Genomic DNA, 137,991 nt, shown 5'->3' on the forward strand with positions numbered 1-137,991 from the left:
GGAAGACAGAATTACACAGTTTGGAAATACAAATATTTCTAGAAAGTTGGGATCATTCTTTGGATCCTGGTAATTGAGTGAGCATACGAGCCCCACATGATGCACTTACAGCATATCTTTGGCAGGTTCAGATTCCTGCAGATGCACTTTGGAAAAGCTGTAGAACCCTGTCAGATACTCACAGAAGCCTGCTAGTCACAACAGCAGGACAATAAATGGCACAAGGAAAGTGTAACTTTAAATTCAGTGCAGTGGGGCTGCCCCGGGATGCAGGAAGCCAGGGAACTGGCTGCATGTGCACCTATATTGCCAGTTAATTTAACAGTGGTGGTGGCTGAGCAGGATTGGAGTCAGAGGGGACAGGGCGTGATGAAAGACAAGCTGGGGCTGATGCAGCACCTCCTAGAGGCAGGCACTGAATCAATGCCTTGGGTTCAGGAGGGCTCTGCTGGTCCTTCCCAGCCACACCGTGGTGATCTTCCCAGCCCAGACTGCAAACCCTTCCCAGTGCTGCACTCAGGGCTCCAGCAGTGCTCACATCACTCTTCCTTTCTGGGGTGTGAGTCCAAAGACCATCCTAGTAACAGAAATAAACAACTGGTTTCCAGCTTACAGCCTCTCCAGCTGCTTTCTGCAGCCAGACTGTGACTTTCACTGCACCACAGTTCTGTAATTATCACAGGAAGATTGCAATTGCTTTGAACCTCATTTTTCTCTGCCTTTGGCTGACCTCGGGGCTACAGAAGAGTGTGTGTGAGACAGAGTCTGTGTGCCTGCATTTGCATGGACTGGGGAGAGAAGGACAAAGGGAGGCTGTATCATGGTCCTCCTGCCAGTCAGCCCTGGTCCTAAGCTTTCCATCTAGCTGGGATCCTTGGATGCAACCCAGACTTGATGGCCCCAACCTCTGCCTTTCCTCATTTTCTTTGCCCTGTTTTTTTTTTATATTGCATATCTAGGGCATAGCTTCAGTTATCTGTGCATCTAGATGTAAGTCTTGGGAGCAAACAACTTGGAACAAGTCCCTGTGCCACTGAAGGGAGGGCACTTTGTGAACACATCCCACAGCAGGGGCAATTCATCTGCCTGCCCATTAGCAGAGCCAAGCACTTGTCGTTGGGCTTCCTTTAGTCTGGGCCTGGACCAGTAAAGCAAATGTTGAATGACTGCTACAAATAACTGCCCCAACCTCCAGTTGTTATAGGCAGAGTGGCAGCATTTCACGCTGGGCACAACAAGCAGTGGAGATGACAGCTCAAAGCCAAATAGACATCACAGAGACAGTACAGATGTGATTTATTAAAGAAATGTCTGGATTGCAGAGGAAGCAGAAAGGTGTATCTTGAAAGGAACCTTTAACGCCTGTGAGTGGAAAGGAACAAGGGCTGGGAAGCAAGGGAAGCTGCCAGGGGCAAAAGCTAATGGGCCTGGTCCTGGGGTGTGCTGTCAGCAGGGGACGTGTGGCTGCGAGCCAAAGGGTAAGCTGTGCTGCTTCATCTGGAGGCATAAAAGCAAGAGCTGAGTAAAAGGGCTGCCCAAGCTGGGATGAGAGGCAAGAGAGTGCTGCTGGGGAAGGGAATAACCCCAGGCTCCCACAGGGGACTGACATTCTTCACTGGTTTGTGCGGAGAAAGCAATAACCACACACCCATGTCAGCAGGGCATGTTGCATACTGCAGCCTCCCAGGAGCTCCAGCTCCCACCTGGTTGTCCAGACCCAGTTCCTGAGCTGCCAAGTTCTGACCAGACCCCCCATCCATCCCTTCTTTCCCGGTATGCCAGCACAGCTGCTCCTGCTCCAACCTCCCAAGGCTCCAGGTTCCAAGCCTTGGGTCCCCCATCACTGCAAACAGCCCTGCCCTGTGCAAGGACAAGTGTCCAGCTCCAGCAGCTGACCAGGCCCTTCCAGCTGGACATGCTCAGGCCAGGCTGAGGTACTTGTGGGGGGAGCCTTAGGCCTTCCCTTTCCCATGCTGTGCCCCCCACTGCCCAGCCTGTGCTCCCGTGCCAGCGCACTGCAGGGACAGTGCCAGCACATGCTGTCCCCAGCCCTGGAGCCACTCTGAGCAGCAGAATCTGCTGCATTAGGTCGATTTCAAGAGCCCCTCCAGGTCAGTTAGCAATTACCTGCACCAGATACAGGCTTGGAAAGGAGCTTCTGATCTCTTCAATGCACTCGTTTTCCTCTTTCAATTTCAAATTCGCCTCACTGGAAATAGGCACTTCAGCCTCTTTTACAGACCATGGTAAATTAGGATTTCGTCCAGTTCTGTTGGTTCTGCTGATACAGATGTTTTCCTGTGCAGAGGCGATGCCATGGCCAATCCGAGGTGTGTCCAGACCTTTCCTGATCAGCCACTTCCAGCTGAGCCTGTGGGTGATGTCTGGTTCTGAGTGTTCCTGCACAGACCACAGGCCCTTGCAGGTGCTGAGATGGGCACCCTGGCTCCAAAGCTCCTGTTATCAATTCAGACTGGTGCCCCATGCTCTTGAGACATGGCCAATGAGGAATACCTTCCCTTGAAGAGTCAGCTGAAGTGCAGGCTTCCAACTGCATACTCCGGTCTTGTCCTGGAAGGGAAAGGACTGGAAAGAAGAAAATCCAGGGTCTTTGCACCTGTCCTCATCTTTGTGCTGAAACCTGACTGCCATCCACTTGTCACAAAGACATTTTTCACAGTGCCATCCTTTGTGCAGAGCACTGCACTGGTGGCACTGTGGGAATGCTGCAGCTGAGGGAGACACGTCTCCTGCCTGTGCCCGAGGACACGCTCCCGAGGGAAGGGGGGCTGGCCACAATCCCGCAGCTGCTGCATCTGCAGCAGTCTCTGGGGCCAGTGTGCAGCCATCCCCTGGTGGTCCCCTGACAGGCTCAGCTGAGGCACCAGGGCCAGCTGGTTGCAAGCAGGCACGGGCTGCTGGGAGGGGGGCTGGCACTTCTCTGCTTGCCTCGTCATAGGGCACCCAGAGCCCAACGGGGTCATGCAGAGCCCTCTCCCAAAACTGGGGTTCAGTGCTCAGAGGCAGAAGCAATTTTACATAAAGTTCAATTAAATATTTGCTTTATAATTGCGCAACAAATTATTCATAAAGGCATTGGAATCTAATCACAAGGCTGACACCGTGGAGTCTGCAAATGACACAGTACTCGGAGAGAATAAAGATGGGGGGAGCTGCCAGGCTGTGGTGACAGGTAGTGCCTGAATCTGTGGGGCAGTGGGAATGTTCCCAGAAAAAAGACCCACAGAAGAACCTCAGCAAGGCAGGGCTGTTTGGCTGGCTGAGTAGGGTGGCATGTGAGAAATGACTCTGGGCAAGAGTTTGGGGCATTTGGCTCAGGTGTGCCCAGCAAACAGGGCAGTGCTGGGGCTGTGTCCCTCCCAATCATGTTTTGTCACCTCCCTCTTTGTGTGGACACACTCTGTCTTGTGTTACACTGTCCCCAGTTCTGCAGGACTTTTGTGAGCACAGAACTGCTGCCTTCAGCTCATGGCCCTTTCTCCAGCGGGAATCATGGTGCTGGACCTTTTAAGGGCTGCAGAACCTCTCCCACAGCCATGGGCTATGAAGAAAGCCATGTGGTACAGCCTGCCTGTGAGGTCCATCCTAAACCAGAGCAGCACCCAGGTAAAGGCAGGAGGCAATCTGGGCAGGTAACAGGGCATCCCACACTGCAGCCCTCCAGAGACAGGCAGTGTCCCTGAGACAAGGACAAGCAGCTGGCAAAAAAGCACAATGGGAGCAAATGTGACCTCCCAGGGACCCTCTGCAGGGAGTGTGTCAGGGGGACTTGCTCCTTCATGGCACCCTGAGCTGCAGCTCTGTGAGCAAAGCCCTCTCTGCCAGTCCTGACACACAGTGCTCAGCTCCTTGCAGGGTGAATTTTGGATTCAGCAGACTGAACCTGCCCCCAGGAAGAGCGAGGCTGCTGGGACTGAGCTGTGTGCATCTCTGTTGTTCTGCTGAGATGAGGTGGGGTGTGGTGAGGGAATGAACACAGCTCTGCAGGACAGGTGCTGAGCCCAGCAGGCACTGCAGCCAGGGCTCTCTTTGCCTAACAAGTGCAATCCTTCCCAAATTCTGTCCCCTGCTGTCATTCTGGGCAGTGGGCTGCAGGCTGCCCTTGTCCTGCCAGGGAGAAGCCCTGCAGGGCACCCAGTGTAGGAAAGCGCCCTTTCAGCTCATGGCCCTTTCTCCAGCAGGAATCATGGTGCTGGACCTTTTAAGGGCTGCAGAACCTCTCCCACAGCCATGGGCTATGAAGAAAGCCATGTGGTACAGCCTGCCTGTGAGGTCCATCCTAAACCAGAGCAGCACCCAGGTAAAGGCAGGAGGCAATCTGGGCAGGTAACAGGGCATCCCACACTGCAGCCCTCCAGAGACAGGCAGTGTCCCTGAGACAAGGACAAGCAGCTGGCAAAAAAGCACAATGGGAGCAAATGTGACCTCCCAGGGACCCTCTGCAGGGAGTGTGTCAGGGGGACTTGCTCCTTCATGGCACCCTGAGCTGCAGCTCTGTGAGCAAAGCCCTCTCTGCCAGTCCTGACACACAGTGCTCAGCTCCTTGCAGGGTGAATTTTGGATTCAGCAGACTGAACCTGCCCCCAGGAAGAGCGAGGCTGCTGGGACTGAGCTGTGTGCATCTCTGTTGTTCTGCTGAGATGAGGTGGGGTGTGGTGAGGGAATGAACACAGCTCTGCAGGACAGGTGCTGAGCCCAGCAGGCACTGCAGCCAGGGCTCTCTTTGCCTAACAAGTGCAATCCTTCCCAAATTCTGTCCCCTGCTGTCATTCTGGGCAGTGGGCTGCAGGCTGCCCTTGTCCTGCCAGGGAGAAGCCCTGCAGGGCACCCAGTGTAGGAAAGCTCTGAGTGACAGGGGAGCTGGATCCTGGACAGAGCTGGACTGGAGATGGATTGCCTGCCTGCCAAATGTGGACATTAGACAGGGAGTTAGATTAATGGGAGATGGCTCTGCCAACAGAGAGGTGAGTCACAAAGCTTGTCCTGCGCTGAATCTGTTTCTCCAATAGGGAAGGAGTAGGAGGATTTAGCAAGATTAATCTCTCACAGAGTTGTGAGAATAGCCAAGATTCATGGGCTTCTCAGCAACAAATTTCCAAATAAGCAGACAGCACTTGGGCTTGCTCCATGTGACACAGCACAGATCTGTGCTGGTAACTCTGGAGTTCCTGCCACTGGTCACAGGAAAGACTGACCACACTCCTGAGCTCACACAGGAGCCCTGCAGAGCACAGGCTGCACAGGAGCACCAAGCAAAGGGGCTTGAAAACATCAATTCCCTGAATTTCCCTGAAGTGGTCTGCAGTGCTAAACCCAAAACAAACAATGCTGGACCTTGCACAGAACACGAGAAGGAGCTAAGAAAGAACTCCTTTTGGCAGCTGGTGACACACCAGCTGGAGAGTTTGCCAGGTCTCTGCCATCTTTGCATGAAGGAAGAGTAGGAGCAGGGTTGGACAAGAGCCAGAGCACCTTTCCTGGTGTGACCAGCACTTCTTCTGGGCAGCAGTTTGTGATACAGCCCTGACACACCTGGCAGGATCTGTTAGAGATGGAGAAGGGAGAACAGATTGGTCACAGCTACTTTTTGGCAGATGATGGGGAGTTCTCAGGCACCCCTGTGTCTACCCCCTACAGAAACCCAGGAAGTCTCCAGGAAGGAGGATGAGGCCAGGAAAATGAAATCTTGGTAAATGGGTTTTAGATTGTGGTAAATGGGTTTTATGTTGTGTTTTAAGGAGCTGTGGAGAGAAAAATCTCAGTGCTAGTGAAACAGAGATTTTTTTGGGAAAGGAAGATTTCCATTCCATGTTGGGAGTCCTGTTTCTTTCTGATATTTCTTCAGTTGTTCATGTCATGGCTCTTCAGTCTGAGCAGTTTTACAAATGTGTTGTGGAGATGAAAGCACCAGGGAAAGCTGCTCAGGATCAAGTTGGAAAAGCTTTTAACTTTCAACTCCTTACAGACAAAGGCACAGAGAGGAAGGGGGGAAGTGCAAAGACTGGGAAAAGGAAGAGGAAGAAGCAAAAAGAGATAAGGAGAATAGAAGAGTGAAAGGGACAGAGCAGAGAAGACAAATCACAACAAGAAAAGGAACAAGGCACCAGCAGAAAGAAAGGGAGAGATAGGGAGAGAACAAAGCAAGGGGCCTGGAGCTCAATGAGATGGGGAGAGTATAACAGAGTAAGGGAACAGTGCTGCAGGAAGAGCAAAGCTAAAAAAATACAAAAGAGCTATTTAAACACTGGGGTAAAGCAGTGATGAGAATAAGAGGAAAAGAGAAGCCAGATGAGGACCAAATTCTCATGGAGATAAAGGGGATGGCAGCAAAGTCAAAGGATGACCTGTCCATCCTTCTGTCACTGCACATACAAGACACAACATGAAAGTGACATGTCAGCTTCTCAGAGGGGCTGGGACACAGCCGTGGAGGCTGCATTCAGTGTTCATGGGGAGCCACAGGGTGAGCATGTCACGGGTGGTCCTTAGCTCTCCTGCTTTGCACCCTCCAGCTCTCCTTCCCCGTGTGGCTGCTGGCCTTGTGACCTGGGCACACCCTGAAGCACCACTGATTTTGGGTGCCAGGGAAGGACTGTCACAGAGTGCCTTGTTGTGGTGCTCTCCAGGGCTGGCTGGGACAGGCTGCCTGGCCTCACCAGCACCTGCACGGCAGCAGCAGGAGGGCACGGGTTCATGGAGTCATGGGATGGTTTGGGTTGGAAGGGACCTTTAAAGGTCAGCTAGTCCAACCCACGTGTGGTAAGCAGGGACTTCTTCAACCACATCAGGAACAGAGCTGCTGTGCCACAGGGGAGGGGGGAGTGGGAGGAGAGACAAATCTTCTGTGTCTTCAGAACAAGGGAGTCTTAGCAAAAACAGGCTGGAAAAGGGCATCACTACTACAGACAAGTGCTGGGACCATCTCCTCCCAGTATCCCACCAGCTTATTGGATGCTTCCAGGCAGGTGGGCTCAACTCCACCTGCACTGTGCGAGGTGACCTCCTGGCTGTCCCAGGGAAAGGATCTGGGTGTTCCCAGTGCCAGTGTCCTAGCTGGCACAAGAGCCTTGCAGGTGTCCCAGGGCTAGATTGGCACTGAGCACACGGTCTCTGTTTGCAGACTGTGTTAGCAGTGCAGCAGCTGTGCTCCAGGCTTTGCTCCTTTCCCTACAAGAGCCTCAGGCTCAAGTGGGATCCACTTTGGCAGCAGTGCTTGCAGCTGGCAGGTCTCTCAGCCTCACACTGGGATTGAGGATATTTCTAGATGCTTCTGTGTCTGAAGAGGCTGATATGGAGCATTTCCTGGGATGTCTTCAGGGCCCCCCTGGCCTTTGAGGGTGGGAGTCATGCAGCAGTAGGATGGTGGGAAGCCTTGTGCAAAGGTGGGAAATAAAGCTGCCAGAGCCTGCTGCTGGGTCTGCATCCTGCTCATCTTTTTGTCCTGGAAAGGAAGAGCCACTCCTCCTGGATCCATGCTGTGCTTATAAACCTCTCTTTCGCTTTCCACCCACCTCTCCCTCACCTTCAGGGCACCTGCCTGAACAGGAAGCACCCGATCCACAGAGTTTGTGGATAACCTGCTACTGGGTTACTACTGTTTCTTGACTAAATTGGCCAAGCAGAGGATTTGTTTGTCTTGTACACAAGGTGCTGTACAAATGGAGCAACACAGCATTCCCTCCTCGGGTGTTCTCTTGTGCTCCTTTCAGGGCCAAACAGCAGAGAATGCCGTGGACACAGGGGATTATTTTCTCCGGGTAAGATGTGCGTGTCTGGGCAGTGGAGAATGGGAAATGTCCCACTGGAGTCCATTTGCCTGAGCTGTGACTAAAACCTGACTTGCAAGAGCATATTTATCCATCCCCTAATACAGTACTGCAGTCTCACCAGCCTTGAGCTTCTTCTCTGCTTCCATCTTCACTGGTCCAGAGTGCTCTGTACACCCAGCATCCTGCTGCTGGTGCGTGACTCTACTGCAGGCAACAACCTGTGCTGCCACTTCTGCCCCTGCACCTTCAAAATGCTGCTGGGCCAGGACAGTGCCCACCATGCTTTGGGCAAGACTCTGGAGAAGGCAGAGGTGGGTGCTGAGGATGCCAACAGCCATGGCCACCTGGTGCACAGCAGGAGGGGGTCTGACAGCCCCAGAGATGCCCAGAGCCCCTGACACAGCTCCTGCCACTGGGCCATCAATGTTTGGCACCATTCAAAGGCAGCGGAAGCATGGGCTGGGGTCTCTGTCCCTGACCTGGCTGATGCCCTGGCACCCCGGCTCAGTGCTGTGCTCCACGCACTGAGCTGGATCTCAGCACCGGGCACAGGAGGGTTGGCCCTGGCCTGGGGGTGGCCAGGTCTGCCCCTGCCCCTGTCCGCGCCCTGCTCCCGCCCCCGGGGCGGCCGGCGAGGCACTGGGGCGGCGGAGACCACGCGGGGGCACCGGGGGTGGGGAGCGGACCCGGGCTGCGGGCAGAGCCTCCCCGCCCCGCCGGGGCCGCACCCCGGGGCCGGGCGGGGGCCCTGGGGCGGGTCCCTGGGGAGGCCCCGGGGCCAGCCCGGGGTGCGGACCCGGCGCTGCATTCTCAGAGTCTCCAGCAGAGGCTGGGCTGGGCCGGGCAGGGCTGGGCTGGGCTGGGCTGGCGGGGAAGGAGGGAGGCAGGCAGGGAGCGAGGGGGAGGAAGGCGGCTCTCGCCGCACATGCAGCCCCCGCCGCGCTCCCGCCGCCCGCGCCCCGCCTCGCGCCCTGCCCGCCCGGTGCCGGCACCGGCTCCGCTCGCCGCCGCCGCCGCTCGGGGCTCCGCGCTGCTGCCGGGGCTGCCATCCGCTCCGTGCCGGGGCGCAGGGGCTGCGCTCCGCTCCGTGCCCGCCTGCCCGGGCTGAGATCCGCTCCGTGCTCACCTGCCCGGGCTGCGATCCGCTCCGTGCCGGGGCGCAGGGGTTCCGCTCCGCTCCGCTCCGTGCCCGGCTGCCGAGGCTGTGCTCCGCTCCGTGCCCGGCTGCGGGGGCTGCGCTCCGCTCCGCTCCGCTCCGCTGGTGCCTCGCAGGATGCCGCGGGAGGCCGAGCGCCCGGCCCGGGGGAGCCGCCGCGGCCGCCGCCCCAGTCGCCCCGGCCCCGGGGTCGCCGCCGCCTCGGGTAGGGCAGTCCCGCGCTCCGAGGTGCCCCGGGATGTCCCGGAGTGCCCCGGGGTGCCCCGGTCTCCTTGGTGCCGGCGGGCGAAGCCGGAGGTTTGATGCCTCCGGCGCGGCCGCGCCAGCGGCGGGTCCGAGCGCACCCCCCAATTAAAACAGTCCGGTGCTTGGAGAGCTGGAGCTCCTTTTTTCACCGGTGGTATCTTAAAACATCCTCTTCGGGCTCCTTCCTACCCGAGATCCATCTGCCCGTTTCTCTCGCTGAGACCGGAGCCTTCGTACCCATTCCGTGCCCATTCCGCACGGAATTTGCTGTGGGCGCCTGTGGATGTGTGGCTGCTGTGCCCGAGGAGCCCAGCGGGAGCCCTTAGAGCCGGCCGGGTAACATCTCTCCTCACAGAGCCACATTTTTTTTTTTTTTCTAACAACAAACTAAAAATAACTACTCTAAAACTAGCACTTTGCTCATTTAAAATGTGGTTCCCAACTGGCTGTGCCCAGGCCTTCTGGGAGCGAGATCTGCAGCCGCAGCTGCTCCCCGGCGTGCCCTGGCCCGGCGCTGCCGCCCAGGTGCCTCTCCCGGGCATCCCACCCTGTGGCACCGGGGCTCCTGCGGGCACTGCCCGTGCGTCTGGGTGTGCAGGGATGCAGTTGATGCCTCTTCATTTTTCGTTGGTTTCTGACAGTTTTAACATCCTGCACAGTCTGGGGACATCTGCCCTGTCTTCTCGTCTAGCCTGGTTTTGTGCATGAACGAGACCGGTTTCGGGGTGATGGTGTAGGCAGCAGCGAGGAGGGGCAGGCTCTGGAGTTCAGACATAACTTCGTAAGACAGAGCAGTGCACCTCAGGGGAGCCTTTGGACCTGAGAGGGCTACGAAGGATGGGTGGGTGGCTCCGCAGAGCTCTGGTTCTCCAGAGCTTGTTTGCATGGCCTGAGGAAATAAATGGAGAATGTGCCTCTCTCTCCCTGCTCCTGGCTTGGTACCTGTGCTGTTAGAATGCCGTGTGTTGCAACACAGTCTTGCATACCGCTGAGGAAATCTCAGCTCATGACTGCTTCTCTGGGACCTGTTTCTGTCTCTTCAGAGTGCCCAATGCACAGAGCATGGCTGAAGCCTGCAGTCTCTGCACTCACAGATTGCATGCCCAGCTCAGAACCTCGGCTTTGCCAGGCTTTCCCTGTGAGGCTGATGAATGCTCTCCACTTCTTTCAAGAGCACTGGGTAATGAGTATTTGCAGCAAACAATTATCAGGGTTGGAGATCATTGTCCTGGTACATCAGTTTTTAAATGCTGAAAATAAATTGTTTCTCTGGCTTTAAGTCTGAAACGGTTTCTCTGTTCTGGTGCTGTGTTTGTTTGTGTTCAAGGCCAAAAGGTGGTTCTGCTGCTCATTGATGAATTCCCTGAAATGTTGACAGTACCCTGAGAGTAGCACAGGGTAGAGCCCGCTGAAATCTAAATAAGGTGGCCCAGATTCTGTGCTCACTTTTGTCTCACGCACGTCTCTGCTCCAGTGAGGTGAGGGTCAGATCAAGTGAGGTTTGGTCTCTGTATGAAATGCCGGTTGCCGAATAATACAGCGCTGAAATTGGTGGGCTTATGAAAGAAAAAGTATGTGATGTTTCATAGGTAAAAAAGCCAGTTTTGTTCCTTCTGAAAAAAAAAAATATGCCCTTTGCTTTTTGGTGCATTGACACTTTATAATATGATATGGTGATTTCATACCTATGACAGAGAAGTGGCTACTGGAACAAGGTCAGTTTTAAAACTCTTTTTCAAAAGAAGCTAGCAGGCCTCCAGGAAAAAAAAAAAGGAAAGAAAAGGTTGTCTTTGGGTTAAAAATAACAGTTAAAATCCTATTCTTCTTAGCTCCATCACAAAAAAATATATTTTCATTACTTAAATGCAATGTCATGTTTGAAAAAGTCATAGTTCTTTCTTGTGTGTAAGGATTATGAGAAAAGGGTCACAATTTACCATTTGTTGTTTATATTGTCTGGTCAGCTTTTGGTTTTTTTTTTTTCACATTAAAAATAATATCGAACTAGCAAGGCTTTTTTTGTAGCAAATTTTACTTTTGTGCTCATAATCACTATCCCATAGCAGTAAAATTTGGCTGGAAATGTTGCAGAAGGAATGTTTGTTTATTTGAAGCCCCTTTTTCAACCCACAGACTTTATTTCATTAGAGGGATTAGATTGTTTCTGAAAGCTTTGAAACAAGACTGGACTTCAGGTGGCATTTAATCTGCTGTTATTCCTTTAAAGTACAATTACTTATTTTTTCAAATAATTAGGTTTTTTATATTTTAAAAGCCCACATTTTAAAAGTAAAAGAAAACAGTTTGAAAAAGAAATGGTGTGGTGACTCTTGGGTTCTTCTGACATCATGTCGCTGAAGAGTATTCGTGCATAAGGATACAGCCATGTATGAATTTGTGTTGTTATCTTTTAACCATGTGGTTATGCAACTGTGTTTGGGTTTACAAGCAATGACACTTCTCTGCAGATAAGTCCATGCATATCCCGAGGCACAGGCCATTTTGAGTGATCTGCTTTCTTGAAAAATTACATGTAAAGATGAGGTGGGTGTGAATCCCAACCAGATTGCTCGCCCGAGGTTGTAGGTGGACACGGTGTGCAGCTCCTGCTGGTCTCAGGATCTCTTTTGTCTTACCATCAGCTTGTTTCTTTGTGGAAGGGGTGCCCGATGGGGAGGGATGTCACCAGCTTAGCCTCAGGCTGTTTGTTGCTCTGGGAATGTCCTGCTGGTGCCTCAGCAGCCCTGTGCTCTTTGCTCTCGGGGAGCAGGGTCCCCTGTGTCACCTTGCTCTCAGCTGTGTGCTGCCCTGGGCTGCAGGTGAGGGCACGGAGCTCTGTCCTTTGGCTTGGCTTCTGCAGCATCCTCAGGGCTCGTGCCTGCGTGTCCCTGCGAGCTGTGTTATTTGTGAAGTCCCCACTCTACCCCAGCGGAAAAGCCAAGTCTTTGTGGCTGGATTTTGACAGCAAATTGCTGCAGACTTGGAGTATGGGGTTGGGCTTGGACTCAGCTGTTCACCCAACATGGGCTGGGTGTCCACTGCCTGCTCAGCTCTGTGGGACATCTGTCTCTGCAGTTGTGTCCAGTGTGTGGGTGAGTTTCTGCTCTGGAGAGCTGTGGAGGGCTCAGGCATGGGGCTCTCTGTTCCTGCTGGCAGCCACTGCAGAGACCCATCCTCCCAGTTAGTTCACAGTTTCTTTTTCATTTAGTCATCACTTTCTATTATTTGCAAAGTCCGTAAAAGGAATACAGCACATTACGGTAATTTTCAATTTTATCCTTTGCAACAACTCTGCTTTCAGAGACTAGTCCAGACCTTACTTTAGCCTGGCTCTGTATCTTTTGCATTTTTCTTTCTTTTTACTGTCCTTTGTGCTGTGGCAGGAAGAAGGGAGTTCTGTTTTATCCTGTTGGGGAATGGTTGTTGGATGGCATTTTTGTGCTGGTTCTGCAGGACAATGTCTGGGTAGCAAAAGTGGATCTTTCTCCAGCAGTGTCTGCCTTTTGTTACCCACGGGGCTGGCTGGGATGCCTGCAGAGGGTCTAGGTCTAGCTGTGGGTCTTCTTGGCGATGCTGTTCCTCAGATCCTCTTGCAGTGTGGTTGGAATTCTTGCAAATGGATGTGTCAGCTCTTTGACATCATTGCAGCACCTTCTTCTGAGGGGCTGTGGGACACCGTGGGCCTGAGCAGCTGGGTGTGGGGCCCAGGGCAGCCCCAGAGCTCCCTTAGCTATTGATGTTTCCTGGTGCAAGTACAGCAAACAGGAGTACAGGACTCTGCTGGGAGGTGGGAGCACAAGCAGGGACTGTTCACAGCCCGTGGGTTGTCTGGGGCTGCCTGTGCCTCGGTGGCTGGGCATGGCTTTTGTGTTCACACAGATTTCCAAGTGCTGTCTCAGCTGCTTCCACACTGCTGACCCAGCCTCGGTGGTGGTGAGGGCACACACCAGTGTCAGACGGGGGTGGCTCTCCCCAGACCTCCTAGAAGGCATCTCTGCCTAAAAGGTGAGGGACAGACCCTGCTAAGCTGAGGCCCCTGCATTTTTCTTCTTGAAAGCAGGTGTAGCTGTGCCCTTGGGCATAGGAGAGGCAGCCAGCCCAGACCTGGTCCATCTGTGCTCCAGCCCAGAGCTGATCCATCTGCTCCATCCCAAGGGCTTGACTGGATCACTCACTGCTGCTACACCTACCAGCTGAAAATCAAGATGCTCTTCAGAAAGTGTCTCCTTCTTGCTGGGTGCCCCATCTCAGGATGGCTCACTAAACACAAAGCAAGGTTGCAGTACTCATTGCAGGAAGGGCAGCACTTCTGTGTTTTCCCAGTCCTGCCCTCCTGTTTTTGTCTGGGAAATCTGCACTTGCCTCCTCTCTGCCTGCTGTGCCCTGTTCTGCTGTCCTGCTTTTACTCACTGCCTTGCTCTGGCAGTGCCGTCCATGAGCCTGGAGAAAAAAACCCAACAGAACTCATTCAGTTTTGACTCTACTCAGTGCTGCACTTCCTGATTTTGGATCTCTTGTGGGAGAGATCACAAGAGATCACTCTCCTTAGCTCACTCTCCTTAGCTCACTCCTCTGGGCTGAGTGCCTGTTAGCACTGCTGTCACTCTGTTGTGGGCAGGGTCTGCTCCCCAGACAGAGCCACCTTGCTTGTCTCACACTGTCACTGCTGTCACATGTGCTGAATTTGGCCCTGCCTGGCTCATGATGGAAGCTGTGGCTGGGATGGAGGTGGTGCTGGGCCTGGTGCTTCTCAGAGGCACCCACGGATTTGTGGCTGCCCTGTAGGAGCATTTAGTGAGGTGCCCTGCAGGAGCAGAGCTGGGAGCTCTGGCAGAGCTCTGGTGTGCCAGGGCTGGTCACTGCATGGGCTGAAGTGCTCCTGTGCTTTGCTTGTGGCAGCTCTGTGAGCTTTGCTGATTGGGAAATCCTTCAGGGAATCATGAAAGCAGAATTGTTCGTCCAATGCCCTTTTGCAGACACCCCCTGCCCCTCTCTGTTGCTCCTCTCTGCTGCAGTTCTCAAGAGAGCACCGAGGGGAAGGAGACCTGGGCTCACTCCTCTCTGACACTGTCGTGCTCACCACTGCCTCTTCATGGGGTTTTGTTAAACTCTTCCCAACTGGCTGCAGCCAGTGGCATTAACAACTGCAGGTGACTTGAAGCTTGAGGCCCTCACCTCACCTGAAGCTGCTGATGGCCAGAAGCTTTCCACAGCCAATGATGGGATGTGAAGGTAGTCGCCATAGAAACATCTTGGGCAATAGATGGAGCCTTGAAAGCTCTGACTGCCTTTTGGCAGGAGCCCATGTGTGAGTGTGGGTACAGGCAGTGGTGTTCACCCTGCAGACCGAAGCTGTGAGTGAGACGTTTGGAAACAGCAGCTGTGGGAGCAAGCACAGGAGCTGAGCACTGCTTTGGTAAGCTGGCACTTCCCTGAGGTTGTGATGGCAAAAGAGTCAGAGCAGGAGGGTGAGATGTGGTCACAATACTGCCTGGCAGGAGGGAGCTCATCCCCACAGATGAGCTGTCCAGTTCTGTGCAGCAATCAGCCCCTCCTGGGTGCTGCAGCCGCAGCTTGGGGCAGCTTCATCCCCAGAGCTGTGCCCAGCAGCCCCTGGGGACTCAGCACAGCCTCTGCAGGTGACACCCGTCTGTCTCTGGGCTCCTTCTTGAGCACTGCTGTCCTTCCCTGTGCTCTGGTGAGCTGTGTGCAGGCAGACACCAGCCCAGGAAGGGCCCCACGCCCACCTGAGAGGTGTTGGATCTGGGAACCTGGGCTGTGTCCCCTTGGCCTGGCCTGGGTCTGCCCCCTCGGTGCCCCTGGGTGGCTGTTTGCTCACAGGTCACAGGCCAGGAGCCTGATCATCTACCCTGTGGGGCACATGGAGCCTCTGTCCCCACTGTTGGCCAGTCAGCAAGGACAGATAAAGGTTTGGCTGGTCCACAGAAACCATGGTCTGGCCATCCCAGGAGGGAAGAGAGCTGGAAGCTGTGGGCCAGGCCCTTGCTCTGGCAGCCTCCTGCTCTGGAATGGATGTTCCCTTGAGGCAGACAGTAACTTCTGTGTGTGCCTGGGGATGCTGCACTCCCTTCTCCAGTCCTGCTTCCTCGTGTCTCTGTCTGTCACACTGGGATTATCTCCCTCTGCTCCTACTGCAGCTTCTTCCCGGAATCCCAAATCCCCAAAATGCTGTTTCTCCAATAATCCTTGTCATTAAAAGTGGCTCCTAAGCTCCGAGCACCTCCTCCTGTCCCCATCACCCTCTCTAGACAGATTCAGTTTGAATTGTGCACATACTAACAGTGAGCAAATCATCTTGTTAACCTGGGGCAGGACGCTGCTTTGTTCCTCCCCCAGCACTACCAAACTGCAGAGCTACCCTTGAATCCTTCTGTATTTTCACTATTCAGTGTTCCTAGCTGTGTGAAAATGTGCTTTCTTTGCTATTGTTATGGCCCCAACTAGGTACGTGGCTGTTGATATGTGACAGCGTTGTGCCTGTGTGGGAGAGAGAATTGTTTTCCCTGCCACTGGAGTCTGGAAGGTCGAGGACAGACAGGTGAGGAGGGAGGGGGTTGCTTGGAGAGCTGGACTTCACCAGCTTTCTGAGCTTGGCTGCCTTCCCACTTATGAAATACAGCTAAACCTTTTGATGGCAGGTAGGAATAGCTGAGCATCAGCAGAGTCCTGAAGAAATTACATCCCTGCTTAAACTTTTAAAAGTCAGCTGAACACCCGTTCGCTGCAGCCCTCCCGGGCTGTTTCCCAGTGGCACGGCATTTTTCCCAAAGTAACTCCAGCTGCAGGGATGCTGTCCCAAGGCAGGGCACCCTGGGTGTGCCCTGGGTGTGCTGGGGGTCCGGGCCGGGCTGCGGCTGCTGCCGGGCCGGGGATGGATGGCACGGGCAGGGGGCTCCTCCTCGGGCCGGTGCCGGCAGAGGGAGCCAGCCATCCTTCCTCCGCTCCTGTGCCATCCTTCCTCCGCCGTGCCAATTAACCAATTAATCCGAGAGGTGCTGCAGAGGTGAGCTGGGAGCTGGGCTCCTCCACTGGGCAGCGGCTGTGCTTTCCCAAATCCCTCTCTTCTGCTTCGCTGCCCAGGCTCATCTCTGAAGTGAAGCCTTGGGTGGGTTTGCTCTGGCCCAGCTCCGCGCCAGGCAGGAGCAGCCTCGGTGGCAGGTGTGGCAGGGGCTGATGCCAGCGCCTTAGCCAGCACGGTGTGTGGGCAGGGGACAAGCCCAGGGCAGGGGACAAGCCCCAGGTGTGCAAGGGACTGGGGCTGCCCCTGTGAGTCCCCATGGCATGAGTGGCCATGGGCTGTGGCTGACCCTGCAGATGAAGATGGCCTTGCCCAGGAGCTGGCAGTGGGTTAGTGAAGGCAGACAGAGGTTTTGAGCTGGAGCTCTGAAGTCCTGCCTAGAGGACTGACTCTTGTGCTGACAGATGATGCTGCTCCTCCTGTCCTTGGTTCCACAAAGCAATGGACGTAAGGAGTGAGTGCAGGCACTGAGCCCTCCCCAGCTGGAGTAGCCACCAGGTGAGCATTTATGGATTTTTCTCTGAAAAAGCCATTTGTTTTTGTTTAATGGGAGACTCGTGTCTGGCTGGGAAGGGTGTTGGAACCATCAGTTGAGGCTTTAATTGGTTTTGCACCTAGAGTGCTAATGTATTTCAGTGGATTAGATGGGAAGTGGGGTGGTGCTTGGCTGCTCCAGAACTGGAGATGTGAGCTCTCATCACAGGAATGAGAGGCTCAAAGCATTGTGCAAAGAGAATGGCAGCTTCTCACTCTGCCACGGCTGCTGCTTTCTGGTTAATGCCTTGGGAAGGTTCCGTGTGCTCTCCTCTGCTCTGGCTGTGAACGTGGCCTGGGCTGGTGCAGTGTTTGGGCCTGTTCTGGGATAGCCTTGGTAAGCAGCTAAGCCCCACACAGCCAATTATTCACTCCCTCATTCCCAAGTGGGTCATGGGAAAAGGAAATGGAGAGTAAAAGCAAGAAAATGTGTGGGTTGAGATAAAAATGGTTTAATAAGTGGAAGAAGAGAGCAAACAAGGAATGCAAAGGCAAACACTCACAGCTTTCTCTGCGTAGACTGACGTCCAGGAGTTCCTGAGCTGAGCGTGGCAAACCTCCCCAAGATCTCTCCTCTCCCTTTTTGTTGCTGACAGGGACAGGGTAGCTTTGTGGTTGATCTGGGTAATCCACTCCCAAACTCTTGTGCACTCCCAGTCTGTTTACATGGGGACACGGTGAGCAGCAGAGAAGGCTTTAACACTGCAAACACCATTTGGCAGTAGCTAAAATATCAGTGTGTTACCAGTTTTTTTTGGTCACAAACCTAAAACTCAGCACCAAGCAAAGTTAATTAACTCCCTCCCAGCCATACCCAGTACAGTTAAACACCTTTTAGTGCTCATACTGAGGGAGATGCCTTGGAAAAGAGTCCTTGTCAGACCTGGGCAGCAGGGGAAGGCGGCTCTGTCCTGTGATCTGCTGGCCCAGGCACACTCCGGCTGACCAGGACAGAGGCATGGGGTGCTGCCAGGCATGGTGTGTGTTGGGAGAAGCTGGAGAAACAACGGGGTGCTGGAAAGCAAGCCTTGGTAAGCAGGACTGTGTGTCAGTGGTGAGCTGCTCGCTCAGCTGGTGTAAATTATCCTCAGTCCTTCAGAGGGCTGGAGCTGGCAGGGTCTGACCTGGGACTGCTCAGGGCTGCTGCTCAGCATCTCCCTTCAGCTCCTGGCCACAGGCTCCAGTCAAGTCTGGTGCTTCTAGGGAGGCATTTTCCAAACCTTAGGCTGTCCCAGAAGGAGAAAATCCTGCAGCTGAGCTTGTGTTGCTTATAGTAAGCACAGTCAGGGTTGTGAAAAGCTGCTGTGAAATAGAAACGAGAGGGAGGGACTGTGAAGCACCAGGCTGGAAGGCCTTTTCTTTAAACTGCAGCTGAGCTGGGCTTAGGCAGAGGTAGGACACAATGTCTGGTCCTGGTTTCCAGAAGGCAGCACATGCATTTCCCTTGTGAGTGATCAAAGGCTGGGACTGAGACTCATCTTGATCTTTTTTATATCTAGTCCATCACTGTGCTATCTGGTGCTTCCCAAGTATATATAGAAATAGCTTTTTTTTTTCTTTGTCCTCTTCTAGACAATGCCTAGAGTCTTTGATAATTTTTTATGTTTTATATGTTTTTGTGTGTGAGGTCTGTCTGTGCCTCTGTGTACCAAGATGTGGAAAGCTGTTTGATGAGTGAATGCTCTTGGTGTCCTCCACTATGGGGGCCCAGGGACAGCCCAGATGTGTCTGGGCTTGTGTCTGGCTTGGTCCTGAACCTCTCAAGGGTTTGTAATCAGCCCTGCTCAGGGCAGCTGTGTCTTGCTTTTCTGTTTTGGAATCACCGTGACTGTGTGTTCAAGGTGTGAGTTTTGGTGTTACATCGCTGTGAGGCGTGATGGGAGACGAAAGTGAGGGGCAACAACTCAGAGGCCATGGGGGGCTAGAATGGCTTCCTGCCTGGACACTGCTTGGCTTTTGATGCCCAAACTCTGCCTGAGGTTGCTGCCAGCCCAGCAGCTTGAGATAGGTGGTGTGTTGGAGAGGAGGACACGAAGGAACACGTTTTGTCTGTGCTGCAGTCCTGGCTGACACAGTCCAGTGTCCAGCTGGAGCAGTGGGGGCCTGGAATCAGTGTGACAGCACACAGAGGGTGATGTGCAGTTTGGATTTCAGCACTTGTGCAGGTGACAGCATGGGTTGGGTGTTGTGGGCTCTGGACTGGGGATTTGGGGCTGTGTGAATGGGTTCTGACGTGACCGTCAGCAAGGGAGCTGGAAAGGAGAAGTGAAGCAGCCCAGAGGACAAAGGGAGTGCAAGCAAGGGTTTGCAGTGTAGAGACAGAGCAGAATGCAATGGGTTAATGTGTGTGAAGGTGACAAAGCTGGAGAAAACCATACAGGAAAGTGGCTGTGGCTGTAGATGTGTCCTGCCACTTCTCCCTCTTTAAGCACAGAACTGCTTTGGGGGCAGTGGGGGTGCTCAGAGCCGGGGTCTGTCGGTGTCTTGGGCTGTGGGGATCTTTCTCTGTCAGAGTGGCTGTACTGAATGGAGAGGGTTGGTCAGGGGAGTCCTGCCTGTGCCCTGGGCGTTCTCAGGGAGATCCCTTGCTGAAGCAGTGCCAGCCTGGGCTGGGGCAGGAGGATGGGAGCTGCAAATGGCTGCAGCTGCCTGTGTGAGTGTCTGTGCCCTCTCCTGCACGCCCACACTCCCACAATGTTCCAGCACAATCCTGCTTGCTCACGTGTATGGATATCTCCTTTGCTCTATTCTTTCCCATGCACTTTGTCCATCTGCTTTTCTGTCCTCCTGTTGCTACTGTAATCTCTCTCTTTCTTCTCCCTTTGTTGCCTGGGCTGCTTTGCTGCCTCTTACTTCACCATGTCCCTCTTTATTCCTTTTGATAATAATAACATTAGAACCTACATACAAGGCCCCAAGGTCCCAGCTTTGTGCAGATACATGAGGAAAGACCCTTCAAAGCCTGTGTGCTGGTTGAGAAGATTCTCACAGCCTCACTGTTTCCAGGAGTGTCAGAGGCAAAGGGCTGGACTGTGAAATAAGGCCTGTGCAAAACCTCACGCTGTGTCCTCTGTCCATCCAGGAATGTCAGAAGTGAAGATGCCTGTCTTGTTTGATGGAGTTTTACACCAAAGCCCTGAACCCCTGTGCCTGATGGAGGAACTGAATGATTAATCCCCCTTTATCAGTTGTGCTGAGCAGAGTGGTGGTTCCCAGGGCTCCCAGTCTGTCCCTTCTTCTTTGTGCTGTTGGTTTGGTAGTGACATTAAAGCGAAGCTACTTGCAGATTCTGTTCCAGTCTGCTGTGTTCACGTGCTTCAAGCTTTCAGAAATGTTCTCCCTTTCAACTGCAATTTGCACATTTGGCCTCTGCTGAGAGGTGATGCTTCAATGGGATGCTGAAGTCTGGTGGTTGGAAGGCAGTGTTTCTGGTGATGCACTGAGCTTTGCATATGTGATACCCACTATATTTCCTGTGCTTGAAGGCCTGTGTGGCTGCTAGATGCTGGCTCACAGTCTGCAAATACAGCACTGGGGGAGTGGTGGAGGAGGAATCAAATCTTTTTCTTCACTTGACAAAGTGGTCAGAGTTTCTTGCAGAGGGAAGGCTGGTGCTGTGTCTGCCTTGCAGAATCATATCCAGAGACCCACAGACTTGTCATAAGGATGTATCTGTGCTGTGCTAGTCCATCACAATTCAGACCATAGCTAGCAAAGGGTTCTGAAATCAAGAGACACATTTAACACTTTTTGTCCCTCTTAAAGTCCTCCAAGGAATGTACTTCCTATGTGTAGTGGTCTCTTTCAGCCTTGTTCAGCCACACTCCAGTTTTCTGATGCTTCCACTTCAGCTCTCTCATAGGTGAACCTTCTGTTATTTATGCCTGTGTCCCAAATCTCCTTGCTGAGAGCTGGATTTGGGAAAAGAGCAAGCAGTAAAATCAAAAGCCATCACCTGTTCCCATGGTTTGCTGCTCTTTGCAGCCCTTTGAGTTTATGTACAGCAAATGTCTGTTGCAAAGTCTGTCCCTGCAAACAGCAACAGGCTGTTTTGGGGTGTTTGCTTCCCCTGGGATTTCTCTTTGAGCAGCATGACCTGTAGGCACGTCATGACTCAAGAACAGGAGAAGGAGATGGGGGTGGGCTGTGGCAGCAGGACCCTCTGGTTTTGTCTCTGCAGTAAAGAGCAGGAGGGCTGTAACACCTGTGCCAGCCTCTTCCTGGGCACCTTGGACCACTGTGGAGCCTTTCTGCCAGCACTTACATTGGTCATTTTGTTGGAGCTGGCTGTCAGCAGGATCATTTCGTTCTGTCTTTGGGTAAAGTGCCTCAGACAGCCTGAGCACACTTTCTGAGGAGAAACTTGGTCTCTCCACAGACCTGGGGGAAGATGTCATTTGTGGATGCAGCAGGGTTGGCAGCTCTGGGTCCTGCATGTGAAGATTTTGGGAATTCCACCTGGGAGCACCTATGTGTCAGTGCTGGCAGCAGAGAGCCAAGCCAGGGGCTCCCAGAGCAGGTACCCAAGGTCCTTGATGAGATGTCTAGTCCTGTCCCAGGCTCACACCCTGGGAAAGGCAGGTGGGTGGTGTTAGCTGTTGCTGCCCTTAGGTCTGCCCCTTGTTGCTCTGCACCTTCCTGCAGCACTCAGGAAAGTCCCTGATAGCTGAAGGTGGAGGAGGAGAGTGATTTCTCCCTGGGGAAGTCCTATTGGAGAAAAATGAACTGGATCTGGCCAGGTGAGATTTTTGAACAGTACCTGTAAGTTCTGTTGGGGCTGCTCTGTGGTGGCTGCTTCTCCAAGGGTGTGTATTGCTTTGGACTCATCCTGAAGCTGTTTGGAATGTGGAGAGTGGCATCATCTTTCTTACAGGGGGCTTGTGAGAGGTGTAATATTGCTGGCAGAGCAGAGAAAATTGGTGTCTGTCCAGTACAAGGCACTTCAGACAGGACAGAAATTGAACAGGACCTCGTCACCTGTTGTAGCATTTTCTGGTGTGTGTTGGAAGATTTGCCCTTCCTCGAGGCAAGGAGGAAGGACCAGCCCTGGAAAAGGCAGTGGGACTGGTGTGTCTCTTTCTAAACTGTGATCAGGGACCCAGACCCATCACTCCTGGTCTGCAAGCTCTCCTCCTCTTGCTGGTTAATATTAGTATTCCGTTTGTGGAACGGGCGATGCAATTAACACAGAGGTACAGTCATTCATCCTGACTGGAGGACTCGTGGGATCAGATGTACTGGGGATAGGAAGCGGAGGCTTTCTGCTGGGAAAGAATGTCACAGCACAGCGGACACAGAAATGAAAAGCTATTAATAATGATCCCGGAACTTCACTTCCATCAGCTGTTTATTTAAAGGTGCTCCATATTCAAAGCCTCCTGATTTATGTGGGCAATAACACTCACAGTCCTGGGATCACTTTTTTAAGCAAGGCTAATGGGGTGAAACCATCATACTGCGACAGTAGAGATCAAGCTGGGAAAATGATACTGGAGAGAAAAATAAACTATTGCCTAGATAATCCCTGAGCTACGCTGGGCTGGGAGCTGGTGTGAGCTCCCTGCTCTTCCAGTATTTATTAAGGCTTTTACTTCTTTTTTTTTCTTGGTCTTTGTGAACAGAATTTAGTGGGCATAGAAGGATATCAAAATTTGATTTCTACCAGACTGGGTGCTAAAATGCTTCTTCATTTGCATGCAAGTAATGTGGGACATGTGATCTCTCTGTCCCTGTCTCCAGAGATCCCACCTGGACTTGATCCATTCCCAAAGGACTGGTTCCTCTGGGGAAGGGTGTCTGTGCCCTCTGCTGTGTGGGTTTTGCCTGCAAAGTGGCACAGGAGTGCCTGGGGGGACACAAATGGGATATTCTGGGCTGTGGCACTGAGGGGACAAAGGGGTGCTCTGCTCTGGGGGTGTCTGGTTTCCACATGGGTTCTCTTTATGGGGCTGTTTGCCCTTGCAGGGAGAGCTTCTTGGTGGGGCCCAAGCTGGGCCATTGACATGTGAATTTTGCAGAAACTCATAGTGGTTACCTTGTGGTGCAGTTAAACCACGACTGGAGGCTGGGCTCAAAGTGCAGGATGGGCTCAGGGCAGGAGAACATGAGTGTGCTGCTGGTTTATTCTGACTGCAGGTGAGCCCTTGGTGGGCAGGAGCTGGTTTCAGCAGTGTGCAGCAGTGCCAGATGCTGGCCATCAGAGGGTATGTGGCTCGTGGTGTCTGCAGGGCAGTGAGCAGCTTTTGGCAAAGGCTGGATGTTTTCCTGGGGAGGTGAAATAGCCCTGAGGCCACCGAGCTTTGGTTTGAGTTGCTCTGGGCAGCGAGTGACTCCTGGGACATGACTGCAAGCCCTGTTCATTGTCAGGAGCTGGTAGTGGTGATGTGATTAGTGGAATGAAGCAAATGACTCCAAATAAATAATGCATCAATCATTAATGGTTGAATGCAAAATTTAACCTGTTGCTGTTGTCTGCAAGTTGCTTACAAGGAGGTGAGTCCTTTATTTTGCAGGAGGCTGTTACCTGCAGCTCGTGGGCAGAGGCTGTGCTCTGAGCATCCCTGGCACATCTCCAGTGTGCAGGTCCCTGGCCCAGCAAGAGGCTCTGGTCCCTCCTGTTTGTTCTTTGTGAGGGGAGATGGGCTTTGCTTTCAGTGGGTGTCCACCAGGGTGACCATCCCGCGGCTCCTGTGGGGCTGTGATGTTCTTGTTCTCAAGAACGCCGCTCACTGCTGGCCTGTGTGTGCTCCATGTGCAGCCTCAGGCGCCCAGGAAGGGACTAGGAGAGCTCTGGTCATCTGGGCAGCCCCTCTCCTTGCTGTGCTCCTCTTGGAGATGTTGGCTTTCAAACAGACTTGGCCAAAATGTGCTACCTGTGTTGGAGACTCAGCTGCCAGGGATTCCTGCCAGCTGTGGTGCAGTGTTCTGCACAGTGCTGTGTCTTTGCAAAGCATGTTTGCCTCCTCTTTGGGGGATGAGGCTGTGCACCATTCTGCTTCAGCTTCCTAAATTCCTGTGGTGCCCAGATTCCTTCTTTTCTTCCTGGTGCTTAGGAATTCCTGGGGAGCAGGAAGGTTTGGAGCATCTTCTTCCAAACCAGAAAAGCCCGTCTGCAGGCAGGGCAGTGTTGGATTTTAGCAGGATGTTGCAGAAACAATTTTCTTACCCATTATACTATCTTGTTTCTAATTTTTATTTAATGAGCTCCTCTGAAAAAAAAGAAAATCGTTGTAACAGTTTTCTTAAGTGTGAGAGATCAGGCTGAAATTGGCATTAAGGAGACTAATTACACTCATTCTTCCACCTTCCTAACAGCTGTTTATTGCTGCAGGCTTGTCCTCAGGTGCTGAGGAAGACACTTAGCTTGGACCAAAGGCACCCAAAGAGGTATCTGCAGTGGAAAGTTGGTGCAGGCTTCTAACCTGGGCTGTGCTCATCCAGATGGCAGAAAAGTACTGTGAAAACTGCAGGTGCAGCCCCCCAGGTCTTGCCCTGGTTTTTTGCTGCTCTCTTGTCCTCTCTCACAACCTCTCAGCGTCATTGTGGAGGATCCTGTGGGGGCCTGGTCTGAGTCTCAAAATGACAGTGTGCTGCCAGGGGAAGGGACTTCCTCAGGCCTTCTGTGAAGAGGGGTTGCAGATCTCCTGTCATGAAGACTGAGGGATTTCCAAGGACAAAATTGCTAAGAGGATTAAGATGTATGGGGAAGAAGAGTGAGCAGCAGCAAGAGACCTTCCTGAAAGTGATGTGTGCCTGCCATAGTATTTATTTCACCAGAGGACTGAGTCTAAACATGGCCTTGAACCTTGAGAAGCAAATTGAAGGAGGTTTCTTTGAACCTTTCTGTCTCACTATAATACCCACTTGTTATTCTGTGTAGGAATTTGAGGAGTCTTTCACAAGAGGTAGAAAGTTGCAGACGGAGCTATGAACATCTTCAATTTTCCATTTAATCACACAATATTGAATGATAAATAATTCATGCATCTGCCAAACATTGGCTTAAAAGAGCCCAATTCCCTCCACATTTGTCAAAGCGGAAGAATTCCATTTTGTGCTTTTTTATTTTACTTTGTCCTTTAATTCCCATCCAAATGGCCCATTGTCTGGGCCATCAGTTTTGATTCCACCCGTCCTGTTTTGGGCTCATGCCCTTCCTTTTGTGTCACTTTTGCTGGTGTTCAGGACCAGAAGAAGTGCAGCAGGAGGCAGGGAGGGAGTGATGGTGGTCCCTGTGTGTCCTGGGGCTGTGCACAGGTGCAGCTCTGGCAGGGGAGGCTGGGGAGGCTCTGCCCACTCCACAAGAGCACTTCAGCTTCCTCAGGAGGTGCTGAGGCATAAAAGATGCAGCTCTCTTAGGAATGCAGCTTCTGACTTTATGCAGGGTGTTTGTAAGGGAATGACTTTCAGATATAGCTCTCTGTCCAGATCCTAAAATGAAAGGCTTGGTCTGAGCTCTAGAGCTCTCTCACCGCAGCAGGAGGAGCTCTGTCCATCTCAGAAGTTGTGACAGAGCTGCTGTGATGGCTGCTTCCACCTCCTCTCAGAGACTGTTTTTAAAGACAAATTAAAAGTATTGTATTCACGTAGACAAGGCATGAAAATTCCATATTTGGAAAAGAATTGCTGCAGAGCGAGACCGTTATGGCTGTAAAAACCTCTTCCCTAGGGCAAATGTTGAGATTTTCTTTGCAATTAAAATTTCTTTGAAACTTGGACTAGAGAAGATTTAGAGGGGGAAAAAAAACCTCCTAAACTTTGAAAATACTTCTTTCCAAACAATGCTTGTGTGACAGCTTTAACAAATACAGTTCCTCACAGTGTGTCTGATAGCAGAAAGTGACTGAACATGAGAAGCCAAAAGGTTGTGAATAGCTCCTGCTCTGGCAGTTGCCTCATTTTTCTATTATAATTTCTCAAAGGAGCATCAAAGGGGACAATAATTAAACTTAAAGCAACTTAAAAATGAAGGGAGAAAGAGGCATATTTAGTCATACAGACCTGAGCACTGTGTAGGTACACATTCCTCTGCCAAAACAACTTTTCTCAGCTGTGTGCAAGTTGATCTGAGAAGAAAGGCAGATGAAGGAGTTCCTTGCTGAGAGAACAGTTCCAAGGAAGCAGAAAGAGGAAATCCAGAGATTTACTTCAAAAACAAGCATGACTAAACTTTTACTACGGATAATGGGTTTTCTGCCCTGTTGTCAAAGCTGAGGCTGTGGTGACATCAGAGAGAGAACTTGATTTTATCATTGTCTGTCTGTCTTCTGTGCTCTCTATCAGGGCTGAAGACTTGCTGAAAGGCAGATTGCTACCAAATGTTGCCTTGCACAGTCTGGACCTGCATTTAGGATATGCTTATCCAGTAACTGGTTACATGACCCTTTCACTGTGTAAGTAAAGACAAAAGTAATTTAAATATCTTAATTCAAAAGCCTCCACAGTTCTGAATTCTTTTGCCACTGATCTCCAGCATTTGTACAGTGTGATGCTATGTGCTCTTCAGTCAATATCTCTTGCCATCTTTTGTTTGATTAGCAAAATTTGGTGATATTCTGGCAAGGACACTGAGTTGGAGTCTGCCTGCTACAGGATCCATTTCAGCAGAAGGTGCAATGGGAGTTCCTGAGCTTGCAGTGGCAAAAACCTGTCTAGTTCCAGATGCTCTCTGTTGCACCACTATTCTGGTACTTTGTCCAGCTTTATCTGAGCATTGAGACTTAAATGTCACTGATGGGATCTGCTGGAATGGGAGCTTGCAGTGCCGTGGTTGTGATCATCATCTGCCTTGATGTGAGTGGGCACCCCACACCTTTTCTCTCAGCAGTGCTGCCTTCCCTTACAGAATTAGTGGTGTGTGTTCATGTTTTCCAGTCAAGGACACTGGTTTTGGGGGCTGCAGCCAGGTTGTGCTGTTGACCCCTGGTGTTCTAAAACTGCAGAGTATTCCCTGTGGGGCAGAGGGCTCAGTGCCCTGGGCATTCCATTGTCCAGCCCAAAGGAATTACCCTGAGGTGCCTCTTGAATGCTGGAGAGGAGCCGTGGGAGGTTGTGGGGATATGGGTGGGTGCTTGGCCAAGGTGCTTGGTACTGACATCTCTTGTCAAGAGACAGTGTGTGGGATGTTGGAAGCTTGTGGGAGGTTGTGGGGATAGGGGTGGGTGCTTGGCCAAGGTGCTTGGTGTGGTACTGACATCTCTTGTCAAGAGACAGTGTGTGGGATGTTGGAAGCTTGATTGTGATACACCTGCCTGGCCTGGAGTTGACAGTGTTTTATGTCTGGTGAGATTGCCTCATCTCTCGTCTCTATATTTCAAGGAGAAGTTTATAAAAAGACAAAAAAAACCACCTGTATTTGCCTCATCTTGTCTTACAATATCCAGTAGAGAAAGTGAGCTCCAGAGAGCCTGAGTTCATGTCTTAGCCCTAGGCCTGGAGATTATGAACCATCTTAAAGCTTTGCAGCAGCCTTGCCGTGCTTGTATTACCTCCATACAGCCGATCTGGGGAGTGTGCTCTAGCCAGCCTGTTCCTTTTCCCAGGAACGGGAGCTTTAAGAGGATTTGAATCCTGTTTAACAGGAGGAGACATGGTCACAGCCCGTGCTGCACTGTAGGCAGTGCTGGGAAAGAATTGCTGTTGGTGTAATTGCTGCTTTTTCCTGCCCCATCTCCCAGCAAGGGCTGTCTGAGGCTGGGCTGTTGTGCTGCCCACGCTCTCAGATGTGAGGCAGGTGGGCTCCCTGTGGGGTACAGACTGAGCTGGCACTAAACTTGACCCCCAGAGCTGCTCTTGTGCTTGCATGTGGCTCCAGCTGTTCCCTTGAGGTGACACAGCTGACGTGTGGATGGTGCTGGAGCCAGTGCACCCTCCTCTGTGCTCAATAAATGCACAGAGGGGTCAGAAAGAGCTGGGCAGGGAATGGAGGGGGCTGGTTGGTGCTGGAGGTTGGCCCCACTCTTTAGAAAGGGTCTCCAGATGGGTTTGCATGTTATGACAACAAGCTGGTGTGAAAACTGTGCTCTTCTTGCTGCTCTGGCAGTGGGGCGCTTATGGCTGCTTGCTGGGAGTCAAGTAGGAGCTTTTGTCTGTTTACTTTCTGTCCTGGGTTGTCTCCAGAGGTGCTGTAGTCCTGCCTGTTGGAAGCAGAGCTGCAAACCACTGACAAAGCTGTGACTGTGCTCTGCCTGCATCTCCAGCCTGCCTCTTGTATCTCCCCATGCCCTCCTCTGCATCTCCCTGTGAGGTGGCTGTGCTCAGTGCCAAAGCTGGCAGAGCAGTGCTGGAGCTGTGTGCCTTCCTCGTGGCTGGTCAGAGATAGCTGCTCCACACCCTGGGGATGCAGGCACAGCACAGCTCTTCTCATGCCCCCGTTGTCCCTGCACGATGTGCCCTTGGGAGAGCACATTGTAAGGAGCAGCTCTGGCAGCATGGGAGTTCACAAGCTCCCAGTTTTCAGCCACAGGGTGGGATTCTGCCTGCAGGTGCTGGCAGCCACTGCTGTCCCCACCCCGAGGACTGTCCCTGCTGTGCTGCTGTCTGCTCCTTCCCTGGCTTTGCTGGGCGGCAGGGCTGGAGCTGTGTAAGGGCTGCTCCCATGAACTCATTCTGCAGGCAGCTAATCCAGGAGCAAGAGGACCGTGGGTGTCAGGACTGAGGTATTGTCTCTATCCAGCAACCCTCCTAACTGCAGCCTTTGTTTCCTTCTGTCCTCTGGGCTGTGGTAAAGCAGAAGAAAGCCCAAGCTTTAAGGAGCTCCTCTCTTGTGCTTGGTATTCGTGCTGTGGCTCTGCATTCTGGAGGGTGGCACAAGCAGAGCCTTGCTCTTGCCTTGCTCCTCAGCAGCCTTTGTAGCATCCTCATGGCTGTTTGAGCACCTGGAGCAGTCCTGATGCTTGTGCTGGTGCCACTGTGCTGGGAGGAGTGGAGAGCCAGAGCAGGACACCCAAGCTCATGTTTGCTGAGGCTGCAGACTGGGGTTGAGGAGAGAGGGCTCTCCTTCCCTGCCTTTGCGTCTTCTGGTACCTGGTGGGCAGTTCTGTGGTTTTTACCAATTATTAGGGCTTGTCAGAAGAGCAGTGCTGGTGTGCCAACCCTTCCAGTAGAGCTACGTGCGTGAGGTCCCAGGGATGCTGCCTGGCCTCTGGGTGGGACAATCCTCCCTGGGCACTAATGCAGGACTGTGGTGTGCTATTGCCTGCCCAAGTCTTCCCCCTCCCCCTGCCTACTTTCTCCTGCATCAGCCTGCATTTGTAAAATGAAATAAATATTGACATGGACGGGATGCTATTCAATTTGTCCTGATCACTGGGCTGCGGTGAGTTCTGACAGAGCACAGTGTAAAACATAAGCTCAGGATGTAATTTCTACTGTCAACATGATGTACAGTATAGCTGTGCCAAACGCACACCAACAAACTGCACGAGCTCTTGTGGGGAGGGGAGGGAGGGGGGAGTTGTGCTGATAATTGGAAGCAGGGATGGCAGAGCAGCAGGAGAGGGGACATCACCCTGGGCCTGGGGCAGCGTGAGGGTCTGGTGCTTCACACTCTGCATGGAAACCTGCTTGGTGTGGTGAGTGCTGGGCACGCTGCCGTGTGGGAGCGTGTGTGCTGCTGTGGGCTGGGCTGGCTGCAGCAGCTCCCACTGGTTATTTACAGCCCTGCTGCTCACGTGTGGCTCAGAGAAGGGCCACTTCCAGCTCTTGGTGGAAGGTTTTCAATAACACAGGGAAATAAATACTGTGCTGGTCCTGGTTCTTGTGCATGGGACCTTCTGGGGTGTCTTGATTCCTGCTGCTGCAAGGGCATGAGTAGGACTTGAGGCTCTTGGCTTTGCAGCCTCTGGAAGAGGTCTGTGATGTGGCAGCTGGAAAAGTTCTGCACACTGAGGAGAGACATGAGCCTGAAGCTGTCACGGAAGAGACACAGGCTGAGAATTTGTCACTGGAAAAGAAGGATCTGGATCAGCAATGAGCCTGGCTGCAGATGTGTCTCTGGGCCCACATTTTGTGGTGCAGGGGACTGGAGGTCTCCACAGGTTCTGTAGTTGGGCTTTGGTGTCGGGGACCTGGGTGAGGCAGCTCTGGTTACAGCACCTGCATTGCTGCCCACAGGAAGAGCGTGCAGACAGCTCAGCTGAGAGTAGCTGAACTTTGGACACGTGACCAGCAAACTGCATCAGCTCAGATGAGAAATCTGTAAAGTATAAAAAACAGCACAATAGCTGAGACTATACGTGAGGTTGTGTTTCCCACAGCAACGCAGCCCAGCCCCATGGCTGCTCAGCAGGACTCTCCATGGCAGAATCTGCTCTCTGGAGTGCTCAGATGCAGCAGGGCTGAACAAGTTGCCTTGGGAACTGTGGGCCAGCTTGTCTGCCAGCCAGGGAGCAGCTCTGCTCGAGTGGAGCTCGCCCACTGCAGCATCTCCTGCCCTCACTCCCTCTTTCCTGCCTTGCCTTAGTGTGTGCATTTAAGCTGCTATTCTTACTGGTTTATTGACACTGTTTGGGGCTGTGCTGTAACTCTGGTCAGGCTGACAGAGAAGGCCCAGAGCCCATTTCTGAACAGGGAGCAGTGCCATTTCTGTGTGCACAGGGCTGCCTGCAGTGTGTGCCTGGGGTAGCTGTGTCCTGGAAGAAATCAGATGCCACTAAGGTGTGAAATGGTGTGATGAGGGGAATGAAGGTGGCTCCTGCTGCTGTCACAGAGCCAGTGTTGGTGCTTTCTGCCAGCTGTGTGCCCCAAGTGCTGGGTTCTGGAGGCAGAGGGAATGTGCTGCCTTCCTGTGCCAGCTCGGCTGGAGACCTTGGATGCCGATGTTGGTTGTGGTGCCAGGATTTGCTCCATTGGACTGGCTTTCCTGCAGCCTCCCCATGTGTTCAGAAGGCCTTTAGTGTTGCAGAACTGCACCCTGGCACTGCTGCCTTGTCAGGCTTCTGGCAGGGCTTTATAAATCACTATGGCTGGATCTGCTCCTGGATGGCAAGGACAGGATGCTGGGAGGGCAGAACAGGAGACTTCAGCAGGTGGTGGCTGCTTCTCCCCAAGGCTCTGGCTGACATAGCTGTCCTGAGAACACATGCAGATGGATTATTTTTTAAATTCTCTTTCTGGCAGTTGAGTTTACTACCTACAACTCACTTGTACTCAGATTTTGGATGCAACCAGAGGTTTTGCCTGCAAAAGTGCTGCAGAGTGGCAGGCAGAGATGCTGGATAGGGTGTTCTTCCCACACTTACTGTTTGCTCTTGCTGCTGACCTGAAACTCTTGCTCTGGCACAGCTTATGCTGCTCAGTTTATTGACATGTCTCACTGTCTGGGTAACCTACTCTAAAATAACCAGAGCTCTCCTAGGTGTGAGAACTGGGAGAGGTGCTGTTTGTGACAGCAGTGCACTATGTCCTGCTGTATTTATCTCATGTATACCCAGGTACGTGTGATAAAGCACACTTGAACTTGTGCTGTTTTTGTGAGTGTCTTGCTCTGGAGCCTGCTGTGGGTTGGGCAGCCTTGGCTCTGTTGCTGCTGAGCAGGGACCCCAATCTGCATTTGGTCTGTGCAGTTACTTTATCCTCTGTGGGGGAAGAGATGGCTCAGTCTGTCCCCAGCCTACAGGTCATCTTGCTCCCCTAATGAACAGTGTTAAATACTCTGGTGTTTGATGTTTGATAGGGACCCTCACCAGCTGCCCTTTGGGAGCAGGGACAGGAAGCACTTCTGTGTGGGGAGGCCTGGCTGCAAGACACAGTTGTGGCACTGCCAACAACCTCACCTGGCTGGTGTGGAAATACCTTCATAACAAATGGGCTGGCAAGGAGGAGGGGTGGGGAGCAATATTAGTGCTTCTGTACCATGATTTCTAACATAAAAATACACTGGAGACCCTGTCTGCCTTGGAGCATGAAGTGCACAGGGCTGGCACGTGTGACAGCTGATGTGCATGTGTGAGTGGAACATAGCATGTGTGCATGGGGAGGAAATGTGTGTGCACACAAATGAGGCATAAACAGACAAGAGAAGCCAGTGAGTATGAGTGATCCTAGCTGTGCATGGGGTGGGATGTGTGTGAGACCTTTTGGTGAATAGATTTGGGCACATTGTGTGGCACACAACTTGTGAGCCATGAGCAGGCTGTGTAGAATGATGCTTCGTGGTTCTCAGGGAAGTGTTTGTCCAGAGGGTGAATGCAGACAGGAGAGAGTGCAGCAGACATTCCCTGTTTGGGAAGCCGTCCCGTTGGTGGAGTCACATGGGGGAGTAGCAAGTGAGGGAAAGGGCTGGAGAAATATGTGGGAGCTGTCCCTCCTCTGAACTGTTCAGATTTGTGCAAAGCACAGTCCAGTTCCCTATCTATGGGGAGTAGATGGACATCTAGTCCAGGATCATTTGCCTTTCCATTCACCCTTTTTCTGCCTCCTCTTAAGAGTAGCAGCTGACAGGAGATGAATTCTGCAGACTGGTGCATGTTTCATGAGTAGATCAGGCTGTGGCTGGTATTGCAGAGCTCTGGTGGAACCTCAGGGCGTTGGTGCAGGGAGGGATGGATGCTGCATCCCCATCTCCTGATCAGGCTTCTCTCCATGTGCTCTCTGGATGCAATGACCCTGGGCTAAAGGTCTCATGTCTCAGCCCTCAGTGCCTTGAGGGTGGCTTGAAGCTTACACCAGAGCCCATTTTCAAACTGTTACCTTTAGAGTTAGCCAGGTGGCAAAATGAACAGATGGTTTTCTGCTGCCCATGGCTGCAGAGGTGAGTTGACAGAAAGGTTCTGCAGGGAGGGCTTGCAGGAGTGTCTGGACAGGCTGTACCTGCCATGCTCAGGGGCTGGTATCCCTCAGTGTGAGCCTTGTCTGCCTGTGCAGGACTGCTGTGCTCTGGTCCTGCCAGGCACCAGCAGCTGTGCTGTGCCAGGAGTGCTGCTGCACCTCTCCTGACAGTGTGGGTGGGCACCAGTGACTCCCTCCAGGCACAGACCTCGCTCTCTCAACAGCCAGGACCATGTGGTGAGGGGGTGCAGCAGGGTCCTTGGTCTCTGAGTCCCTGCTGGAGCAGATGTTTGCAGTGCTGGGAGCTCTGCAGCCCTCCCTGTTGTGTTGCTGCTCTGCCAGGACCTGTGGGATTTGGCCCTGCTGTGGAGCACCTGGGGCAGGGCAGGTGGGAGATACTGAGCAAGGCTGGAGGAGCAGCACAGGGGGACATTGGGCTCTGTTTTCACACCAGCTCTGACTCCTTGGCTTTTTCCAGGCTCCTGGAGATGCTGCTGACTGCCCTGCACCTCCCTGTGTGAGCCAGCGGAGAATGGAAGTGACCAGAACCATCTGGGCAAAGGACCCTTCAGCAGGCACTGGGATGGTGTCCCCCTGAAGATGGGAGTTACAAATGGCCTTGTGAACTGCACGTGTGGCACAGACGCCTGCACTGCCACAGCCCTTGCACAGTAGTCCCAGGCTGCAGACCGGCTACAGGACAGGCAGACGTTGGCCACAGCAGCTCATCCTGTTAACTGCTCTGTGAAAAGCTTTGTGGAAGAGCTCTCCTTCTCCTCCCGTGAATGCCAGCAGTGGGTGTCTGTGCCCCGTGTGCCCGCTGGCAGGGTGGGCAGCAGGCTGTGCCTCGCCCCCTTCCCCAGCCAGACTGGCAGCGGCCCAGCACGGAGCCCTGCAGCTCTGTCCTCAGGGACAAATGCCAGCTGCCAGCCTCTTCTCTGGAGACCCAGGAGCAGCCTGCGAGGCACCAGCACTGACTGCTCCCAGGCCAGCAGCAGCGGGCGGTCCGGGACAGCTCTTGTCACAGATGTGACTCACGCAGGACAGGAGCACTCCAGCTGCAGGGCACGGCATGCAGCAGGGACGGGGATGCTCTGCGCTCACCGGGCAGCCTCACGCTGCTAGTGTGGACTTTCCTCCTACTTTTCCCTAAAGGATGCTGGCTGCACGTCCAGAAGCTCCTGCTCATGCAGCCTCCTAGAGTGCCATGGCGAAGGGTCTGCAGGGCTGCTTGGGCACCATGCTGCTGCTGTTCTGTGCCATCCAGGAGCTGGGGTGCTGGGCCATGCACTCGGCGGTGGAGGGCCCTGGCCTCGGGGAGCCCGGGGATCCTGCGCTGCTGGCCGGCGGGCGAGTGAAGCGCGGCTGGGTCTGGAACCAGTTCTTTGTGGTGGAGGAGTACACGGGCACGGAGCCGCTCTATGTGGGGAAGGTAAGCTGACCTGATGTCTCCACGGGGCTGGCAGAGCCAGGGGCAGGGTGGAAATGCTGGCAGTGCTGAGCAGAGAGAGGGCCCATGTGAAGGTTTTTCACGGGAGCCTGGCTAGAGAAATACTTTGTGGGCTGTGATGGCAGGAGCCTGGTCCCTGCTGGGGGTGGTGAGGTTAATGTTCTCCCAGAGGTGATAACAGGACACACCAAAATTTACGTTTGTGTTCCTACAATCGTATACTGGCTGCTTGTGGTGTCTGGGGCTGGATTAAAGAAACCCTGTGCCTGTGGGAGCTGCTGGCAGGTGACAGTGCCTGATGGGCAGGACTGGGTCTGCAGGCAGGAGCTCACCACACTTCCCTGGTGTGTGATCTCCTGGGAAGGCTGGACATGGACCTCTGCTCCCTCCATTCCTGGTGTCCTGAGGCTGAAGGAGCATTTCACCTTGGGATTACTGGGCTTTATCCTTTTCTGGGAGCTTTGGAGAGGCAGCTGCCCCACATGTCAGGCAGACGTGGTGTTTGTATTTGGGTGAAGGCTGTTGGGAGCAGTCAGAGGAACACGCTACAATCGAGCTAGAGCTGGAGACATGGGCTCACCCCAAAGGAAGGTGCCCAAGAGCTTGTACAGCAGGGCTGTCTGATGGCCTCAGCCGTCTGGGCATGAGTCTGGAGGAGCTTGGAAATGGGTTTGTTGGCTGGGGGCCAGCGGGGATTTCAGTGGTGATTTGTGTCCGTTTCAGCAGACTCTCAAAGCCGCGCTCCCCCGCCGCCCTCGGAGCAGGCACAGCTAATTCATGGCTCCCCCGGGAGCAGCGGAGGCACCGGGCCCTGTCACAGGCCTGGCACTGCCTGGGCTCCAGCTGAACCGAAACCTACAACTCACCCGTTTTACAGCCCCTTTCCACATCACCCACCCCATCACCCGCCCGGCTCGCAACAGCAGCGTGACAGCGCTGCCTGTGATCCCCAGGGCTGCCAGCCAGCAGGGCCAGGCTTTTCCTGGTGCTGGGAGAGGATGGAGTGCTTGCCTTGTCCCCAGCAGTGTGCCAGCCCTCTTAGGACAGTCTGTGGGTCCGGAGCCTTCCTGCACTGGGGGACCCTGCAGAGGAGCTGGGGATGCCCTCTGTGGATGCCTCTCACACACCTACATGTGCTTTCTGAAGGGCCGATACCATTTCCATAAAATCTGGGTTCTCTAGCTAATCCTTCTTCTGAACTGTAATTTCCCCTGAGGCTGCTGTCAGTTTGATGTGGATTTCTTTGGGTTTTTTAAATAGAATTATGGGGTCAGCACTAGTTACAAACTTCTGCATGTGGACAGATCTATTTTAGATAGAGGAGAGGATTAAAAGGAAAAAAGCAGATTTAATTAAGTTGCTAATATTTAAAGAAAATTGATGAACTCGGGCTTTATGAGTTGGAGCAAACAGAGTGCGCCTTTATTACGGGCTAGTTTTTATTTGATTTTCTTTCTTTTCTAGCCCCAGAGTCATTTTTTATTTGTGTATCTGTGCTTTCTGTTTAATTGCTTTTAATAAGGAATGTGCACCTCTGTTCATATTTAATTTTGATTTAATTATTAGTATGTAATTAATGGCTTCGTAAGAATTCTGGTTGTAGTCTTTTAGGACAAGGAAACAATTTTCCTGTTTAACAAATGGGACAGATCAGCCTGTTGTCCGCCCTCTGGATGTCCCAGCTCTGCAGGCACTGCTGTCCTTGCTTGGGGCTGATCTGCAGGCAGGGCTGGGTGGTTCCTGTGCTCTTGGGGCCCACAAGAGCGGTGTGATTTCAGTCTCCTGCCATGCCCAGGGGTGGAGGCAGCCCCGAGGCTGCGTGGGAGCGTGGTGCTCCCCAAGCCTGCCTGCTGTAACAGGGAGGAGAGAACATCCCTGACGTGTGGTCCGGGTCTGTGGCATCTCCCCTCGTGTTTCTGTAGTCTGAGATCCAGCCCTCCCCCATTAGTTGTTGTTTAGCCAAGCAGCACAGATTTAGCTCTTCTAATCTTCCCCTGTAAATCAATCTCTGCAGCCCCTTGAGCCCAGGCTCCATTTTTCTTCCTAGCATTCCGGTTTGCAGGGATGCTGGTGTCTGCTCCAAGCAGTCAGTGATGAGCAAATATGTGAAGAGGATGTGCTGAGAGCTCAATGTGGTGCTGGATGCTTTATCTCTAGCCTAATTATTAATCATGAGCCATGATTAATAATTAATCATGGCGGTGTTCAGCAGAAAATGCAGGTTTCTGCTGCCTGTGCAGCTGCCTGCACAGACCTGGTGCTCCTCCTTCGTTCTGAAAAGCTCACGGAGTAGCAGTGGGAAATGGGAGAGGATGATAAAGTGAAGAGGGCAGCAAGGTCTCCACCAGCCAGCAGGGAGGGTTGGGACTGGATGGCCAGGCTGGGATGGCCATCCCCATAGACCAGGGCAGGATGCTCCAGGTGGCCAGGGCAGGGTGACCACCCCATAGGCACATTTCCAGCCAAATCCATCACGGTGGTCCCAGACTCTGCTGGGATCACAGCCCTATTTGTGAGCTGAGTGAAGGTCTCCTTCCAGGCAAGCCTTGAGAGACGTGTCACCATGGGCAGTAATTTGTGAATGTTGTGCAAAATGCATTGAATTACCTAACGTGTGGGTCCCTCACTTGTGAAATAAATACATAAACTGTATCTAACAAGACAAATATAATGAAGGCATCGTAAAAAAAGAGGCAGCTCTGGTATAAATTCTTGCTGGTAGAGCTGTATGTCTGAAAGGTGGATTATAGAACTGCAGTTTGGAAGATTGAATGGCCCATAAACATTTTCATATTTCATTAGCCGATTAATGGACGGCTTTTTTCTTTTTGTGGAGGGGGGACATGACTTTGCTGATTCTAAGCAAAAATTGTAGGAAACAAATGAAAGCAGCTGATGAAACCTTTCCGGGGACCTGTCCCATTACGGATTGTCCCAATTAATGCCCATGCTGCTCTCTGTCAAGATGCATTCTGCCTGTCCAGTTACTGTTAATAGATTTCTCATAAGTGGCTGGATTGTAAAAACCTCATAACTCAGTTTAATGCCACCAATAAAATTATCTCTGGACGTCTGGCCTGGATTCCAGTCAGCTCTTGGTCCATGGGGAACTGCTGTTTACCCTTTCTTCTCCTAATTCCAAACATTGTCTTAATTAAAAAATGAAGCAGCAGAGATTGCCTGCAAAGGCATCTTCCTCAGGGTCTGTTTTTAGTCCTGAACATGAGCCGATTTGTCACACTCTTTTGCAGATTTTGTCTGGGTGGGGCTCTGGGCATGATGATGGGATGTTGTGACCCCTGTTACCCTGCAACACAAACCCAGCACAGGGCTGCAACAAGTGTGTGAGCTCTTCAGCAGGGAGACTTGTCAGCAGCAGCTGCCCAGATCATGGAGGGTGGCTGTGGCTGAGGCAAAGCAGGTGGATGAGGATGGACTTTGCGCAATTGGTTGTGTAGAAGGAGAGGGATGCTGATGGTAAGGTACCTGTGCAGCTTGGGAGAGGTGATCCCCTGCTGCCAGAGTCCTGGTTCCTTGCCCATAGGGAAGCCTCTTTCTGTGGACTGCAGTTGAGTTGTCATTTGCCTTTTCATCATCTCATAACCCCTGATTAAAGGGGTTTGTCCCTTGGTTTGTACTGGGGGTGGGCACTGGCAGAATCTGTAATCTGCACAGCTGTAAAGGCAGGCCTGAAATTCCAGTTTATTGTGCCTTCCTTCATGCACAGGAGTTGTCTGGTGGTGCTCCCTGTGACTGTCCAGTCCAACAAGAGCAGAGGGGCATCTCACAGGGACCATGGGCTAGGGTTGGGTACAAGCATCCCCAGCCTGCTCCCACCCTCTCCCTCTTTCCCCGGCAGATCCACTCGGACTCGGATGAGGGAGACGGCTCCATCAAGTACACCATCTCCGGGGAGGGCGCGGGGACCATCTTCCTCATCGACGAGATCACAGGTGACATCCACGCCACCGAGCGCCTGGACCGGGAGCAGAAAACCTTCTACACGCTGCGGGCGCAGGCGCGGGACCGGCAGACAGACCAGCTGCTGGAGCCCGAGTCAGAGTTCATCATCAAGGTGCAGGACATCAACGACAGCGAGCCACGCTTCCTGGAGGGGCCCTACATTGGCAGCGTGGCGGAGCTGTCCCCCGTCGGTAGGTCTGCTGTGGGCTGGGGAAGCTGCACCTCTCCCCCGTCAAACCTTGAGCCTGCTGTACCCCGCAAAAACCACTTGCAAATCTCAGGGATTGCAGAGCTAGGGAGCCAAAAGGGAAAAATAAATAAGGTGGCTTAAGAAAAACAAGTGGATAAATCCTCTGAGCTGATTGCCAGCCTTTGGCTGAGCGCTCAGTCTCAGCCCTAAGCCGTGCTCTGGGGACGGGTCGTGGTGGTGCCAGCTGCCTGCTGTGCATTGACTCTGACTTTGCACAGCCCCCTCCCTCATAAATGCTGGGTGGTTGGACTAAACCCTCACAAATCAAGGGGCTCACATCTGCCTGTGGTTCAGATTGGTCTGAGTGGTGCTTCTCCCCCAGCTCAGGCCATCCTCTGTGTGCTGCTGTGCTGTTCTTCTGAGCCCCAGGGCTGCTCAAGCATCATCCCGTTGAGTGTCCCCGTGCAGAACTGCCAGGCCCTTCTCAGCTGCATGTGCCCTTCTCTGAGGGGCCAGGCCTTGTTGGCTGAGACTGGGGAATTCATGTCCCAGTGACAGAAGTGTGGCTGCTGAGCACAGCTGGAGTCCAGGAGAATGGCTGTGCTGCACTGTCTGGAGCCACAGCATTCCCTGAGCACCCTGGGCTCTCTGCTACCCCCATAGCAGGCTGTGTGTCAGCATGTGCTGCAAGCAGGAGCTGTAAATCACTGTTTCCAAAGGCTGTGTCCAGGTAGCAGACAGCTTGTGAAAGGCTGACATCGAAGATCAGGCAGGACCCCAAGGTCTCAGCAAGGGCTGAGTCAGCACAGGGGACAGTAACAGGGCAGGACTGAGAGAGCCCCCAGGGCAGGGAGAGCAGCTGACAGCACCAGGGGCTTGAGAGGCCAGCTCAGGAGAACTGCCAGCTCAGGGGAACCACCAGCTCCTGCTGTAGGAAGGTCTGGCTGCAGAGGCATCCTGGCAGCAGAGGGCAGGGGATGGTGCTCAGGTCTGCAGTGCCTCAGGACAGAGCTCCAGCTCTCCATGGTTCATGTGCAGCGTGCTGCAAGGCTGGTGCATGGCCTCCAGCAGGTACAGATGTGCAGGAATTGCACCAGAGAAGCTGCTGCTGCTTGGATTCTATTCATGTATGGAGAAAAAAAAATCTCCTGAGGCATCCCAAGCTCTCCCTCTGCTTCCAGTTACCTGTGCAAATCCTTCCCTTAGTCAGAGAGTGACCCCTTGAACTACAGCTGGGCGCTCCTGGAGAAATGAAATGCATGTGGGCACCAAAGCAAGAGGCATCCTGTTCCCAAGGGGAAGAAAGAAATTAAATTAATCTAATTTGCTTGAACAACATTTTAAAAAGCAAGGAATTCTCGACTCTGGGTATTAGACAAGGATCCCAGTTCTTTGAAAATCACTAACAATTATGGAGCTGCCTGATCAGACTGATGTGAACAAGACATATCAAAGGAGACAGTTTCTATGCGAAATTGGAGATCAGAGGGAGAAAGAAACACGGTTTCACAACATGAAAGAAGGCGATTCCTGCAAATTAAAATACTCGGAAGTTAAAAGTGAAGAGAAGTGCTGTGAACGGCGTGGGCTGCATTTCCCAGCTGTGTGCTTAGAGAGGGGAGCTGGAGCCAAGAGCCTGTTCTGCTTTCCAGGCTACCTGCCTGCCACAGCCTCAGAGCCTGCTGCAGTGTGACCGTCCTGGGCAGTGCACTGGCTCTTCCAGAGCAGCCTTGCCCTGGAGGCAGCCCAGGGAGGGCCTCACACCTCATCTTCCCATGGTGCTGCTGCCTGGGCCCCAGCGGTGTGAGCACAGAGCTGGAGGGACCCTCAGGCTGCTGCTGCTGCAAGTCCCAGCTCCATCCCACCTCTCCCTCAGCTTACCAGTGCTTTGCCCAGGAACAGGCAGCACAAAGGACAAGATGGACACAGCCTGTGAAAGCATAAACAGGCAAGGCTGGCAAGGAGCTTTCTGCTCAAGCCTCCCTGGTTCAGCAGCTGGGAGGTAGATGGGGCTGGTCATGGACCTGGTGTGAGATGTTCAGCTCCAGATGCTGTAGGAAGGGCTGAGGGTGCAGGATATGGGAAGCTGCTGGGCCAAGGAGGTGAAGTTCAGGATATTCTCATGGGAAGAGACCTGCCAGGCCCTTTTTGTGTGGGAGTGCTCCTTTTGTGGCATCAAGGCTGGGTGTGCTTATGGCTTTGTTGTGGTTGGTATTGATTATGGATATTTGCTGTCTCTGAGCTGGACAGAGCATCCCCCCTGGAGCTGTGGGGTATTTCCATGAGAGTGACTGGGGAGTGTGCCTTGCTGCCTTCCTGAGTGTGGATGGAGGTGATCCCAGCTTGGTGTTGGCCAAGCAGGAGAACAAAGGCTGGAGAACTTAGGCTGGCTATCAAGATCAAAGCCTGGGGACCTGCTGGTGGCCATGCCTGCTCTCAGCACCACTTGGATTCAGTAAAAAGAAGGGTGACTGGGTGACTGGGATGAGGCCACTCCAAGGGCAGGGTGCTGTCCAGCTTGGAGCTTGCAGGGAGCTGCTCATTCCCTGTCTCTGCTGCTCTGAAACCTTTGCTCTGCATCCCAGCCTGAAGAGTTAAGGGTGACCCCTTCTTCCTGCCCTCATGGTCTTGCCTTCCCAGACCTCACTGGGGTTTGTGCTTGGGTGGTTTTTGTCCTCACTCAAGGCAGCTCTCAGCTGCACTCTCCATTCCCTGCCAAAAGCAGAGTCCCAGCTCCCAGAGGTGGGTGCCTTCCTGGGGCGTGAAGAGGAATAAACCAAATACAGTCAGATCCGCTCTGTGACAGCAGGAGCAGATCAAAGGACATTATTTGCATAATGAAGGAGTACTAATTGGGAGGGAAAGTCATTTGATTTCCTAGTGTCTAAGAGGGAATAACAAATGAGAGAAGTGCACAAACTCTCAGAGTAACTGGGAGTGCTCTGCAGCACAGCTGCCCTTGCTCTGTGCTGGGGCCAGGGCAGTGTGTTTGTATGTGCTGCCTGAGACTCTGAGACTGAGGTGGACTAAAGCCTTCTTTGTTCCAGGATCTTGCCTTGGCAGTGGTCAAAGTGCATTCTTAGGAAGGAGGAATATCACACACAGGACATGTGATGCTCCTCTTAATATTCTCCCAGCCAGCATCTGTTTTCAGCTTGGAAATTTCTTTGGCTGTGGGTGGTTTCTGGGGGTTTAGTCAGCTTTAGTATCTGTCTTCCATGAACTCATCCAGACTCATTGTAAACCTCTGCAAAGGGAAGAGAAAAAGGATTGCTGTTGTTATCTGATGGATCAATAGTGGCAGATGCAGGATGGTCAGGAGGATAAGGGATTTGTAAAGGGCAGAGGTGGTGCCTGCAGCTAGCCCCAGCCTCTGAGCCAGGCTGGAGAAGTCATTGTTTTCTACACAGGGATATGTTGCACTTGGAAGAAGCATATCCAAAATGAAAGCTGACCCAATAGCTTTATCTGGCCTCCCTTGGCACAGCAGAACCAGCTGCAAAACCAGCAACTGGCTTTTCTGGAGAAACCTGGTCTGGCCTGGGGCATCAGGAGCATCCTGCTGTGGGAGGTTTGCAGCCTGGCAGGGAGGGCAGCTGGGTCTGTACAAGGTGGAGAGGTCCCTGCTCAGCCCTCAGAGGGAGCTGGGCTGGAAGCAATGCCCTGGAGTCACCCAGGCTGAGGAAGGCAGGGGCTCCTGGGGAGTGTTTTCACTGACTGCCCTGTGCCCACTGCGTGCATACCAAGGAGCAGTGTGTGTGCAGGATGGGGCCTGAGCTGCAAATCCTGTTTACAGCTTCACTGCTGTCCTGTCACCTCAGGGAGAGGCTGCTGGTCAAGAGCTTGCAGGCTGCTCTGTGCTGGCACCCCAGGCTCAGCCTCTGTGGATACCCCTGGGTGGATCTCCAAAACATCAGAGCTGAGCAGAATCCAGCACCAAAGAGAGAGACCTGCAGCTTCAGGAGAATGTAGGATGGGACCCAGCCAGCTGCCTTGGAACTGCAGGAGCTTCACCTTGTTACAGGAGGTGCTAAAATTAGCTGTGTTTTGGGCTCCTTTCCTGATCTCCCTGGGGTCTGCTTAACAGCTGTCTGCTGCACTCAGGCATGAGCCCAAATCCAGCACACGGTGCCTCCTGTTAGACAACTCTGTTGGTTGCACAGGGTGGGTGTTGCAGCCCAGAGCTCACTTGTGGGGTCCTTGAGGAGCAGGCAGGGCCTGGAGTGAGGACATGCCAGGAAAGGCATGTGGTTCCATCAGAGCATCACTCCTCCCTTGGTGCATTTCACTCTCATTTCTCTGTGTAGCACCATGTCCAGATTAGAGGCGATTTGGCTGTACAGACAGAAACTTGGGGTCAAGCCCTGACTCCAGCACAAAGCTGGCTGAATGCAGAAGTGATTATTGTGAAAAGAAATTGTTTAATCTCCGTGCTGGAAGCAGAGAAAAACACTTTGTTTACCATACAGCCAGAACACTTGCAGGCAATCGGGTTTCCCCCCCCCCGCTAGAAAGTCACTTGTGTGTATCTGGAAGCTGCTGGGAGCTGGGGCTTCCCTGTCTGTTTGTCCTTGGTGAGGGGAGTCCTCCCCATTCTGCACTGTGCTCTAGGTCACAGGACAGGCTCCACACCCTGCCCTGCCCATGTGAGGACCTCATCCAGGCTGCCTTTGGCAGCCCCCCAGGGAACCTGAGCCTCTCCATGGGGTGCTGTGGTTTGCTCCCCAGGCTTACCTGCTCCGTGCCAGGGGCTGGGGTGCTTTGTGCAGTGCCTTTCTCTGGCCAGACAGCCCAAAAGTTTCACAGTAGGACACTGGAGCAATTGCACCCTGCCAGGTTACTGCCCTGGGGCTTGTCCTGCAGGGTGAGAGGGCTGTGCAGTGAATCTCCTCTGGGCCTGGCTTCCTACCAAGTCAGGATGTTCACAAGATTGCAAGAAACTCACTTCTGCTCCAGTAATTTTTAAGCTACTCTAGTTCTTTTTTTTTCAGAATGTGTCTAGGGTGCATCAGCCACTGCAGGTGTTTGGGGCCAGAGAAAAGCTGTAAATTGCATTGTTTATAAACTCCCACCTGCCTCCTGCCCCATGGCACCCAGGCACCTGGGATGAGAGTGCTGCACACTGGCATCAGGCCAGGGAATGTGGCTTTGCATGACACAGCACTCCTTGCAGGGTCCCTGGTGCTCTGCAGGGCTGAAGTGCCCGAGTGCTGTCCTGGAGCTGGCCAGATCCACAGAGAAATAGCTCTCAGCGTGGCCAGAAAGTGTCCCTGGTCTCTGCCTGAGCTGAAGGTGGCAGTTGAGCCCCAGAGCTGGTTCTGGAGAGCATCTGGAGGCTCCTGGTTTCACCACAGAGGGGTGACAGTCAGGTTTAGCAAGTGCTGGTTTATCCTGCTGCTCATTTGCCTCTTTGCCTGCCCAGAGCCTGGCTGTACTTCTGTCCCTGGGGAAGTGACAGGTCCCAGCCACTTGCTTGTGGATTCAGTGCAGGGCCTCTCTGCTCGTGGATGTGTTTGGAGTTTGCCTGTCAACATTTCTTTTAGCTGAACGTGTTTGGAGTGAGTGGCATAGCAAGTGGCCTGGAGCTCTCAGCCTTCTTCATGCAGGGTTGCTGGGATTGGCCCCAGAGGCTCTGGGTCCCGTGGGAAGGCAGTCACAGATGCCAGGACAGGCCTGCATTGGCATTCCAGAGGTGCCCATCCATCCCACCCAGGGCACTGGCAGGGCTGAGCTGCTGTGCCCTGCCAGCCCTGGGGACACAGCATGGCAGGGTGGCTGTGGGGGCTGAGCTGTGCCCTCAGGGGAAGAGACCCTGCAGGGACACAGCTCCTGCATGCCACAGCTGTGGGGCACCACGGGCACCTCTGGGTGTGGGCAGCCCCTGCCTGCCCTGCTGACCCTGCTCACAGCAGAGGGATGCTGCTGGCAGGGCTCAGGGCTGGCTGCTGGCCCTGGCAGCTCTCCAGGATGGCTCAGGGAGTGGAATGGGGACAGCCCAAGCAGGGCCCGTGGGGACAGAGGATGGCTGGCAGCCACAGTCAGCTAGGCTGAGGGAAGTGCTGCTCTGGAAGTGAGGGTCTTGCTCCCCCTTCCTTCTGGAGGAAATCAGGGTTTGGTTGATCTGCTGTGCCAGACCTCACCTTTGCAGAGGAGGAATAAGAGATGGATTCTGCCCTGTTAATTTTTATGTAAAATTGTTGGTTTTCTCTGATCTGTGGAGTGTGCTTGTCGGGGGAGGAACCAAGGTCTTCTCTCGTTTTACATGTCTAATTATCTCTCTGGATATGGGCTCAGGCTTCTTGGTTATGGGAGGCGGGTGATAGAGTACATGATGGATGTTTAGATTTTATTTAGTGTATCTTTTATGGCTAAAGCATGTGCCAGAAAACTAAATAAAAGCTGTACATTCTGTACTTGCTGTGGGCAGTGCTGTGCTTGGAGAGCAGGGACTAATATTGGAGCAGGGTGGGAGCCAGGCAAAGCTTGTCTCTGCAGGAAGGGGGGACCAGGTTAAGCTGAAATGGAAAACCACTGCTCTTCACATGGACACAGAATGGGAGGGAGGCGTGGGACAGGCATAAATGGAGGTTAGGGGAGGATGCTGGAATGTTAAACTAGTAAATTCCTGATACCCTTTAGGTGACCTTGAGCAAGGGTCTTTACAGACAAGAAGTCAAGGCACAAAGTGGGGTCAGTGTTCCCTACCTGGCTGATGTTGCTCTTTTGTTAATGAGATGCTGTGAGGGCAGGTGAGGAAGGGCAGAGCCTTCATCACCTCTGGCATTGCTGGCTGCAGCCCAAGGGCACCGTGCCCCATCTCTGCCTCTGAGTGAAGGTGTCTTGCTGCAGGGCTCCTCGTGCTGCTTGGTTTGTCTTGCCCTAGAGCAGAAAACTCTGTCCCAAACATGGGGTTCACCCCTGGGACCTGGAGCTGGATCTGCTGCCCTGTTGCTCCAGTTCTTGGGAGTGCCAGCAGCTGTGGGCCAGGAGCTTTCAGTGCTGGCACAGGAAGCCTGAGAGCAGCAGCCTACCTCACCTGTCCAAGGCATGGCTTGGGATGGTGACACAGACCGTGCTCTGCGTGGGCACAGCTCCTGGCACCTCTTCAGACTCTGCAGTTTGGCAGCATCCAGATAAATACTGGACCACAGGGAGTACAGCTGTGTCTGACAGGGATGGGTTAGGAGGTGAGTTATGCAATTGAATGAATGCATCTTGAAATGCAGAGTCTGGTGCAAACGTTCAGTGGCCAGCCTGCCTCTCATGATCCCTGGTTTGGGATGACTGCACAGAGGGCTGCAACAGGAGGCTGTGGTGTGGTCCTTGAGGCAAATGTGCAGTCCTGACACAGGGTATACAGGGCAGGGCAGGGAGGTAAACTGATGGGCTTGGGTCCCTGTGGGTGAGGTTGGAATCTCCTAACCCTCAGCAGGAACAAGTGGTTCTTGGAGTGAGGGATGTTTGTGCAGTCAGCAGGCTGTGCCTGTGCTGCAGGTGCAGGAGTGGGTGCTGCTGTGGGCACTGGGCTCTCAGCTGATTGCTGCCAGGCTGTGCCCTCTCTTGTTCCCATGGGCAGGTACTGCTTTCTGTGATTCTCAGACTTTGGCACCTCCAGCATCCCTAGGAGGCTTCTCTACTGCAGCTGGGAGAAGGATGCTTGGGGACCCTGGTGACATTTCCCTTCTCTGGTCCCTTTTTTTTGCTTTCTGATCAGGAGCTTCCCAAGGGAGCATGCCAGGCTGCCCGAGGGAATGTGCAGTGCTGGTGTGGGAGTGATCTGCCTTGGCTCATACCTGCTTGAAGGAGTTGTGTTATGGCAGGGAGAGGAGGAGAAAATGCAGCAATAGTATTTCTTAAACAGTTGTTTGCGAGGCAGAGAGCCAGTGTTGCTGTGGTGTAAAATCTGGACGTGCCTGGCAGGGATGCACCATAACTTCACTGGAGACAGCAAAGCATAAATAAGTTGACTCAAAGTAGCTTGTTGCTGAAGACTGATGAGGGGGATTCTCCTGTTATCAGCAGAGCTGCAGCTCTGAGAAGGCTGCCAGGGAGAATGAAAAGCAACCATGGTAACTGCTCGTTTCCCTCAGTGAACACCCTTTCCAGGAGATCAGAGTGAACTGGACTGGGGGAGCGTGTGCATCCCAGCTGCTCCCAGCAGCACTGCTGTCTGTGCTGCCTCATCTCCTGCCTGAGTCTGGGCAGGGCTGGTGCAGGAAATCCCTGGCTCACCTGCAGGCTCTGGGCTTGTGGTCTGCTGACAAAGGAGGAGGAAGGCACCAGGGACTGAAGCTCCTCATCCTCCTCTGGATGGTTTCAGCTCCATGCCTGCCTCCTGTGACACAGGAACAGAGGCTGCTTTTGTCTGAGTGCTGCCAGTGCTTGACCTCTGGGCAGGGATGCACCGAGTCTGCTGCTGGAGATGAAACAGGGTAGCCTGTCCTCACTGTGCTTTGGTCACACACCTCCTTTCTCAAGGTGTCTGTAGGTGGGGGTAGGCTTCCCTTCTTTTCTCCCTTCTGTTGTCTCTCTAGATCTCAGTCCCTTTGCTCCTGCCCCCACCCTCATGTCCTGGGTCCTGCTTTTGTTAAATTGAACATGATGTCAAATTAAAGCCATCACAGGGACAGTTGGAGTGAAGTACCCAGTTTAATGAGGCAGCCTTGAAAATCAATAACTTAATTGCAGACATTTGATGGACTTTTATCCAATTTATAGTCCTCCTGCCCTGCTACGTGTAGAGCATGAGGACCTGGTGCTGTGTCTGGCTCTGGGCAAGTGAAAGCCTTTCCTCTCCTGGGGCTGCTGTCCCTGTGCAGGTCTGCCTGCTGCAGGGTGGATCAGGCTCTGGCTGGGTGGTCCGTCTGTGGTCTGGAGGTGATCATGTCACTCTGTGCTGACAGGAAGGGCCGGTGTCAGTATAACATCCCCAGCTCCTTCCCAGATGGTCCAGTAGAAAGCTACTGGGAGAAAAGCTCCCAGCTGTTCAGAGCAGTGATCTCCTGGAGAGCAGGTCCTGCTGCAGGATGGCCCAGGATCCTGTCCCTGCTGCCACTCTGCAGCACACCAGAGGCATTTGTGTCTGGAGTCCTGGCTTTCAGGCGTTTGGCAGGGAGGTGATGCTGCATTTGCACCCAGCTGTTCTCTTTTCCCTCATCATGTGCTGGCAATCAGTGTTGGGCCCTGCTCTGAGGTCTGTGCCGCTCTTCTAAACTCCTGCCTGACTTTGTTTTCCTCCTTGTCCCTGCTGCAGGCACCTCTGTGATGCAGGTGATGGCCTCTGATGCCGACGACCCCACCTATGGGAGCAGCGCCCGGGTGGTCTACAGCGTGCTGGAGGGGGAGCAGCACTTCACTGTGGACAGCAAAACAGGTGAGCAGCACCCAGCTGGGCTGGGGGTCCTGGCCATGACTGCAACAGCAGATCTGTGCCTCCCTGCTGGCCATTGGTGCTGGATACTGCTGGCAGGGGTGTTGGAGGGGAGGCTCAGCTGCCCTGCTCAGGCTGCTGCCCAGCCCCATGCCCTGCCTGCAGCAGGCAGGATCTGCAGCTGCCTGCCCACAGTGCCTGGTCTGCACCTGCACTGGCCACAGCTCCTCTCTGCCTGGAGCTGGAATGCCCCCACAGGCACATAAAACTTCAGTGGAGAAGGTTTAAATACTACCAAAGGGGCCTTACCAAAGGCTGCATCATTATCACCAGGGCTTTGATTAAAGGTAACACTTTAAATAAAGGATAGGTTTATAAATGTTCTATTAATATTTAATGAAAGAACAGTAGAAGCTGCTCCATTCCTTAATAACTTATAATAGAGCCTGTTGTAAAATGCCTCTGCAATAAATCCCTGGCAGATGATGCTGTGACATACTGGTTAGAGTAGACCATAACCAGGAGATGTTGGGGTATATATTCTCCTTGCCTCCCAGGAGTTTGACTCTCATTACCCTTAATGAGAGCCTCACAAGCTTGCTAAGAAGGGAAGACACTCAAATGCTAATAAGGGATATTTAAGGCACAAAGCATGCAGTAAAGTGCCCATAGTTACGAAAATTTGTCAAAGGACAAGCAGGCCGAGGAGCTGCAGCTTGTCTTGGAAAACTGGACAGCAAAGTCCTCCCCACCCTATTGCTGAACCGCAGTGGCATGAACTGAGATCAGCCCCTGGGCTGAAGTACCACATCTCTGTCAGGCTGATCTGATATTTTCTAAGGCTGGAATTTGTTTGGGGATGCTGGTGTAAGGAGAGTGTGAACAAGGTCTGTGTGCCTGAGCCTCTGCACCTGCAAGAAACCCTCCACCTGCTGACAGTGCTCTGGGGCACATGGGGAGGCTGGCCCAGCCCTGGCTCTGCCACCAGCCTGGCTGCTGCTGGAGGAATGCTCAGATTTGGGTGTTTGGGAGCTCCTACACACACCCGACAGCAGCACTGTGGCATGTGCTGGGAAATGCCTTTGTCTGGACTGAGGCTGGTGCACTGGGGAGAGGGCACAAGCAGCAGGTTGGGACTGTACCCACCCCTTGCTCAGGAGCTGTTGCACCTGGGCTGTCTTGTCTCCCAGATTTGCTTTGTTTTATATTGTGTGTGTAGGAACAATAGGCTAAACACTGGAAATTCAGGTGCATTGAGATCCTGTTAATCTGAGACAGCTTTGTGTGAGTGCAAGTCTGGCTGCTGGAATGGAGAGGGACCACTGGGGACAAACTGCACAAGCCAGGACGTGCAGAGGCTCAGCTTCCTGCCACATTAATGCTCTGTATTAAGGCATAAACTAAAATGTGCCCTGTGGGACTGTGGTGAGAATTAATGTCACTCTGGGAATCCAAGCTTCTTGATTCCTTGACTTTTTGTGTCTTAATTCTCAAGCTGGCTGTTTCATACACTGGGGGGTTGATTTACTGTTTTACTTGCTTGTGTTTCACAAGGCAAAATTGCTGACAAGTCTGCAGAAGACTCCAGCCCCTCTTGAGCACATCTGCTTGCAGGATATCTGGCTGCTAACACAGGTGTTGGGGCTGACTCTGGGGGTCTCTGAGCTGCAAATGGCCTGTGGCAGCTGCCTCACCAGCACTGCAGGAGCTGCAGGGCTGCAGCTCTGCCCATCAGCCCCTCAAGCTGTGGCTGCAGCCTGTCCCGTGCCCTCTGTCAACACTGACCCATGTGGGAGCAGCAGTGCTGTAGGGGCACAAGGTGTCATTATATCCACCCAAGCACACCCCAACCTGCTCCCACTCTTGTTCTGTCAGAATAAGTCTTTATGCTGCACAGGAGAATCCAAGTCTGATTGCCCGAGGTGGCCCAGCTTCTGCCCTGAGCATAAGATTTAATTATCCATAGCAGCAGCGTAGCTCTCAGAGCCACCATTGTTATTAATGGCCATAAAAAGAACCATAAAAACTTGGCATGTTACATTTCTTATAATATATGATAATGAAGAACAATTTGATTTCCATTTTTGGTTTTGACCTCCTTCTCTGCTGTTTCTTGCAGGTGCATGCATGCATGTGCTGCCTTGCACACCACCTCAGCCCCTGACTCCTTCCAGCACAGGTTCTTTCTTCCCCCCCTTGTCTTGTGCTCTTTTCACACCCTCCTTCATAGCACAGGTGGGGCATATAAAAAAGTGGTTTCTATGCTTAAGTACAGAACATGGACCGTGTGTAGCCCACTTTGTCTCCTGTTCTTGGATGTTTCCAGCTCTAGTGTTCAGCTGGGATTTTGTATTCAATGGACCTTTCACAGGCAAACCCAAACTGTCTGGCTGCTGTGCTGTGCCAAGTCCTGCCACTCAGTAAGCCCTGAGTGCCTGTAGCATCTCGGGTCTTTTTGGAGGGAGACAAGCATTTAAATGGCTCCTGGAATAGTGGGAGCAGCAGGATGGCATTTATGCTGTAGGAAGATTCCAGAATTGAATGATGGTGAGGAGAAAGCACAGCTGATGCACAAGCTTTTCTTTCTTTCATATACAGCAGCCACTCTCATGCTTTGAGATTAGTTTCACAGACTGAAACTTGTGTTGTGTACACCAAATCAGGTTCAAGAACTTCACCTGTGTTTGCTGGAGGTCAAGGCTGGCTTTTTTTTTTGTGTGAGTGGGGAGCTTTATATGCATAAGCTTTTGAGGCAAGGTTTTCTTGCCAGCTGTAAGAATATCCCCGTGGCTTGTTGCAAGAGCCTGCAGGCATTAAGCTTTGTAAGCTTTGTGCTGCCTTCCTCGCTCAGACAGGGTGCAGGCAATCTCTGCTCCCTGCAGCAGGTGAGCAGCAGAGCTCGTGCTGTGGCTGCCCTGATCTGCTGAGGAGGCTGTGTTCTCACAGCAAACCAGCACACAGCTCTGCCCTGCTGCTTCCAGCGGGAAACAGCCTCTTGTGCTGCTGTGCTGGGTGTTGGCTCTGGCTGAGAGCACTAATCTGACAGCAGAATCCCCCTCACTGCTGCTGGGCCACGAGCCCAGCTCTCCCAAAGTTACACAGGGTGGGAGGTTTAGTGGCAGCTCCTGTTCCAGCTCCAGGAATCTCATCCTCACCAAAATTTTTCAAACTTATTCTTTTCCAATATGGAGATGTGCACCTGAGTGTGGGCACTCTGAGTGCATTTACATAAGAGGAGAAATTTGTGCATTTAAATCCACAGGCTGTGTTTTCATGCTGCTTTATATCACCCTGCATTCTCTGTACTGCTGCAGATTATTCACCTTTAGAGGGGCAAATCTCTCTTTTGGCAGGCAGCTGTGCCTGCCTGCTCGTGTCTGTTCCTGTGTCCTTTGCAGTGCCCTTTCTTACCCCTGGGCAGTGTGGCTGGAGACACTGCTGCCTGTGGTCCCTTCCACACTGCCTTCCTTGGGAGGGAACCTGAAACTGCTCAACACCCCACAGCCTGGTGCCCCTGTTTCCAGCAGTTTTGCTCATCCCTTTGTGGGGATATTGAGTGCTGTAGAGCAACCACAGCATGTAACACCATAGGTTTCATTATGTTTGCTTCCTTAAAAGCCAGCTTGTCAGTTTGGGGCTGTGCATGGGAGCCTGGCTTTTTACCGTAAGGAAGAGGCTGTTCTTCAAATCTGTCACTCTGCTGGATGCAGGGAAAAGGCAGAACTCAGAAGGTATTTGAAATGCAGTCTGGCATTTGTGATGACTTAAACCAGCTCCTGAGTTCTAGAGCCTGTGTCCTGATTTAAAGACTGAGCCATACGGGCTTGGAGCTTTTGATGCCAGGGAGAATGCAGATGCTGGCCTGCTGGGATGAAGCTGATGGTTATTTGTGTGCTGATGGTTATTTGTCATCCCTACCTGCCGGCCTTGCTGTGTTTGGAGACAGACCTGCCCTGGTCCTGGGGCAGTAAGGCTGGGCTGGGAGAGGATCTGTGTCTGGGAGCCTGCTGCACACTGAGCTGGGCTGATGAGCTGTTGATCTGTGTGATGTGGTGGTGGGAGGCAGAACAAGTTTCTCTGCTGCTCTTGCCAGTTTGTTAAAAATGCTCCTTGGTGCCTGGAAACACAGATGTATCAGTACATGTGTGTTCCTGTACCTGGAAACACAGATGTATCAGCACATGTGTGTGTTCCTGTGTGCCCAGAGGTTGTGCAGGTCTGTGCCCAATCCCTGTCCCTTATCCACCAGAGGTGTCCACAGGCACAGGGGAGTCTGAGTGTAAGGCACAAGAGTCTGCAGAGAAGCCACATCTGTTTAAGGGGATTCCTCTTGTTAGCAAAATTGAACATTAACAGCCCTTTTTTGAGACTGGTACAGGAACTTCAGCTGATTTGGAAGCAAATTGTATGTTTGGTCATCTTGAGGAAATTAGAGTGTATCTACTAATGTGCTGAGGGAATTAATGTTAAGTGATGAGGGACTTAGCTGCTAAAAGAAGGGACAAAGGAAGGGAGAGTGTGCTGGCTCTGCACTGGCATGAGCAAGGCTGATTGCAGCCTGGAACAAGCCCTTGTTAGGTGCTCCATGAACCTCCTGACCCTTTGTGCCTCATACTTCACTCAGAACACCTTTAGCTTCTGCCTCTCAAATTGTGCTGAGCTGAAGGACAGGATGGGGGCTGGAGGGACACTGAAGTGCTGCTTCTTGGAGCCAAGACCTCTTCTGCAAGGGCTGACCTCCTGCAGGATGTGTGCTTCCAGCAGGACTCATGTCTTGGCAGATATATTGCTATTTCTGTGTCCCTGCAGGCAGGTGAGGGCACAGGTGAGGGCACAGGTGAGGAATCTGCAGTCAGTTTGGCAGGTGCCTTGCCATTCCTGGCCTGAGGCAGAGATGGGTTTGATCTAACTGACCAGGCTGCTGGCAGAAATTAATCTATTTTATCCAGCTAAATAGGAGAGAGATAGAGGAGATAGACCCAGATTCTTCTCAGACATGCACATTAAAAAGACCCAAATGGCAGTAAGACAAGGCTTGTCACCATGATGGTGGCACTTCCAACCCTGGTGATACTAAAAACTTGATTCTTTGTGGCCCAGGGTAATCTCATCTGCTTTTGAAGACTGCCTGCTTTGAGCTGTGATGGGTCAGGAACCTCCTTAGGATAGGTCCCTGTTTGTTACTCCATGACTTTCTGCCTTGTTGCTCCTCCTGCCCTCAGCTGGAAGGTGCCTTGTCCAGGCAGTCTGAGGATGTGGATATCTGATCTAGAAGTAGATGGGCTTTGCTCTCCCTGAGAGCAGAGCAAAGCCCATCATGATGGGATTCCTGGAAGGCAGTTACCTGCTGAGTGCTTTGTCCTGCTTTGTTTTTGTCACCCGAAGAGAGTCTGCTGCTGGAGCAGATTCAGTGGTATTTATGTGATGCTCTAAGTGTCCCCTTGCCTGGTAATTATACTGATTAATCTGGATCATGCTGGAAAGCCACATGTGCCTTGTACCAGAGGGTATGCCACCATGTGTCCACATTATTCAGCTATAACAGATAGTGACAAGAATGGGGGAGACAAGTCTGAGCTCGAGGTTGTTCTTGCTTTGTTAGCAGTGTCTGGGAAAGACCAAGTTTGTCAGTTTTTCCAGCTGGAAAGAAGGTGAATCTTGGGAGATGATAGCAATGACTTTTCTATGCTCCCTGTACAGCCTTGAGGAAGGTCTGTCTCCATCCCTTGCAGCTTCTTTTCAGAGAAGAAACCTAGGGGTCAGGTTTTGGGAGCAGAGACTGTCTTGGCTCTGGAAGATGGGACCGTGTGGGTTTGCTGCTGGTGGGTGGTACGTGGGCCTAGGAGACAAAGCCAGCCTGACTCCTGGGCTGGTGGAGCTGCTGACTCCTGGTGTGGCCCATGCAATTTGGGAATAACATCCCAGTGACAATCCTGATGGGCTCCTGGAGGTCTGGCAGTTTGTCTGCAGCAGATCCCCACCTTTCCAGGATGGACTGGACACACAACACCATGACAGGGAGTTTCTGATCAGCCTCCACCCTTGCCACAGGCAGAGATTTTGTCTGCCTTGTGCTGCTGGAAGAACAGGAGCTGGCTGGGGACATTTGCCCTGCTCTGCATGTGCCAAACGGCCTGGACTTGCTCCCTCTTGGGACGAGTGACCTTGGAGGTGTTCTGGGAAGTGCCTGAGCACTTTCCTCCCATCCTGCATGGCGTATTATGAGCTATATCATTACGAGCAGCTCAGTTAAGTCATTACAGCCTTGGTGAATGCATGAGCTTTTTCCCTCTCATCCCAATTCATCACTATTGTGCTGACATGAATCATTTTCATTATAAAATGCTTCAGACCCTGTTAATTAACAGAATTGCTTAAATTTCAATGAGATAGTGCTGGCCCAGAAATAAGGGTTTTGTGTTCACAGTGGAGTGGCAGGAGAGGCCTGTCAGCACGAGCAGCTGGGCCTGGCCCCTGAGCCCTGGGTGTCTGTGCAGGGCTGGCCCTGCTGCCCAGCTGGGAGGGTGCCATCCTTGCTGGGAGGGTGCTATCCTTGCTGGGAGGGTGTCCTTGCCTTCCTTTCCTGCGTCCCCTCTGCCTCTCTGTGTGAGGGGACTGGGACTCTCCTGAATGGCTTCCTCTGAGAATGAGGGGGTCAGAGCACACCCTGGGCCCCATCACAGAATAACCACCTGCTCCCTTATCTATGGGGCTGAAGGCAGGAGAGTCCAGGTAAAACAGAACCTGAAGTGACAGAGGGACAAGGGAAGCTGGGTGATAATTGTGCCTACCCACAAGAGCTGGAGAACGGCAACGATCTGAAATGGTGGTTATGTCTTTATAATAAATCCTAACAATGCTAATCATTGGAATAATTGCTAGTTTCAGAAAGGAAGGAGTGATAAATGTCTCCTGAACAGTTTTGCCAGCTCCTGCTGCACCTGTAATGTCATGCAAAGGGCGAGGGGGAGGAATTTCATCCTCCCAGCTCAGTGGCATTTCTGGCTGCCTTTGGCCCACAGCACCAGTGGCTCCATGGTGTGAGCCCTTGACTGGAGGTGCACAGAGCCACACCAGAAACATGAATGGGGAAACTGGAAACCTGCTGGCTGTGGAGTAAAGATACCTGGTAGCCTTGGGGTCTGTCCCTGTAGCCATACCTTGGCTCCTTGCAGCCTGCTGGACTCAGCTCCCCCTCTGCTGTGCTCTTGGTGACTTGGACCTGAGATGCTCTAGCACTGCTTGATGTGCTGCACATCGGCAAATGGATTGCAAGGTGCTCAGACCACTGGATGATTCTCTTCTGTTTGCTCAGCAAGAGGGGAGCTCCCTGTTCCCTCTGGGTCAGACCTCTCACTGGGGACCTGTTCCAGCAGCCTCCTCCAGTCTGTCCCTAGCACCACGCAGGATTACTGGTGAAACAAAGCAGAGATGAATTTGCAGTTCACAGTAGGAGGAGGTAAAGCTGATAGTTAAACAGAAAACGCTGGAAGAGAGAGGATTTACAAAAACATAAACCAATGTCTAAATCTGTGGGAATGTTAAAAAACTGAGCTGGAGGGGATTTTAAGCTGATTCCTGTCTGTTATGGGCTGCTGCTGGTACAGTGGGATGGAATGTGGTGCTAATGACCTTGTATCCATGTAGGCACTCCTTCCTTCCTGACCCTGGTGCCATGTCAAACCAGAATCTTTTCTTTCTTTCTTTCATCCTCAAATTATTTTCTCCCTACTTTGTTTCCATTTAAATGAAACAGTCATGGGTGACTGATAATTTCTGCCATGCACAGAGTTTTCAGGCTTTTACTGCTCTTTGTTTCTTGTTTTACATTCCTTTATATTTTAGTCCTGGTCATTTCCCCACTCCCAGATGAGTACTGGAGACCTATAAACACTGGTTTTAAGAGAGTTACTTTTGTAAGAAGTACTACCATACCATTCATTTTGTTGAGCTCCAGTGCATTCTCTGACACAGAACATGTGTTTTGTCATCTCTGGTCTCCTTAACTTAGAAGGACGCTTGAAAATAAGGGATTTTGTGCAGACAGACTTTTAGAAATGTGCTGCCCACCCCCCTATTCTCCAAATCACGCAAGTCCCCCCCAGATGTGCCTGGGCCATGGCACCTTGTAGATGGAGCCTGGGCAGGGGCACCCCTGTTCTCTCAGGGGTGCTGCAGCAAGCCTGGCTCCTGCTCAGCAGATCAGGATAAGTGGGCTGTTGCAGATGTGTGCCAGAGGGGTTTTGTGACTCAGCCTGGGTTTTTACAGAGCAGACCTCGAGGCTGGCCCCAGCACAGCCCCCGCATGTGGATGGATGGGGGTGAGGATGAGTCCTCTCTTCCTGTGACTTCCCCACCAACCCTCTGACCTCCACAGATCTTTCACCTGCCTCCCAGTCACCCTGGAGGAAAGCACAATCCTCCTCTGTGCCAGGGTTTAACCCAGTGCGAGCTGCAAGTAGCCCTCAGGAAAAGCAGCAGTTGGGACTCTTTCACGCTTCATGAGGAGACTTGCTGGGAGCAGGTTGAGCCTGTGGCCATTCCTGGGCTTCGGGAGGATTTTTGGGATGTTTCTGGCTGGCTGACAACCTCCTGGGCTTGCTCTTCTCCCCAGTGCCCTTCTCTCCCCTTAGCTGGCTTTTGCTCACGCGGTCTCTTGCAGAGGGTTCAGCAGACACTCTTTGTGGCCAGCAGTGTGTTCCTGAGGCACAGGCAGCCAGCAGCACCAGGGCTGTGGCTGGGGAGAGTGTCCCCAGCAGTCGAGGGAGGTGACAGTGCCTTCTTCTGTGCACTGGTGAGATGCAAGTGCTGTACCTGACACCAGACATGATTCTGTGGGTCTACCAGAGTGAGTCTGGGGAAGGGCCGTGAGGATGGTGCAGTACTGGAGCATCAGCCCCGTGTGAAGAGGGAGATGCAGCTGATCCTGTTTAGGTCTGGATCTTGCCCAAAGTAATCTCCAGTGACCCCTTCCAGCCGCAGCCTGTCTGTGGCTCTGTGGCCTGCCTGTGCTCAGCTGTGCTGCTGGTTTCCAGGTGTGATCCGGACCGCCGTGGCAGACCTGGACCGCGAGACGCAGGACCGCTATGAGGTGGTGATCCGTGCCACAGACATGGCAGGACAGCTGGGTGGCCTGTCTGGATCCACCACGGTCACCATCGTGGTCACTGATGTCAACGACAACCCGCCACGCTTCCCTCAGAGTGAGTCCTGCTGCCCATGGGGTGGGCTCTGGGGCATGGCCTGTTCCTGTGGGTGGTGGGGTGGAACCTGCAGGCTGAGCCAGCCTGGCCACCCCAGCTGCTGGCAGGGTGACCATACCAAAGGTCCATGGCACACACAGCTCCTGGCCTGGGTCTGAATGTGTTCCTGCCTGGCAGCACAGTGAGTGCCAGATCCCTGCTCCATGCAGGGCCTGGAAGCAAGCATGGCTTGTGTGGTAGGAGAGCAGGGCCAGCCCTTTCCTGAGCCCTGGAAGCCAGCAAGGTCCACCATGCTGCTGTCCCCTGGGAGCTGGGGCAGGAACTTGGCTGCTGGCCTGGTCCCTCCTGGCTGCTTGTCACACCCTTGCCCCAGTGTGAGGACAGTGGCACTGCTCAGGGGCAGCAGCCTTGTCACAGCACAGCTCTGCTTTCCAGCTTGCTGCTAATGGCCCGTGGCTGGTGCTGGTGTCTGATCTGGGACCCTCCCCAGACAAGGTGCAGGGTGATCCTACTGTGAGGGCTCTGCTCTCTAGCTGTGGTCTGGCAGCTCAAGGCAGGACAGGGCAGGGGCTGCAGCTGGGGGAGGCTCAGCTCTTGGGCTGCATCTCCTAGAAATCAGAAATTGCCAAAGAATCTTTGCAAGAAATCTGAGAGTGCTGATTGCAGGGCAGTGTCCACGCAGAGAAATCAGCCCTTACTTCACACAGCACCTGGAATGTCAATGCTTCCCAATTATCTTCCCTCAGCCCTTGTTTTTGGCTGGTGTATTTATTTCTCCTGTTGGGGCATTCTAGACTGTAGACACGGTGGGGTTTGAGCAACCCTCAGAGCCCAAAGGTGCCCCAGGGAAGTGTGTGAAGGGTGGGGGCTGTTCAAAGGCAGAAGCAGTGACCTTGGTGCCCATTCCTCCTCCAGAGATGTATCAGTTCAGCATTGTTGAAACGGCCCCCGTGGGCACTGCCATCGGGAGGGTGAAGGCAGAGGACTCTGACGTCGGGGAGAACACGGACATGACATATCAAGTGAAGGATGAGGAAGGGGTGGAGATGTTCAAAGTCACCACGGACAGCAACACCCAAGAGGCTGTCATCACAGTACAGAAGGTGAGAGTGTTGATTGACTAGGGAGGACACAGCTCCCTAGGAGGACCCTTTCCTTTGGGGACTGCGGCTGTTGAATCTGAGTTGAAGAAAATGCTCTGAGTGCTGCGCTAGCAGTTACAGTTGCATTTTTGTGCCTGCTGATGTGCCAGCATAGATGAGACCTCTGCTCTGGCTTCATGGCAAAACACAGGGCTGTGTCTGGGAGGAAATGCTGAAAAGAAGCAGCATATAGTGCCTACTGGAGTCCCCTAGGGTGGCTTGGGGGTGGCAGTGAAGCAGTGAGCTGTGCAGAGGAAACACCGTGCATAGAGAGGAATGCTTACAGCTGTTATTGATAGCACCTGTTAGAGGAGAAAAATGCCCACCTAATTCCTGTACCTGACCAGCAGCACTTTAACTGTATCTGCTTTTGGTGGCAAAAACAATCAAGCAAATACTTGGTGCAGGCAGGGAAGAATGATTGTTCTTCAAGGCCACTGTATGCAGCTTGCCTCCCCTGTAGAAATAAGAGCAGGGTGATTAATGATGAAAACTCGCTCATGTGCAGCACACACTGTGCTGTCTTCCCAGTGAATCCTGGCTGCTCACAGCTTGGGCACCCTGTTGGGGGCCCTGAGGGGAGTAGGCTGGAGTCTTCTGCTTCCTCCTGCCCCCTTGGTGTGGGTGCTGCTGGCAGAAGGGCAAAGCAGAATCCCCCAGGCTGCTACAAAGGTCCTGCTTGGGAGCAGCTGGCTTTACTGGCTCTAGTGCTGCCCTGATGTCTCTGGTGAAGGAAGGGGCGGCAGAGGGGTTCCTTGGGCTGCCTGTGGCTTACCCTCTTCCCTTGTCCCAGCCTCTTGACTACGAGTCAAAAAAAGTGCACACTGTCGTGGTGGAGGCCCTCAACAAGTTCGTGGACCCGCGGTTCGTGGACCTGGGCACCTTCCGGGACCAGACCATCGTGAGGGTCTCAGTGCTGGACGTCGATGAGCCCCCCGAGTTCCGGCCCCCCTCCAACCTGATGGAGGTCCAGGAGGATGCACACGTTGGGTCTGTCGTGGGGGTGGTCACTGCCCTGGACCCCGACACAGCGAACCACCCTGTCCGGTAAAGCCCCAACCTCACATCAGCCCAGCAGTGGGCATGGGGTCACCTGCAAGGGACGTGTGGCCTGGGAGGGCTTGTGGCCGTGGCTGGGGCAGAGGGGGTGGGAGAGTGCAAGGTAAAAGTGGCAAGTGTGTGTCTGAGTGTGTGTGTGTGTGTCTCGTGGGACAGGAGGCTGGCAGGTGAGTGGCAGCCTGAGCACAAGCGGGCACAGCGGTCTCTCAAGTGGCAGATACGTCACTGACAGGTGACAGCTTTGTGAGTTCAAGGGAGTGCTAGGGAAGGTGGCTGGGTGATACCTGTGTGTCCTTGCTGCTGACAGCGAGGTATCTGCAGTGGTACCTGACAGCAGGAGTGGCAGGAGGACAGTGGGGAAGGGTGATAAATGAGGTGAGGCTTGGGAGGTGCAGAGCTGCAGCCCGGCTCTGTGTGCGTGCATGTGTGCATAGGATCAAAGATCAGAGGAGTTTATATTTGGGCAGGGGACATAATCCAGGCAGCAGCTTATCTGCACAGGACATTTCCCATTTCCATTTAATTTGTGGCTAAAGAGATTGTTACCTTGTTAAATTGTTATTACCTAAGGCACAAAGCAGCCTTCTGGCCCTGCCAACTGGCCTGAGTCACGAGCAGTTGGGTTGGAAATCTGGTGTTCAGAAAACATCCTCAACGTGTGGAAAATTTCCTTGAAATGTGTGTTCTGGTGCCAGGTGCCGGCGGGGCTGCAGGCGCCCGTGGAGCCGCTCACTTCCAGGGAGCAGCACTGGCTGTGACTGGGAGCTCTGCAGGGAGTCAGCCCCCAGCAAGAGACTGGGAAGGACAGGGATGGGGATGTGGGGTGGAGGGGACAGGCCAGAGAAGGCTCAGTTACAGCACTTGGTTGCATTCAGTGATATCCCCCAGTGCCTGTTTGGGGCACTGAGCTCGGTGCTGTGCAGCCATGGGTTTCTGTTTCACGGTGGGGTGAGGAGGATCTCCTGATCCTCGTGCAAAGACTATGATGATTAGAAAGCTCAGAAATGCATTTACACATGGAAAGCTGCCATCTACAGATGCCTGGCAGCTAGCAGAGAGTACTGTGTCACAAAGCTGGATGCTCAAAGTTGACTTTGGGGGGAATGTGAATGAAATCAGCCTTGGTGTGCCAGGAACTGTGTATGTGAGTGCTGCACCACTTGCACTAGTGGCTGCTGAGTGCTGAATGTGTTCTCAACATACCTCTGCTCACCTCATCGTGTGACTCTCCAGTCCCTCTTCAGTCAGGCTTTCATGCCTGATTTCTTTTTTTGTTGCCCCTGAGCACGTGTCTGCCAGCACACACCCTTCAGGAGAGTGGTGTGTCCACACACCTGTGTGTGTGCACATGTGCATGTGCTTTTTCACTTGACTGTTTCTAGCAGTGCTGCAGAACATGGATTTTATTTTCTGATCTGTAATTGTAGAAAAGGGACCTTGGGGACAGAACTATTCTTATTCTTGTTTTTTTCTTGTTCTTTGTGCTGCTTCCCTGTGGAGCTTGCTGCATTGTTTGCAGACAGACCAAAAGAAAGCAGTGAAGGGAAGCTCTTAATGCTGTACAGAAGGCACTGGAGACTTGGACCAGAGAGAAGCAGATTCAAGTACTGGGCAGGAACGAGATGGTGAGAGCCCAAACTTCGCTTTGGGAGTCTCTCCTACAGTGAGCTCAGTGCTGGCAAGGCAATGCCTCGTGCTCAGACACAAGGACCCAGCCAACAGGACTCCCAGGCATCTGCTGCAGCTTGGGAATTGCCATGTGTTCTCCCTTGGCAGGGTTGATGCATTCAAATACGTGTCCTGCCTCCAGCTATCCCCAGGCAGGGAGCTCATCCTGTGTCCCCCGTGCTGCCCTGTGGGACTTGGTGCATCCCTTCACTCTCTGGTGCTGGCAGTCCCTGCTGTCATGAGCAGTGGCAGTGCAGCAGGGTGAGCCTTCAGAGACATTTAACATGTACCCAGTGCAGCTGCAGGGTGATATTGGTCGTGCTGATGCAGCACCAATGCAAGAGGAAGGTAGAGTTGGATCCCTCCTGCTTCCCTGTCCTCTGGCTAGCCAGGTAATTTAATAAAATACTTTGCTGCGTAGGCAGCTGTTAACAGCTTCAAAGCAGTGCACAGACATTAATGGCAGCACCCTGCAGCACCAGGATGTGACACTAATCCGTCAGCAGGAGAGGCAATAAGTCACTTCTCGTTTCAGGTGTGCTGCTTGGAAGTACAGTCACAAGAAGCCAGCACTTGTACTTCACCTCTGATACATTAGAGAGCATCTGGTCCTGACGGCATGACCAGCATTTGATCCTGGGTGCCTTGAAGTTGGTATGAGCCCTTTGAAGTTGCTGCAGTTCAGTGGATCCCTTTAACTTCCAGCTCCTCATCTGCCAGCGGTGGGAGCAGAGGCACAGCTGGGCTGCTGCCGGGGCTGCTCTCCCGGACTCGGGTGTGTTGGTTCTGCCTGTGAATAAGGGACAGCCACTACTTCTGTCATGTCGAGATGCACTCTCCCCTTGAGGCAGGAAAGAACAAGGATTGCCAGAGACAGCAGAGCAGAAATCAGCTCTGTCAGGGTTTCCAGGTCCTGCTGACACCAGGCTGCCAGTAACGAGGTTTAGGAGGTATTTTTAGCCAAACGGGAAGGGAGGTGCCCTTGGCTTTTTGTTTTCAGCCCCAGGCCAGCAGGAACAAGGCTGTGCGACTCCTGCTGCGCTGCCCAAAGCAACTGCTAGAGGTGCATTCCAGCCTGATGTTCCCCTGCCCTCCTGGAGATCCACGTGTCCCAAGGATGCAGCGACTTTGTTTGAGACCAAATCCCTTCCCAGAAGCTGGAGTGGGTCGCAGTGACCTGTTTCAAAGATGGAGGATTGAAGGGGTGTCCCTGAGGCACCTCCTCACTGCCTCACCCCAGCTGCGCTCTGCCTGCAGAGCCCCTGGCAGCTGCTTGCCTTGGGTGTGAGGAGGCACCTGGAGATCAGCCCATCTCTGAGAGAAGGACACCCTCCCAGTGACACCAGTGCACGAGCAGGGAGCCGTGCTGAGCTCAGCATGGCCAAGCAGCTGTATGAACCCTCTGTGGGGCACAAAACCTTCTGTGGTACCAGTGTGGGCAATGCCCTCCTAAAGGTCCGGTTCTTTTTATTTTAGTCCATCCTTGAGGGGGTTTTTTGCCTATCAAAGGCTGGAACTGTTTCTTTTCAGAAAAAAAAAAATCGTTTCCAGTTGCCTTTTTGGCTTTAGCTGTGTGTTTTCTGGGAGTAGTGCAGTTTTTCTCAGCTGAGCCATTGTATGAAGTAATACAGTGATAGACTGTCTGTGTGTGTGAGGCTGTTTGTATGGAGCCTTTTGTTTCTCTCTCTGCAGTGGGAGCCTGTGCTCTGATTGTGTGCATTCCAGGCTTTATCAGCACTGGGAAGATGTTGCTTGGGATTTAAGGTTCTCAGAGATATTCTTGTCTGGCATTCACAAAATCTGGAGACACGTGTTGGACATGGGCATTTTATAGACTCCAACAGCACAGCAAGAACTACAACCTGCTTCAATACAAAAGGGAGAGGAGGAAAAAACAAACACAACAAAAAGCTTTTCATACAGTGTTTGAAAAGCTCCCTATTAACAAAACACGTGGCATAAAATGTGCTTCTTGTTGTGTTCAGGGGAAAAGTGAAACAAACTGCTTGAGAAACGCATTCATGGGAAAGATGAGCACCGAGAAAGCTGTTGAAATTAAACAGTCACTTGTAGCATCCAAACCAACAGGCAGTGCCAGCAGAAAGAGAGGGAAATGGAGTACAAGGTCTGCATCCCAATCAGAGCTGGGGACTGCAGTTCTAGAGCACCAGGCAGCTGCAGGAGAGATGAGCATAGGTCCTGTCTCTGAGTACCTGGAGGAGGAGGGATTAAATGCTGCCTCTTCCCAGGTGAGAAGCACTGTTTGACTGCAGTGGGATGGGTGAATATGAAGCTGGAGGAGAGGTGGAGAGGCTGGTGGTGGAGGCTGTATTGCACAAAGTGATGTGAGTGAGCACAGCAAAGCACGGCTCACTCCAGCATGGGGTGAGATGGAAGCTGTTGGAAGGTGAGCTCTGTTGTGAGATCTGCAGCTCTGAGCAGCTTATGGCTGTGGCTTGCAGGGCTTGATGGACATCCCTGTACCACCCTCCCAGTCCCCAGCTCCCACAGCAGCCAAGCACTCCAGAGCATCCATGGCCTCTGGCACCTGCAGAGAGCTGCAGAGCCACCTGGACTGGCCACTCCACGGGCACAGTGAGTGGCACTGAGTCAGTCCTGCCAAGGCAGTGTGCTGAGCTCTGTCTCCTTCCCTGGGGCACACTGAGAAGGTGACTTTTCTCTGTAGCAGTGGTGGCAAAGGGATCAGAGTTGTGGTTTGGTTTGTGCCTGGCCATGGGGTACAGGCAGCATGTCCTTTACAGACTATTCAGAAGGGACAGAAGACAGCCTCAGCAGCAAAGCTATGAGAAGCATAAGAACAGAATCCCAGTGGCATTACCCTGAACGCTCCCTGCCATCCTCCTGCCCTCTGGCTGGTCAGGCAGCCCTGTCAGATGTGTCCAGGCTTGGGGGTGGCTCCCATCACTAACTGGGTTTTTCTGTGTGGATTTTTTTTTTATTTTTTTTTTTGCAGATGTCTCTGTTTATGACAGAAGTGTGATCAAAACAGGCATGTGCTTCTCTGAGAGGCAGGGAAGCCATGGGGAGGGTGAAGTACCATCTTGAACTTAACAGCATGAAAAAGTGGAGTGGAAGGCAGGACATGTTGGAGGTCAGGGGGTGTGGGAGAACAATGGAAGCAGTGATGTAGAATTAGTTATGCTATTGGAAAGGTATTAGGTGTTGTCATCCCAGTTTCTGGTCCTCTTTCCAGGAGAACAGGGGACTGATTTGTACAATTCAGAGAGGCCATACCTCTCCTTTTCCTTTGCAGTGAGTGAACAGAGAGTGGATGAGAGGCTGCAGTACATGCCAGCACAATGTCACAGTCCCTTTTGGAGTTGGCTGTGTGCCTGTAAAAGCTCTGCTGCCAGCTGGGAGTTGGGGCAGAAAATGCAGGCAGTTCCTAGTAGCTGGTTTTGAGATATATGAGCTTGTACTGAGAGATGTCCATCACCTCTAGATGCAAGGGGGTAGGAAGAATTCAGCTGCATAAGTACTAGATGGTGGCTGGGTGCAAGTGAATTTAGATAGTGACTTTTGGATGTTTTTATTTGGCTACAAGCAAGTGCTGTTGTATTTACTCTCTCATCTCCCCATCTGTCTGAATGGGAGAGAGCTAGGAAATGTAATCTGGTACTGTATAACAGGTTAGACTGTAGGAATGCCTTTTTGTGTGCCTCCATCAGAGCTGGAGCTGTTTGGATGGGCAGGGGCTCTGCCAGAGGCACTCCCATCTGCAGCTGGTCCCATCCCAGGGCATGGGGCAGAACATCACGGGGCCATCTCTGGTCGTGAAGAAGGTGAGCTGATGTTCTTGGCTGTGAGCCATGTGGGTGGTGGACCCACAGCTGGAAAACTGCTCTGCAGCACATGGGGCACTTCCCCTGTCCTGAGCCTGCTGCTAGCCTGGAGCCTGCCCTGCTCTGCTCCTGTCCAGTGTGGCCTCTCAGTCCTACCTCACCAGCCTTCCAGTTTGCTTTGTCCCTACATTTATCTTCCTTCTGTGGTTGGACATGTGACTGAAGGCTTTAATTTATTCACAGCCCTGCATTTTGTAATTTATCCTTTGTACTCTTTGCTGTCTTGTATTATTTAATTCTGTGAAGCACTCTGGGATTCAGTGTGTGTGAAAGATGCTGTACACAATAACATTATGCTGTATTGTTTGTGATTTGCAGGCCTTCTGGATTTCTAATTCTGATTGCAGTGGTGGTTTGTGTTATTTGTGCTATGGCTGTGCTCAACAGCCTCATCTGGATCAGACTTCCCTTCCAACCCTTTCCTTCAGGAGCTCACACCTCATTGTGCCCTGATTTATGTTGGCTTGCTCCATTCCATGTGTAATGGTTGGAAATGCAGGACAGACCACTGGGACATGCGTGGATTTGGGGTGTCCTGGTGAAGGCTCAGGGCCAAACCTGGTGTCTGACTCCTCATGAGCTGTTGTCCTTAGGGAGAAGTGGGAATGGTGCTCTCTGGTGGCCCAGGGAGTGCATGTGTTCCACCCTCAGGAGGGGCTGTCTGGGGCAGCACTGAAGCAGCAGAATGAGCAGGGTGAGAGCTGCCTGTGAAGAGTCTCTGCTGAGCAGCTGGACACAGCCAGAGCTGGAGGAGCTCATCAGCCTGTTCCTTGTGGGACAGGAAGCCTGAAACAGGGCAAATCTTGGGGCTGCTGGCATCATGTGCTGTGTCGTTGGGGGGATGCTGGCTGCTGCCCACTGCCCTGCTGCCAGGATTGCTGCACCAGTTGCACATGGCCAGTCCAGACCCTGTGCTTTGTGCCAGCTGTAGCTGCAGTTGAGGTGTCTGCAGATGTGGCTTACAGCCTGCTGTCTCATGCCCTCTGGGTGTGTCACGTGGGTGGATGCAGTGGCAGGAGCAGCAGAGGGTGGTAGGTGAGATGGGCTCCTCGAGCAGGGGTGCCCACCTTCAGTTTGATTCATGCTTTTCCTGAATCTACACTGCTGAAACTTCCCAGAGTCACAGGTGAAGTTACAGCCCTCAATTTTTGTATTGCTCTGTCTATCCAAAGCATAAGGTTCCCATCAGAGCAGGTTTTTCCCCTTGTCCAAAGTCTGTGCACAGTTCCACTTTATGCACCAAAAGCCACACTTTAATTTTATTTGAAGGCTCTGGGCTTGCAGCCCGGTAGAAACGTGGCCTTTGTGTACCATGCTGCAACACAGGATGAGGAGAGCAGTGACCCAGGGCCTGTGGTGGTGGATTCCAGTACCCCTGGGGCTGGTGGTAAGGGTGGGCACCTCCAGCTGCTGATGGTTTCCCCTTTTGCCTGGTCACAGGTACGCCATCGACCGCAGCACGGACACCGAGAGGATCTTTGACATCGATGCCAAAACAGGAGCTATTGTGACAGGAAAGGTCCTGGACAGGGAGACAGCAGGGTGGCACAACATCACTGTCCTGGCCATGGAAGCAGGTGAGGTGGAGGAATGCTGTGTGGAGCAGAGTCTGTGGGGCAGGAGGAGGAATATGGGTGCTGTCATTGCAGGGGTGGCCAAGACGCGAGTGTTAATCAACACTGAAATAAAAAAGAAAAATAAATGCAGCAGCACTGAGTCTGACATCTCCCTAGACAACCTAAAAATACTCTTCCTGAGTCGAGCATTAATAAGGGAGCATGGTCGAATAGTATATTTGATGAACACTAATCAAATTTGTGTTATCTCTGCGCCATCTCTGCCAGTCATCCCTGCACAGCTTGCTGCCTGCACTCACACCTGCTGAGCAGCACTGGGGCTCCCGGGGGGCTGTGCTCACATCACCTGCCTCCCCCCTGATCAGTCCTGTGCCATGCTTGGATGTCCCCTCAGCTGGAGCCCTGTGGCACTGCAGGACTGGCAGCACTTGCTTCTGCCAGAGCTCTCAGTGTTTGGGACTCACAGACTGTACCTGCACCTGGGTGTGTAGCTCTGGATGCCTCCTGTGTGCTTGGGGTGGTGCAGGATGGGCACAGAAGGAATGGATGGGAGTTCCTGGGGCTGCAGCAGTGGGAAGGGACTGTGGGAGCAGAATGTCCCAGTCAGCATGCTGGGAAACAGAAAGGCATTGACATATTCTTCAAAGTTTTCCATATTTTGGATGTGCAACTCACCAGGGTAGCCTGGGCCCTGCTGCTCTCCCTCTGCCCTGCAGTGGGTACCAGGGAGCTGCTGTGGCTGCAGAGCACCTCCTTACCCCTGCTGCCATGTGCCCAGACCTGTCTGTCTGTGGGCAGGAGCCTTCTCCAGGCTTTGTTCTGAGTGTTCCTTTGCTCATTCTTCAGTGTTGATACTGCTGTTCATGTTCAAGGAGCCATGGCAAGGCCTGACTTGGGTCCTAGAGGTCAGATCACAGGCCCTGTAGCCCTGGAGAGGAAGGGTCAGTGACCCTGGCCAGCCCCCAGTGCCCAGAAGGGATATCTGTGGCTCCGAGGTGCATCCCAGTCCCTCTCTGTGCCAGAGCTCTGTGCTGGGTGACGGGAGTGACCCCTGCACTCTCTGGCTGTGGCACTGTTGTGAGCCCTGCCTGGTCACATCCCAGGGTGGCAGTCCATTGCCCAGCTGTGACCTGCTCTGGGGGCTCCAAGGGGAGGCTCTGCAGGGAGGAGGGGATGGCAGCACTGCAGCACAGCTCAGCATCCAGAGGAAACGTGAGGTGACAAGAATCAGAAGGACAATATTTACACGCTGTGGCTAGGATTTCAGAACAAGTCAGTAAATGCTGCAGCTCCCCTCTGGCAGGGAAGCCTGTCAGGCTGCATTGCTTCAAAAGCCAGGGAGACTCTTCAGTGCTCTGACTTCTCCCATGGTGAGCTCTGACTCATCCATTTTAGCTGCCCAGACATTCTTCCCAGTGACATTATCCTTAACGTTTTGTAATCATGAAATATTAATGACTGATATTGAATTTAAAGTACAATTTATGTCTGAATCCTCTGGCGGAAAGGGCAGTTGTAAAGGTGCAGCCTTGTGAGTGATGGAGGGGTTGGGAGCAGGGCTGTGCAGCAGCTGGCAGGCTGTGCCTGGCACAGGGGGCTCAGCCATGGAGTGGGGAATGCAGGGCAGCTGGGGGCTGGCAGCTGCACGTCCAGCCCTGCAGTTCCTGGCACAGAGGTGTCTGGGTGCTGGCAGGGCTCTGTGGTGCTCACAGAGCTGGATGCCACAGGGCCAGGCGTCACCAGCTGCATCAGAGGCAAGTGGTCATATATTCTCTTTCCTCAGTGAGATGTAAACTTGGCAGGAGGAATGGAACAAACCCAGTGGGAGTCCTGCTGCCCAGGACTGTGTCTGGTGCCTCTGCTCACTGGGGCTGGTGGGAAACTGTACCCACTTGATTCCCATGGTGCCAGGACCCACTTGATTCCCATGGCACCACTCACAAGGCCTGGAGTGCATTGCAACAAGATATTTCATCCCTGTGGCCTCCTTGAGCTGCCCTCCTGGTCTGCTGTCAGGGCTGTCCTGGGCAGGGTTTGACCACTGCAGGCTGAAGGACAGCCAGCCCCACTGGCTGTGCCACTGGCCAGCCCCACTGGCAACACATGTGCCACTGGCAACACTGTGGGGCTCAGCAGCTCCAAACAGAGCTGTGCCCCCTCCCTGGAGAGCCCTGTCTGCAGCAGAGACCGTGTCCAGGTTATTTCCCACCTGTGGATAGCAGAGGGTATTTGCCCCTGAGAGCAGTAAGAAAAGCTGCAGGAGGTGCCCAGCTGTGCCCATGAGGGGCTGTGAGGAGCAAGGGCAGCTGTGCCCCAGGCAGGCACCCCAGCAGGAGCTGCCCGGGCCAGCCAGGGACCAGCAGAGTTTGGCCTGCAGCGTGGCAGGAGCCACGGGGGCTGTTCAGCTAATCTGGCCTGGGACCAGGCCAAGCGTTTCCACAGATAAATCTTCATCTCCCTCGCAAGCTGTTTACCTTCCTTGGGCTAATATTAGTGATTCTCTTCCTGTTTTCCTCTTTGCTCATGTAAAATGATGAGGCCTTGACTGCTGTGTCCACTGCTGGTAATTGAGATGATAAATCTTCCTGCTGGAGACTGGCTTTAATCAGAGCATTGTGTTTGGATGCAATTTAATGACTCTCATGCTGCTGAGTTTGGGTAGGACTCAGGAGAGGTGAGAGCCATTTATGTTACTTGGCTTAACTGCTGCTTCCACTTTGCTTTGCCTCAGCTGGGAGCCACGCTTTCAGCTGCAGCCTCTGATACAGCCACCTGTCAGACAAGTCATACCCCTGGCATGCCCCTGCTCTGTCCTTGGCATCAGCACTCTGGTTTGCAGGCAGGAGCTGCACAAGAGCTGCAAACCCACCCTGTGCCCAGAGCCGTGGCATCAGGGCTAGAGAGCAGAGTGGCACATCCCACTCTTCTGGTCTGCATTTTCTTCTTCCAATTTGCTGAGATGGTGAGGAATAAATTCCACTCCTGCCTCTTCTGACTTCCTTACTAATGTAAAAAATTTGAATTCAGTATTGTATCAATTTGGTCTCCACACAGCAGAGCAGATTGGATGCTGTGCCCAGCAGTGTCCCTGAGCTGGTCTGCTGCAGGTGCTGCAGCTGCATGTGGCAGCCCACGCTCCCCTGGGCTCTCCTCAGACCCAGAGAAGCTGCTGAGCACTTTGGGGTGTGTGTGGGGAGGAGGGAAAATGGCATTTGCTGGATTTGGCTCCACAGGAAATCTTGGGGTGGAAAAATGCAAAGTGTTTTATTGTGAGATTGTGTGAAGGTCTGGAGGAGTAATGGCTGGATCCTGGCACAGCAGAAGCCACAAGTCCCCTCCTTTCCTGCCACAACAGGGGTGACCAAACACTGTCAATCCCTTCCCATCCCTGGGAGCTGCTGCAGGGCTACAGCATTGCTGAGCAGTTGCCCAGAGCTGCTCAGTGTCAGTCCTGTGAGCACTCAGCTGTCTGCAGCTCAGGGAGAGGCCAAGTTGGTGTTTTGCATCTGAATATTTAAGAGGAGAATATTGTCCTGTTGAGATTACTTACTTACATGATTAATTAAATAAGGAAATGCTCTGGGATGTGCATGAAGATTCCCCTGAAGCACTTAACTCTTGGCCTGAGGGTTGCTGTGCAGCAGGACTGTGACCATCTCATGCTCCAGAATCCTGGCACTGCCTGTCCCCTCCCTGCCAGTCCTGTCCCAGTGCTGCCTGTTCTGCTACATGGCACCCTGGCAGGGGTGTCTGGCTGGCTCTCCCTGAGCCATGCTGGTGGCTGTGTTGAGGCAGGCACAGATGCAGCAGGGTGGAAGCACTGGGCAGAGCTCTGTCCCACAGCACAGCAGCTCCAGTGGCTCTGAAATAATTCCTCCCATGCTGGCAAAGGCAGCTGCCAGTCACCAGCCTGGAGCTCCCGTACTGCACGGCTGTGCTTCCAGCATCTCCCTCTTGTTCTGTGTATTTTCCATGTCTCTTTCCTCAGTCTTTTCAGATTAATAGCATTCCAACTCCTGAAGGAAATGCAGAAAAACGGCATGTTTAATTTTAATTTAGGGAAGCGTTTAGGTAGCAGCCTAGTTTTCTCGCTGCTGTCAATCAGGTTTTCTCAAGGCTGACATCAATTAGTTTAAAAATATTGAATGTAATTTTGCCTGACACAACATATTGCAGCCACTGCAAAATATAATTTATTTTAGAAGAAGAAATAATTAAACTAATTTGCATGTCAGTCAGCTGAGCTGGAATACCGAGGAGAGACGCTGCAGTGGAAGATGGTTCTTTTCCCTTCCGGTTGCCCTCAGCCAGCACGTGCTGCCCTGGCCTCAGTCACGGGCCAGGTGCTCCTCACCTCAGCCTCACCCACCCTCTCTGCTTCTCTCTCTGGCGCTGGGACCTGCCTGCTGAGCCTTTGCTCCTGTGCTGGGGCATTTTGGGTGCGTGCACACAGCACTGCCAGAGCTTCTGACCTGGCTGATGTGAATCCTGTGTTAGTTGAGTGCTTTGTGCCTTTCATCACAGGTGTGCTCCAACAATCTCAATCACACTTCTGACCATCATAATACCAGTTTATGCCACTGTTACAAAAAACATATTTCAGATGTTTTGAAGATAACTTCTTTCAAATACATCCGACCATTTTTCATTTTTTCCACCTGTAAATCCAGGTACTGGCTCAAAGGATGAGGGAAGTTGATAAAGCATTGAGAAACCTTCAAATGTACATTGTGCAGCCAAAATAAAAAGAAGCTGATGTGTGCCTCACTGGAAAGGTGGACAAGAGTGCAGCAGTTGCCTTTCTAACCTCGATGTTCCTGGACACGTCAAATTTTGACCCCGTCACTGAGCCAGGAGTGAGCACGAGCCTCAGGCTTCAGCAGTTTTGGAAGGGCAGAAGGAGAGTTTTTGTATGACAGGGTGCATTTAGAAAGGTCACTGTCTCAGAGCTGTGCCCAGGGAAGCGGGAGGTGAGCCCTGGTGGGGAGGGGTCGGTGCAGGTCCCAGCTCTGTGCTGAGGCAGGGATGTGACACTGCTGCTGACAGCTGGGGCCAAGCACAGCCCTGTGCTTCTGCCTGGCTCTGAACACGCTGATCACATCCCTCCTCAGGGGCTGGGGGAGGTGGTCTCGAAGAGAAGCTGCTTTGCTCAGGATCACCTGGATGTCCAGAGCTGACACGCACCATCCCTGCAGGTCCTGGGTTTGGCAGTGCTGGGATGGGCTCCTTCTCTCAGCTGGCTCCCACACTGTGGGGCACCAAGGGAGCAGCTCCTCCTCTGGGTTACAGTTGGGAAGAGGAAGAGCTGTGGTCCTGGATTCTTCCTCCTTTCAGCCTCTCCTCTCCCTCTCCCTCTCCTCTCCTCCTTTCCTTGTCTTTCTCTCAGCAATCTCAGCCTGCTCCAGAGCTGAGCAGCAGGGATGGTTATCCATCTTCCTTGTGGGTTGAGGAGGGGGTGATGAAACGCTGTCATCCTCCTTCTTGCAGGAACTGAACCCTTTTTCTTCCTGCTCATTTGTGGGCATCAAGCACACACCCCGCCGCCTCCCCAGGCTCCCTTCTCACCCCACTGCCTCCCCCTTTCTCTCTTCCTGCAAGCAATTTCACTGCACCAATATGCCTTTTAAAATAACACATAGTTCTAGGCTTTTAGTCACGACTTCAGCCTCCCTCCCCCAAAAACAACTATCTAATCACCAGAGCAGCTGGTCTGGGTGAGAGGGAGTGATAACGTGAGAACCGGGTGAAGGCAGCTCTGGGGAGGGGGCTTACATTCCTGGCTAATTATGGAGCAGCGCTAAATCTCCTCTCCCCTGGGTCCTCCCCCCACCTGATCAGTTGGGGCCACTATTAATGTTATAGACAAGCAGGCAGCAGAACTCCTGCCTGAGTGTGGAGAGAAGCATTAGTTCTGTCACAGGTGCAGCCTCTGGGTAAAACAAAGGAGATGGAGTAAGAGGGAGTTCTCATTTCTGGAGATATATGAGGTGCTTCAGCAAACATCAGGCCCTCCAGAGTGATTTATAATCCTGTGGCTCGGGCTCGGTGTCCCTCAGCAGTGTGTGTGCAGCTCAGTGACGCCGCAGTCAGTGGAGGTGTAAATGCTGCCCCATCCCACGGGCAGAGTGAACCCCAAGGGAGGGGGGTCCCCACAACCACTGCCTGTGTGAGGCTGGGCTGGTGGGTGCCAGGGTGAGAGGGCTGCCCTCTGTCTTACTGTGTGCCCCCCTCATGCCAGCTGGTGGACAGTGCTGTGTTAAGTTCAGGCTGCAGTGGCAATAAAAGCCCAGTGTCAGAACAAGAGGCCTGAGTCCCTGGGCAAGAGCCTCGTGCCCCAGTGGGGCATATCTGACCCTGGGTCACCTGGGCACAGCAGGGGTGGACAGACAGATCTCACCACCAACCTGTGCCCTTAGCTGATGCAGCTGTTTCACATCCCAGCTCCATTTGCTTGGCCCTGGGATGTTGCTGCCAGTCTGGAGTGCCTATGGATCAGGATCCAGGACAGAGGGGGATCTCACATCCCAGTTTTCTGTCCCATCTTGGTGCTGTTTTGCTGGAGCACAGATCCTGACCCTTATGGCTGTGACTAGTTTTGGGCTGCTCCAGTTTTCCAGGGATGGATCAGGTGGTGTTTCAGGAGTCCTTGCACACAGCCCAGTGGTTGGGCTTCTTTGTAGGGTGCAGTGGGGCTGAAGCATGCTCTCCAGGTGCTGCTGTACTGCAGACAGTCTGTGCCACAGGCAGGCAGAGGTGCAGTGCTGGCAGCAGCCACGATGGCCACTGGACAGATGGGGATGAGGAGGTTTGCTCCCTGATAGCAGCAGCTGTCCCTTTGTCCTGAAGCCCTGCTTCTCTTTCTGTTTCAGATAACCACTCCCAGGTGTCGAGGGCCTCTCTCCGTATCCGAATCCTGGACGTCAATGACAATCCACCTGAGCTTGCCACCCCCTATGAAGCCGCTGTGTGTGAGGATGCCAAGCCAGGCCAGGTAGTGAGAGACCCCCAGCCCTGGTCTTGGGCTGCAGACAGCACTCTGGACTAGTGCCAGCTTGCCCATCTGCCCTTCTGCCCGAGAGTTTTCCTGTGCAGCCTCTGTCACAGTGGGAGTCACTCTGCTGTCCCACTGAGCCTGTCTGCAGGGCTAAAGGCTCATCCCTCTCTGGCTGCAGCCAGCGATGCTGCTGGCTGAACCCTGCACGTGGGACCCTGGGAGAGGCTGTGGGAGCAGCTCTGGTGCTCACCTCTGTCTTCTCCCCACAGCTGATCCAGACAATCAGCGTTGTGGACCGGGACGAGCCTCAGAGCGGCCACCGTTTCTACTTCACTCTGGCACCTGAAGCCACCAACAACCACCATTTCTCTTTGCTGGATATCCAGGGTGAGTCCTGCTGTACCCTTGGCCCAGCATCCTTCAGGCTGAGCAGCACCTCTGGCCATGGACAGGGAAGTGGGTTATGGTCCCTCTGTGCCAGCTTGGGGTGCTTTGGGCATGTTGCAGAGCTTCTTGTCAACCTGAAATGGTGGGACTGATCAGCTAACAGCTTGGATTTCCTCAAGGAGGCTCTGCCAGCTTTATTCCTCGCTGCAAGCAGCTACAAAGCTCCTCTCATGCTGCCTGGTTAAGCCTTTGGTATTTTCAGGGCTCTCAGTCCCTTTCTTGATGGGAAATCTCCAACCTGCCTGCAGGCAAGGAGATGATGTGGATTTATAGAAGAGCACACTCCCGTTTTGAGCGTTACAATTTATTCCTCTCCAAGGTAAATCCTGGAGCGTGGGTCATCTTGGGGCTGCCATGTGGGTGGCCAGCACTGTGCCCCTGACAAATGGGAGCAGCTCCAGAGCCCTGGGAGGCAGTGGGGCCAGGCTGTAGCCCACAGGCACAGTGGGTTCTCTGGGACTCAGCCTGCACAGCCTGGTTCCCTGTCTGGGGTGCAGTTCCTCTGTTTCCTGGGGCTTGTCCTCTCCTTTGGGACAGGCAGCCAGGCAGAGCCTGTCTGTTGCTCTGGGCAGCTCTGGGGTTCTCTGCATCCCTGAGCTCAGCAGCTCATCCTGGGTGACTCAATGCTGCTGTGAGTGATGGGGTGCCAGGCAGGTTCTGCTGGCTGAGCCTGGCAGCTGTTGGACTTTGCAGGCTGCATTTGTGTAGACAGTAACAATCCAGAAAAGTAGTTATCAGGATGCTTCCTATTTTTTGTTGGTGTTTAAGGGGGAATTAGGTGCTGATTGTAGCAGTAGGTACAGCGGGGTCCCCTGCAGGTACTGGGACCTTCTCCAGCCACATGAGCATGTGCTTGTCACGGGGGCCAGCAGATCACATTGAAATTCTTCTTTGGTTTTGGTTGGGTTTTCTTTTAAAATCATTCTCTTTCTCTGCTTTTGCAGCTTTATCTGTCAAAAGCCTGGTTTAGTTTGTTCTGAGCTTATCACAGGAGCCTTCTGCTGACGTAAGATCCTGCTTGCTCAGTTTGGTTCAGCATTATTAGGGATAGTTAAAATGGAAAAGCTTCAGATGTGATGGTAGCACAGCTGGATATTGCTTTGTGTCCTGAGTAGCACAGCTGTCCCTGACCTGAGTCCCTCCCCCTCTGCTCAAGGGCAGCTGTTCAGAAGACCTTTGCTTCTTATCATGTAAACAGGCTTTAATCCTCTGCAAGATTTTGCCCCACACCCAGCGATTAACTTCCCTCACTTTCTTTGAAAAACCTTATGAAAATGTGCTTGAACACGCTGAGCTGCACCAGGGTGTCCATTCCTGCCCAGACCCTCGTGAGGCTCCCAGCTCTGGGCCAGGGTGTGTGCCACGGCCCTGCTGCCATCCCAGAGCCACCACTGCTGTTTTGCTCGTCTGGCAGGGCACGTGGCTGGGGTGTATGGGCTTGGCAGGGGCTGCTCAGCTCCCTGGCTCTGTGTGGGGGTCCACCAGCAGTGGCCCAAGAGCTGGCCTTGCAGTAAGTGCAGGACACGTGTGCCACCATCTCCTCCAGAGCTGCTGCTCTCTTGAGTGGCATGAGGCTCTTGTGGCACGGGGTAACTCTTTGTGCTAAACGATCCCTGGAGCTTTTTGTGTGGTGTAACACTGCATAAAATGAGTAAAAGCTGGCATCACCTCCCGCCTCCTGCTCTTGGGAAAACAAATGTTGTTGCTGCAGGGTTATTCCCAGAGTGTTTGGAGACCCTCCCAGTTGCTGAGCAGTGCTGTCTTCCACAGCAAGTGGAGGTGGCAGATGGAGGCACCCCTCATTTCTAGCAGGGTGCCTTGGTGCCATCTCCCTCCCTTTGATTTCTGCCCCCTTCTCCAGTCCATCTCCTGCCCTGGGTACACTCACCTTTGCCCCTGCTCTCGTAGGTGACCTTGCTGCATCCTCCCTTGTGTTCCCCATTGCTTGCCTCTCCTGCATTCACCCCTCTTCACCATGCACTTGTCTCTACTCCCCCGTGCAAATATCAGTGGTGACAAACTGCTACCACCAGCCCATCTGTTTCTTTGTACAAATTTGTAGCCAGTTTTGAAACGTGATTTATAAATATTGCTTTTGCAGCCAAGGAGTGACACTGATGGATGTCAGCACAGATGGATTCTCTAAGCTCTTGCTTAAATCCTCTCTTTTGCTTTGCACCTACTTCACTCAGCTCCTTTGTGGCACCAGAAAGCCACCTCGGGGAGTGACTTGTTCTCAGCAGGGTGGGGACCAGCGCTGTTGGGGCTCCCTCCAGGGGTCCTGGGTGTGACACACAGAGCTGTGCTGGCTCTGGGATGGAGATGCAAATACCAAGGGTGTCCCTGCAGGCACATAACTGAGTTACAGGGGACTGGCAAATTGGGCTTTTGGAATCAGCGCCATTGCCTGTTGGTGCCTCTCTTCCCCTGCTTCTGCTCTGTCTGAGGGAGCTCTCACACACTTCCTGATTCATCAGACAAGGAATAAATGTCACCTGTGGTGACAACAGTGAGCATCCAGGAAGAAGATGCCCATCATATGGAGTGACTAAAGGAAGAGATGGAATTAGAGAAGCTGACCACGTTAAGATCCAACTGGTGCCATTCCAAAGGCATTCACCATCCTCTGATTCCTAGCTCGCCTTTTGCTGGGTCTTTCTGGCCTGAGAAAATTGATTACAGCAGGATCAAAGGCAATTAAAGCCCGAAATCATGTTCTCCAAGAAATGCTAATTGTGTTGGAAGGGATGGTAGAAAGCATCCAAGCCCAGCAACCTGGAAGGAGTGCTAGGTAATATGGAGTGACACATGGAGCTACTGACTCCAGGGCTCAGGGGCTCGGCAAGCAGATGTCTGAACTCTCTGCAGGTCTCATTAAGAGCATGTAATGGGTGATAGAAGATCTGAAAATCCTAACAATCAAAAGCAAAACGTTAGGATTTGAGGATTGCCTGAGGACAGAGGAGCCTCCTGCAGCCCCGCAGGGATGCCCCTCTCAGCACAAGCAGTGCAGATGCTCGTTTGACTGGGGCAGGGCTGGGGTGTGTGTGTAAAAGAGCATCAAACCTCCTCGGGGCTGAGCAAACAGCAAAGGAGCAGCAGTGCTGCTGTGGCCTGGTACCCAGAGAACTCAAAAGAAGGGAGAAGCAGAAGGGAAAAACAGGATGTTTCTTCTACCAGCTGCACCACCTGGGGCTGGAGGAGGTCTGCTCCCTTGGGGCAGCTCTGGCAGCAGTGTGCCACAGGCCCAGCCAGGTGCTGGTGCTCCTCCCAGAGCCAGTGTTCCCAGGCTCTGGTGCAGCACAGCAGCTGCTGGAGAAGGGGAAGACAGGTGCTCACAGGGCCCTGTGAGTGGGGGAGAGGGAAGGGACATCAAAATCCCTCGTGCTCTGCTGGCGCTGTTTGAGATTGAGTTATGAGAAGGATTTATTAGTTCTATCTTCAAGGCTGCCAAGAGTCTCTTTGGAGAGGGAGTCTGGGAGACTTAATTATTTTATTATTCCTAGTGACATTAAGCTACCACCAGAGTATATTGCCTTCCCAAACTTTCCTCTTAGGGCAGTATTGATGAGTCCCTGTGCTTTCAGGTCATGTCAGTTCCTGCCCCGTCCAGTGTCCTGCTCCTCAGGTGGACAGAGGGGCCATCTCCTGCCCTGTCACACAAGGTGATGTGATGTAACACAGGATAATGTCACTGCGTGATCAGAGAGAGGGTGGCAGTGGAAGCCTATGAAGAAAATGTCAAATTGTGCAGCAAGAAGGCAGTGATAGAAAAAGGTTTGGGTTGGGGCATCAGAGGACACTCAGCACAGCCGCAGCAGAAGGTGCAGCTTTGTGGGGACTGGGCAGGAAACCAAGTGTGGAGACCCAGACTCGTCTGTTCAGGAAAGCTGTGGATTAACGTCTGCTCACATTCCAGTGCTGCTCCTGAGAAGCTCTGCTCCTCAGCTCATCACCCCAGAAATGGATTTGGCAGGAAACTGCTGCGGAGGAAGAGACACGAGGGCTGCGGGGCCAGGGCTGCCTGGGCTGTGCCAATGCAAACAAATCTGCACCAAGGCACATCCCAGAGCAGCTGCTGTGGGTCAGCTACGTGTAAAGAACTGCACCGAGAGAAATGACAATTGTTTTGTAGGAGGTTGCTTTGGATGTGTTTTCCAGGATGCATGTTCCAAGACCTGGGCAAAATTTTCCCAGATCTGTGATCAAAAGGACTGCAAATGTATGGCACAGCCCTTTTTTTGGAGTATCTCCGAGGGCAACACAGAAGTTTGCGAGTAACAGGGGTGTAAATACCCAAGAGAGAAGAGTTCATGGTGGTGGGGGGCAGGTGGTGGAGCCATTTCAGTGCCAGAGGCAGGTGGTCCCTGCCAGGCTGGCCTCTGGCTGTCAAGCCTTGGTGAGCAGTTTCATTGCTGTACACGTGAAATTTCTGTGGATCTCCCTCCTGGGAAGGTGCCTGCCATCCTGCTCAGGAGATAAAATACAGTTTCATGATGTTTAAAGTATCATTTGTAGTTGTGATTTTTGTTGCTCCCTTGCATCAAGTTCTGGGTCGCAGGGCAAACCCTCAGCCCCTTCCTGAAGCGAGGTTTCTCTGAGCAGACCTGTCTGTCATGCTGCTGTTAAATTTAAGTACCATGTTCTTTATTTTGACTTGGTGGGTGGCAATATTTCTTTTTCACTGGTGCCAGGCTGCCTAAACTGTCTGGGCTGAGCTGAGGTTGGTGCCTGCCCCTCATGCACTTGCATGTGCAGTTCCCCTTGGTTTCTAGAGACTGTTTCTAAAAATACAGCATGCCTTGTCGCAGGTCCCTAACAGGAGCTGGAGCTGGCTGTAAACAGAAGGGAGCTGCCAGCCTCCTGCTGCATTTCCAGAGAGGTTTGGTGCTACCCCTGCGTTTACACAGTGCTGAGGAGCAGCGGGGGGAGATCCCAAGCACTGTGTTCCATCAGCCCCGTGTGAGGGTTGGGCTGAGCTGCAGTGGAGGTGCAGGGCTGTGTGCTCAGGGATCCTCTGAGCCAGGATCTGACCCCAGCCCCTGGCTGGTCACCTGGCTGGTGTGACAGTGACAGCAAAAGTGACCTTCCTGGGCTATGGCCAGAGCCTTGCTCTCTTACAGCGCTTTTTTCTGTCCTTTTTGTCCTGTGGTTTTATCCCCACTCGATCCAGGTGTCTGAGGCTTACTTTTAGCTGGACTAGCTAGGAGTTAGTCCTGGTCTCTTGCTGAGATAGTGCCATTAACGTTATTTATATCCCCCTGCTACACTGCAGCAAGGAGGGGGGACAGCACCAAATGAGATCTCATTACCTTTGTGCAAACGATTAGCATAACAATAATTTTTTTTCATAGCTCATCTTTGGTAGGCCACAGGCAGCTCTGAGATGTTGCTGCCACCACACTTGGCTCAGCCTCCTTGCACCCAGGGGCCAGTGCTCCCCTGTTCCTCCTGACACCTCTGCCCAGTTGCCATGGTGCTGCTGCCACATGCTGCTCCAGGAGTCTCAGCCACAGTGGCAGGTGTCCCACAGGACAGGAATCTGTGCTCTGCAGTGCCCTGGCTGCCACACAGAGCCTTTGGGATCTGCTTCCTGGCTGACCAGTAGATCTTCCATCCCGGCTCACCCCCTGTCCCCAGCATGCCCTGTGTGCTCTCATGCAGCACCCAATCCATACAGCAATTTCCGTGATGGCAGCAGCCCAAGGGCCGGAGTTACTGTAGATGTCTTTTCCAATGGAAGAGCTGATTCATAGAGAAAGGGGATGGTCTGGCATAAATCAGGGCTGATGAGGAGAGGCTGTAGACAGCAGCACCTTGCTGTGAGTGGGCCAGTCCATGGTTTATTAGATAAAGCCTGCAGACATTCAGCAGTGGCTTGTGACACCTGGCTCCAATTGTCACCTGCTGTTCAGCCCATCCTGCCCATGCTGCTGCTGGCTGGCAGCTTGCAGCACCCCTGAGCAGGAAGTCAGTCCCAGTGTCAGTCCCTGTTCCTGCCCTCCCTCCCTGCTCCTGGTCGGCAGCAGCTGCTCCTTGGGTTCACTGCTGGCACCGGGGCCCTGGAGGGTCCCGTGAAGTGGCTGTGATAATGGGATCTTAACGAGTTGTGCTGTGCCAGCTGAGCCCCTGCAGCGGCAGGGTGGAAGCAGATGGGGAGGAGGATGCCTGACTTGGCTGGGAGGCTTGGAAGAAGCTCTGCCTACTCCTTCAGGAGTTACAGAAGATTATAGGGGTATCTGGCCCTCCGGCTGAGGCAGGACCATTCACTCATGGCTTTTGGCTTTGGAAGAAGCAGTGTCTGCTCTTGCAGTCTCAGTGCCACCTGCAGACCCTGTCTGTTCTTGTGTACATGTCAGCAATTGATTTTTATCCTGACTCTGTGCCACTCTCAGAGGGTCTTTTGGAAGTTTTTCCCCTCTCTCTGTGCCACCTGCGTTGTTTGTCAGCGTGGTTCAGACACTCATGTGCTGCTGCTGCTCTGCCAGGCTCACTCCCAGCTGTGGTGACAGAGAAGATGCCAGGCTGGCCCTGAGGTGCTGCTGGCAAGGGGAAGGTGCTGGAGTGGAGCTGGCCACGTTCAGGCATTCAGGCTAGAGGGGGTCTGCAGTGCCCAGAGCCATGAGCTGGGTCCATGTGATGGAGGAGGGGGAGGCTCCAGGCTCTGTCAGGATAGCTGCTGGAGGGGTGCAGGAATAGCTGCTGTTCATCCAGAGCATGGAGGAGCCCCTGCAGGTGCTGCAGGCTGTGATGTGGGGGTGACTTTGCTGCAGCTTTGCTTGTTCCCTGCAGACAACACGGCAGCGGTGCACACACAGAGAGTGGGCTTCAATCGCCAGGAGCAGGACGTGTACCTGCTCCCCATCCTGGTGGTGGACAGCGGCCCCCCAGCCCTGAGCAGCACGGGCACTCTGACCATCCGTGTGTGTGGCTGTGACAGCAATGGGGCCATCCAGTCCTGCAACAGCACAGCCTACGTGGTGTCAGCCACGCTGAGCCCCGGCGCCCTCATCGCGCTGCTGGTCTGCGTCCTCATCCTGGTTGGTGAGTGCCTGCCTGTCCCCCGGGTCCTCCCTGTCCTCTCCCAGCTCCTCTCCACCAGCATCACGTGAATGTGTGCAGGCAGGTGCTGTGGGCACAGAGCTGTGGGCACAGAGCTGTGGGCACAGGGCTTCCCTGCATCTCTCTCCTCCCTGGTAGCTGCAGCATGGGGGACATGAACCTCAGCCCTGCTGGGGGGATCAGGGGGGAAGCTCCCATGTTTGCCACAGCTCATGCATGCTGGGCTCCACAGCAGCCAGAGCAGAGTTCCCTGTGCCAGGCAGGTGTGATGCTGCCCAGCAGAGCCTGGAGAGCTGCTGGCTCACTCCTTGCCTGGACAGGCAGGAGCCAAGAGCTGCTTGCCAGCTGCCATGCTGTGCCCACAGCAGGCATCTCACAGCAGATGGGGCTGTGTGATCCCAGCGTGTGGGCAGGATGGTGGGTGTGGGGCACACAGGTGTGCTCTTACCTGAAAAGGTCAGTGTTAGAGCGTGTGTGAGTGTGTGGGCAGGATGCAGAGCTGGGCTGTGGTCAAACCAGAGTGCTGCCTGGGTCAGGACCTGTACCCTGGGAATGCTGCTGCCTGCCGCTGGCACACTGGCACAGGCTTTGTTGGGCATGGGGAGCATGTGCTTGTGTGCATGTGGGAAGGGGCTCTGAACAAGGGGTGTTGCAATGCCCTCAGGTTTAGCATGGGACAGTTGATGGATGCAGCTGCTGAAAGCCCTCTCTGGCCCCAGAGCTGGCTCCTGGCTGGCTCCAAGGCTTGTCCAGACAGCTGTAGGAGGCAGCACATTGTTTGGTGGGGTCTCCTCTCCTTGGCATGGCTCCATTCCCTGTCTCCTGCTGCATCTCCCTTCAGAAAACCCTTTCCCACAGGGTGCACTTTACACTGGTTTCATTTTCCAACGCTGTACTGGCACACTGGCACAAGCTTTTTTGGGCATGGGGAGCGTGTGCTTGTGTGCATGTGGGAAAGGGCTCTGAACAAGGAGTGTTGCAATGCCCTCAGGTTTAGCATGGGACAGTTGATGGATGCAGCTGCTGAAAGCCCTCTCTGGCCCCAGAGCTGGCTCCTGGCTGGCTCCAAGGCTTGTCCAGACACCTGTGGGAGGCAGCACATTGTTTGGTGAGGTCTCCTCTCCTTGGCATGGCTCCACTCCCTGTCTCCTGCTGCATCTCCGTTCAGAAAACCCTTTCCCACAGGGTGCACTTTACACTGGTTTCATTTTCCAACGCTGTGCAAACAAATTTCTGCCTAATTGCCCAGACAAATAAAGTGCACATTGGTGCTTTAAAGGTGATGGGCTGAATGGATGATGATCCAGGACACAGCTGCGTCTCGCTGCTCAGGCTCTGTGCCATCTGCTCCACTTTCACCCTCCCAACATCTACTGCTACTATGAATCATGCACCCCCTTTTCCTGCTCATCCTCTGCAGAGCCCATCCGTTTGTCTGTCCAGCTGTGTGTTTATCCATCACTCCCCCCTGTCTCAGCAGTCACGCTGCATGGCAAGGGAGGCTCCCAGTGTGCCCTGGAGGCCAGGCAAACCTCTCTCCAAGCCAGCACACAGCAGGGCTGCTGCTTGATGAGCCTGGCTGGTGGGAGCCCTCTGGCATCCTGGCAGGGCTCCCCGTGCCAGGGGTGCTGTGCCTCCACCCCTGCCAGGGAGCAGGGGTCATCCTCGCCCTGCAGGAGCACAGCATCCCCGAGACCCTGCCCCCTCTGACTGTCTCTTCCTTTCCCAGTGCTGGTCCTTCTGATCCTCACGCTGAAGCGGCACCACAAAAGCCACCTGACCTCTGAGGATGACGAGGACATGAGGGACAATGTCATCAAATACAACGATGAAGGGGGTGGCGAGCAGGACACTGAGGCCTACGACATGTCAGCCCTGCGCAGCCTCTACGACTTCAGTGAGATCAAAGCTGGTGATGGAGGCGGGGGGCCGGGAGAGGGGGGCCCAGGCAGAAACCCAGCCTCCGAGCTGCATGCCCTCCCACAGTGGGTGCAGAGCCCAGACCTGGACTTCTCTGTGTTCAGAGACTATATCTGCAGGAAGGTGGAGCAGGCGGACGAGGACCTCTCTGTGCCGCCCTATGACTCATTCCAGACCTATGCCTTCGAGGGCTCGGACTCCCCAGTGCCCTCGCTGAGCTCCATCAACACCTGGTCCAGCGGCTCCGAGCAGGACTTCTCCTACCTGGGGGGCTGGGGGCCGCGGTTCCGGCAGCTGGCAGCGCTGTACGCGGGGCGCAGGGGCGACGAGGACAGCGAGGAGTCCTAGCTGCCCCCAGCCCCGGGGCTCCCGACACCTCCTGGACAGGAGCTCCAGGGCACGAGGTCCCACACGGGCATCGTGTGCTCCTGGGCCACGCTCCTCTGCTCCTCTGCAGCTGCCTTCAGTCCGGGTGGGCTCCACACCCGCCTGGGGAGGCTGGAGAGCCCGGAGGAGCCACCGGGGTGTTCTCATCTCCTCAAAGCCAGTCTCCATTAAAGCACTACGCACTGACTTAAGAAGGAGAAAATCTAATTCAAGAGGGTTTGGAGAGGGTTTCTCCCCCACAAATTATCATTTAAATAGATCTGTTCGGTGATCCCCATCCAGGAGAGGAAGAGCAAACCGGGAGTCTTTTGTTGTCTAAATTGTTTTTGTCACTTGAGTCAGAGCATTTAAAGAGCTTTGATTTCTTTAAGAGCTTTCCTTGCTGAGGGAAACAAGCTTTTAACTTCTGTTCAGATTTTCCCCTCCTAAGTTTACTTGCTTTTTGAAGTCTTCCTTCTCGCTGCTCCCTGTGGGGCTCTCAGCAGCCCCCGGCTGCGGGCACGGTGTTGGAGGGAGGATGCCACGCTGGGATCACATCCTGCAGAACCGCTGCTCACCTCAGACCAGCTTTCCCTTCCATGCTGCAATCACTTCACCCCTGTCTGGTGATCACAGAGGTGCTGGTGATGGGAAGGGGATCCCCAACACTCCCTGCACAGCACACGTTGTCTGTGAAGTCCTGGTGTGCCCCACAGCCCCGGTGGCAGGCGGGATGTCCCACCTGTCACCGAGGCACGATGTTGTGGCCTGGGCCACAGAGCAGCTGTGGTGCTGGGGAGTGCCATCAGAACACCACCCGCAGTGGGCTCTGCCAGCCCTTCACACAGGACCTGGGGTTTGCAGGGCTCCCAGCCTGGCACTGGCTGTCACCAAATGGTGTGAGCTGCACAGGGCAGCAGGCAGGATGTCAGTGCTCCCTGGCCCACCCTGGCTGGCGGAGAGCTGCATTCCATGGAGGACCTTGCTGCAGGGTGCAGGAGAAACCCAGCCCCTGGCTGGGAAGAATAATTCCTGCTTGCACCCAGCTGACAGCAGAGCACCACCATCAGCAACAGAACAGCCATCCCCAGGAGATGTGTGTGAGGCCAGAACCTGCTGGCACAGCTCTGGGGACAAGCTGGCTGCAGGTTGGGCAGCACATCTGTGGCACCTCGGGATACCCAGGGTGTCCCCACCCCAGCACAGTATCCTGCAGCAAACCAGCATGAGCTCCCAGCAGGACTGCTTTGCATGTAATTCCTAAGTTTGGGAGGCAGGTGAGGAAGGTGCCAGTGGGATGTGCCATTGTTCCTTAGGCTGCAGATGATGCTGGAGGAAAGCACTGGGTGCCCAGTGCCTTCCCAGCCTGATAACACCACAGGGAAAACTGAACAGCCTGTAGAGTGATGTCCTTGCACAGCACCTCAGGCCATGCTGGCTGGTGCAGCTCCTTATCTGTTCACGTTGGGAAAAAATCAATTCTATCATTGATAGGTAACTGATACTGTCTCCCAAGGCCTGACACATCCTGGGCTTGTCATTGGGTTTGTCCTTTTAGTTTAACTACAGACACTGTTTTCTCTCTTTGGAGGAGGTTTGGCTGTAGATGTACATGCGTGTCCATTTTTTTACTCTGTGTTGCTTCCCGGCTGCTGGCCTTGTTCCTTTGGCTGCAGCACGAGAGCCAGCAGCGGAGAGGGACAGGACTGGCTGTGCCACAGTGCCTGCCCTCAGCTGCCCCTGCCCACTGCCACCATGGCCCCTGTGGCCTCTCTGGTCCCTCCGAGGAGGCGATGGTGCTGCGGCTGGCACCTGTGCCCGGCGTGCTGCTGGTTCACTGTGATGATGCTGGGGAGGCAGCGGGGCCTCGAGTGCCAGCTCTGGCCACGCCATCTCAAGCACGCGGCACCCCGCACCTCCAGCAGGAGAACGGAGAAATCCCTCTCTTTCCTCAGGAACGTGTTCGTGTTTTCCCTCTGGGCTGCAGAGCTGAGCCCCCCGGGCACTGGCCCGTCCTCTAGCCAAGTGTTGTGCAATAGCAGGGCTCTGTCCTAGGAGATGGGGTCTGACAGGGTAGGTGTTTAGCACCCCTCCGTGGGTTCTCCCCATCCCGAGCAGCCCGTGCTCCCCGCGCATGCACTCACGCTTGCGTTTTAGTTTCTGTCCCACTGTAAATACGGGAGGAGCGCGGTGCCAGCCCCCCCTGCCCGCCCCGCAGGAGGAGCTGGCAGCTGCCACCGTGCCTGATGGACTCACTTCGGGTTTGTTTCTCTACCCAGATGAAATTAGAAGGTTGATTTCCTCACCCTTGTTATTTTTTTTTTTCAAGGTCTTTCTAGGACCCGGAAATAAATTATTTCCTTGTCGTCTAGCCTGAGTCTTATGTGCTTTTTTTGGTCTTTTTTTTACTTTCCTTATATTGCCCTGTTATTGTGGTCTCTTTGGTGCCTTCCACGAGGGGCTGGGTGGCTGATGGGCCATGGCACAGCCAACCCCTGCAGCATGTTCCCACTGGCAGGATGCTGCATCTCTGGCTTCTTCCCATTTTTCATTGAAATGCTCATCAGAAAAAGCTTCTTCAAGAGAAGGGTCATTTTTTTCTCTCTGAACTTGAAAAAAATGAAAATGAACAATGAAAAAAAATGGCCTTGGTTTTCTCCATCCCTTTCAGGAGAAAGTTGGCTTGTGCTTTGAGCAGCCCAAACCATTGTATGATTCTGTAACTCTTGATGGATTCGGTACAGCTGAGCATTGTCAACAGCTTTGGTACCTGACCCATTCTCATTTGGTGATGCTGTGTGTTACAGCAGTGTTCAGTTACTGGCAGCAGCTAAAAAACCCTCCTTCAAACTCAGTTTTAATACTGAAATGATGCAAATAAATGACATTCTGGCCTGACCCCAGCTAAATCAATTGCTGGTGGTTTCACTGATGGCCAGGGGCTGGGGAAAGATCAAGGTGCTCATGGTAAAGAAGCGTGACCTCCCTGGGCCTGGGAAGCCTCACTGAGGTGGCTGCAGGTGCTCCAGCACCCATCAGTGTGACAGTGGCACCCCTGGAGGGGTGGAGCAGGCACAGAGAGAGGGGACATGGCCGAGCTCAGTGGTGGCCTCAGTTAGGTCAGCAGAGAGGACAGGCAGACTTTAAACTGCTCCACAAAGGAACAGTCATTTAAACAGCATCATGCAGTCCTGGCTCCAAAACAGGATTAGTGTTCCCCCAGGTCTTTGAGTGTTTCCTTATCCTTCACCATCCCCTTGTCTCCACTCCGTCCTGCTCCCTTGATTATTCACTGGATGTTATGGAAGAAGCATCTGGTGACCTTTGATGACAGCAGTTAGTGGATGCTGTGACAGAAGGGGGAAGTCTTGAGGCCGGAGGGTTTTCCAGAGGCACAAGGTGTGCTGTCACCTCAATGTCTGTGCAGTTTTCCTTCTCACACTTACAGGGAGTGCCAGCCTCGAGGAAGCTTTCTGCCAGCATCACCATTAATTGCACCATTAATTGCCCCCTCACAGCAAGTCTGTGGTCACAGTGCTGTGGTCACAGCCACCTGCTCTGGCAGGTCTGGACACTTGGCCCCTTGCTGTTTGCAAAGAGCTGAGTGTTTGTAGCCGAGTTTCCAGCCCAGGTCCTTGGCAACAAGAACTCTCATCCAGCTGCAGCTCTCCAAGTCCTGCTGTCCCACTTCAGGCACCCAAACACTGGGATTCTAGAGGCTGGGGTCTGGAGTGTTCTGGGAACTCCACATTGAGGAGGAGGAGGTGTCTGCAGTCTGTGCTCATTGCAGTGGAGGTGACAAGTGCCTGGCATTGAGTGTGAGCCTGCGCCGTGCAGGAGGATTTGCTTCTTGAATATTGTGGGGAAGTGGAGAGAGCTCAAAGCAACAAATTGCCAGTCAGAACCAGACCCTTCACTACAAAAGAGGAGGATTATTGAGAGCTTTGATTGCAGAAGCATCTGTGAAGATGCTTGAATAGCTCCATGGCTCCTCAACACAGCCGCTTCTGAGGAAATTCTTCTATGGCAGCTTCTCTCTCTCCAGCAGTTGCACAACTGCAGAGACAGTCTCCTTGCAGAGCAGGGTAAGGGCAGGTCCCTCTCCTCCTCCTTCTGCAGGAGGGGAAGCCAGTCCTGCTCTGCAGATGATGCTTCTCACCACATGGGACGTGACCTGTGGCTGTCTGCTGGCAGTGCTGGCCGAGGACAGTGGCACTTGCCACATGTTCTGAACGGGTCCTCCAGGGCTGGTGCTGCTGTGTCCCATCAGCCACGGGCTGCTGCAGCCCCTTTTCCATCCCCAGCACAGGGAGGCTGCATCAGTCACCTCCAGTGCCTGCACTGAGCCATGGCAAGCTCCAGAAGGCAAGGTGTCCAGGTCTCCTCTAGAGAGGTATTTGCAAAAGATGGATGTGATCTGCTGGGATCATTAAAAGGAAGTGAAAAAAGGGCAGTGATACCTTCATCCCCAGGAGGAAAATCCATCTCTGGCAGCTGAATGTAGCAAGGCTGTGTCAACCTCTACCTCCCGTTCCCACTGGCAATATCTTGCTCTGGAAGGTGATCCCTTCTGTCCCCATACCCTCTGAGGAAGCTGCTTTATCACAGAAAGCTGACTCCTTTTACCACCTCCACCACAGCTAATATCCCAGCCCCCTACATCCTTTCATTTACCCAGCCCTTGAGCTGCTTTCAGGGTTGGTGTCAGACTCTCCCTGCTCAGCAAAATCTGTTTTACATCTCTGCCCTGTGCTTGGTGCAGGCAGCAGCTCTGTCTTGTCAGGGCTGTCTTGCTGTCACAGAAATCTGGTTTGTGCTCTCAGCTTGGCCGTGGCTCTGCTGCCTCCCAGCCCATCCCAGGAGTGCTCCCAGTATCTGGAGATGCCCTGGCTTTGTGCTCAGCAGCAGCAGTTCTTGCTCCCCTCTTCACTGGTGGGAGCAGAGCAGTGTTTCCAGGCAGCTGTCTCAGCTCTGTCACCACAGCCACAGAAGTTGGAGAGAAACAAAATCACTGAATTTCACTTGGCCCTGGAATTGTGCTTCTGGGCAGTCAGTGGGGTTGAGACCACGCCTCACTGTCTGGAGCAGCCAGGGCAGTGTGCTGCAGAGCTGGTGTTCCTGCTGCCAGTGGGACTATGTCCTCTTGGGGTGCTGGAGCCATGCTGAGCAGCCAGGCTGGCCATCATCTGTCACTCACACATCCCAGCCTGGGCTTTCTCCAGCCTCACAATTCCTTTCCAGATGAGTGTGGGTTGCAGGACTGTTCTTCAAAACTTTTAGGGAAATACCTTTGGCTTTGCAAAGCTGAATCCAGCACGGGTGGGCAGTCTGAAGCAGTTGGGATACACAGCAGAGCACAACCAGGGCTCCCCACACAACAATCACACAGCCCTGGCTTTCCCTGGGCCCGTCCCAGCCCACCTGCCCTCACCAACACTGGAACCCAGCTGTGAGGGGTCAAACCTGGCATTTAACAGCACGACACTGGGCAGCATGAAATGGTGAAAGCAGGAGCCCAGTGCCTTGGTGTTTGCCTCCCCTGGGCTGTGCAGTGAGCCTCAGCATCCACCCAGCCCTGCTGCTGCTGCGTGTGCCCACCGGCCCTGGCTGGGAGGCCGAGTGGTGATTCTCAGACATCCCTCATCTGCAGTCAGTGACAGCAAGTGTTTGTGGCTCAGGGTTGTTAACTGCCCTGTCCAGCTACACTGCAGGTTTATAGACACCCATTTTTCATCTCTCTCCTTCGCTGCTGTGGAGGAGCTGCTCAGGTGAGCATGAATTGGTCCAGCTGCTCGCTGGGGAAAGAGCCACCAGCCATTTCTAAGCACAACACATCCCCTTAGCTTGTGTTTTAACCGTGGTAATTCGTGGAGTTTTAATCCCTCTTGTGCTGGGGGAAGCACGGTTGCCATCCACCCCGGCAGAGCAGCCCACGGCAGCCTGCACCCGGTCAGGAGTCACTCACCTTTAGCCAGGAGCCAGGCAGCTGTTGAAATCCCTTCACACTGCACGCAAATTAGGCATTGAAAACACTCATTACAGGCAGCATGACACGCCTTCATTATTCCAGAATAATTGTCTGAAAAGCTCAGCTCCCAGCACAAGCTTCACTTGGTGCAGGAATGTGATAAAAAGAAAACAGGAAGTGCAATCAATGCTTGTAATCCTTTTAAATAAAAAGGTACTTGCTAGTAGCTGCCAACATCTTTAAAAAGCTGTGATTTCCCCGGAGAGAGCCCTTATCAGCTATGACTGCGTGTCATTCTGGCAGTCTGTCAATCCATCAGACTTCAGTGCCACTGACATTAAGAAGCCAGGCGTTAAGATTATCACATTTACCCGTAATGTAGCACAGATTGTGTTGACATTTGGGAAGTATTCCACCACAGGAGCTATTTGACTTCAATTCTTTCTTCCTGAAGAAAAAAACGCTTTGAAATACTCGAGGGCAGGAGCCTGCTCTGCCTGCAGCATGGGGAGTGGGAGGAGAGTGAGGGTGCACAAGTGGTGACCCGGGATGTATCCCAGGAATTCTGCTCTCCTGTCCTTTGGCTGCACCTGGCATGGAGCAGGCAGGTATTTGGGTTGGCTGAGGAGGGTTCCCCTGTGCCCTGCCCTGAGGCAGCTGTGATTCAGTCTCCATGGGGACCCAGAGAGCAGCACCATCTGCTTGCACCCCCTTCCTCCTCCTGGCACTCCTCCTCCTGAGAAGGCCTCGGCTCTGTCCACAATGGAGAGGGGGATATTCCAGTCTAGGCCATGGAAACAATGGTAAACGACCTAAAATGAACTGATTAATCTCTTTAAATAATTGTGAAGCTGTTTTCCAGAAAAAGTTAATCTACTCTAAATGGCTTTGGTGTTTTTCTTGGGCTCCAATCAATATGTGGTTGCTTGCTTTTCACGTGTAATTCACAGTAATTGCAAAAGAGCATTTTCTGAAGAAAATGACACTCTGCAAGCAGAAATGCAAAAAGACACAAGGACCAATTGTCTTTAAATCCCAGCACAAGGCATGCTGTCAGATATCCTGGTGAGCTGGAGGTGCTTCAGCATCACAGCTCTGTGTCCTAGGTTCTTCTCTGGGAAGCTGCTGGAGGTGCTGGAGCGTGTTGTGTCCAGATGGCTTGATTTGGAATCTCATCTGCTTTCAGGTCTGGCTGCCAGGGCCCTGGCCTGTGGACCCCTAGCCCAGCAGCTGCACAGAGAAGTTGGCTGCAAGAGTACAAGGTTAGGCAGAGACACATCCCTTTCCTGTCACTGCAGACATCGCTGGGATCAGCCGTGCTCCTTGCCAGGCTGTCCCAGCCAGGGCTGCACACAGCACTGCCCATGCACAGCAGCACCCACCCATCACCTCTGGGGCCTGGGGTGAGTCCTGTGTGCAGAGCTGGTGCAGTCCAGTGCAGATCACACCCCCAGGTCTGTCCTGTCTCTTCCATCTCCTGCTCAAGTTTGCACCAACCAGGCTCGCTTCATCCACGCCCAGCCTCGAGCCATGGCTGCCTGATGGGAGGACAAGCATCCCCTTCTAAAGTGTCCATTGCCTTTCCATCATGTGCTGTAAAACCAGAGCATAATTTTCCAGGATGTCATTCTAATTCTACTGAGAAAGCTTATTACTTGTGATTTACCCATAAAAAAGGCCCGGTGACTTATGCTGGTGTGTCTGTGGGTTTGCCCATCAATCCATCACGGCAGTGGCAGGCTCTCCTCAGGGCAGGGGGAGCGGATCCAGGGCTGAGGTGAGCATGCCACTGTGATTGACACGCTGCTTTTACCGGCCATAAAGCCTCTGACATATTCCTTTTGGCTGGCTGCGGATCCGCACTGTTGAGCTCCAGCACAAATGTCATTAAAACATGTTCTACCCATGGTACCTATAAATAATTGAGGCAGCAGGTCTGCACTGAGCTCTGTGCCGCAGCTTTCTGCTCCTCCAGAAGGAGATGACCTCTCCTTCTCCCACTCACCATCTTAGACATGAAGGGGCACCTGGCACTTGTCCCCACAGGGATTTCTCTGCTGCGTTGGCAGGCTGTGCTGCCAGGGCTGGGGGTCTGGGCTGCTCCCTGCAGGGAGGTGAGTGCAGACCATGGGGCTCCAGACCCTGCTTTCCTGCCTCTGCCTGGGGCACTGCCACGTGTGGATGTGTGGGGAGACCCTGGCACGTGGGTAGAGGAGCCCAGTGATCTCAGGGACCCAGGAGCAGTTCCTGGCTGTCTCAGCCCACCACTTCCCAATCTGTTGAAGTTTCCAGAGCTGCCCAGGGCAGCACCTGCAGGTGTCCCTATGCCAGAACATGGCCAGCACAATTAAAGCTATCTGAAACAGTTTAATGTACTCAGATGCATTTCCAATACTGTCACTAAATGTGTGGGAAATTCACAATCCGTGGCTGAGAGTGCTTGTTGCTGCTGTGGCCTTGGAAGCACAATCTATCCCTGAGCACAGCTTTCCTCACTCACCTGGCCATGAGTAGTGGGATCATCCTGTCTCCTGTGAGCCACCACGGTGCAGTACCTGCCACCCATTCTGTTCACCAGCCAGAGCACTCCAGCCCTCCTGCAAGTCCTGGCACAAAGGGCAAGTGCAATCCTTGATCAGGGTTCCTGCAGGCCTTCAGGCATGAGCTGTGGGCTGGCAGATGAGCTTGCAGGCAAGGCTTACCTGTGTGGGATACTCATGGGACACCCATGTGGGGCACCTGTGGGGGACATCAGCAGGTTGTTCTGTCCCTGTGGAGAGGGGCAAGCTCACACCTCCAGCCCCCTACACCTCCCATCACATGGTTCTGGCTCCCTTCATGCCCACGAGCAGGTTTTTTTCTTTCCTTCCTTCTCATGACAGCCACCAGCTCCCCCGTAGCAGTGGGAGTCATTGGCAGGCATCACGCTGGGAATGTGCACTGTAAATATGGAGTGCTGATATCCCACTTGGCCATGCTGGGAGCAGCAACCCCAGACTGCTCCCCTGCAGCTCCCACCCATCAGTGTGACCCTGGGTGCTCTTTAGAGCCACAGGCTCGTTCCTGCTCCCTGGGTTCAGGAGGGCACAGTGCAAGAGAGCAGTGCTGTGGCCACACACGAAGGCATACAGGGACACATACAGGGACACATCCACTGCCCAGCACAGAGACGCACAGAGCCACAGCAAGGTGTTCTGGCAATGGAGGAAGCACCTCCTGCCCCAGGGACACATCCTGGGCAGCAGGGCTGAGCGTGGCTGCCCTGCCCTTGCACACACATGTGCAGGGTGCTGGGCACGTGCAGAGGCAGGTGCTGCGTGCGTGTGGAGCTGTGCAGCCATGCAGAAGCATGCGTGTGCTGAGGCAGAGCTGTGCTGTGCAGCCCGTGTGTGCCCTGACAGATCCTGAAGGTGCATTAAACAGCAGCTGTCGGCTCTTCCCGAGCACAGCGGTAACACAGTTGGGACCATTGTGATGTCTTCTTAATTTAAACTCGTGTTGTCTCTCAGCCACGTGCTAATGAGGGCTAATGGGAAGATCAGCTTGCTGTTTGCCAGCGTTGCTGTGTGCATTGCCATGGCCCTGTCACTCCTGCAGCCTGGCTGTCCTCACTGCCTGGTGTCTTTCCCTGCCTTGCTGCTCTGATGGGAAGGGGGACTCGGGGTCTGCTCCCCCTGGGCCTCATGTCAAAAACCACTCCACCAAGCCAACTTCTCTGACCACAGAGCAACAGGACACATTTGGGGAGCAGAGCCTCCTGGTGCTGTCCATGGGCAGCCCCCAGGATCTCCAGGGCTCCCTTGTGTCACAACAGTCCCCAGAGCTCAATTGGCCCCCGTGGCTGGGACACCCACAGTGCTGCCACATCCCCTCTGCAGCCCCAGGACAGCCACATGACCCCTGGGACCCTCCTCTTGGAGAAGGGGCAGCCAGCTACTCATGGAGTCTGTGTCACCTCTTGTGCTGCCCTGCTGTGACTCGGGGTCTGCCCAGGGTACAGCAGTCACTGGTACCCACAGGAGTGATGGTTTGGCCACCGCTCAGTAACTTCTTGTCACCTGCGTGCCCATCCTGGCTCACATGGCCGTGGTGCTGCTGCCTGGGGACACGGCAGCTCTGCATGGGATGTCCCTGCTCCACAGGCCTGGGGCCCATTATCCCTCTCCCTGTGCCTGTCCCAGTCTCCCTGCTCCACAGGTGCCAGCTGCACAGCAGGACGCTGTCCCAGGGCTGGTGGGTGCCAGCACAGACCCTCTGGAGCAGGAGTGGAGCACAGGGAGCTCCACGGTAGCAGCATCCCCGGAGCTGCTTCTCCCAGCACTAACCCACACATTTATCAGGATTAATGAAGCGTGCCACAGATGGATTGGGGAGGCAAAGAAAGCAGCAGAGCCAGAGGCAGCGGCTGGCAGCAGGCAGGAGGGAGATGAGGGGTGTGAGGGTCAGTGAAGCTGGCCAGGGCTGCACAGGAGCAGCACACCTCCCTGGGTGTGTGCTCCCAGCTTCCCACATGGACACACAGGAGTGCTCCTGTTAGCTCATCATCATGCACACAGGCATGAAGAAAAGAGAGACAGTCTTACCAGAGATCAGCCATCAATATTTGAAAAAAGCCATTGAATACTAACACAGCCACTTATGCCATATTTGCATACTTGCTTAATAAAAAATTATGGCCATTCAAAGCTCAATCATTAATTACCCAGCATATTTTTGTTTAACTCCCTCTCTTTTTTATTACAGACTAAGCTGTTTTCCTGCTTATTCAGCAAAAATTCCCTACTCTTCCACCAGGATGAGGCATGCAATAAATATGTACTTATTAAGTGTGCATTACAACTGCACGAGCTGGGAGAAGTAATAACAGGCCCAACATAAAGCTGAAGTATTTATGCATGTACCTGGGGCCACTTTAGCTATTTATTTTCACAAAGAAATTAAATTAGATAGTTTGATAGCTCTCAGTGTGACTATGGTGGGAATTTACATAGGCCCCAGCCTGTCAGGTAGGGATGAGTTTGAAGGCACAAACCCATGATGAGGACGAGCTGCAGACATCCTGGCAAGCCAGGTGTGCTGGGCAAGACTCCCTGCCAGGAGGGTCAGTGCCCAGCCAATCTCCTCTGCTGGGAATCTCATGGGGACACCAGGCAGTGAGGATGGACACCAGGCAGGGAGGATGGACAGCAGGCAGTGAGGATGGACAGCAGGCAAGGAGGATGAGGCCATGGGGACACCAGGCAGGGAGAGTGGACACCAGGCAGGCAGGATGGACATCAGGCAGTGGGGATGGATTCCAGGCAGGCAGGATGGACAGCAGGCAGTGAGGATGGACAGCAGGCAGGGAGGATGGATTCCAGGCAGGGAGGATGGACAGCAGGCAGGGAGGATGGATTCCAGGCAGGGAGGATGGACACCAGGCAGGCAGGATGGACATCACGCAGTGAGGATGGACAGCAGGCAGTGAGGATGGACAGCAGGCAGGGAGGATGAGGCTGCCCACTGCTGGGACCACAAGTGACTCTGTGGGAAAAACACAGCGGTACAGTGTCCTTGGAGAAAACCGTTGGGATGTGAAGAAGGGTGAATTTTCTCAAGAAAATTGACTTTTCAAACCCTTCTCACTTGAAAGAATCCCAGCGCCTTTGTGAGTGTTTAACGCCCACTCTCCATAGATGCCTTTGACAAGAGATGTGACACCTGCCCGGGACAGGAGAGGGGATGGGGAGGGCAGCGCCCCCCAGCCCTCACCACCCTGCGGGAGGCCCCGCAATTAGTGAGCGACCTGATTAGCGCTGATTGATTGCGCACACGCCGCCTGCAGCGGCGAGAGCTTGCGGTGCTGCCTGCGGTGCTGCCTGCAGTTCTGCAGCTCTGCCCCACCGCGACCCCGCACCAGTGCCACCCCTGGGCACCGCGGAGGGCACCAAGCCCGGGGCTCTGAGCCTGCAGGGGACACTGAGCCCAGGGGCCATCTGCCTGTTCACATGGGGCTGGGACCACCTGCAGCACGCCCTGCTCCCCAGGGAGTGGCTTCCCCCTGTGCTTGTCCCCTTGGTGTCTGACATCCCCCTGTGCCTGTCATGCAGGTTCCTGATGTCTCCGAGTTATTAAAGATGGGATTTTTAAATAGCACAGAGGATGTACAAGTTTTGCCGTGTCAGCACGGGGGAGTGACAGGAGCTGCTGGGAGCCAGCCCAACCCCGGCAGTGACAGTGTCCTTTAATTACAATTGATGACCTGGCGTCTCCCTTCCCCAGTGCTCATCAGCTCATTGCCTCGCAGCAGGACAGTGGGACCCCAGGCCCTACCCAGCCGCTCCCTGAACCCAGCACAGCCTGCTCTGCTCCTCCAACTGCCCACATTTTATCCAGGATAAAGGAAACTTTGGCAAGATGCCTTCCCAGGAGGCAGAGGCATCTCTGTGAAGTGCCCAGCGCCTGCCCATCCACGTGTACGAGGCTCTGTGGTCCTGGTCATCCTGTGGCCTCTGGCAGCTGCTTCCAGTGAGGGCTTGTAGAGAGAGCAGCAGCTGCCAAGCACGGGGTGGTGTTTGCAGGCAGAGGAGTGAGAGGAAAACTGCCTCTGCCCGGGGCATGGCTGGGCTGGAGGCACGCGAGCCGCGCGCCGGGGCCGACCGTGGATGTGCCAGCTTGCCAAGAGAAGTGTGAGAACCGCCTCTCGCTGGTGGAACAGGAGGGAGCACAGCTCAGCAATTACAGCACAATTAGCTCAAACAGCAGGTTGATTGTAAATTGCAGCTCTGTGCCAGCTACAAGTACGGAGCGAATGGCTGGCGGGAGCTCTCCCGCAGCCCGGCTGTCTCTGCTCGGGTCTGAGCCAAGCAGGACGTGTAGGGCCATGGCCCACAGCATCCCCTGTGGGGTCTCCTGGCACTTGGCCCCACAGCCTCCCCCTCGAGCTGCTGCAGACACAGGAGAGCTGGTGAGGAGCCCTGTGGCCTTGTTAGTACAGTTCCTCTGTGGAGAACTGCCAGGAGCAGCTCTGCAGAGAGGAACTCTTGGCCCTTCTTGGGGCCACAGGGTATCAGAGCCATGCTGCCTTCCCAGAGCATCCCTTGCTCCAGAAGAGCTCCTGAGGGCCTCCCCTGCTGTGCTGGAGCCTGGACTGCACTGGCTCGGAGCCCAAATGAGCAGTGCCACCCATGGGTTCCCAAACCAGGTGTGCAGGGTGCAGCAGCCTTGCTGGAAAGTGGGTAGTTGTAACACTCCTCCTGCACCCTGTGTGGGGAGCAGCCTTGGGGAGAGCACCTCTCAGAGGGGCACCCCCAGACCTGTCCCTGTGGGGCAGGGAGGCATGGCTGAGCATGGGCTCACCCTGCAGGATGGCTGGCTACGGCCAAGCAGTGAGTGTGGTCGCTGTGCTGCCAGGGGATGTGTGGCAGTGAACAGTTCTCTTGGGAATGACTGCTTCAAAGCAGCCTGTTCCATCCTGTCATCCCATGCTGTCCCACCTGGTGTACACAGGACAGCACTATCATGGAATAGGAGGGGCCTGGAATGGGCTGTCTCTCATGCCAGGCAGTCATCCCTCCTAACCCTCGTGCAGAGAATGAGGCAGCCTGGCTGCTCCGGCTGGCCATGGAGACATGGCAGGACTCATGTGCAGCCCTAGGGAGGGACAGGCTTTGGGGGCCCACAGTGGAGCCCCACTCTCTCAGCTGTGCTGGGGGAACCTCTGGTGCAGGTGCAGGAGGACTCAGTGCTGCCTGTGGGGCTTGCAGCACTCCCTGTCCCCCGGGACAACACCCTCTGGGGGATGGCAGGGGATGCCCACAGCCAGCTTTGGGAATGGCAGGAGATGCTCACAGCCAGTTTTGGGGACGGCAGGGGATGCTCACAGCCAGCTTTGGGGATGGCAGGGGATGCTCCCAGCCAGCTTTGGGGACAGCAGGGGATGCTCACAGCCAGCTTTGGGGACGGCAGGGGATGCTCACAGCCAGCTTTGGGGATGGCAGGGGATGCTCCCAGCCAGCTTTGGGGACAGCAGGGGATGCTCACAGCCAGCTTTGGGAATGGCAGGGGATGCTCACAGCCAGCTTTGGGGACGGCAGGGGATGCTCACAGCCAGCTTTGGGGACGGCAGGGGATGCTCCCAGCCAGCTTTGGGGACGGCAGGGGATGCTCCCAGCCAGCTTTGGGGACGGCAGGGGATGCTCACAGCCAGCTTTGGGGATGGCATGCCCTCAGCAGGGTGTCCCGTTGGCTCTGTCCCCAGACTGAGCTGGCAGTGGGGTCGGTGCCCGTGGAGCTGTGTGCTGGGGGGAGGCAGCAGACGGACACGGAGTCTGTGGCAGGGAGGGGCAGGAGGGCCCTGCACCCCGGCTGTCCCCGTGCGTGGGCTGCCGAGGGGCCGGGGCAGGCGGGGGGCAGCGCCTGTCAGCCTGCTGAGGCTGATGCCTTCCATCTCTGAGTTACTGGCTCGTGTCAGGGCAGAGCTGGAAATGTCAGGGACTGCTGCAGGGTGACCGTGCAGAGTGGCAGATGGTCAATGATGGATTTGTCACTTCAGATTCAGGCGGTTTTTAAATATTCAGCAGAATCGGAGGTGACAGCTCATGGCAGCAGGCAGAATTTCTGTACGTCTCGGTAAGACCTCCTGGCCCCCTGGGAGGGGGAGCACAGCAGGACAAACCCCGGCACCTCCCGGCAGCGGCTGGGGACAGCACAGGCTGGGACACGGTGAGCATGGCCAGGGCTCCCTGTGCTCCCCAGGGCTGGAGACCCAGTGGAGGTGCAGCAAGGAGGCTGCTGATGTTCTGCTCCAGCTGCTCCCCGTGAGCTGGAATATGCAGGTAGTGCCTGTGCTGCCTGCAGCCACCCTGCTTTGTCAGCACCAGGGCATTGGGGTGTCTCAAGAGCACTGGGGGGTCCCAGCTCCACACCAGAGCTGGCACTCCCCAGCCCTCTGGTGATGGCCGTGGCAGCCTCATCCTGAGGAGAGGCCCAGCAAGGGGCAGTGTGAAGGAGGCTCCTGAGCCAGGAAGAACAGAGGTCTGGGCAGGCTGGCAGTGCAAGGGGTGTGGGCAGAGTCTGCAGGCTCAGCTGAGCATGCAAAGCAGCTGGGTGAGCAGGGAAGGGAGATGGAGCTCGGCACAGCCCACGGGGCCACCCTGCAGTGATGCCTCAGACATGAGCAGGGTGCTGCTGGCTGCACACAGTGCCCTGCAGATTCCCAGGGGCAGCAGCACTAGGGCAGGGGCAGTGCTGCAGCAGGTCAGGGCAGACTGCTGAGAGAGATGCTTCCACACTGCTGCCATCAGCCCGGGTCCCACTGATGGTTATGAGGAGCAGTTACTTCTCCTTGCTGGTGCTTTTCCTGCAGCACAAGTCATGGTTCAAAAACTGCCTTGTACCTGCTCAGGGCCCCTGTGGTACGTGGGATGGACATGGCCCTGCAGAGCCAGCACAGGAAATGTCTCCTGTCCAAGAGAAGGGCCAGGATGGAGTGTGGGTCCTGGCTGATCCAAGGGAGATGGAGCTTCCCCTCCCTGGGGGTAAGTGTGGCTATGGCCACTGGGGGAGGAAGGCAGTAAGGTCATTGCAGTAATGAACACACCCACCCTAGAGGGCAGGGGATTCAGATTTGACCCTGCATCCCCTGTGCCTGCTGCCTCCAGGAGAGCTCTAGCTCACACCAGCTGGATTGGCTGGTCTGTCCCTGTGCCACAGCTCATCAGGTGCAGCCCTGGCTGCAGGGCGCTGCCAACCACACACATTTGCATCAAACTTTGCTCACGGTGCAGGTCCTCCTGTACATCCACTGTGTGTGCAGAGGTGCCTGGCTGGGGGGCACAAGCAGAGGGATGGCATGCTCCCCCTGGTCCTCCTGTGCTGCAGGCAGGTCTGGGTCACCTCCCTGCCTCCCCCCAGCCCAGGGAGTGGTGCCCTTGCAGTACAGATCTGCAGTCCAGGCTGCCCATGCAAGCCACAGGGTGGGCAGCACTGAGAGGGCTGTGTCTATCAGGGCTGTCTCCCTGTGCCCCTTGGCTTGGGACTGAACAGGTGAAACTGCAGCCCCTTCCTGCCACTGTCCAGCCCTGCCAGGAGCCTGATAGGCAGTCAGTGATTCATGCTGAAGTCAAACCCTTCCACCAGCTCCAACCTTCCAGTACTCTGCAGCAGTTCTGCAACCCCCACCAGGGACCCCCAGGAGAGTTCACAGACCACCCTGAATGTTGTGGCTCTGCAGCAGTGCCCTGCTCCACAGAGCTGACTCCTCTTCATTACTGTGTGTGCTGTCAACAGCCTGTTCCTCTCTCCTGCCCGATCACAGCAGCTCCAGCAGGGCCAGTTCTCTGCAGCCCAGCCCAGTGCCAAATTCTTCTTCCTCCATTAGGTGCTTCTCTGATCAGCAGGCAGAAGGCAACTTGCTGGTCAGACTCTCCTGGAGGAGCTGAGCTTGGCTCTGGCTCCAGCCTGCGCTTAGAGCAATTTAATATCAGCAGCAGGAGGGGATGGGGAATTAATTTTGGTTGCTGCCACCCCTTCGGGCCACACCTACGTGTGCTGGGTAGTGCAATGTGCTGGCTCCCCACTTCCTCTGCTGGAACAGCTGCTTGAATTTCCTTGTCCTGCCTTCATCCCTCCTCGCATTAACTGTTTCTCAGCCACAAAACACTGAAGGGCTGCAGCTGGCTCTGCCCAACAGGCTTGGCCCTTCTGCTGATGGAAAAGCACAGAGCTCTCAAGGAAAGCACAGGCTGTAAATCAAGGGCAGCAGCAGCACTGGGCAGCCCTTGGCTCTGAAGGGGCCTCACGAGCACAGCTCAGGTGCTGGATGCCACCAGCCCCCCCAGATGGCTGCAGTGGGACTCTCAGGTGGGTGCAGAGTCCAGGCTTTACAGGACAGCCCCACACAGCAGCGGGGTGTCAGGTCACATAGCACAACACACTGTGTCCCCACCCCAGGAGACGGCACAGGATGTGTCCCAGCTCGGGTCTGGGGGTGCTGGGTCTGGGGGGCACTGCCTGAGGAGCTGGGGCTGAGCACTCACCCTGCAGAGGGACAGGCAGCTCCAGCTGACTCTGAAGAGGTTAAATCTTTCTAATCGCTCAGTAAGACCTTCTCTAAGAATTTATCTACTTTCTGCCTTCCAAGAACATATGGATAAAATCCCCCTGAGCGGGACTTACATTTATAGCATCTATTACTGAGATCAAGGTTAATCCAGAGTAATCTAATGGGGTGAAAAGGACTTTATATAAATCTGTTTTAATCTATGGGACATGATAGCCTGACAAGGCCATCAGAACACTCCTGCATCACTGCTGGGGCAGTGAGAGGTGCCAGAGTTGCACAGGGGATGCAGGAGGGAGAGCTGGCTCATCCAGCACCCACCAGTCTGAGTGCAATGGGGTCAGGAGACTGGCAGGGCTGGAACATGGCTCACTGGGACCAGTGCCAGGCCAGCTGTCCTGGTGTGCAGCTGCTGCTGTGCCCCCAGAGAGATCGAGTGGCCCTGTCCCTGTAGGAATGTTGTGCCATGGGACAGGGGAGGCTGCAAGTGCTCTAAATTAAGAGCTGTAGCTGTAATTGATCCACACTTAAAAAGAGGGGATTCAGCAGGGAAACACAGAAGGTGAACTTCAGTGGCTGCCAGCGCTGAGGCCACATCCTGTGTGCTTGCCCATGCTGGGCACTGGTGGCTCCAGCAGGGCTGGTGCCTGCAGCACGTGCACTGGGCATTCCAGGTGGGCAGAGAGAAAGGACTGCCCCTGCCAGGATGTCACACTGTGGTCCCTACCTCACGCCACACCTCCCACAGCCAGGTGAGTGCATCCCCTCCAAGCTGTCTAGTGCCAAGCATTGCTCCCCCTGCTCCCCCTGCTCCCCCTGCTCCCTGTCCTGCCAGGGCTCTCTCCAGCCCGAGCCCTGCAGAGCCTGGCTCTGCCCCCACCTGCAGCCATGCCAGGCTCTGTCCTCACCTGCAGCCATGCCTGCTGCTGGGGGTGTGCTGAGCCCCAGGCAGGGCTGGTGCTGAGGGCAGCCCGTGCCCACTCTCTGCCCAGGCTGCCAGCCACAGGAGCCAGTCCCACGGACACAGGAGGCCAAATCAGGGAGCTCTCCAGGGCACGGCGTGTCGTTTTACATCTGCTCAGATGGAGACTGAGTTATCCAGGTCCCTGAGTCCCAGACCCGCCAGAAGACAGTATCTCAGCTAAACGATGCAAAAATGATTTAATGGAGGGAACTAATCAAGGAATCCAAGAGAGACTGCTCACCAAGGGCTGATGCAAGATTCAATTAAACTGCAGCCTTTGTGGGTTCACCATTTTAATTTTCCACAAATTAGCTTAAAAAAGGTATGGAAATGAAGATATTAGATTTTTTTTTAAGTCAAAAGGAAAAATCCTTTGAGGATTATATTAGCTATTTCGCTTTAACAAACATAATTTCTATACTCATTTTCTTGTTTTAATCTCAGCTGTTGAGATACTCTTTCCATTCCCCTCCACAGTCAGTGTGGAAGGCTGTTAACCCTTCCCAGAGCAGGTCCCACAGCCCAGCTGCTGCAGTGCCCCATTCCCATGCCAGCCTCGGTGCTGGGACAAGGACAGCACGATGCCATGGGAACCCTCCTTGGTCAGCTGGATCCAAGCTGGTGCAGCAGCACCCAAAGAAGCAAATCCAGCCCCACAGCAGTGATGGAGATCCCCCCCCAGTGCGAGGCTCTGCTCTGTCCCTGCCTGTGCCAGGCTGGTGGGACAGAGGCTGGCTGTCAGTGATTCCAGTGCAGACAGGGCTGTGGGTCTGCCCGGGGCTGCAGCAATGCTAAGCTCCAGACACCCCACATTTTCTGTAACTTCACCTGCTTTTGCCCTCAGGCAGCTGGAGATAAACACGGAGTAACAGTGTTGTGTGTCGGCTGTGATTTGTCTTCTGCAGGAGTATGTCTTGCACTAAGGATCTCCTGTGAGTAATAACAGCTGCTCCTACAGCCCTGCCTCCACTGGCACCTGCTGGCCTGGCATGGCTGGCCTTTTCCTGCCCTGGGTGGTGCAGCTCCAGGGCTTGGCTGGAGGCTGCTCCCCAGCAGGAATTGTGCCTTGAAAGTGTCAGGGCTGGTGGCTGGTTCACTGGGCTTTGCCTGGCCACACAGCCTGCTCCCCTCCCCAAGGAACAGTGCACCTCTCCCTGGGCTCCTGCTCAAAACAAGTGCCCATCAGCAGCATCACTTACTGGTGTGGGGGCTTTGCCAGGACCACAGTGGGTCTGGCTGGGCCACCCTGGGCAGGGCTGGCATGGCCAGCCTTGGCACAGGGCATGTGCCAGGGTGCTGAGGAGCATCATCCACAGAGCCCCTGCTCCCGGGGTGGGGTCAGCTCCTCCCAGCACTGCCTGCACCTCTGGCCCTGTCCATCAGGTGTCACATCCACCGTCCCACTGTGCTTGCACCTTCCTGTCCTGCACTGTCCCCTCCTGGACCCCCCCCCTTTGCCCCATATCAGCATCATCTGGCTCCTGGGTGACCTTCAGCTTGCAGCTCCTGGAAGCACCTCCCTGTCCCCTTCCTCTGTGCCTCGAGTGGAACAGAGCTTCATTTGTCACTGTCTCTTTTAAAAGGTCCAATCTCTTGCGTGGGGTCACCTGGCTGCTCTGCCAGCAGCTCCTCGAGCTGGCACAGCTCTGCTGCAGCGCCGCAGCCGCCAGTCCGGCATGCGTCATCCCTGTCCCCTTGTCCTTGGGGTCCTGAGCGGTCCCCTCTGTGCCCATGGAGCACTCCCAGTCACAGCCCAGCCCACAGGCGGCTGCAGCACACAGCTGAGGCTCAGGGCATCCCATCCCCTCCTCGTGGAGAGCAGCAGCAGCCCAGGGACATGGGGCCTGTCCTGCACCACCCTCCCAGAGCTGGGGATTGTGCAGGGCTGGCTTGGCCCTGGCACAGGGCTGCCAGGGGAGGCTTGGCCAGGACCCTCCCCACCCTGCACACACTGAGCCCTGAGTGGAGCTCAATGCAGAATTAATTTGTCATATTGACACTGATCGTTTATTAGGGAGCAGAGTGGAGCCCATTCATTTGAACAGAAAACATTTCATCTTATCTCCTGCCTTTTCATGCCTCAGCTCTCACTCTTTAACCTTGGACAACGAGACATTCATAATTTCCTCACTGGCTCTATGGCTCCTCTAGATAAGAAACTTATTTTTTAATCTTTCTTTCTATTGAATTTTAAACATGTTCCATTACAAAACCTGATGCACATAACAACACGTTTCATCCAGAATTAATGTGGCCATGCTGTGCTGCAGCCCTGCCCTGAGCTGGGCTCTTGGCCCTGCCATTCCCTGGGACCCAAGAGCCAAGGAGCAGCTGTGTTTTTCCCAAATGCCTGTAGGGGCTCTGGCAGCAGGGCCCAGGCAAGCCTCTGCTCTGGGGACAGTGTGACACTGGGGTGCTGCCTGCAGGACGGTGCACAGGTCTGCAGGGCTGGATCTGCCCACTCCAGGGATTGCAGCCAGTGGAACTGCAGGGGAATGGGTGCTACAAAAGGAACATGCTGTCACCTGATGAATTTTCAGCAATTCCCATTTGCTCTAACATGGTCTGAGCTTGGGAAAGCATTTTTTGTTTGGGGATGGTCACTGGGGAGCTGATGTGTGACTGGGAGCTCTTGTAGCCCCACATCTGAGCCCCACAAAACAGTGCAGGGTCTGCCCCAGCCCAAGGCCATGAGCAGCTACAGAGAGATTTGTCTCATTTCCAGTCCATGAAGCTCCTGCCCCGACAACAAATAGCCCCACCAGGGCCCCTACAAGGAGAGGCCATGATTGCTTTCCATGTGCAGAGGAGGCACAGAGATAAGGCTTTCACCTCCAAGGCTCTGCTGAAAAATTAGGGATGGGAGGTGGGAGGGAGCAAATTGAGATAAATGAGCGTGCTGCATGGCATCCTGCCTGCAGGATGCTGAAATAAAAAATCAGTAAATAAAAAATCACCAGTCTTTATCTGGTCAGAGCCTGAATGGGCTGTGTGATAACTATAACGGATGAGCCTGCCATGAGGGCCTCTGAGAGGGACCTGCTGGCCCTCGTGCCACGTGGGAAGGCACCTGCTGGCGCTGGGGACACAGCAGTGGCACGCACAAAGGGCCAGGGCAGCAGCTCTGCCGTGACTCACCGGGTGCTGCCCCTCTGAGTGCACCATGCTGGCTGCTGCACCAATCCCAGGTGGCTCTGGGAAGGGCTTGGCTCCTTCCTCAGTGTGAAATGCACTTTTCCAAGTCGTCCTTCACAGTGAGAAAAAGGCAGATCAGATGCCGAATTAGCCTGCGAGAGCCGTGTTCCCGTCTCTCTTATCTAACTCACTGTAACAAGCTCTTTGCATTTATTCTACCAAATGTGCTGCAGAATTGCGTTACAGCTCATGGCTGCGAGCCATCTGTGGAGAGAAATCCAGTTATACCTTGTATAATAAGTTCCTGACAATCTTACAGAGGACTCCGGGTCATAAAAGTCTCCCAGTTTTATCGCCAGTAACAGACACGGAGAGAAATTAAGTTGTCTTATCAAATTTAGATAATATATATCCCTCTGGAGTGGAAGGTTTCTGATGGATCTTTTACAGTATTAGAACATTTAGAGGGGTGAGCAGAAATGCACAGTGGGGGTGGGAGAGCAGTGGGGTGCAAAACACCCAGGGGCACCCAGGAGCAGGAGTCCCGTATCTGCTGGGCAAAGACCGGCCCTGGGGAGCCCTTGGAAAGCAAAAGGGAAGCAAAAGATGTTTGCAGGCAGGAGCCATGCTGAGAGGGGGGGTCTGCTCCTGCCTGGCTCACCTCGAGCTCTCTCATGCAGCTATTAATGAAAGCAATAACCTCCAGCATCCTGATACGCACGCTCCTTCCCGCTGCCTCCTGCGCCAGGCACTGCGGGCAGCAGGAGCCACAGGGTGTCTGCTGAGCTCCTGGGATCTGCTGAAAGCACGAGCCAAGCCCTGAAGGGAGGGGAGGCTGGAAATGGGGTGTCCCTGTCGCATATCCTCTGTGGCCAGTGCAGGGATGAGGATGCCTGGTTCTGGAAGGGTCCTGCTCTGGCAGCCTGCACAGTGTTGGTCCTGTCTGGGCTCTCCTTGCAGCAGCTGGCAGGGAAAGGGTGCTGCTCCATTCAGGCAGGAATTTTAAGCTCCCTGGAGAAGGCTCCATCCTGATCCCATTGCCCAGGGCTTGGCCTGTCCCTGCCCCTGGCTCAGGTGTCAAGGCTCCTGCAGCCAGGGGGCTGGGACAGGGACGGTCACCACCTGGACTGACCCCTGGCCAATCTCTCCCTCCTGTGGGACCAGCTGCCCAGGGGGGTGGTGCTGGTGGCGTGGGAGGGCTGGGATCCTTGGCACACCTGCTCTGTGTTCAATATTTAGTTTCTGCAGAAGCAGAGTGCAGTAGCCATGGCAATGCAGCGGGCAGGCCCAGCATCGCCGGTGTGCCGTTTATTATGAGCTGAGCAGTCTCGGGCACTGGGGATGCAGACACATGCCTCCCCCGAGAGCCCTGTGCTAATAAAAAAAATGAATCCTCACTTACTGATCTCTGTATTTTAAAGATTGGTTACTCTATCTTTTCCTTTTTCATTCATTTTTTAAAAATCTATCTTGCCGTTCAGGGCAGAATTATCTGTTTAGCACCGTTGTTACTTTAATCACAATTAGCTTTCCCACTCCATTAATAAGACTCTCAATAGTGCTACATCATGGGAATGTGCCTTCACAGCCACCCTGGCGCTCTGCCGAGGCTGATGCCCAGGGTTTGCTCTCCCTGCAGCACTGGCAGCCAGTGCTCTCAGTGCCATGCTGTGCACTCATCTCTGTGCTTCGAGGGGGCTGAGCCCCATGGCCAAGCAGGCTCTGGGGCAGGCAGTTGCTGGCAGCACTTCCCTGGAAGGCTGAGCTGGAGCTGTTCCCACTCCTGGCAGCAGGAGCAGAGAGGCTGGGAATTAGGATTTAACCTCAAGAGTGGGTCAAGAGACTACCTCGCCTCCCCACATCTTTTCTTCAGAGCATTTGGTGAACAATGCATGCAGAAGGCTTTTTATTTTTGTGTAGAAACGTGTGTCTAATGAATTAGCCACGGATTGGAGCCTAACATGGGTAATTTACACTGAACATTCGCTTGCTCAGAATCATGCATCAATTTTGTACCACATTAAAACCCACGTCCCGCCCTGGGAGTGCATGGCTGGTGCTACACCATGAGATTCCCTCCCAGCACATCTCTTGGTGCAGTGCCACTGCCCTGGTGCCCTCTGCAGAGAGGGGGACTGGTGAGCCACAGCCTGTGGTCACACTGGCCTGGCCACTTGGTGGGCAATGGGATTTGACCAAGAGTCATTGACACGACATGGGCAAACACAAGGACAGACACAGGCTCCCTGCCCTGCAGCCTCTGGGCACAGGGTGTCCCTGTCCCAGGGCGCTGGGGTCAGCCAGAAGCCCTGCTGTGTGCTCAGTCTCCCCCAAAGGCACAAACAGCTTTTCTGCTGGAAGTTGTGTCCCCTCAGCTTATGATGTGGCATGAATTGCCTGCCTGGGGCAGGCACCAGACCCAGGAGAGGATGCTGCCACCAAAAACCACCATGGCCACAACGGGGCACCTGTAACACCAGCAGGGTGTGGCTGGGGTGGTGTGTGGCCCTGCCCGGGGCACAGCAGGCAGCTCACCCCTTGCTCAGGGGTACTGTGCCCCCCTCCTCCCCAGCACTGCAGGGACTCCCCCCCCAGGGGAGGCATTACACGAGGGGATTGCTGGCACAGGCGTAATTGCTGAGATAACTGCTGATTAGTTTGCAAACTGTGGAGTTTGCAAACAAAAAATAGAGTGGCCGGGGTCAGTCATAATTGGTAAATATTTGTCTATCTAATCAAAAGGCCTTTTAATTAACAATTTTCTTCTTGCAACTGGTTTAATTTTTTTTAAGAACTTCTGCGGGAAGTCAATTAGACCCAACAGATGGTGAAGAACATCCCAGCATCAGCACATCCTACCATCTGCCACCTCTGGAAATGGCAGCCCCACCAAAGCCTCAGGTCCCATGGCAGCCACACCTGGGACAGGGCAGCTCTGACACTTTGCCCCCCATGGACTACAGACAGGTGGGATTCTCTCAGCAGAGTCATGCACAGCCAGTGCTGGTGCAGATTCTGGGGCAAGAGGAGGGGCTGGAACTGCCTGGAGCACACACCAGGGGCCTCTGGGTCTGCAACTCTGCCCCAGGCATTTTGCCTCTTTTTTCCTCTCCCTGGGCAGCTTTTGAGCCCTGACCCAAGCAAGCAGCAGGCAGAAAGGTAGCTCTGCCATGCCACAGGCTGGCTCCTGGTAGCATCAGCAGCTGGCACTGCTCAAGGTGGGCACAGACTGCCAGGCTCTGCCCCATAGCTGGAGACCACAGCACAGTGCCCCTGCCTGCTGCTGCCCATGGGACTGCCTGGCCCTTGGCCTCTGGTCCCCAGGTGGGCTGTCCCTGCCAGGGTGGGACAGACCTGCCAAGAAGAAATACCTGCATGGGACACAGCACAGGCTGTGCAGGGACACAGGGCACTGCCACATGGGGACAGAGGGCACTGTGCAGGGACACAGGGCACATGCTGTGTGGGGACACAGGACACTGCCACAATGGGACACAGGGCACTGCCACAATGGGGACACAGGGCACATGCTGTGTGGGGACACAGGGCACATGCTGTGTGGGGACACAGGACACTGCCACAATGGGACACAGGACACTGCCACATGAGGACAGAGGGCACATGCTGTGTGGGGACACAGGGCACAGGACACTGCCACAATGGGACACAGGACACCCTCCCTCTCACATCCACCCTGCCCTCCCCGCTGCCCTCCCCTCCACCTCGGCAGGAAGGGCTCCTCTCTGCAGGTGAGCTGGCAGCGCTCGCACCTGCAGCTCTCCACAATCAGGAGATTGCTGTGCACAAGAGGCAGCTGACGCATCTCTTCCTCAATCAGCTGCTCTTCAGGCCCAGCTCCGTGCCACTCGCTGTGCCACTCTCTGTGCCACTCGCTGCTGATTGCCCTTTGTCTCCCGCAAGGCCGCGCAGGCAGCGGGGCCAGGCCGCTCCCGTGGCGTGGCTTTGCCCTCCGCTCCCCATGAGCCCACAGTCCCCAGCAGAGGAAGATGCTGGGGCTCTCCAAGCTCCAGGGGCTAGAGGGGAGCCCTGGGGATGGGCTCTCACAGGGTGCTGGCTTTGGTGCCACATGGATGCAGGACCCTGCTGCTCCAGCCCTCAGGAGGTGTCCAGAGGGCCTGCAGCCAGCTGGCTCTCCAGGTCTGTCTGGTGGTCAGCCATGGGGCAAGCAGATGGTCCTGCAGCTGCCAGGGCAGGGCAGGGAGAGAGAGGTGGGCAAAGGGCTGCTCTGGGGGCCGGGCAGAGCGCCCACCCTCAGGGCTGTACCTCAGGGTACAGCCACCCCAGCATCACTGCCCGGCCACACCACTGGAACATCTCCAAAGCACCAGGGAGCAAAGCACCTAAATCTTTCCTGCCAGGCCCTCCGGAGATGTCCCCCTTTATTCACAACGGCTTTTTAATTGCCTTTTGTCAATTACAGCGAGATGGATCGGGCTCCTCGGGGAGGCAGCAATTAGCGCGGGGATGAATGCCGAGGCAACCAAGCTCCCTCTGCACGCAGCAGTGGTGATTTGTAAACCTGTCACCCAGACACCGAGCTCAAACCTGTCACCCAGACACCGAGCTCGCTGCCAGCCCCAGCGGGAGCACCATCGCACCTGCCCCAGAGTGACAGGAGCGGGGCATCCCCCGAGCTCCTGCATCCCCCAGCCGTGTCCCCCCGCTCCCAGGAGGGGTGTCTGGCCACTGTCCATGTGGGTGTGCCCTGCCCATGGATCTTGGGGTGCTCCCAGAGCAGGGAGAGGATGGGAACATGGTGCCAGGGCCGAAGGGAGCTGCTCTGGACAGGCTGGGTGGCAGGAGCCCCTCTGGATGGGGCACCACCCCTGCCAGAAAGAATTAACACCTACAGTTTCCAGCTGGCTGTGGCCAGCCTCCTAATTAGGTGTGGTGACAATGGCAATTAGTCATCCAGGTTCCCCACTGTGGTGCTTGGGATGTGCAGGGAGCTCTGACCAGGTCACTGCTTCCCATGCTGTGGCTCCAGGTGTCCTCTCCCTGGCTCATCCTGCATGGATACACTGCCTGCTGCTGCAGAACCACCACAGCTAACTGTCCTTGAGCTCAGGATGCTCTCATTCATCACAAATTCATCCCTCCAGATAACCTGGTTGGTGATGGGACAGCCTAGGCAGGGCTTGTCTTGGCTGTATCCAGAGGCTCAGACTGCCAGGGGGTTGCTCTCCCTCAACACCCATTCCTTCTTGGACTCACTGATGTCTCTCACCATCCTGGTCCCAGCTCTGCAGGGCTTTGGGGACCAAGGATGTTTGGCCATCAGCCCCTCCTGGAGCTGCAGCAGCCACTGCCCACTCTTCCCAAACTCACCCAACCCTCCCTCTCTGCTTCATGGCCTTTGTCTAATTCCCTACGCCCCTTTCCTATTTTTCTTCCTGACAGAAGCAGCAGGCTCATGCATCCAGAGACTCCACAGCCCTTTCTTGTAGCTGTAGATTAAATTTCCCATCTCAGTGTTTGCTGGCCTCTGGCTGAGTCATTGCACAGGTGTCCTCCTGTCCCCAGGAGCAGCAGGCAGTCCTGGTGGGGCCATAGCCTGGGGAGAGCATGTGTGCAGGGACACAAGGTGGTCCCTGCCAGCTGAGCTAAACTAAGCACGGCCTCCTGGGCCATGGCTGTGGGCAGAGAAAAGGGGTAAAATCTTGTGTGGGCCCAGCAGCCAAACTCTGCCAAGCATTTCTCAGCTCCTGCTTCCCTGACTCCGCTCTGTCCTTGACCCTGGGGAGGGTGCAGCATGTGGAGGGAGCCCGGCTGCTCTAATTAAACCATGTTTGCAAACTCCCATGGCAAGCATTACTAATTATAATTAAGGAGAGTAGATCTGCTCTTCCTGCCTCTTGGACACGTGAAGCACCCTGCATGCCGACCAGGCTCGGGGGCACTGAGGGCTGGCACATGGCACTGCTCAGCCTCCCCTGGGCTGGTCACATCCCCAGAACAACCCCCATGGGGCAAGGACACCATTGGAGCCCTTGGGCCGGAGTGCCAGGCCAGGGGCAGAGTGCCACAGAGCAGCTGGCAGCACCCCTGCACCCAGGCATGGCGTGACTGCACCCCTCTCCCTCAGCATGCACACTTCATGCTTGAACCACTGGCCTAACGATTTCAGGTTTTTGCCCATTTTCCTGTATTATTATTTGTCGTTGTTCCTGTTGCAGTTCAGTGACCATGAATTATTGAACGTCTGCTTGCTCAGTAACTCTTTACTTCCACCTCGGCACACTGCTGCCGTGCCGCCTGTGTGGGACGGCCGCCAGCTCCTGCCCCCGGCCCCTCCTGCTGCCCTGGGACCCCTCACCACGCTCGGCACATGGCAGGGCCCCACACGCAGCCAGGGCTGCGGGCAAGGGGCCACACAGGCTCTGTGTCCAGCAAGGGCCCTTTCTCTGGCTCCTCTACAGCAGCGCAAGGGCTCTCGGCCACGGGACCCCTGGCTGGGACATGGGATGCACTGGGATGTACTGGTGTGCACTGGGATGTACTGGCGTGCACTGGGAGGGTTTGCAAGGGGTGCTTTTGGGGCAGCACTCACAGGCTTGAGGGGGTTTGCCCAGCACCCATCCCTGCTGTCAAGAACTCTGTGCCCATCCATGGGCAGGGACATGTTGGTGATCATTGTGCTGCCCTGGTGGTGGTGGCAGTGCAGGGGTTGGAGCCGTGGCTGAGCCATGGTGTTCACAGGAGTGAGAAGGCTTCTGGGGGGTGACTGTGCCTGTCCAGGCCACCAAGGCACAGGGAGGGCTCAGGCAGAGCCTGCTGATGCTCCAGAGCTGCTCTGGGCAATGGTGCAAGCGTTGGAGATAGAAATGGAGGCTCTTGTGGGAGCCCAACCCAATCCTGGGATGGGAGGACTGGGCTTTCCCAAGATGGCAGAACAAGTCCCTCCCCTGTGTCACACTCAGGATGCATTTGCCAGGGACAGAGGGGAATCCTGAGGTCTAACAGGCCTTGGAAGTGGCCCTGTGGTGGGTGTGAGGACACAGGTATGGTCTGTGCCAGTGGAAGGCAGTCCTGGCAGTGCTGGGGCAGCCAGGGTGGCTGTGGTAGGAGTGGCTGCCCTTGCAGAGCCATCCCTTTCCCTGAGCTGCTTTTGTACTTGGGGCAGAGTTGAAAAATCTCTGCTGGTATTGTGGGATTTCACAGACATGAAGGATAAAGTCTCTGAACTCCCACAGCTGCATTTTCTGAGCACTGCAACACTCCGATACCTCTGAACTGCTATTAAGCACCTGGTGCTGGTTTGTCTTTGCAACTGCGTCCCCTAAATAAATCCTTTCCCCACGCTGAGCCATGCTAATGGCCTATTGTTAAATGGCCAGCCAGTTGACTTTAAGCTGAAGTCATTATTTTTTCCACTCATCACTGGGAAAAATCTCTCTCCAGCATCCATCTTGCAGGATAAGACTGCAACTTGGAAGCTGCAAGTCCCTGTGCAGGGCACATTCCCCTTGCCCTGAAGCATCTGATGGTGGCCCCTGCAGGGCTCCTCACAGGAAGAAGAGTTTGCCATTTTGATCTGGCTGAGGCACCTCTCTGGTGGGACAGGATGGCACCAGGGCAGAGGAGCAGCATGGCAGCAGCTTCTCCATCAGGGTGGGCTGGCAGCACCCACAGGAACCATCAGCCCCCTCCGACCATCCTGGACCCACCAGCACCTCTGGCCTCCTGTTGTGAGCCTGGGCAATCGCTACCTGGTTCTGGGCTGCTGGGGAGCTGGCCCTGGCACATGTGTGTGCCTGGCACCGCCTCCCACCCCGGCTGCTCCCGGGCACCCACGCCTCTCTCTGTCTGCTGCCATCTCGCACATAAGTGGCTCCCTGGGAGACTTGCTCCATTTTTTTCCCTTAACCTTGAAATGCAATTTCCTCCCCAAAATATCCTTTTTCCTGTAAACAACATCTCTTTAGCGAGATTACAGCAGAAATCCCTGAGCTCCCAGGTCCCGGGCGCTTTATCACCTGGTGAGCCCCATCCGTCACGGCCACGCGTGGGTTCTCAGCACCCCGCCCTTGCCAATGGGTGATGGTCTTTTCATCATTTTTACAGATTTATTTTACAATCATTTAATTTCATCCTCAGCCCTGGGAAGACGAATTGGCCCCTGATGTGACTGGGAATTCAGAGCCAGTCTCATAAATTTGCCGCCTCTACGCAAAGCTCTGTTTGGGGTTCCTGATGCAGGCGTGAGCGAGTCCTTAAACAAGGAGGGACAAAGGGGCGGCAAATTGTGTGTGTGGCAGGGGGATGTGGTGCCAGGGATACTCCCTGAGCCTCAGCCTGACTTGCTGGCTCTGGGTGGGCACAGGGCTGGGAAGGGGCAGACAGGGCTCTGCAGGCTGCCCCAGCATGGCCCATGTGGCACTAGGTGCTGCCAGTGCTGCACTGCCAGGATGCCATCTGCCCACATGGGCACTGCTGCACAGGGGCTCTGGAGTGGACAGTGCCCAGGACCCATCTCTGCCAGCACGTGCCTCACTTCCTGACTCACTGGAGCCAGCGCTGTGCCGGGCACAGGCGTCAGGGTGGTGCCACCAAGCTCTGCACATTCCTGCACATCTGTGCTTGACACATCTGGGACTTGCTGTGCTTTTGCTGCGAGAGGCTTGCCAATGTAATTAAACTCGAGTGACTCCCCTGCCCCCAGGCACAGCCCCTCATTTCCCTTTGATTTATTATGTCTTCTTAATTTATTTAAATGAGCCTCGGTGTTTGCACAGGCTCGGAGGGGGCTGGCTGGAGCTCTAATTGCTGGAGTGAAGGGAAGGCGGCTGGAGGGCTCCAGGGGATCTCTGCAGGGCTGTGTGCTGTGGGGTAGGGGGCTGTGGCCAGACCTCCAGCAGAGCCCCAGGCATGGGAAGTGCCTTTAGAGCAAAGCTTCCTGCACTTTGGTGGTGCTTTGGCCCCTGGTGCTGGGCTGTGCCAGTGCCTGGGGATCTGCCTCAGTGGGGCTCTGTGGGAAAGGCTGAGCACTTTTGGAGCTGGCATAGGGGCATCTCCCTGGGGCATTGCAGGGTAGTGTCTCCCCTGGCTCTGAGCTGGCGAAGGCAGGGGATGGAGAAGCCCAGCAGGGATCTCTGCCCAGCCACACAGCTGAAGTGTACAGGGGCTGGGATGCTGCCAGATCTCACTGCAGCTCCTGGCCAGGTGGGAGAACTGCCTGGGACCACAGGGGAGCCCATGGCACAGCTCCAAGGGGTCAGTCTGTGCTTGAGGCCAACAGACGTTTCTCTCACTCCCTCCATCCATTCCTCCTGCCTCCTGATGGCCCTACCCCCCAGCTGAGGCTGAGCAGACAGCCTGAGCCTCCTGCCTGCCCATGCCCCCTGCCTGCCCCATGCCTGTGTGGCCTCATGCCTGGCTGGGCCCCACGCCGCCAGCCCTGCTTGTGTTTGCACAGCTGATTGTTCCCCTGCTCAGCATACTGCCTTGCACTTGTCCCTGTTGAATTTCATCCTATTTTTTTCCAGTCCATTTCTCCAATTTGTCAAGATAATTTTGAATTCTAATCCTGTCCTCCAAGATACTTGTAGTCCCTCCCAGCTTCGTGTCATCTGCAAATTTAATAAGCACTTTCTCTATTCCATCATCCAGGTCCTTAATGAAAACATTGAGCAAACCAGAACCAGGGCAAGCCCTTCACCATCCGAGCAGCCTGACACAAGCTGTGCTCACCATGCTCTGCCCAAATGGGATGGGAAAGGGTACCAGAGCTTTGCCATGTTGGCTGTGCTCACTGCAGCCCCAGCTCCATGGTGTGCCGCCAGTATCAGGGGTGCTGGCGCTGGGATGAGGCTGGAGGGGACAGGGTTCATCTCCAGGATGGCTCCAGCTTGAGCTGCCACTGACTGGCACAGTGCAAAGGCCTGGGAGCAGCTCCATGTGCTCCCATGTGACCCCAGTGGTCAGTGTGGGCACAGGGGCAGCAGAGCAGCCCCTGATGGGGCCATCCTCCCCCCTTACAGCTGCCCACCTCCTCCTCCATACCCTCCTGTGGGTGAGGCTCTGCCCAGCCACATTATCTCCCCATTCTGAGGCTGCTCCTTTTGGGCTGGGACTGCTCCTGGGGCTGTATGGAAAGGATCTGGAACCAGCCCCAACCTGGAGCCATCTCGTGTGCCACCTCTGGCTACAGCCATTTCTTTTCTTTAATTGATTGTAGAAAGCAATTTACAAAATACAAACTTCTGCTTGTGCCAAGCCCTGCGTGTCCAGGCAAAGCCTAATTTCACAGAAAAATTTCAAGTGCAGTGAATGGCTTTTCCCAGCACCAGTCCACGTCCAAGCCAAGAGCTTTGCAGTCTGCATAAGCTGTGCTGAGCAGCCCAGAAATGGCTTTGCACTGCCCTGTGGAGCGTGCAGCTCCCTGGGCTGGCTGTCACAATAACCAGGGCAGCTCTGCCAGCACTCACTTTTGGGCTGGTGCTGCCAGGGTTGGCATGGCCCTGTGGGACCACCATGGCTGCAGCCCAGTCTGCAAAGAGCCACAAGCCCCAGGTCGCTGTGCAGCCAGCTGGATGATCCAGGGATCCTGCGTGGTCCCTGTGGCCATCAGGAAGGTGTCCCAGCAGGGCTGGCCAGAGCTCCAGTGATGGAGGCTCAGCTGAGAGATGGTGCTCCCAGGCTCTGGCTCTTTTCATGTCAAAGTTGTAATTTCATGGTCAGGGTCTAGGAGGTTTGTACACACAGATGCATTAATTCTGCATTTAGTGATACAGGAATAATTGGTGTCACATCAATTAGATCGGTTCTTGGATACTGCAGTGATAAGTGCTGTGCAAAGGCCTCTGGGCTGCAGGATGTGAGGAGTTCCACCAGTGAACAAGCCTGGTGGGGCTGGCAGCAGCAGGCAGAGGTGCTGAGAGAGGGACACTGGGTGCTGAGAGAGTGGTGGAGCATCCAGCACTTCTGGCCTTTGCAGAACAGCAAGGCCTGGGGCTCTCACAGTGGTCAGTGCCTGGGGCTGCTGCACAGCCTGGTGTGCAGGTTTGGGGAGGGGCTGGCAACTTGGCAAACCTCTGAGCCTAATGTCCCAGTCCCACCAAGGTGATCCTCTGTGCCAAGGACCTTGTGTCAAGGCACTTGCCAGGCACCTGGTTCAGCACCATCAGCTGTATCCCCCATGCCCGTGGCATGGCTTTGCACACATGGTGGGTTTGCCAGCTTGCTGCTGCCCACCCCACCAGCTAATGGGACAAGGCTCAGGTGGGTCTGGGGCAGCGTGGAGACCCCCTGTGCTCACACTCCCACAGTACAGATCGGTGCTGTCAGAACCATCCCCGCTGCAAACTGTAGGCGGAGTAATTTGCAGATGACAAATATCCCTGACAGTAAATATTTTTCCCACCCTCATCCCTCTACAAGCAGATAAGGTGGCAGCACTGTAGCAATACGGTTGCTGGAGGGAGACAAAGTCTTTGGCAGACTTAAAAGTCTATTGTGTCCCTGCAATTATTTATAGATAAAGAGAAGAAAGCCAATAAGCAGAGAATGGAGCTTCACAACTGCATTTGTTATGATGATGATGATGTTATCTCTCCCTCACACCCACACACGCACATCTCCAGTGCATGGAAACTCGCTGCTGGCAACAATCAAATCCCCAGCCAGGACAAGGCAGGACAGACTGGAGGCTTTACCCTCTTGTCACTGACTTGTGCCCAGCCTGTCTTCCCCACCAGCTGAACCCACCACACAATTCCTGTGGCTCCCCTGGAATAGCACCTGCAGGGCCCCTCTGAGGGGTCCCTCTGTTTCTGGCTGCAGGATGTGGAGACCAGGTGGTCTTTGTCCCCCTAAAGCAGCCCCTTGTGGGTGCCTTGTGGTGAGGGGACCCGGGGTTGCCTGCAGGGAGTATGGGACTGGCTGGGTCCTCACCACCTCATGCAGCAGGACCCCAGAATGTGGGTGCTCCCCACTGATGGCAGGGTGCAGGGGAACTCTCAGCTGTCCCAGCTCTGCGTGGCCAGGTCCTCCTCTCCCATCCCACACCACTACTGAGAAGAGAAATGTGGGTGTTTGGAGGGATCTGGGATTAAAGGACGTGGCAGGCAAGAGTGATGGAAGTCACTGCCAATAAGTGCATTTCTGCAACCAGTGGAGCAGAGACACCCTGAGTGAGAAACACTGACTGCAGTGTGGGAAGAGGTTGGGAAGCACCGTGTTCTCCCTTTTCAGTGAGCACTGCAGGAGCCAGTGGAGGACACCAGGGGACTGGCAGGGCTGGACCCACAGAAGGCGAGAACAAGTTGAGGGGTCAAGACCTGGAGTGCCACTGAGCCAGGCACCGGGGTCCCTGGGTGACATGTGTGACACCAGGGCCCTTGGCCAGCCCATGTCTCCCCATGTCCCAGGGTGCTGCATGGCATGGTTTGGCTCCTGCTGGGGCAGAAGTCCTGCACCTCCCCAGAGCATGCACAGCCACTGTTCCTCGCCAGGGCTGGAGGTGCAGGAGGGCTGTGGGCTCCTGCCAAGTGCTCAGCCCTGTCTCAGTGGGACCCCCACCCTGAGAAAGCCCCAGGACGAGCTCTCCAGCTGGTGAGATATTGCCCAAGACAGCGACTGGGAACCCTTAACTGGACTGGAGAGTGGGATGATTTTTCATTGCTTCCTCATAATAAGAGGACAGGAGTAAGTGACTAGTACAGTCCGTTCACTCGGTAAAGATTTATACAATCACTTCATCCAGTAATTGGTATTCTGGGGAGAGAGAGCAAGCTGCAGCTCCAGCATCCGCCTCTATTTGTTTTATCTCTGTCTTTCTCTTTTTCTCTCCCCTTTTCAGAATGAGTAATTCTGTCCCTCACAATCCCATTTAAACAGAGCATTTGCAGAGTGAATAATTAGTTACATTCAATTAGGCCTCACGCGCTCTCCCTTCTCACTTTGGGGGACAGACGTGCTAATGAGACGGTACATGTGTGACACAGGGCACTGAGCACGCTGCACGCCAGCAGGGAGGGGTCAGCCTCGGGGGATGTGGGGAGGTGGCCCCAGAGTTCAGCCTGCCACCTAGGGACACAGTCCTTTGGAAACCATCTGGGGCCACAGGCTTCATGTTTGGGGCGAAAGACTTTGCATCTGTGGCCCACGTAACACCTTCTCCTCCAGCAGGAGCGGGATCACATCTGTCCCCAGAACTGGGTGTTCTCTGGGCTGGTGCCAAGGGAATGCTGCCCAGCCTGAGACCATCCCACCAGCACTGCTGGGATTGCCAAGCCCTGAGAGGAGGGAAAGCTGCTGCCATGTTTTTATCTCCCTTATTAAACCTAACATTAGGTTTTAAGAGGAGCCTTAAATAATGTGCCACTGCCTGTACTGGCAAAGTTGCTCCATGCTCCAGCTGCTCCTGCTCTGGGATTTATGGCCTTTCTCATGCCGTGCTGCCTGTGTTCAGATAGTGCTGGGTCACAGGCTGAGGCTGCTCCCAGCACCTAAAGCCTCAGTGCTGCTGCAGCCCCACACCAGCGCTCTGGAGCCCGGGGTGACTCCACTGCTGCACCGCAGCACCCACAGCGCTGCCCTGCAGCGCGATGGACCCCACTGGTGCATTTTACTGCCAGAGCAGTGGGGCTCGGGGCACGGAGCTGCCTGCTGCAGGCAGCTCTGCCCACATCCCTGCTCCTCTGGCGCGGGACACGGGCTGGGCACGGCTCTGCTGGGACAGCTGCGAGGCCCAGGGAGGGCAGCCACAGGGGAAGCGCATGCAGGGGAGTGGGGCCAGCCAGGAGTGCTGGGGAGGGTCTGGGGGCACGGTGGGGGTCAGCACAGCGGGTGGCAGCTCTTCCCTCCCTCCTCTGCCTTGGGAGCACCCGCCCATCCCCAAAGCATCCTTCCTCCTTCCCGGCACACCAGAGCTGGGAGCGCCGGTCGAGGCCGCCGGTGGGCGGCAGGGGCTCGGGGCTGCTCACGCACAGGGGCAGAAAATCGCGTTTAATCACACGGTGGAGGGTGACGGGCGGGGGTGCGGGGGAGCCGCGGGAGGGGGCCCCGCGCTGGGCAAGCCCGAGGCCAGAGCCCCCCGGGGCCAGAGAGGCGGGACGGGCCGGGCGGGCGGTGCCGGTGCCGCCCCGCGCAGCCCGCGCCGGTCCCGCAGCACCATCTCCCGGCCGCCGCACGCCGCTGCCCGCGCTCCGGCCCGGGCAGAGCCGTGTGCCCGCCGCTCCTGCCTTCCTTCCTCCCTGTCCGGATGCCAGCAGGCCCTGCTCCAGCACGGGCAGCGCTTCCACAGCACCCCAGACACGGGACTGAGCTCTGCCGCGGGGATCTCACACCAGCAGCCCCCCCTTCCAAGCCCTGGCTTCTCCAGCACCCAGGGAGACGGGGATCTGTGCTGGGGTCTTCCTGTCAGCAGTGACACTCTGCTGTGGCCAGGGGCTCTGCAAGGGCTCAGCAGGCCAGCAGCCACCCAGGTCATTGCATCACCTGGGCAGGAAGCAGGATGGGGCTCTGCTCCGTGTCCCCACGTGGGCGGCCAAGCCTTGCTCCACCAGGGCAGCCCTGTGCAGGTGACCAGACCAGGAGTTGTAGTGGTATTCCTGTGGGGCGGTCGTGCCATGGTCCATTGCAGCATCACATCATTTGCAGTCAGGCCAGATGCCAGATTTCCTCCCCAGCTGGAGAGGGGACAGAGGAGATGGTGCTGTCCAGTCTGTGCTCCTGTCGGGGGCAGTGCCCTGCGCCTTCACAGCATCTCCTGCTCCGAGATGCGGCTCTCCTTGCCATCCTCCTGGGCCACAGGCTGGCCCCTGAGTAGGGTCTCCTGCACAGGCAAGACATTCTCATCCTGCTCCGTGGGCTGCTGGGTATCTGGGTTCTCTCCGGGCTCCCCAGCCTCTATCTGCACAGGGGCAGGGGTCAGGGGCAGGCAGCTACATTCCCCCACTCTGCACCCACGTCTTTCCACAGGCTCCTGCTACACTCCCTTGCAGGCCAGAGTATGGGTCCCCCCCAAACGCTCAGCACTTGCCAGCAGCATCCTCTGGTTGCCCCAGCCCTTGCCCTGCCCCAGCCAGGCAGCCTAGCTCAGCCCCCAGCCCTCCTGCATTGCAAAGCCACAGCCCCTGCTGCTGCTGGCACATCCCCAGCCGTGCCCAGGCGGGATCCCAACCACTGCTGGAGGGGGCTCTAGGTAAACTCACCTCCTTTGGCACTCGTCGCCTGGAATCTGGATGGAAAGAGGGACAGAGAAGGCAATGTTCAGGGGGAAGTGCTCCTGCCCTGCAAGGAGCTTCCCGAGGTCAGAGCCAGGGCTGGTGCTGCTGCACCACAGGTCCTGCAGCTCACGTTATGCCTGCTGCCACTGCCAGGCTGGGCAGGCTGGGGGGCACAGCAGGAGCCAGAATGGACTCGTGGGGCACCAGTGCTGTCACCCAAGAGCTGGCCCAGCTCAGGCTGCAGCAGTGCCAACACACCTGCTCCCAAAGACAGAGCAGGACTCAGCAAACCCTGTACTGCTGATGTCCCCAGAGGAGCTTCCTCACTCTCAGCAGAGCTGCTGCTGTCCTCCCTGGCCCAACTCTCAGCCCTTTATGGCCCCTCCAGCCAAGGTTCTCCCTCCCTCGGCCAAGGCAGCAGCTCACGTGCTTTAGCCCCTCACCTGTGTGCACCAGGCAGTAGATGCAGACACCCACGAGGCATGTGACAACTGCAGCTGTGATGGGGATCAGCACTGACAGCGAGGAGCGCCTGCTGGACTCTGCAGGAGGACACAGGTCAGTGCGGCACCCATGGGACACGGGGTCATGCCCCAGCCCCACAGGGACCCCTCATGGAGACAGAGGCAGGGAGGCATCACACTGGCCATGCATTCAGGCCTTCCCCTCCCAAAAACACCACGCATGAGGCCAGCTCTTCTGAGTGCCACAGGAGCTGGAGCCCTGGGGTGCTCTGTGCACTGGACCAGCCCTGGGCAGCAGGCACTTACCACAGATCACATCCGAGGAGTTCGTCCCTTTCACCTTCACCACCAGCCCCTTTTCCTCACAGCTGCAGGGAAGAACAAGACCATGTAACCACAGCAGTAATCTCAGCGCAGGGAATAGCTGGGGCTGGGCAGGCACCCGAGCTGCCCCAAAACACATCCTGCTCTGAGCCCACCAAGCTCCAGTAGGGCGAGCAGGGGGACCCCCACCAACACAGCTGAAGGGGACAGCAGGTACACAGCTGGGTACCAACCCTGGGGCTTGGCCTGGAGTTGCTGAAACTGCTGAGGATGGGAACAAGTTTTGGGACAAGGCACAGGAAGGAGCAGACCTGTCCAGTCAGGGAAGCCCCCAGGGCTTGAGCACTGTAGCTATGACAGAAAAGCTAAGATGGGCTACAAGTGGCTCTGTGGGGAAGTAATTTCTGGGCATAGATAAAAGCAAAGTGAAATCCAATGGCTGACAGCTGAAGCAAGACTAATTCAGCTTGGAAATAAGGCTCATGTTTCTACCAGGAACTGCAATTAACCCTCAAGCAGCTTTCTAAAGAGAGGGATGACCTGCCAGTTCATGGAATCCTCAAAGCCAAACTCCCTATGGAGAGGGCTTGTGCTTTGGCTGATGACTACAGCCACAGAGAGCACTGGGAGGGAGAACCTGAACAGGGCATGGGGCATCCCCATAGATCCTGATCCCTTACTTCCAGCATGGATGACAGCATGGACACCCCTGAAGGGACAAGCAGTCTGTGCACAGAGCAAGGGACAGACACAAGTCCCTGAATGTCTGCCTCAACCTCAGCCAATGCTGTCCTGGACCACACCATGCTCCTAGCCCTGTTCCTCTTGCTCTGGCCCTACACCAGCCAGATGCTGTGTCCCTCAGAGACCAGCCCAGTCCCCAAGGCCACCAAGAAAACTGGCAGCAGAGGATGTGCTCACTGGGGCTGGTGTGAGGACATGGTCTGTACCCAAACAATACCTTGTCCAGGGGTGGCACGGCTCGGTTTTAGACGAGACGTTGGAGAAGGTGCCTTCTGCACAGGGCTCACAGGGGGATGACATCCTGTCCACGGCCTTGGCTGGAGAGGAGCACAGATGGCAGAAAGGTCAGCAGGGCTATGGGGGGTGAGGGCTGAGGGGGCAAGGGGCTGCAGAGTCCAGATGTGCAGCACGCCCCGTGGCAATGGCACTGCTCTCCCAAAGCCCTGCCACACTGGGGGAGCCCCCATTCCCTGAGGTCAGCACTGGCAAGGCTTCAGTCCTGTTGAGTGGGAACAGCTTGTCAGATTTACCTGCCACAAAGCCAGAGCCAAGCTGGCAAGGCTGGTTCTCCACGCAAGTCTGGCAGCTGATGTCAGAGCAGTGCGTGCCAGCCCGGCACTGGCACACCGTGTTGTGTGTTGCATTTCCTTTCACCTTCTCAATGAGGCCAGCATCTGGGCAGAGGGAACATGGACGAGGTGAGACACCAAGCAGGGGAGCCAGTCCCCCCAGGCTGGGGTCAGTGGTCAAGGGAGCCAGTCCCCCCAGTCCCCCCAGGCTGGGGTCAGTGGTCACAGGGAGCACTTACTGCCTTCACAGATATCATGAGGAGCACAGTGCTTCTCCTTGGTCCAGCTTGGCTGATAGTGCCCGCTCTCACAGGGGGCACAGACAGAGTCTTCTGTTTTATTGCACTCAGAGACCAGCTTTTCCCCTGCAATAGAGGCTGGTGAGGAAGGGGCAAGGGGGCTTTCCCTCTCTGCAGAACAGCACCTCTGCCAGCAGGACAGGGGAAGGCTGGCAGCTGTGGATGCCAGGACTGCTGCACTATTCTGCATGGAAGCCAGGGCTGAAGGAGTCAGCTCGCCTGATGACCACAAACACTGCAGGGGCCAGGTGGGGAGGGAGGGCTGTGGGGCCACTCCAGGGACTGGGAGATGACCTGACAGTGACAGCAGGAGCTGGCAAACACCATCACAATTTGCTAGTGTGAGCACTCTCCCCACAAAGCTGCCTTTGCCATGGGGTCCTGTCGCTGCAAGACCACAAACAGAACCAAGAGAGCTGTGACACATTTGGTGAGGCCCAAGGGATCTCCAAGACCACCCACAAGGTCCCAGCTGCTCTATCACTGAGATGACACAGGGAGGTGAAGCTGTCAGCATTGCTGGCAGTGAGGTGGAGGGGCTCCATCACACCAAGCCAAGCTTGCCCCGCTGTGCCCAGGCAGTAGGTCCTGGCACAGCCCAGTTGTGAGATCCCTAGGAAAAGGTTTCCATACCTGGCCGACACCGGTTGCAGCATCGGCCCTTGTAGACATACTGCTTATCAAAGCATGTTAGGGCATCAGCAGGTTCCCAGCACTGGAAGAAACAAGACCTGTGAATTCATATCCAACGCTCCTGCACCGCTGTGCTTCCACAGACACATCTGCTAACCTGCACCCTGAGGTGAAGGCTTCCCCACGCTGCTCTTCCCACACCTCCACTAACCACAGACCACAGCAGCCACCCACGCTGCCTGATGCCATCTGTGCTGTCTTTGAAGTGGGGTGGCAGTGATTCCGGCAGCATTGCTCCACATTTCCCCACGTTTCCTACCAGAATGTGATTGCACATCACCCTGTGCCCCTGCCAACAGTACGGCAGTACCTCACAGGGGGAGCAGTGATCACCAAGCTTTCACGCCCAGAGCACTGCCAGCCCCTTCCCAAGGCTGACACGCCGTCCCTGAGGGACAGGAAAGCCCCAGCCAAGCGCATCACCCGTGCAAACTTTGCCAGAGCCTGCCCTTGCTCCTCCTGGCAGGGGACTACCTGCACAGGGAAGGGTAAAAAGAGGCAGGGAATGAGCTCTCGGGCAAGACAGCGGGCAAGAGGGCACCCGGAGCACCGTTCCTCTCGCATAGCCGGCCCCTCGCTGCCCATCCCTGTATCCCGGCAGATGCGCCTGGCCATCCTGCGGAGCGGGACGGGGGCTCCGGCAGAGAGCGAGGCAGAGAGGGCCGGGCCGAGGGTGCCATGGACGAGCACCCAGCACGGCCGGGCACAGCCCACCCCCGTGGGCATCTCGAGCAGCCCCGGCGCGGGACAGCGACGAGGCTGCGGGGCCGAACCAGCCGCACGCACGCAACCGAGAAGTTAAAGGAGCGCCGGCAGCCGGTTCCAGCGTCCCGCCCGACTGGGGGTCCCGACCGAGGGTCCCGGGGCTCGCCGCTGCCCGTCCCTGCCCGTGGGGACCCCCGGGCCAGCGCAGGGCGGGGCTGGGCTGCCGGGCCCGCGCCACCGGAGGAAAGCGAAAGCGCGTGGGTAGAAGTCCTGCAGAGGATACCAGGCAGTCCAGGCAGCTCCTCCGCCCCGCCTGGGCCCCGACAGAGCGGCCCCACGGACCCGAGGCGGCAGCGCCGCCGGGTCCCGCTCTCGCCATCGCGCACAGCCCCGGGGCTCCCCGGACGGGGGGGTTCGCCGAGGGGACGGGCCGGAGCGGCGGGAGCGTGCCCCTTCCCGGAAAGCCCGGCGGGACACCGAGAGGGAGGGATCCCCTCCGCCTCTGCCCCCGTCCCGCTCCTGTCCCGCTCCCGGCCCCACTCACGCCCAGCATCGCCGCGCAGAGCAGTCCCCAAAGCCCCAGCCGGTTCATGGCGCTGCGCCCCGGCCGCCGCCGCCGCCCTCCTAAGAGCGCTCGGTCCGTTCCCGCCCAGGAAGGGGCGTTGGGCCGCCCTGGCCGGGGCTTCCCCGCCGGGCCCGGCTGCGGACCGCTCCCCGCCGGCTGCCCCGAGCCCCGCGCTGCCCGGAACAGCAGTCTGACCCCGATCCCGGTCACTGTCACAACCTGATCCTGATCCCTGTCCCTGTCACTGCCTGATCCCGGTCCCTATCCCTGTCCCAGTCTGATCCCGGTCCCTGTCCCAGTCCGATCCCGATACCGGTCCCTGTCACTGTCTGACCCCAATCCTGGTCCCGGTCCCTGTCCCGATTCCGATCCCAGTCCGATCCCGGTCCCGGTCCCGGTCCCGGTCCCGGTCCCGGTCCCGGTCCCGGAGGCGCTGCCCGGTTACCGAGCGGGCGGCCCCGCGTGTGCCCAGGTGCGGGCGCCGGGACGGGCGGTGCCCCGAGGCCCTTTCGGCAGAGCGCGGCTCCGCTCCGGGAGAGCTCCGCGCTCCCCGGCCCCTCTGCCTTCCGTGCCCGCTGTCTCTGCTCTGCCCCCGAACTTCACGAGACTTGTGTCGCGTTTCGCTTGTGGCAAATGAGCTGCAATATCCCGCTCCAGCAGTCCTGCTTCCTTGAAGCTGTAGCGCTATTAATAAACAACTCTGGTTTTAAATATAAGATTTTTAGAGAGATGTGGCTTTAATTAATTTCCAGAGGGTTTGTTGGCTCGTGAGGTGCTGTGGGCTGTCCTGTGGTAGGACCCGCAGTTGCTGAGCGGGGAATTGTCCCCTTTAAACTCCCCCCGTGCCTCTCTGGCTGCATTCGTACAACAGGGCTTAATGTGGCAATTAGGTGTTCACCTGATGTAGAGTGCCCAGAGTGCCCAGAGGTGGGACAACATTCAATTATTCTGGTCTCATGATCGCTAAATGGCCCTCAACTATGTAATCTGCTGCGTGGTAAATGATAAGAGGCAGTGAATTATCTTAGATGAGAGCTCTGATTTACTGATTGTTTTGAAGTGGGAAAATGGTTCTGTTTTTCTTAACGTGGAAAGTTGTTGCAGCCTCTTCCTCAGACACCCCCTGCTATCCCCACCCCTGAGGAACACAAACAGCTTCCTTCTTACAGCTTTTGGTCCTGAAAGGGAGGTGTCCTGCCAGCAGCTCCAGGCCAGTTTGACACCTGTTTGCTCTGTGTGCCTGTGCCCTGCATCCTGCTTCGGATGGGAACTTGGCCTGGACAGTGCCTTCCATGTTTTATTGCCTCTTATTCATTTTGAGGGAATTTTGAAAGCTTCTCTGCCCTCAGCTAATGAGAACTTGAGCTGCGATAGTGGAATAGGAGTCCAGTGCTTTTGTGTAAAAAAAATTAAAAAAGGGATTTGGTACTTCTTGTGGGGAAGATAAAACTCTGTGTGTGTGTGGACGAACTTGCAGGGGGATTGGGGCAAATATGATAGAGGAGATTAATTTTGTTGGATTCTGTTTGTTGGATTTGGGTTTTGTTTTCCTCACCCTGGTTCTGGCAGTTAATTTTAAAAAGTTGATTAGACAGGGACGTGTTCTCTGCAGGGTTTTCTAAAAAGGGGCAAGAGTGATGCAAATGTGAAGCTGATTGATCTTTAAAGGATAGATAAATAAATACATTTTTTGTCTCAGATCTGGAGTAGATGTATTTTTCATGGCAGTTAAATGTTGCAAAAGTATTCATATAGTCTTATCTATGTTGACATTTGATTTATTTATTTAGAGATGACTTTGAAATTGTATTTTACTCCAGGGTACTGTTAGGGAGTATCTTGGTTGTAGGCATTGCATGATTAAAAAGAGAAGTTTCTGTTGATACATTCAATTTCATCATCTTTCTTTTTCCAAGCTTCTTGCATGTTACAAACAGAAAATCCCATCCTGCATTCCTGTAGGTGAATGTTTAGGAAGTAGGACAACTTTATTAAATAATTTTCAAACTTTTAAGTTCACCTTGAAAGCTTCAGTGTTATTAATTTCTTTAAGCTTTATCTAATGGTGAATTTTAAACCAGAAAGTCTGAAGCTTGGGGATGGTGTTTTTTGTTAGCTTGGCAGTGTTTGTTATGTTATTATTATTTTTTTTCATTGGGGTGTTTTTTTTTAATTTGTTTGGGTGAGTTTGTGCAGTGAATGTTGCTGACTGCTCCAGCTGTGTGCAGGGGTGTGGGCTAAGGGAATGTGCTTTTTCTGCATGGGGGAGCTGAGCAAGGGTGCAGCATTCACCTGGGGGGGGTTGAATTCCCAGCTCTGGACCCGCCTGCTGTGGGAGCTGACATCTCCATGGGGACAAAGCTGTGCTGTCTGACAGAGATGCAGATAAGGACCTGTGCTTTCTGGGACTGGAAAGCTGAGATTTCACGTGTAGTGCAGTGATCAGGTGTGGTCACTTAGGGGTATTACAGCACTATTTCCTTATGCCTCATTCCAAGCCCTGCTGGAATATTTGGGTGCTGTTATGCAATGTTACAATGAGTGTTTCCTTTCAGCTTATTAAAATATTGCATAAATTTCAATATTTCTTATCAGTGGATTGAAGAACTAGATGTGACAACAATGGGCATGGTGAAAAGCTTAAAGTTAAGGAGTTTTAGTGGAAAATTAGTTTTATTTGTATCTTAGCTTGGAGTCAAACTGCTAAAACCTATCTGCAAAATGATTAGGTTTGCTACCTTTCAGTATTACAGAAAAGCTCAGCCAGAATGCTGCAGTGAGTGATTTTGCCTGACCTCTGTGTCCCTCGTATTGAGATTTCTCTGGAGTGAAGTTTGCGTCAAGCAGACCCAGTTGGCTTCTAGTCTGCAAAGCTGTTAAGTTTAATCTTGTTCCAGTTTAATTTTGATGTCATGGATTGAAATGATATGCATGGCCGTTTGTTTTTTTTTTTGCGAAGAGTTGGATTTGGAACGAAAGCAAAATGGCTCGAGGACGCAAGAGCAATAGCATCAAACAGAGCGACTTCACTAACAGCACCAATCCTCAGGATTTAGAGAGAAGACTTTTTGTCGGCAATTTGCCCACAGACCACATGACTCGTGAAGAAATGGAAGAGATATTTTCAAAATATGGCAAAATCAGGGGTTAGTATATTATCTTATGCCTTTCTGTGGCAGGGATTTCAGGGAGAAATATTGCTTCATGCTTGTCAAATGCTATTTGATGATGATGACAGGAGTGACCAATGTTGTTCCTAAATAGTGACCTTTTAATGATAATTTTCTCTGCCTGCATTTTGTCAGGAAGAGCAATTCCTTCAGCACAGCTCAAACATAATGCAAATATATCAGCTATGTTTTAGCTTTTAGGGTCGCAGTGTGATGTCACAATACTCTTTCATAGCCTCTAAATCAAATCTTGGTCACTTCACAGGCTGAATTTTGGTCACTGCCTTGTCAGAAGGAACTTGATCAGAGTCTTTGAGCTGTGCACTTTGATCCTGGTGGATTTGATTTTCCCAGGAAGCTTGCACAGTGGTGTCTGGGTAGCGTGCAGCTGGTGGGGTTAGCGCTGGCCGGGTGTGGGTCACACTGTCCGTGGTTGTAACCGGTCTTGCCCTGCTGTTAACTCTTGCAGCCCTCAGCATGTACCATGGCTATGGGTTCGTGCAGTATGACCGTCTAGAAGATGTCCAGGCCGCTCTGGACGGTGAGAAGGGTCGCCTTTATAAAGGGTATAGATTAGGTAAGGAAAATGCTCCTCGCTCTCCTGACCCCAGCATGCGTTCGGGAGAAAGGGTGCTGTTGTTTTAAAGCCCTCCTCAAAGGTCACAGTGTGACACTTGGCTGGCCTTAGTCTCAATCAATTTAAACAGAATGTGTTTGGCTCCTGAGTTCCTGTTGTGTGCTTCACCTGCCGTGTGGCTCACCTTGCTGCCTGGGTCTTACCTTGAATTTTTATGTGTTAGTCTTTGGAAAGCTCTGTTAGCCTTAAGAAAAGAGAAGAAACTGTGCAGCAAGTGAGCCCTGGAAAGGGATCACTGAATGTCCAGCACAGGGTTTAATAACATTTGTAAACCAAAACTGGGCTTCATCTTGACGTGCTCAGAGGAATTGGTCACAGTGCTTAGTGGCTGGTTGGCTAAGTAAACTTAGCTGGGATTTTGCACAAGTGGAGCCAGCCTTTAAGCAGTGCTATAAATACTGGGTGCTTTAAAAAGGGTATTTTCATAAAGATGAAGATAATTCTGCTAAATGTGCTGGAAGCAGACTTAAATGGACATGAATGGTTAGAAATCCACGAGTAATCTTTTAAATGCAAGAAAAAAATTACTTTCAAAGTAAGCCTATGATAATTTGAAGAAAAACAGTGTGACTTAAAAAAGAATGACAGGAGGAATAAATAGTAACCTGTGGGAAGGTGTATGTGCAGTAACAAATAGGAGCCTGAAGATGGAAATGAAGGCAAATAGACAAGAAGGGTAGAAGGATACAAGAAGAAATGATGTCCAGCATTATCCAAGTGTAAAGGCTTAAATAGGAGCAGCTTTGGCTGGTTCAGAAGCTAAGGCTAAATGACTGGCAATGATAAAATTTCTAATGAGAAGACCAGTTAATGTTTCTGCTGTTTGTTTTTGAAGTGGCAGGAGATGTGTTTAATGTGATTTCCATTTCAGTAGCAAAACCAAAAAGGTAAAACTGCAGCTACCAAATCTAGAGCTCTCAAAAGAATTAACGTCAGTGAGGCTCAGTGAACTACTGACCTGCCTAGTCTGTTACTGGTGTTTTTCCACAAGCCTTGGAAAACCAGGAGTTCCCAGGGAGCTGGTAGAGTGCTGCAGGTGAGCCAGTAGGCAGGATAAATGGAATGAGCCTGGCATCAGAGCCTGGGAACAAAGGGATTCTTTCACCTGACACTGATGAGAAGGCAATTGATTAATGTCCATCAAAATAAATCCTGTCTTAGTTACTCTTATGGTACTGCAGGCTCTAGGGCTGGAAGCAGCAGTGTTAGTGTACAGATTGCTGGAAGGTGTTTGACTTGATAAGAAACGAGTGCAGTTAAAAACAGCAGAGTTAAATGGATTTCAAGTGAATCTAGAATGGAATAGGTGTAACGTGATGGAATTTCTCAGTGCTTTGAGTGGTGGTCTAGAAAAACTGAGTCCTGGCCATACAGGGCTTTTATAAGTGACTTGGAGAGAAAAACATGTTTTTAAAAAAGGATGAAATAAAGAAGATTGAGGCACTGATGGTGAAAGGACCTGGAGTTCCTATCCTGGATGCAGACAGACCTGATTTAAGTGAAGCTGACAGGGAAGGTCTGCACCCAGCCAGAGTGCTTTGGTTGTCCTTGGCTGTGCAAAGCACAGGCGTGCAAGTAGGGGGGTTTTGATACCTGTGGGATTTTGCTGCTGGAAGAGTTTTGGTATGCCTGGTTCAAAAAGGATAATGCTGAATTGGAAAAGCCTTGAAAAAACCTGACAGAGGTTTAGAATTCAAGAACAAACCCAAGCAAAAATCTCAAGAGAAAGGAGTGATGTGATCTCTGTGTTACAGACAACCTGGGGTTCAGGGAGTTTTAGTGTAGTAGGCATAAGTGTGACAGTGCCTTAAATGTGAATAAAGACTTTTCTCTAACAGCAGAGTAATTGGCTTCTGGAGTAATTTATTTGATCTGTGGTGGTTTCTGTGCTCTGAAGACTTCTAAATTGGAATTAGATGTTTTGCTAAAAGATAAGCACTAGTTCAGTGCCACTGCTGCACTTGTGATAGATGGATTCCAGAAACTCCTGTCACCTATGTTTGTTCAGAAGTTTACACTGTGTGATTACAGTGGCCCTGTCATCTCAAAATCCTACAGGACAGAAGACTTTTTATTTGGGCTTTTTTTCCCGAAGTTTTGTCAGTGTTCAAATACTTAATTTGTAAATGCTGTTGGCATTAAATAAAATGTTACTAAATGTGTTTGTTTTGCACAAGAGAAGGATCCCTGTCAAAGTTTTTTTTTTTCTTCTACTAAAATATTTTTGTGGAGATCTAAATACTTTTTTTATTTGAAAGAAATGTATGATACTGAGTGTAAAAATCATAATAGGTTTCTTCAATGGCATCTTAAAACAGAAAATAAAAATAATCTTAAACCAAAGAAAGCAGCTAGTGTCTTGCTTAAAGATAACACTTGACTTTAAGGGGCAAAATTATCAACTAAAAAATGAATGCAAGGAGAACAGTTACTTCAGTTACGCAGTCTGAGTATTGAATACAATCATTAATAACACAGTGAGCTAAAAAGTTCTGGGAGAGTTTAACTCCAGTGTAGATTATACAAAGTATTTCCACAAATGCACAGTAGTCTTTTCATATCTTTAGTAGTAAAACTGCTTAGAGAATAAATGTCCTTCAGATGTAGTTTGTAACAGTAGACCCTGCAGCTGTATTTGGTCCTGGGGAGGTGCTTTGGGGTCCTGTGAGTGGTGTAATGCTGCAGTTGTAGTTAATGTTCAGATTGCACTTGCTTCTCTGCCCCATCTGAGAGGCAACATGCTGCTTGATTGACATCAAGAACAAAAATTAGACCTGATCCCTTAATTACAGTTTTAATCTTGAAAATAATGAAGGATAGTTTGGGATGTTACAGAAGATATTAAGGCTGAGTCTGCCTAAAGACATCACGACATGTGTATATTCTCATGCAAGAGCTTTGAAAGTGGTTAATGCAAATAACTTATCAGAAATGTTAATTGTTGATGGATTCTGGGGGAGCACATAGGGCCCGGATTTGGGTTGTTTCCTTTAAAGGTTCTCAGTAAAATGTCCAAAGTCACATTGCTGTTTGCTCTTGCCCCCCTCCAGTGCATTATTTCATCTCCAGTCAGCTGTCACGGGAGGCTTTGAGAACAGTGTGGGTCCCTGCCAGTTCTGGGCAACTTCACTTTTGTGGGTTGAGGACGAGATTCTGTTTCTTCACAGCTCTCTTCCTTCTTTGTGTTTCCCTTCATGGTGTTTTTCACAGAGATCCTCAGAAGCCAACCAGTTTTCAAATTTCCGATCTGTTGCCTTAGTCTGCATCACGTTAACAATGGTGTTTTGAATGCACCATGTTGAATTCCTAAGGAGCCTGTGTTCCAGGCCCCTGGATCCTTTTCTCAGTGCTGGGGGCCGTGCACCTTAACACTGCAGCAGTCTCTTGGAAGGCAGTTGCACGTGCCCCTTTGAGAACCCTTGGATTATTCCCAACAAGGGTATCGGCATGCTCCGTTGAACAGGACTGGCTGTGAACTTAAGACTGTGCTGGCCATCATTCCTTTCTCGGAGGTTTTCAGACTCTGCTTTTTCTCCTAGAGTCCATGAGTCGCTTTCTGCTCGCTCATAGACTGCAGAAGAAAGAGGTTCTCTTATGGAAGGAAGAGTCTGGATGTAGGCCTGAACATGCAGGGTTAAAACTTCACCCAAGCTGTCCACCCTATTTTGAAGTCAAAGAAATCCATGAAATTTTCATTATGTTGTACTATCTAAACTTAATAAAAAATTGTCAAAGTGACAATGTCTCTCTGCTGAATGGATTTCCTTGCACCATCTGGATGTTGTTGAGCTTAAGTTGCTTTCATTTGAATTGTGCTGATGATCTTTTTTTTGTTTCATAGCATTGAACAGATGGGTTGATTATTCTTTACAGATATTAATAAAGCAGTGGAAAGAAGAAATATGAATAAGGCTTCATCAAGGTCCAGTCCCACACGAAGGTAAAGTACCTGGAAGCAGTGAGTTATACTAGGAGTTCAGGCCTTTGGGGCATGAGCCCATCGGCCTGTGCTAAATGTCTGTGTCTCTTCCCTACTGCCACCTCCCCAATCCAGCAGTGATGCTCCAGCAGGAAAGTGTCTGCTCCACCTCTGAGAGCCCTTTAGGCTTGGGCACCTTGGGAGGCACAAGGGAAACCTTGTGTCTGCTGCCATTACTGCGGCCCAGCATTCAGTTTTGCAGCACAGGCTGTAAGAGACTTGGGAGGAAGAATACACTTGATGTTTGCTCCTGCCTCCAAGGATCAGAAGCCAAGACATCTAGAGAATGCCAAGGGGCTGCAGTGCTCCTAGTGCAGAGGATCTTGCGATTTTGCCTCTTCTGATGTTGAAAGCTTCCAATGCTGCCATGAGAGCTGGAAAAGAGCACTTGAGCAAAACATGAGACAGAGCAAATGTCTCTTGCACGGTCCTGTCTGCCCGTGTGGTTGTGTTAGCAGAGCCTGGAGCCAGGCCCCCTGTGCAGTCACCATTGTATTCTCCAGCTTCTCCTGGCTTCCCACCCTGCAGTGGGCACAGCACCTTCACCTCTTTCACCTCCTCTGTGTAGGCAGCCACAGGCAAGGGGAAAACATATGGACTGGCCTGTCACAGGAAGATGACTTCAATTTCCTTTCCACACAAAGGAAGCACACAAAGACATGCTGCAGTGTTGTTTGGTACAAGGTATCCAGCCTGTGTGCCTCTGCTGTAAAGCCTTCCATGAAAAAGCATGGTGCTTGCTGGACTTGAAGGTAATTGAGGTGCCACGTGTAGTGTGCTTTACTAGCTTGAACTGTTAAATTACCAAAAATGAGGGAAAAGTGCAACTAGCAAGACATCTACACCATTTAAAAAAAAGGGGAAAAAAAGCAAAAAGCAAAAAAAAAAGGCAGAGAATGAGTAGCTGCAATTCTTGGCACCATCTAGGATTTTTATGCACTGCACTTAAGCCTACATAGGGCCAAATGTGCTTGCAGAGATCAGCATGTGGGCATCAGGCCCAAGAAGTGCTGGGGTTCCTGTGGCAGACGCAGCAAGTCTTTGGCCTGGAGTGTGCTTGGTGCTGGTGGGAGGACCCTGGGGGTATGTGAGCAGCAGGCACTGATGGCTCATCTTTGGCCTCAGTGCCACCCGTGCTGCAGCACTGCAGGGGTGCAGGTCAGCCGTCTGTACCATGAGCATTGATCCTTGGACTGCACTGCAGAGGGACAAGCACAGGCACTGATGCCATGGGCATTGCAAACTGTCATCCTGCATGTGTACAAGAGCAGGTGCCTGTGCTGCAGTCCTAAGGAGCACTGGACATGACTGAACAGCAGCCAAAGGCTTTGGTGCCACTGTGACACACTTGGATTTCAGCTGGCACTACACCATGGCCATCACATGTGGTTAGCACCAGGTCCCAAGCAGCACTGTGGGCACAGGTGGCAGTGGGGTCACAGTCATCAAGTCGTGGGCATGGCTGTGATCAGTGGACTCTGGAGCACGCTGTGGCCTGGGAACAGCAGCTGCCAGTGCTGCAGAGCCCCACGCTGCGCCGCACACAGCGGCGCTGCGCCAGCAGGGCCGAGTCCCAAGCAGATGCAGGCAGTGGTGCTGATGCTGCAGGAGCCAGGCCATGGTGATTGAGGTGTGGAAGCTGTGCCTTTGTGCTTCTGTCTCCCTCGAGCAGGGCAGCCATGTGGGCACAAGAGCTGAGGCTACCTGTGCCACATCTCTACTTCTGTCGCAGTTGTGCGTTCTTCATTCCGGATCTGTTTGTCTCTGCGGAAAATGAATGTGGCCTCTTCTGGTCACCTCCACTCCAGCTGGAATAAATGTCATATGCCAAACAATTCCCCTGCATCTGGTTGTTTTGCTAAATGGTCTCACAGCTATGGAAAGATCAGTTACTTCATATCCATTAGGGCAAGTCAGGAGTTTCCCCTGAGCTTCCGCCATCATTCATTGTAGGTTTTGCGGGAAGGGGGCTATTATGTATCTGTCACAGGATGGGATTTCAATACAGATCACAAACAAAAAGTGGATTTATACGTCCAAGAAGCTGAAGGACTTTACACCTGGCTGTTTGCAAATTCATTATGTCACTTAGAGGATGAGACTATATATGCTCTTGGTGGCATCTCTAATTTGTCCCAAAATCTGGTTTGTATCTGACATGCAAACAGAGAATGCCAGCACTCTTATGTGTTCCCAGCACAGCTGGGTGTCTGACACCAAAATCCATGCACAGACTGCTCTTCCATCTCATTCCTGTCACTCTGCCTGACACCAAACTCGGGCTCATCTGACTCGTTCTCTCCAGGTGATCTCTATGTGACTGCACTGCAGTGGATGCAGACTTAGGTTCTGCTTGTCTTTCATAAACTAGATTAGGCTGTTTGAGGACTGTAAAAGTCATGTCAAGTATGGGAAATAAAGATTCAAAAAGCTGGGGTTTTTTTCCTGATGGTTGTCACTATTGGGGAAAAAACAGTCCGAACACATGAAGCTCCAACGTTTCTCTGCAAGATTTTTTTTAAGGCTTTGTTTTGACTACAGTGAAGTTATAGTGTTCTCTGGAAAACAGAATGCAACCTGGAAAACATCCTATCGCTATGGGAAAAGATGAAGACTGGAGCATTATTCTTCCTTGCCTCTGAAGACTGCAATATAAAGTCTGAATGAGATAGATCATTCAGATCCAACAGAGAAGCCTTTTGTGGCCACTGAGGATGCTGGTTGGGTTTAGTACCCTTTTAACCAGGGCATTATAAGCATAAAGCTGGCTTTCTACAGAAACTGTCCCTCAAATCCAGGAGAAGGCCATAGCTGTCTTTGCCTTCTGTCAGCAACGCAAACACAGCCTCAGCATGGAGCCTGCACTGTCTTTCCTCACAAGCTGCTCCTTTTTTAATCATATGCCAATAACATTACTTCAGGTGTTCTGCTGTCATTCATGAGCGAATTTAATGGATCCCTTGAACACTCCTGGCTATTGCATATATGTGGGTATTGGCCTACATCACCTTGAATTGTCTCAAAGAATTTGCCAGACATGATTGATAGATCATCTATGGCTGATGCTGGAGGTCGGAGGCCTTAAAATGATGGTTTCTGAAGTGCCTGTTCACTTCACCTGCAGGTGCTCTACACTTAGTGCTCCATTAAGGAGCTTTCTGGGTCTTGTTTGGCTGTGCTGAACATTCTCCAGACTGCTTCAAAATACGACTTTTGGTCAATGTTTGTTGTTGTGGGGTAAGAGGGAGGATTCAGCTGCTATGAAAGGTGACTTTGGCACCTCAGGTAAGATATGTAAGGGTGACTGTACTCGTATTATTAGCAGGCTAATGGAATTTCCCTGGTGTTTTCCTCAGAGAGCAATATGCCTACGGGGATGGCCGAGATGCCAGGCGTGACCGCTCCCCTCTTCGGGGAAGCCCACGGAGAGACCCCCGAGATGGCAGGGATGGCAGGAACGGGCGAGATGCCAGAGACGCTCGAGACATTCGAGCTAGAGACATGCGTGATGCCAGAGACCACAGGGACCCACGGGACCTGCGAGACCCACGGGATATCAGGGATCCAAGGGACTTGAGGGACCCACGTGATGTTAGAGACCTTCGTGACCCACGGGAGCCACTGTATGATCGATACAGGGATCCACGGGATATGAGAAGTGCACGAGATGTGAGGGATCCACGGGATATGAGAGACCCTCGGGACCCTTTGTACAGGTAAACTCTCCAAGATCCTATTTGCCAAAGTAATGTTTTTATGGCATTTCTGACACAATTGTTTGAGTGGTGTCAGGCGTTTAAGGAAATCACCCTTGGCTGGAGACAGTTGGGTGCTGATCTGTGTCTTGTGAGGAGCAGATGGGTACCTCAGAAATTGAACGTGGGGGAGGTCTGGGTGTGATGCTTTGGCCAAAGTCGCTGCCTGAGATGGTGCTGCAGGAAACCATTGCTGCTTCTGAATGTTGCAGACGAGACGAGTCTTACGACCGTTACCTGCGCCTTGACGACTACTACCGGCGCAAGGACGACTCCTACTACGACCGCTACAAGGAGCCCGAGGGTGAGTACCTGCACCACTTCAGAGGAGGGGTGCCATGGTGCCACAGTGCCACAGTTGTGCTGCTCCGTGCCCCTCTGAGCAGGTGTGAAGGGTGTCACTCGTCCCTGTGCTCATTTCAGACCGCCTGAAGCGCGAGGAGCGGCGCCGCGAGGAGCTGTACCGTCAGTACTATGAGGAAATCAAGCGGCGTTTTGATGCAGAGAGACCCGTGGATTGTTCTGTGATAGTGGTGAATAAACAGACAAAGTAAGAAAGTAGTTATAATCAGTTTTATTATTGCATGGTAGAAGAGGATGGATTTAAACTTAGTCCTGCCTTGAGGCTGTTTGTCTTACAGGCTGCTCTTGAGGAGTGTGGCTTTAGAGTCCCCAGGAAGCTACAGCTCCAGTTTTTTTTCTGGGAATATATGCTGCTGAGATGAGGAAATGTATCTTGTGCTTTGCTTGTATTTCCCTCTTGTAATCTATTGCAGTACCTTCTCCTGATACTTTTATACCTACTCTCCATACAAGCCTACCATTTCAACAGGTTGTAGGGGCCTGTACTTGTTTTTCATGGGTAGCATGATATGGAACTTAGGAATATGTGCCAACCAGGTGACAGTACAGAGCAGGGGTCAGGGTGGATTGGGGGTGTTAGTCCAGAGCTCCTGCTGGATTGGTTCCTAGGGCAGACACCAGTCATTGCCATTATTCCAATGTGCAAGAAGCACAAAATCACTGCTGAAGGCAATCAGGGACGGTATCAAAAGCAGGTATAAGCAGTAACCAGGGTGATCTCCTGTGGCTGGCTGAGCACTTCCTGAGTTCACAGGGCAGACACTCTGTTGGGAACAGGAGGTACACCTGGCACAGTAGTAGAAGGCTTTAACAATGTCACCAGTCTCATGTCTGTATCTTTACAATTAAATATACTAAAGAATAGTAAATATGTAAATAAATCACAGACCTGGCTTGTAATATGAAGAAAAATGTTTGTCAGGGGAAAGTTAAAGCTCTGTTTCCTTATCCTTTCAGAGAAAAGATCAAGAGTTGCTTTTCTTTAACTTTGCTGTACATGTGGGGCAGAAAGAGACAGCTGGCACTTTGCCTTCTCTGCTGGTAGAAAATGCAGAGGAAATGGAAACAGGAGAAGCAGTGAAACTAGAAATAAACTTCTGATGGAGTTGATTACCTATTGGAACAAAACTTGAGAGGAAATTTTAGATCCTTTATCCCCTGGTGGCTAAAATTCTTTGGAAGATATTCTAAAAGACCACAAGTTATTGTGCTTGACTCAAGAATATTTTTTATGTGCCAGAGGATCAGCTTAGTATCCCAAGAATCATTTTGGTCTGTAATGGCTACAAACCTTAAGAGCTGGAGCTGTTCATAAATCTTGTATTGAAGCTGTACTGTATATATACATATATATATATATATATATATATATATATATAGTACTGATGTCACCTGCTATAGACCTGTTGAAAGATGACTCCTGAATGCCTTAGATACAGTCATTTGACTTCAAAGCTCTTAAAAAGATGGTTGAAGGGGAGACAGTTTTAATCACCATTACAGACTTCACCTCCAAAGACAATAAAATTACCCTCTTTCTTGAGGTGTGGGTGCACACAGAGTGAATTTGTCAGACTTTTTGTGCAGTCGGTATTGCAGGTTTGGTTCTAAGTAAAGTAAGCTTAAAAAAAAAACCCTGGCAATTCAAGCTCAGCCTTCTGAGCTGTGTTTTGTGCTTGAATGGGGAAGGCTGTAGGACAGGGTATACAGGAGCAGTGGATCCAGAGATGCTGTTTTGGTAGTGGGTTAGGGCAGAAAGCAACTAGTAGAAAAGAGAAGGCCAATAAGGAATGAGGCACATGTGAACAGTTGAGATACTGAACAAAGCAGGAATAAATGAGTTCAGTAGGTTGGCTTCTCTGCTCTGTATCCCTTGGAACTCTGCTGGTGGAAATTCCTTCCCCTAATGAATTCAGTTGAAACACATTTATGTGTAAACAAATTTGTAATAGTGTAAATCCCTTTGCAAACACTCTGTTTCTCAGCTCAGCTAAGGCTTGATTTGTAATTTATTTTGGTTGAACTGAAATGACTGATTCAGATCAGAATAAGGGCTTTTATATTGCTATAATGGGATTGCTTTAGTACTGTCCTGGTAAACGTCATGAAGCTGGGCAAGTAATCAGAAAAGCGAATCTGGGATGGTGGAGAGGGTGCAGTGCCAAGGTTTCTGTTCCTGTGTGTGACTGGTTTGTTAAATGCTGCCTTTGCTTTGTGGCAGGGAGTACGCAGAGTCCGTGGGGCGGAAGGTGCGGGACCTGGGCATGGTGGTGGACCTGATCTTCCTCAACACAGAGATGTCACTGACACAAGCTCTGGACGATGTGAGCAGGGGAGGGTCTCCTTTCGCCATTGTCATCACCCAGCAGCACCAAGTTCACCGTTCTTGCACTGTTAACATCATGTTTGGCACCCCACAAGGTACTGAGGTCTCAGCTGGCTGGGAGTTGTGTGGTCACTCTGAACCTTTCTTTCAGGCACAACCACATAGAGCAAAGTGCATTCTTGCTGTCACATAAGTAGTCATAAATTACTTGACACCATGTCATAAATGTGAATATCATTATTTAAAAGCTTCTGTAATACTGTGTTTGCCCCTTGTCAAAAGGAATGTCTAA

General features: G+C 53.7%; 4 protein-coding genes and 1 long non-coding RNA gene across 8 annotated transcripts in view; 2 read left to right on the forward strand and 3 right to left on the reverse strand.

The window, feature by feature from the left end:
• The window catches only part of LOC120497858, an 8,814-nt gene extending 6,397 nt beyond the window's left edge, over positions 1–2,417 (reverse strand). Inside the window, exon 1 of the long non-coding RNA XR_005626578.1 lies at positions 2,128–2,417. This is a non-coding gene — a long non-coding RNA (uncharacterized LOC120497858). The remainder of the gene's footprint in view (positions 1–2,127) is intronic.
• A 5,468-nt stretch (positions 2,418–7,885) lies between these two features.
• On the reverse strand, positions 7,886–33,124 carry LOC120497844 (transcription initiation factor TFIID subunit 4-like). Its single transcript, XM_039699789.1, has 3 exons — positions 33,012–33,124; positions 8,477–9,119; positions 7,886–8,134 (listed from the first exon to the last, which is right to left on the reverse strand). The coding sequence occupies exons 1-3, from the start codon at positions 33,083–33,085 to the stop codon at positions 7,886–7,888; spliced, it is 966 nt and encodes a 321-aa protein (XP_039555723.1). The 5' UTR covers positions 33,086–33,124.
• A 580-nt stretch (positions 33,125–33,704) lies between these two features.
• On the forward strand, positions 33,705–85,178 carry CDH22 (cadherin 22). Of its 2 annotated transcripts, XM_039699806.1 has the most exons (11): positions 33,741–33,965; positions 37,843–38,137; positions 47,390–47,509; positions 56,542–56,709; positions 57,625–57,812; positions 58,645–58,898; positions 65,882–66,018; positions 72,888–73,009; positions 73,282–73,399; positions 80,252–80,503; positions 82,251–85,178. In XM_039699806.1, exons 1-11 carry the CDS (start codon positions 33,741–33,743, stop codon positions 82,787–82,789), a joined length of 2,418 nt encoding a protein of 805 aa, XP_039555740.1. In that variant the 3' UTR covers positions 82,790–85,178. The 2 variants fall into 2 exon arrangements, with proteins under 2 accessions (XP_039555742.1, XP_039555740.1); XM_039699808.1 differs by lacking the exons at positions 80,252–80,503; positions 82,251–85,178 and adding an exon at positions 75,561–80,239 and having other exon boundaries at positions 33,705–33,965.
• A 32,850-nt stretch (positions 85,179–118,028) lies between these two features.
• On the reverse strand, positions 118,029–123,595 carry CD40 (CD40 molecule). Of its 2 annotated transcripts, none has more exons than XM_039699784.1 (9): positions 123,449–123,595; positions 122,140–122,221; positions 121,447–121,572; positions 121,169–121,312; positions 120,856–120,955; positions 119,877–119,938; positions 119,550–119,648; positions 119,092–119,117; positions 118,029–118,712 (listed from the first exon to the last, which is right to left on the reverse strand). In XM_039699784.1, the coding sequence occupies exons 1-9, from the start codon at positions 123,494–123,496 to the stop codon at positions 118,635–118,637; spliced, it is 765 nt and encodes a 254-aa protein (XP_039555718.1). In that variant the 5' UTR covers positions 123,497–123,595; the 3' UTR covers positions 118,029–118,634. The 2 variants fall into 2 exon arrangements, with proteins under 2 accessions (XP_039555718.1, XP_039555717.1); XM_039699783.1 differs by having other exon boundaries at positions 118,029–118,790; positions 123,449–123,594.
• The window catches only part of NCOA5 (nuclear receptor coactivator 5), a 20,135-nt gene continuing 4,451 nt past the window's right edge, over positions 122,308–137,991 (forward strand). The window contains exons 1-8 of one of the 2 annotated variants that reach the window (XM_039699780.1): positions 122,308–123,345; positions 126,429–126,615; positions 127,109–127,216; positions 131,150–131,216; positions 134,612–134,971; positions 135,223–135,314; positions 135,434–135,560; positions 137,595–137,794. In XM_039699780.1, the coding sequence (XP_039555714.1) occupies positions 122,878–123,345; positions 126,429–126,615; positions 127,109–127,216; positions 131,150–131,216; positions 134,612–134,971; positions 135,223–135,314; positions 135,434–135,560; positions 137,595–137,794 (1,609 nt within the window). In that variant the 5' untranslated portion in view covers positions 122,308–122,877. Of the gene's footprint in view, positions 123,346–126,428; positions 126,616–127,108; positions 127,217–131,149; positions 131,217–134,611; positions 134,972–135,222; positions 135,315–135,433; positions 135,561–137,594; positions 137,795–137,991 lie in introns of those variants that run through there. The other variant, XM_039699781.1, reaches the window with a different exon arrangement.

Source organism: Passer montanus, unplaced genomic scaffold, assembly GCF_014805655.1.
Source record: "Passer montanus isolate IOZ18808 unplaced genomic scaffold, ASM1480565v1 scaffold139, whole genome shotgun sequence".
Taxonomy (NCBI): domain Eukaryota; kingdom Metazoa; phylum Chordata; class Aves; order Passeriformes; family Passeridae; genus Passer; species Passer montanus.

Bases quoted from the DNA above. Each gene is read 5' to 3' on its own strand.
- LOC120497844 (XM_039699789.1), bottom strand. From the start codon at position 33,085: ATGGTTCTGGTCACTTCCATTCTCCGCTGGCTCACACAGGGAGGTGCA. The intron at 9,120-33,011 runs CTGGAAAAAGCC...GGGCCGGGGCGA, and splicing joins TCAGCAGCATCTCCAGGAGC to CTGGGGCGGCGGCCGCGGCG. The intron at 8,135-8,476 runs GTCCGCTCCCCA...GCTGTGCACCAG, and splicing joins AGGCTCTGCCCGCAGCCCGG to GTGGCCATGGCTGTTGGCAT.
- CDH22 (XM_039699806.1), top strand. From the start codon at position 33,741: ATGGCGAAGGGTCTGCAGGGCTGCTTGGGCACCATGCTGCTGCTGTTC. The intron at 33,966-37,842 runs GTAAGCTGACCT...TTTCCCCGGCAG, and splicing joins AGCCGCTCTATGTGGGGAAG to ATCCACTCGGACTCGGATGA. The intron at 56,710-57,624 runs GTGAGTCCTGCT...TTCCTCCTCCAG, and splicing joins CCCGCCACGCTTCCCTCAGA to AGATGTATCAGTTCAGCATT.
- CD40 (XM_039699783.1), bottom strand. From the start codon at position 123,496: ATGAACCGGCTGGGGCTTTGGGGACTGCTCTGCGCGGCGATGCTGGGC. The intron at 122,222-123,448 runs GTGAGTGGGGCC...TGTTTCTTCCAG, and splicing joins TCTGCGCGGCGATGCTGGGC to TGCTGGGAACCTGCTGATGC. The intron at 120,956-121,168 runs GTAAATCTGACA...GCTCCTCTCCAG, and splicing joins TGGCTCTGGCTTTGTGGCAG to CCAAGGCCGTGGACAGGATG.